General features: G+C 34.2%; 17 protein-coding genes, 1 long non-coding RNA gene and 2 other non-coding genes across 46 annotated transcripts; 9 read left to right on the top strand and 11 right to left on the bottom strand.

Moving 5' to 3' along the window:
• Nucleotides 1–20247: 20247 nt before the first annotated feature.
• Nucleotides 20248–25221, bottom strand: LOC122275994. The gene is made up of 3 exons (XM_043085394.1): nt 24856–25221; nt 23658–24168; nt 20248–23567 (listed from the first exon to the last, which is right to left on the bottom strand). Exons 1-3 carry the CDS (start codon nt 25219–25221, stop codon nt 20248–20250), a joined length of 4197 nt encoding a protein of 1398 aa, XP_042941328.1.
• A 6691-nt stretch (nt 25222–31912) lies between these two features.
• On the top strand, nt 31913–33078 carry LOC122275680. The gene is made up of 2 exons (XR_006228627.1): nt 31913–32640; nt 32813–33078. It is a non-coding gene; the product is annotated as an uncharacterized LOC122275680 (long non-coding RNA).
• Nucleotides 33079–35893: 2815 nt separating this feature from the next.
• Nucleotides 35894–38665, top strand: LOC122275566 (E3 ubiquitin-protein ligase RMA1H1-like). 3 transcript variants are annotated; one of them, XM_043084685.1, is made up of 3 exons: nt 35894–36148; nt 36364–36475; nt 37775–38665. In XM_043084685.1, exon 3 carries the CDS (start codon nt 37820–37822, stop codon nt 38540–38542), a length of 723 nt encoding a protein of 240 aa, XP_042940619.1. In that variant the 5' UTR covers nt 35894–36148; nt 36364–36475; nt 37775–37819; the 3' UTR covers nt 38543–38665. The 3 variants fall into 3 exon arrangements, with proteins under 3 accessions (XP_042940619.1, XP_042940617.1, XP_042940618.1); XM_043084683.1 differs by lacking the exon at nt 36364–36475 and having other exon boundaries at nt 35897–36148; XM_043084684.1 differs by lacking the exon at nt 35894–36148 and having other exon boundaries at nt 36157–36475.
• A 6177-nt stretch (nt 38666–44842) lies between these two features.
• TRNAV-UAC lies at nt 44843–44915 on the bottom strand. The gene has a single exon. It is a non-coding gene; the product is annotated as a tRNA-Val (tRNA).
• A 2734-nt stretch (nt 44916–47649) lies between these two features.
• Nucleotides 47650–49472, top strand: LOC122275565 (heat stress transcription factor B-2a-like). Of its 2 annotated transcripts, none has more exons than XM_043084681.1 (2): nt 47650–48058; nt 49009–49472. In XM_043084681.1, exons 1-2 carry the CDS (start codon nt 47780–47782, stop codon nt 49348–49350), a joined length of 621 nt encoding a protein of 206 aa, XP_042940615.1. In that variant the 5' UTR covers nt 47650–47779; the 3' UTR covers nt 49351–49472. The 2 variants fall into 2 exon arrangements, with proteins under 2 accessions (XP_042940615.1, XP_042940616.1); XM_043084682.1 differs by having other exon boundaries at nt 47665–48058; nt 49012–49472.
• Nucleotides 49473–49988: 516 nt separating this feature from the next.
• LOC122275563 (pentatricopeptide repeat-containing protein At4g21705, mitochondrial) lies at nt 49989–52273 on the top strand. The gene is made up of 2 exons (XM_043084678.1): nt 49989–50305; nt 50831–52273. The coding sequence occupies exons 1-2, from the start codon at nt 50063–50065 to the stop codon at nt 52067–52069; spliced, it is 1482 nt and encodes a 493-aa protein (XP_042940612.1). The 5' UTR covers nt 49989–50062; the 3' UTR covers nt 52070–52273.
• A 644-nt stretch (nt 52274–52917) lies between these two features.
• Nucleotides 52918–57467, bottom strand: LOC122275564 (monothiol glutaredoxin-S17). The gene is made up of 3 exons (XM_043084679.1): nt 57076–57467; nt 56883–56957; nt 52918–54387 (listed from the first exon to the last, which is right to left on the bottom strand). The coding sequence occupies exons 1-3, from the start codon at nt 57244–57246 to the stop codon at nt 53155–53157; spliced, it is 1479 nt and encodes a 492-aa protein (XP_042940613.1). The 5' UTR covers nt 57247–57467; the 3' UTR covers nt 52918–53154.
• A 1159-nt stretch (nt 57468–58626) lies between these two features.
• Nucleotides 58627–66056, bottom strand: LOC122275561 (putative nuclear RNA export factor SDE5). 3 transcript variants are annotated; one of them, XM_043084676.1, is made up of 12 exons: nt 65801–66053; nt 64042–64619; nt 63917–63942; nt 63099–63176; nt 61170–61243; nt 60723–60967; nt 60150–60232; nt 60004–60060; nt 59772–59839; nt 59547–59653; nt 59389–59459; nt 58627–59053 (listed from the first exon to the last, which is right to left on the bottom strand). In XM_043084676.1, the coding sequence occupies exons 2-12, from the start codon at nt 64607–64609 to the stop codon at nt 58937–58939; spliced, it is 1494 nt and encodes a 497-aa protein (XP_042940610.1). In that variant the 5' UTR covers nt 64610–64619; nt 65801–66053; the 3' UTR covers nt 58627–58936. The 3 variants fall into 3 exon arrangements, with proteins under 3 accessions (XP_042940610.1, XP_042940609.1, XP_042940611.1); XM_043084675.1 differs by having other exon boundaries at nt 64042–66054; XM_043084677.1 differs by lacking the exon at nt 63099–63176 and having other exon boundaries at nt 64042–66056.
• A 3869-nt stretch (nt 66057–69925) lies between these two features.
• On the top strand, nt 69926–70894 carry LOC122275993 (glycine-rich cell wall structural protein 2-like). Its single transcript, XM_043085392.1, has one exon. The coding sequence runs from the start codon at nt 69926–69928 to the stop codon at nt 70892–70894; it is 969 nt and encodes a 322-aa protein (XP_042941326.1).
• A 1046-nt stretch (nt 70895–71940) lies between these two features.
• LOC122276480 (stem-specific protein TSJT1-like) lies at nt 71941–74116 on the bottom strand. 2 transcript variants are annotated; one of them, XM_043086242.1, is made up of 4 exons: nt 73761–74116; nt 72767–73007; nt 72468–72588; nt 71941–72369 (listed from the first exon to the last, which is right to left on the bottom strand). In XM_043086242.1, the coding sequence occupies exons 1-4, from the start codon at nt 73958–73960 to the stop codon at nt 72131–72133; spliced, it is 801 nt and encodes a 266-aa protein (XP_042942176.1). In that variant the 5' UTR covers nt 73961–74116; the 3' UTR covers nt 71941–72130. The 2 variants fall into 2 exon arrangements, with proteins under 2 accessions (XP_042942176.1, XP_042942177.1); XM_043086243.1 differs by having other exon boundaries at nt 71941–72348.
• Nucleotides 74117–74437: 321 nt separating this feature from the next.
• On the bottom strand, nt 74438–81278 carry LOC122276479 (allantoinase). 3 transcript variants are annotated; one of them, XM_043086240.1, is made up of 15 exons: nt 80827–81275; nt 80601–80694; nt 80218–80338; nt 79482–79555; nt 79255–79331; nt 78983–79019; nt 78824–78909; nt 77628–77687; nt 77290–77438; nt 76646–76772; nt 76135–76290; nt 75941–76051; nt 75033–75143; nt 74761–74859; nt 74438–74667 (listed from the first exon to the last, which is right to left on the bottom strand). In XM_043086240.1, the coding sequence occupies exons 1-15, from the start codon at nt 80917–80919 to the stop codon at nt 74539–74541; spliced, it is 1524 nt and encodes a 507-aa protein (XP_042942174.1). In that variant the 5' UTR covers nt 80920–81275; the 3' UTR covers nt 74438–74538. The 3 variants fall into 3 exon arrangements, with proteins under 3 accessions (XP_042942174.1, XP_042942172.1, XP_042942175.1); XM_043086238.1 differs by having other exon boundaries at nt 80218–80367; nt 80827–81274; XM_043086241.1 differs by lacking the exon at nt 76135–76290 and having other exon boundaries at nt 80218–80367; nt 80827–81278.
• A 601-nt stretch (nt 81279–81879) lies between these two features.
• On the top strand, nt 81880–92401 carry LOC122277775. Of its 15 annotated transcripts, none has more exons than XM_043087917.1 (7): nt 81880–82133; nt 83671–83768; nt 83845–84161; nt 85366–85419; nt 86570–86673; nt 91566–91604; nt 91903–92401. In XM_043087917.1, the coding sequence occupies exons 4-7, from the start codon at nt 85407–85409 to the stop codon at nt 92035–92037; spliced, it is 291 nt and encodes a 96-aa protein (XP_042943851.1). In that variant the 5' UTR covers nt 81880–82133; nt 83671–83768; nt 83845–84161; nt 85366–85406; the 3' UTR covers nt 92038–92401. The 15 variants fall into 15 exon arrangements, 10 of the variants coding, with proteins under 10 accessions (XP_042943851.1, XP_042943847.1, XP_042943848.1 ...); XM_043087913.1 differs by having other exon boundaries at nt 83845–84208; XM_043087914.1 differs by having other exon boundaries at nt 83845–84212.
• Nucleotides 92402–95711: 3310 nt separating this feature from the next.
• Nucleotides 95712–108430, top strand: LOC122276230 (general transcription and DNA repair factor IIH subunit TFB2). 3 transcript variants are annotated; one of them, XM_043085797.1, is made up of 15 exons: nt 95715–96072; nt 96588–96755; nt 97613–97681; nt 98153–98246; nt 98377–98477; nt 98615–98660; nt 98744–98803; nt 99429–99497; nt 99791–99841; nt 99969–100052; nt 101258–101343; nt 107393–107483; nt 107617–107697; nt 107885–107959; nt 108046–108430. In XM_043085797.1, exons 1-15 carry the CDS (start codon nt 95960–95962, stop codon nt 108178–108180), a joined length of 1323 nt encoding a protein of 440 aa, XP_042941731.1. In that variant the 5' UTR covers nt 95715–95959; the 3' UTR covers nt 108181–108430. The 3 variants fall into 3 exon arrangements, with proteins under 3 accessions (XP_042941732.1, XP_042941731.1, XP_042941730.1); XM_043085796.1 differs by having other exon boundaries at nt 95716–96072; nt 99758–99841; XM_043085798.1 differs by lacking the exons at nt 107393–107483; nt 107617–107697; nt 107885–107959; nt 108046–108430 and adding an exon at nt 104072–104483 and having other exon boundaries at nt 95712–96072; nt 99758–99841.
• A 421-nt stretch (nt 108431–108851) lies between these two features.
• TRNAV-UAC lies at nt 108852–108924 on the bottom strand. Its single transcript has one exon. It is a non-coding gene; the product is annotated as a tRNA-Val (tRNA).
• A 438-nt stretch (nt 108925–109362) lies between these two features.
• On the top strand, nt 109363–112092 carry LOC122275322 (tetraspanin-19-like). The gene is made up of 6 exons (XM_043084332.1): nt 109363–109805; nt 110172–110271; nt 110563–110643; nt 110816–110920; nt 111537–111728; nt 111853–112092. Exons 1-6 carry the CDS (start codon nt 109648–109650, stop codon nt 111862–111864), a joined length of 648 nt encoding a protein of 215 aa, XP_042940266.1. The 5' UTR covers nt 109363–109647; the 3' UTR covers nt 111865–112092.
• Nucleotides 112093–112214: 122 nt separating this feature from the next.
• On the bottom strand, nt 112215–115364 carry LOC122275320 (sphingolipid delta(4)-desaturase DES1-like). 2 transcript variants are annotated; one of them, XM_043084328.1, is made up of 2 exons: nt 114989–115364; nt 112215–113208 (listed from the first exon to the last, which is right to left on the bottom strand). In XM_043084328.1, the coding sequence occupies exons 1-2, from the start codon at nt 115145–115147 to the stop codon at nt 112390–112392; spliced, it is 978 nt and encodes a 325-aa protein (XP_042940262.1). In that variant the 5' UTR covers nt 115148–115364; the 3' UTR covers nt 112215–112389. The 2 variants fall into 2 exon arrangements, 1 of the variants encoding a protein (XP_042940262.1); XR_006228524.1 differs by lacking the exon at nt 112215–113208 and adding an exon at nt 114032–114369 and having other exon boundaries at nt 114989–115130.
• A 508-nt stretch (nt 115365–115872) lies between these two features.
• Nucleotides 115873–120346, bottom strand: LOC122275321 (E3 ubiquitin-protein ligase AIRP2-like). 2 transcript variants are annotated; one of them, XM_043084330.1, is made up of 5 exons: nt 119929–120346; nt 118710–118866; nt 118550–118616; nt 118212–118446; nt 115873–116393 (listed from the first exon to the last, which is right to left on the bottom strand). In XM_043084330.1, the coding sequence occupies exons 1-5, from the start codon at nt 120006–120008 to the stop codon at nt 116183–116185; spliced, it is 750 nt and encodes a 249-aa protein (XP_042940264.1). In that variant the 5' UTR covers nt 120009–120346; the 3' UTR covers nt 115873–116182. The 2 variants fall into 2 exon arrangements, with proteins under 2 accessions (XP_042940264.1, XP_042940265.1); XM_043084331.1 differs by having other exon boundaries at nt 118710–118860; nt 119929–120340.
• Nucleotides 120347–123262: 2916 nt separating this feature from the next.
• LOC122275992 (gibberellin 2-beta-dioxygenase-like) lies at nt 123263–123643 on the bottom strand. The gene has a single exon (XM_043085391.1). The coding sequence runs from the start codon at nt 123641–123643 to the stop codon at nt 123263–123265; it is 381 nt and encodes a 126-aa protein (XP_042941325.1).
• Nucleotides 123644–125551: 1908 nt separating this feature from the next.
• On the top strand, nt 125552–128950 carry LOC122275758. Its single transcript, XM_043084972.1, has 3 exons — nt 125552–127564; nt 127783–127873; nt 128345–128950. The coding sequence occupies exons 1-3, from the start codon at nt 125621–125623 to the stop codon at nt 128533–128535; spliced, it is 2226 nt and encodes a 741-aa protein (XP_042940906.1). The 5' UTR covers nt 125552–125620; the 3' UTR covers nt 128536–128950.
• Nucleotides 128951–129527: 577 nt separating this feature from the next.
• Nucleotides 129528–131457, bottom strand: LOC122275759 (CBS domain-containing protein CBSX5-like). The gene is made up of 2 exons (XM_043084973.1): nt 131005–131457; nt 129528–130702 (listed from the first exon to the last, which is right to left on the bottom strand). Exons 1-2 carry the CDS (start codon nt 131340–131342, stop codon nt 129883–129885), a joined length of 1158 nt encoding a protein of 385 aa, XP_042940907.1. The 5' UTR covers nt 131343–131457; the 3' UTR covers nt 129528–129882.
• Between the last annotated feature and the right edge of the window lie 8633 nt (nt 131458–140090).

Below are 140090 nucleotides of genomic sequence, written 5' to 3'. Positions count from 1 at the left end.
GGTCATAAATCTCATCGCCAAGTGTCAAGTGTGTACATGCAACAAATATACAATAAAATCATGCAGCGGATAATAAAAGTTTTATAACTAAGTACCAGAATTTTTGTTTAAATACAAACTCGTTTAAATCACATATAATAAAATATTACAAGTCTCAAATATCGTTTCAAACCAAATTACAAGACATACAAACTAGTAGAGATAACTTATAACATAAAGGATTCCAAGTCAATAATCCGGCGGAGCCGTCTCCTTAGGCTCAACATTCTCCTCCTCAACCTTTGCATCAAAATCTACAGTACCAAAAATAGTGTCGCAAGTAAATAATAATCCAAACGCTATAAGATAAAATATATTAAACTTAACAATATGCATGAAAAGATGTCAAATACACATATACCATAGATCCACATTTTTTCACGCACGCCAAAATCTCAGTTTAGCCTAAAACATATCATTTAAAACAAATCATTGTCATTATCCCAGATAATGGCTCAAACCAAGAAAACCACAATTTTTTTCAGAAAATGGATCATAATAACCTCATACAAAACCTGACCAATTTTTCAGAAAATGGCCCGTATCCAGTATCCAAAACCAGTTCCAATTTATTGCATGCACCATGATCTCTCGTAGAGATCATCCGCACACTCTGGCTCCTGTGCTACATCGCAGGTAACGACTATGCATGTGACATTTGAACGAGCGATGCCCAGTCTCGCGCCCAGCGCGTACCTGGACCAGACCATGCTCTAGTCCCCGCCAGCCTAGGGATCACGGAATCGACACGACAGCATTATCGTATCATGTGATCCGGTCGTTGCCCAGCAACAACCTAGGGAATGTCACTCGGGATTATCCACTCCCGAGTGACTAGAGGAGCTCCACCGAGATAATACCCCATCCCGGTTTGGGGTCGTGATACACACGCACCCGAAAATTCATTTACACTGATAAAACTAACTTTTCTCAATTTAATACATGCATATGAATGCACCATGCAATGCACACCTCAAGATACAATTTAACCAACAAAACTCAACATCAACAATAACCAAACAACTCCGTCTTCAATCCATCAGACCTTCGACTCCTCGAACTCAGTCTAGAATTAACCAACCAGTCAATAAATTTATTGTAAAAGCAATAATATATTTAAATCTAAAATGAAGTTTAGAAAAAAAATACTTACAGCGCTATATAAAAATTTTCGGAGGATCAACAAACTGCAAAAGGCGGAAGAAAAGTAACGTAACAGTGCAAAAGTACTGTGGTCGTGGGTTGTAAAATACCCACTTTTGAATGGGGACTAATCAAGACTTGAAATTGATAGAGAATGGCTTAGAGGTATTTATGAAACTAGTGGAAGTGAGAGTTGGTCGTGGGTGGTGGTGGAAGGCCAAAATGCCCAAAACGGAAAGTGGGTTGGTTGAGCTTCACCGATGACGGATCGGAGCTGCGGTTGGGTGGGTTAGGTAGCTGGGATGCCGGTGATGATGTGGTAAAGAAGTGGTGGCCAACAGTGGAGGCACGGTGGCGCGGGGAGCACAAAACCGTGCGGCTTGGGTAGCGTTTGTAGTAGTTAACAGTGGCGTTTGGGGGGGCTGAAAATATATGGGTGAGGTCGCTGGTGGGTGGGGAAGAAAATAGACGCAACGGCGATTGTGATGCCCTCAAATTTCGTTTGGGATCGGACGGACATTTGAAGCGTCGAGACATGCAACACAAGGTTACCTGCCCCCGTTCATGACATATAAGATGCAATGTTCCTAACATGCATCTAACATTATGCAATATTTGCAGCGGATAATTTTTTTTTTCTTTAGCAATACTATGCACCAAATTGAAAATATCCTAAATGCTTAAAACATACTTCATGCATAAAGACCCATTGAACAGATCACAACACTAGTCCAAAATGGTTATGATCCAAAAAGTACTAGAGATGCAACTCCATTGTACAAGTAGTAATTTACGTTAACTACTATATTAACATTGACGTCACACCGTCGCTTAGTCAACTGTGTCTAGTTGATCAGCTTCTGATTCTCCTCAGATCCTGTAACAAGATCTACCATTCGGGGGGAATGGTAGTTGGGACTACCAAAATGAGATTTGATTACAAATCTCAGTAAGTTAATAAAAAACTTCCACACAAGCTAATGATGCATAGATAACAGTAAAAGTATAAGTGCATAATCAAATTCATAAGTAATTTAAGCATAACTTGGCGTACAACATAGCATAATTGACATAACTTAAATTGAAACATGAACTGAACTTGACTTGACATGAACTTGATCTGAAACTTGACTTAACATGAAAAATACATACTTCACAGTTGTTGTGGTCCTATGTATTCTACGTGTAAATACATACTTCACAGTTGTTGTGGCCCCATGTATTTTACGTGTAAATACATACTCTACAGTTGTTGTGGCCCATGTATTCTACGGAAACTTATTCTTTAACTGCTTAAATACATACTCCATAGTTGTTGTAGCCCCATGTATTCTACGTGTCACAATTGCTGTGTCTCACGTAGTGTATGCGTCACAATTGCTGTGACCCCATACATAAGTAATTAAGATGAAACGTGACTGGAATACGAAATGACTGAAGCCCTGACGTAACATAACGTGACTTTAACATAGCTTGAAATACATGACCAACTTGAGATATAAACATTTCGTAACATGGCATAACATATAATAGACAACATATTTAACATGACATACTTGCAACAGTAATATTACATGACTTGACATACATGTAATAGATGGTATACTTAGCATGACGTACTTGTAAGGTACAGTAATACATGACAGAATATATTATGTAACAGATAAAAATTGATGACAGAATAAATTATGTATAATAGACAATTACGTGATAACTTGGCATGGCATGACATATATGATAACACACATACATACACTGTAGTTCCTTTACTTAGCACGCATACACAGTAGACTGCTAGTAAGTTAAAAGCTAACTTACCTCGATCTCCGCGTTTCTTATAAAACTTTAAGCGCGATCACGAGGAACTGTAATTAGTGATTCTAAAAGTTAGCACTAAATCACTAATAAATTAAAATATATAAAATACTAACTTAAAGAGTAAAATTTTCATTTTACTCTCTACATGTAAGAAAATGACCGTTTTACCCATAACTTAAGGATTTTGCATACTAACTCCAAAAGTCACCAAAATTTACATGCATCATGTAAATTTTATCCTCAATTCAAATATCAATTTAGAAAAATTTAAAAATAATCACAACTATTAAAACTCCATAGGGCCGAAATTTCTATATGCTATTTCTATTGATTTTTGTTTCCGACTTGTTTTGATCAACCTTTTGATCTATGACTTATAAATATGTGATCTTCAAACCAAACCATCACATGGTTTAAAAAGATATCCTAAAACAGGTATAAGCTTCTAATTCAATATCACCTGGTTAAAAATTAACCAAAACATAAATTTAGTCAAGAACATCCACACTTTGGCTTATCTGAATATCTCTTTGCATAAAATTTCATATCTTTGAAACTAATATCAAATATCTTCAAAATAATAATATAACATGTATATAAGATGCTTAGAATCCTCCAATAAAATTATCAAAGTCATTGTTATAGGTTTAGACCACCAAAGAGTTAAACTTTCTCAAAACAGAAACTGTTTTTCCTCTTCCAGTTTCTAAGTTTCTAAATCTAAGAAAATATTTCATCAAAACCTTTAATCATGCAAAAATCCTCAACAAATAGTCATATATACATGTTAACAATACTCCATAAAAATTTCGGACCAATATCTATCCATTAGCTTGGTCAAAAACTCAAAACTATAACATATTCTCCAGTTTATCTTCCAGAATGACCTTTCTATAGTTTACATAATATTTTACTGACAAAATGATTTTCAAATGGGACAAATAAGATATCCACGTAAACTAGACTAAAAAAGGAACAACTTATATGAAGGAGACTTTATGATAAAATATTTACAAAAGTTTCAAAATTGGCATGCAAAAGAACTCCTAAAAGCTGTCTGAGAGAGTGTGTTTGATATTCTTTTAATGGAAAGTATAAATGAAAATAATTTCGTGGGGAGAGGTGGCTGGAGATACTTATGGATGAGATATAGAAGAGATGAGGCTGGAGTGAGAGTTAAGTGTAGGACTCTCTTACCTAAAGTGAGAGTTAAGTGTAGGATTCTCTTACCCGGAGTGAGAGTGGAGTGTAGGACTCTCTTACCTAATAATATCTACAAAAATCAATTCAAGATATTTTTACCCAATAATATCCACAAAATTAGCTTAAAATATTTTTATCTAATAATATCCACAAAATTAGCTTAAGATATTTTTATCCAATAATATCTACAGTTTTGAACAGACGTTTTGTCCGAAAATATGAAAGAATATTATTGCGCCATAAGACCTTAAATAATCCTCCGAGTCTAATGCACAAACCATAATACATTTTGACACTTCTAACTATCTCCAATAATTAAAAATACACTTCTGATATCATAGTAAATAATAACATTAACTATGTAGTTAGACAAAAACCTATACGATTAATGGATTTGTGAAAACTTATGGGGTCTTCACGAGGTTCCTAAAGTTAATAGAAATTTCACAATTGAATTTCTAGCGGGCTGTTACAACGATGACAAAGGGTGGCGCACGGCGGAGCTGGAAGGAAAGGGTGCCGCGACTTCCAGCCGTGTGTGGCGGCTAACAGCTGTACGGGTTGGCCTGAAAATTGAGGGAGGTGATCTCCGGCCAAAGGGGAGTCGACTGGTGGGGGCGGTGCACTGTACGGAGGGCTGACGGCGGCACAAAAAACGGACAAAGAGGGAGGGGAAGGGTGCTGGGTCGCTCGTTAGAGAAGCAGGGAAAAAGAAAGGAAAAAGAAAGAAAAGGAAGAAAAAGGAAAGAAGAAAAAGAGAAAAGAAAAAGAAGAGAAAAAGAAAAAGGGAAAAAGAAAAAAGGAAAAGAAAGAAGTGAGATCCAGAATTGATCTAATGAAAACAATCTTAAAAGCTATAAATTGAATAAAATAATTTAAACACAACATCTAACTTAACTAGTAAAAACTAACAACAAACTTTTAAATCCAAAAATAAATTTAAATAATTTAAATAGCAATTTAAACTCAAAACGATAATTAATATTAAGAAAGTCATACAAAATAATTTTCACAGCTAAATAAGTTCAATTGAAATACGATAATTTAAAATAAAAGAACCAATATTTTAATTAAATTAAAATACTCATTCAGTGAAAATACATGTAAAAACAGGATATAACAAGTTTAAAAAAATTGTAGATCCTGCATATAAATATATATTGAGTTGAAAAATATTATAAATTTAATATATAAAAAAATATTGAATTGAGATGAATTTAATAATTTGATAAAAGAGTTCTATTGGGCCCATCCATGCATAAGTTGTTTTGAAACAATATCACTATAAAATCAGCAAGTCCTTCTAAAACAAAAGTAGGTGAATTTCTAGAAAATGATAGTTACATAATATGCAAATATCGTATAATTATTTTTAAAAAATAAATTAGTATAAAATTTGTATAAAAAAAAAAAAAAAATTAATAATAATTTTTATTTTTTAAACAATTTTACTGTATTTATATATTCCATAACTATAAGCGGCATTAGTCGAAATTCCTAGCGTGCCCCTCGTCGCATAAGAGAACACGACAACGTATCTTTTGATATGGGCCCAATCAAAGTGAAAACCCAAGAAATTTGTTTAAGAAAAGGAAAATGTTAAACGCTTATAGGACGATACATCGGACCATAGTGTATTTTGACTTCATTTAAGAAAAATAAAATAAACTATCGAGCCAATGCATGGGCCCTCAGATCATCAATGAAATATGGTACGGATCTTAGAGCACTCAGAATAGATTCTTCATTCTATCTTTTAAAATATATTATTAAAATATATTTTTTATTATTTTACATACTAATTTTTATAATATACTATATATCAGTTTATTTATTTTTTTTCATATTATTTTAATATTATACTTTTTAATATATTTTATTCATTTCAAATAAAGTAAAAAGTAGAAAATAAAAAAATGAATAAAGAGTAAAAAGTAGAAAGAGAAATAAATTGAAAATTTATAAAATGTGAAAGGTATTCTATAAATGTGGAAGAGGTACTGTAGCAAAATGTACACTAGAAATAAATTACATAATCTAATAGAAGCCTCTTTTGAACACATTCATTTATATTTAAAAAAAAAAAAAAATCTAGTGTAAGCCTTTTTAGTAACTAGAACCCTCCAAAAAAACCCTCAGTTCTCCCTCCAAAAAATCCTAACAGACCAGATCGATCGACGGGGGTGGGAGCTTCGACTCCTCCCCCCTCCTCCCTTCCCCCTTCTTTTCTCTTTATTTGCTGTTTCTGTGTTCATTTTTCCTTTTGTTTTGGATTTTTGTGTATTTTCATGTAAATAAAGGAGGAGAGTTCCAGTGGGACCGTTTCCAGCCACCGACCGTTAACACACAACCCACCAAAGTGTTGGCCAACTGCCGATTTTCAAGACCACCGAACGCGGCGCCAGAAGGGAGGGAGAGTAGCCTGCACGTGCGGGACGGAGTCTTGGACAGAACCAGAGCTTAGCTGTCACACACCACCAGGGAGCCACCCGCCCACTCAAAACCTGGCTTTTCTGGCTCCTAAGACTCCGGGTGATCATCGAACGACCGTCGGACCCCCTCTAAGAGTGGTTGCATTGCACGCACCACTGGTTTGTTTTGTTTTCTTCCGTCTGTATTACTTATTTTTTTGGTTTTCGTTCGTCCATCAGTCAGTGTTTTTCTGGGTTTTGTTTTGTATTACTTGTTTTAAATCGAGCAGGTGATGGGGATTTTTGACCGGACACAACCCAGGGCTTGTGCTATGGAGAAAGGCAGTCGGTGTTACGGCCAGTGGACGTACGGCCAACTTCTGATGGAGGTTCTGTGGTCTGCACGCGAGCTGGGTATTCATGCTGTGCTTGGGCTCCTGATGTCGTCGTCTGGGGTGGGTGTGCCGCCGGGTTCTCGTTGCTGCTCGGTTTCTGTGGTGGTCTGGTTTTGTATGGTAGTGTCGTTTATATGTTATTCTGTTAGTGATAAATTAGGAGTACGCTTTTGGATTTATTGTCCAAAACAGTGGTGTCCCTTAATCCACCTTCTTAGAAGGTTAGAGGGGTTGGTCATTTTGTTTTATACAGAGTGTTTTCTCTCTTCGGAGAGGTTTAGAAGTTAAGACAATATCCGCTATTTCGTGTGCGGGGGTACTCTAGAGCAGATGCGTAGGTTGACTTATAGTCAAAATTTTTCTGTATTAATAAGTCACATTTGTAACTTCATTATGATGAATGGATTCACATTAAAAAAAAAAAAAAAAAAAAAAAAAAAAAAAAAAAAAAAAACCCATCTATTTTACAATAGCCATTAGGAGTGCCCTAAGGCTCAAACTTGGCCTGCAGACCAAATTTTTGTCACCAGCCTGAGCTCTATTTACCTCAGCTAAAGTGTTTGGGTATAGAAAGTAACTCAATGTTTATTATCATTTTTTATTTTTTTATTCTTATTTTTTATTTATTTATTTTTATTATTTAAAATTTTATTAGTATTTTTTATTACTATTCTCAACACTTCTTATTGCCCAAATTCAGTCTTAAGTTTCGATTGTTTTATATCTCATTCGATTTTATCATTATAATTTTTTTATAAAATAAAATCAAAAATTTCATTTTTTCAAAATTTAAAATAAAAAATAATATTAAAAAAATAATATTTTATTTAAATTTAAATTTTTATTTCAATCCATCTTATCTCATCTATAAACACCTTAAATTTCGTACTTTTAGGATGAAAATCAAGTTTCCTATATGTGAAAGGTTAATAAGTGTGAATAAATTTTTCTATATTATTTTTGAAGACTTTAAAATATGACACTGCCCATTTAAGACCGGTTGAACTTCAACACCCTTTTACATTTTAAAAGTATATTTAACTTTACTCAAAATTAAAAGAAAAATGCTATGTACCCCCGCGATATAACCCCGCCGCGGCCCCGTGTCCTACGTGGCATAAAATTAATACGACATCGTTTTCTTTTTTGTTCAAATTCCCTCTATTCTATTCTCATGACTTCGTGCTTCCCTCGTATCTCTCTCTCCCATTTCATTTCCCCTTTCTCAGATCTCAAGAAGCAGGAACCCTAACCCTCTTCGATTTCCCTCAGACCTCTCTCTCTGATTCTTGTGACTTCGATTTCCCTCAGAGCTCTCTCTCTCTTTCGAATGCTGACTTGGGATGTGGAGTGTTTCATGGGTATGTTTGGTTTTGATCTGATAGATTATTTTTGTAAACGGATTTCATTTGGTGGATACATTTTGCTTTCATGTGGTTGCAGTGAGGAGAGTTGGGAATTGTCTCGTGTAATGATATTGGATGGTGTTGTTATTTAACTTGTGGTTATCTCACATTTTATCCTTTCCTTGGTTTGATGTCTAAATAAATCTTCGTGTACGCAGGCTACTAATTGGTTGTTAGATTAACCTAACCGTAGCAAAAGGGGATTTTAGCCAAGTGTTGGAGGTGACGGTGATTTAGTTGATTTATATTGGCATAAACCAGTGCCTCAACTTATACAAAAAAATTTCATTGATATGATTTTTTCCCCGTTTCCCATTTCTTTCTGGGCAGAAGGGGCCTTAGTGGCAAAACAGATTTGGGTTTTGACGTACGTCCTAGGTTATTCAAGGTTGCCTTGGGACATCACCTTATCTTGTCATTATTTGGTTTTTTTTTTTTCTTTTCTTTTTGCATGAAGAAAGGGTCATGTAGTCGCTACCTCAAGTGAATGACTTTTTCACAATATCTTTTGCATATTCATTATGCTATGATAATTTGGATTTTCTGCTGCTTCTTGCATACCATATCCAATATTAGCAGTAACAATTGTTGTTGTTACTATGGGGAAAGGGTAGTGTTGGTGTTCTCATTGTGTGGTTGGGCTTAAAAATTAAATTGATGATTATGTCCATTATTCCGTGTCTCTCACCATAGAAGGGTTTGGGTATATTCAATTTGTATTCATTTGATCTATTTTCTTGATTCATTGATGTTTAGTTTTATTTCTTTATTTTAGTTAATATCTTTTGATGACTGTAGCTTTATTGAATTCTTTTCCAATAAAAGCTAAATGCTTGTAATTAGTGTAATCCTTTATAAATTATTTTAGTTTTGTTGGCTGACAATGGAAGGCTAAGATTTATAGACAGCATCGCTAAGAGATTTGTGGAGTTGACCATGGCACATAGGGGGGAAGTGAAAGCTGTAATGTCTATCTTGATATGTCCATCAAGACCAGGGCTCGATCGGCAGATGGAAATATTGTAGCACTCTGCTCACTCTGCTCATGCTGCTACTACAAGTCTTGAAGACCTACAATATGCCTCTGCTTCTACATGTCTTTTGTTTGCTCTGGATGATCTGCATGGAGGCGCACCAGAATAGTCATTGCATGCCTTTCCACTTTCTATTTTTGTCCCATTTGTTGGAATTGTACAAATACCTTTTGTTCTGCCTTTTATTGTTAGTAATGGAATAGGTGGTACTTTTGTGTGCTGTCTGCAGGCAGCTGGCCATGTAGCCATGTGTATATATATGGTTGCCTTTGTACAAAACATTCATCAATTTATTATTGATCAATATACAATACAGAGCATTTTTTCCTCTTCTATTGTTTTTTCCCTTTCCTTTTCTTACAGGAAAGGTTCTTGAGGGAACCCGTAAACTTTGGCAGCCTGTGAAAAGTTATTTTCCTGTTTGATTTTGGTTCTTGTAAACTCATAATATATGCATGCATGGTGGCATGCCCATCCATTTGGAAATAAAAAGCTACTGGCATACAACCTGAGAACCGAAAATACTCTCCTTTTGATGCTGCTCTCGTTAATTTCAACCAATGCAAATTCAATGTCAGGACTACATTCAAGCCACTAAATAATACATTAGATCAAGTAAAATTAAACTTGGATTGTATCCACCTGGAAAAATACATTAAATGGTGTCAAAAAAAATTTCTCGATTACATACAAGCTGAAAAATGCATTAAATCCACTAAATAATTACTGGATTACATCCAAGCTGGAAAAATGCATTAAACCCACTAAATAATTACTGGTTTACATTCAACCTGTATTTTTTTGTGGATTTACATTCAAGCTGGAAAAATACATTAAATCCATCCATATAAATCAAGCGGGTGTGATCCATCCAACCCAAAGTGCATCTGTAAAAAATAAAACCCAATTATTAGCTGTTGTTCTTTCCCATTTCCCATGCTAAAAAGAAGACACAGCAGTTGTCCATATATCTCTTACGAGCAGCAAATAAATTCACATGCATACTGTGCAATGCAGGGGAAAAGGGTGGGAAAAGGGTGGTATGGCACAAAATACTACAAGGGCAAGCTGATCTTGTTCCCCTTTTCTAGATCAGAACATATTGATGATTGCTTGACTCGGCCATTATGGAGCAAAGGCAATAAGAAGAAAATCTGGAAACCAAGGGATCTATTTCAATAAAACCATAAAAGTAAGAAGAATAATTCTTTATTTATCTCTTTAATACTTGTGTATGTTCTTTAAATCATCATCTTTATGGCCCATCATTGGTTTGGCAATCTGGTAACAATGGAGTGGTGGACTCATTTATAGCTTAATGAGGGATTTGCAACATTGACATGAGACCTAGATAAAGTGAATACCAAGAACAAACAGGCATCCTTGGAATTTTAAACAATATGCCAACAGGGGGAAAGAGATTTCACTCCATTTTTGTGGTATTTACTATTTACTGCATCTATCTAAGGTCATTGTCATTCTCTTGACAGTTATGACTAGAATATCCTTAAAACCCATAAACAGTTGAAGTTATTTTCAAAATTTGCATTCTGTGAATCTGTGATATAAGCTTCTTAATTGATCATAAATCTTGATCTTGTTTTCTGAATGAGTTTCAAGGCATGCATTGAAAAATGCTCCTTTGACCATTATTAATACAGAATGTCTGCTTGCTTTTCTAGCATTTGTCATGTGCATACTCGTACTTCAAATATACAATAGAAATATTTGAGTGATATAATAAATGAACTAATCATTGTCCTTTTTTTTTTTTTTTTTTTGCTGTTATGTACATGATGATGAAGAACTACTTGTATTAAAAACAAAAATCATGTTCGTAATGTTTCTTTGGGAGATAATGTCAGAATAAAGATCAAGCAATTCTGCTTGATGAATAAATTCAAGAAGAAAGCTCTAAGAGTAAGTTTTTTTGAAATCATCATCATATCTTTCATCTGAACAGCACCTATCTATCTATCCCATATATATAATAGTAAAAAACCAACACCAACAGCTTGAACACAGGCAGGCTCCAAAACCACAAACAGACACACACACCATCCAGAAAAGATCCCAAATCAGAATTCTTGGAATCTGTTCATAATGAACCTATCACTTTACAGACGACATCAAGTGAGTCTGGAGCACCCTACGAGTCATCATAGCTAAACAAAACCAAATCGCCAGAAGAAAACCAAAGGCAAGCACACGAAATTAAGAGGAAAAGCTGAAACTGAACCCAGATGGCCCTGAATCACCAGAACAAAACCAAAGGCAAGCACAGATTGCTGCCGACAACCCAAAAGAAAGAAGCCCGATAGTACGGAATGAAGGTGCTAAGCTACTTACGCGACTCAGAGATCTGGAAGCTGGGATGGCGAGTACGGAATGAACGACGGCGACCGAACCCACAAAATGCTCAGATCTCCTCTCTCCTGCTTTTTCTTCTCCAGTCCAAAATGCTCAGAAATGCCGCTCAAAGTCGTTTCCCTCCCTTTTGCTTCTCCTTTTTCTTTTTCTTTTTCTTTTTTTAAAAAAAAAATAAAACAATTAAGTCAGCTGACGTGGCATATGCCACATCAGCCGGGGACGCGGCGGGGGTACAACCCCGGTGGTATATAGAAGTACTCAAATTAAAAACTCTTATAAAAAGAGATAAAGACTGTTTTTATTTTTAACTGCTTCGGGTGCAAGAAGTTCATGCTTGTGAAACGGTGAATGTAGACTTGGACTGATATGGTCAAGGAATTAATATTCTACCTTATTAAATGCCATGATACTCAAAACTTGTAGAAATTTCCTGTACCTAATGTGTTTTTGTATTAACCGAGCACAACCGGATCATGTGCCGCGAAGCTGTTTTGAGCAAGTTGTATAATGATACACCATCAACTTATTTATAATTTATAAATAATTTTAAATATAATAATATTTTTTATTATATTTAAACACATTAAATTATCAATAAAATTTAAAATAATATTATCCTATTATATAGTTATATATAAGTTGTTAATAAAAAATAAATTTATCATTTTCTTTCTAACAATATAGTAGTGCATTTATTATTCGGATTCGGAGAGAAGGGGGGCCAGTGGGGGACAGAGTCACGTACTTACTACTCAGTGCTCTGAGATTTGACAAACGGCCACTACATCACGTGTTATAGTGTGATTAGGTGAGGTAAAATGATTGATTAGAAAAAAAAAAAAAAAAAAAGTGAGGTAAAATGATTTTAAATAAAAATTAAAAATTTAATAAAATATTATTTTTTAATATTATTATTATTTTAAAAATTAATTAATTTATAATATTTTATATAAAAATTTTAAAAAAATTATAATAATAAAATAATATAATACAAGATAAAACACTTTAACTATTCAAACGAAACTTGTTTACTAGAAATTTCACACGCACGCCATAACAACCTTACTCACTTTTCAAACAGCTTTTAAAACTTTTATCTACTCAAAGATCGAAGAGTCGAGAGGTTGTTAACATTTCAAAGCATTAGTTTAGATAAAATGAGAGTATTTCTCAATTTAAAAAATTTTAAAATGAATAATTTTATTTATTATTTTTATATATCATATTTATTTTATTTTTTTTCTATAATAAATATATAGTATATAGATAAGAAGTAGAATAATTTAATTAATTTAACAATAATAAAATAAAATATATTTTTTTAAATATATAATATGTAGAGTATCAGATGAAGAGGAGCATCTTCTTTCCATCAAATTACCAAGCAATTACGAATCAAAAGGTCAAAGAGAAGAGAAATGTTATATTGTCTATTCACTTTGATTTTAAATTTTTTAATATTATTTTTTATTTAATGACGAAGGAAGTGATTATTAATGTATTAATATTTTTTAAAATATTTTAAAATAAAAAAATATGAATACAAAATTAAAAAAAAAATTGAAAATTTTTAATTAGGTGTAAAAAAGCGATTGGATAGCACCGCACCGCACCGCACCGCTTCAGAGATAAAGTTTGATCCTACGATTATCAGAGGGGGGCAAATCATGTCCTGCTTATTTAAAAGAGAAACACACGCTTATTTTTCTTGAGATAGGATTTTTTTTTCCATTTTCTTTTCATAATTTAAATTAAAAAATTATAATTAGTGTATAGATATGTTAGTATATAGTAAAACTCTATAAATGATCAGTGGCAACCAGCGAGAGCGTGCCACTACTTGTTCTAGAAGGGACGTACTCGCCGCAACTGAGCTTAAAGAAAGAGTACTTCTATATACCACCGGGGTTGTACCCCCGCCGCGTCCCCGGCTGATGTGGCATATGCCACGTCAGCTGACTTAATTGTTTTATTTTTTTTTTAAAAAAAGAAAAAGAAAAAGAAAAAGGAGAAGCAAAAGGGAGGGAAACGACTTTGAGCGGCATTTCTGAGCATTTTGGACTGGAGAAGAAAAGCAGGAGAGAGGAGATCTGAGCATTTTGTGGGTTCGGTCGCCGTCGTTCATTCCGTACTCGCCATCCCAGCTTCCAGATCTCTGAGTCGCGTAAGTAGCTTAGCACCTTCATTCCGTACTATCGGGCTTCTTTCTTTTGGGTTGTCGGCAGCAATCTGTGCTTGCCTTTGGTTTTGTTCTGGTGATTCAGGGCCATCTGGGTTCAGTTTCAGCTTTTCCTCTTAATTTCGTGTGCTTGCCTTTGGTTTTCTTCTGGCGATTTGGTTTTGTTTAGCTATGATGACTCGTAGGGTGCTCCAGACTCACTTGATGTCGTCTGTAAAGTGATAGGTTCATTATGAACAGATTCCAAGAATTCTGATTTGGGATCTTTTCTGGATGGTGTGTGTGTCTGTTTGTGGTTTTGGAGCCTGCCTGTGTTCAAGCTGTTGGTGTTGTTTTTTTACTATTATATATATGGGATAGATAGATAGGTGCTGTTCAGATGAAAGATATGATGATGATTTCAAAAAAACTTACTCTTAGAGCTTTCTTCTTGAATTTATTCATCAAGCAGAATTGCTTGATCTTTATTCTGACATTATCTCCCAAAGAAACATTACGAACATGATTTTTGTTTTTAATCCAAGTAGTTCTTCATCATCATGTACATAACAGCAAAAAAAAAAAAAAAAAAAAAGGACAATGATTAGTTCATTTATTATATCACTCAAATATTTCTATTGTATATTTGAAGTACGAGTATGCACATGACAAATGCTAGAAAAGCAAGCAGACATTATGTATTAATAATGGTCAAAGGAGCATTTTTCAATGCATGCCTTGAAACTCATTCAGAAAACAAGATCAAGATTTATGATCAATTAAGAAGCTTATATCACAGATTCACAGAATGCAAATTTTGAAAATAACTTCAACTGTTTATGGGTTTTAAGGATATTCTAGTCATAACTGTCAAGAGAATGACAATGACCTTAGATAGATGCAGTAAATAGTAAATACCACAAAAATGGAGTGAAATCTCTTTCCCCCTGTTGGCATATTGTTTAAAATTCCAAGGATGCCTGTTTGTTCTTGGTATTCACTTTATCTAGGTCTCATGTCAATGTTGCAAATCCCTCATTAAGCTATAAATGAGTCCACCACTCCATTGTTACCAGATTGCCAAACCAATGATGGGCCATAAAGATGATGATTTAAAGAACATACACAAGTATTAAAGAGATAAATAAAGAATTATTCTTCTTACTTTTATGGTTTTATTGAAATAGATCCCTTGGTTTCCAGATTTTCTTCTTATTGCCTTTGCTCCATAATGGCCGAGTCAAGCAATCATCAATATGTTCTGATCTAGAAAAGGGGAACAAGATCAGCTTGCCCTTGTAGTATTTTGTGCCATACCACCCTTTTCCCACCCTTTTCCCCTGCATTGCACAGTATGCATGTGAATTTATTTGCTGCTCGTAAGAGATATATGGACAACTGCTGTGTCTTCTTTTTAGCATGGGAAATGGGAAAGAACAACAGCTAATAATTGGGTTTTATTTTTTACAGATGCACTTTGGGTTGGATGGATCACAACCGCTTGATTTATATGGATGGATTTAATGTATTTTTCCAGCTTGAATGTAAATCCACAAAAAAATACAGGTTGAATGTAAACCAGTAATTATTTAGTGGGTTTAATGCATTTTTCCAGCTTGGATGTAATCCAGTAATTATTTAGTGGATTTAATGCATTTTTCAGCTTGTATGTAATCGAGAAATTTTTTTTGACACCATTTAATGTATTTTTCCAGGTGGATACAATCCAAGTTTAATTTTACTTGATCTAATGTATTATTTAGTGGCTTGAATGTAGTCCTGACATTGAATTTGCATTGGTTGAAATTAACGAGAGCAGCATCAAAAGGAGAGTATTTTCGGTTCTCAGGTTGTATGCCAGTAGCTTTTTATTTCCAAATGGATGGGCATGCCACCATGCATGCATATATTATGAGTTTACAAGAACCAAAATCAAACAGGAAAATAACTTTTCACAGGCTGCCAAAGTTTACGGGTTCCCTCAAGAACCTTTCCTGTAAGAAAAGGAAAGGGAAAAAACAATAGAAGAGGAAAAAATGCTCTGTATTGTATATTGATCAATAATAAATTGATGAATGTTTTGTACAAAGGCAACCATATATATACACATGGCTACATGGCCAGCTGCCTGCAGACAGCACACAAAAGTACCACCTATTCCACTACTAACAATAAAAGGCAGAACAAAAGGTATTTGTACAATTCCAACAAATGGGACAAAAATAGAAAGTGGAAAGGCATGCAATGACTATTCTGGTGCGCCTCCATGCAGATCATCCAGAGCAAACAAAAGACATGTAGAAGCAGAGGCATATTGTAGGTCTTCAAGACTTGTAGTAGCAGCATGAGCAGAGTGAGCAGAGTGCTACAATATTTCCATCTGCCGATCGAGCCCTGGTCTTGATGGACATATCAAGATAGACATTACAGCTTTCACTTCCCCCCTATGTGCCATGGTCAACTCCACAAATCTCTTAGCGATGCTGTCTATAAATCTTAGCCTTCCATTGTCAGCCAACAAAACTAAAATAATTTATAAAGGATTACACTAATTACAAGCATTTAGCTTTTATTGGAAAAGAATTCAATAAAGCTACAGTCATCAAAAGATATTAACTAAAATAAAGAAATAAAACTGAACATCAATGAATCAAGAAAATAGATCAAATGAATACAAATTGAATATACCCAAACCCTTATATGGTGAGAGACACGGAATAATGGACATAATCATCAATTTAATTTTTAAGCCCAACCACACAATGAGAACACCAACACTACCCTTTCCCCATAGTAACAACAACAATTGTTACTGCTAATATTGGATATGGTATGCAAGAAGCAGCAGAAAATCCAAATTATCATAGCATAATGAATATGCAAAAGATATTGTGAAAAAGTCATTCACTTGAGGTAGCGACTACATGACCCTTTCTTCATGCAAAAAGAAAAGAAAAAAAAAAAACCAAATAATGACAAGATAAGGTGATGTCCCAAGGCAACCTTGAATAACCTAGGACGTACGTCAAAACCCAAATCTGTTTTGCCACTAAGGCCCCTTCTGCCCAGAAAGAAATGGGAAACGGGGAAAAAATCATATCAATGAAATTTTTTTGTATAAGTTGAGGCACTGGTTTATGCCAATATAAATCAACTAAATCACCGTCACCTCCAACACTTGGCTAAAATCCCCTTTTGCTACGGTTAGGTTAATCTAACAACCAATTAGTAGCCTGCGTACACGAAGATTTATTTAGACATCAAACCAAGGAAAGGATAAAATGTGAGATAACCACAAGTTAAATAACAACACCATCCAATATCATTACACGAGACAATTCCCAACTCTCCTCACTGCAACCACATGAAAGCAAAATGTATCCACCAAATGAAATCCGTTTACAAAAATAATCTATCAGATCAAAACCAAACATACCCATGAAACACTCCACATCCCAAGTCAGCATTCGAAAGAGAGAGAGAGCTCTGAGGGAAATCGAAGTCACAAGAATCAGAGAGAGAGGTCTGAGGGAAATCGAAGAGGGTTAGGGTTCCTGCTTCTTGAGATCTGAGAAAGGGGAAATGAAATGGGAGAGAGAGATACGAGGGAAGCACGAAGTCATGAGAATAGAATAGAGGGAATTTGAACAAAAAAGAAAACGATGTCGTATTAATTTTATGCCACGTAGGACACGGGGCCGCGGCGGGGTTATATCGCGGGGGTACATAGCATTTTTCTAAAGGAATATCCTTAAGTTCGTTTTAAATGTTAAAAATTCTGCCTATCATCATTTATATTATACTAGTTGAGGACCAACGTGCGATGCACGTTTGCTTCGTTTTACTGTTAACTGTTTAGTTAAGTTACAAAAAATTGTCAGCAAAAATATTACACAGATATAAACAGCAAAATGAGTTATGGATTTGTTTTTTTTGTCTAGGTGTCATTCAAGCTCAGGTCCATATTGGACAGGACTGATGGAGATAACATTGAAGTTTTTGTGTTTTTGTTGGTTGAATATTTCTGGGTCCACAGCAAGTTGAATCATCCATTGATTTTCTGAAGCTTCTGATGCCATTTTTTGTATAAATGGTAAATGTTCCTGTGTAGTAAATAGTTAGTGAGTTTAGATAATTAGTCAATGTAAAAATAATTTATATATAATTTTATTTGAAAATTTTGTGAAAAAGAATAAAGTTACCTCTCCAGTATGATTCATGAAATCAATGGCTGAATGACCCAATGCTTGTTCTGCAAGTTCACCGAACATAACAGCTGCTAATTTTCCTGTCCCGTCATCAACTTCAACATATGCTCGACAACTGTAAATAATAAAAGTATTATTTTTTGTTAGTATTGGTAAAATTAATATGTGAATAATTTTGAAATGAATTGTTAATTATTGAAGTAAAAAAAATGTGTACCGTGGTTCAGCAACACTTTGATGTTTGCAGTGGTAACAGAGAAAGCTTTCATTATGGTCATGCCCAGTTCCTTTGTTACAATTGATGCATGACATATAGAAGAAGATTTGGTGCAAATTTATGATATTTATCTTTGCCTTGATCCAGAATTTTGCTTTCTATATTATATTAAGAACAATATTTTGTTTAATGAGAAGGAATATAAATATAAATATGATGTTAAGAAAAATAATTTACCTCCATTGGTTGCAAACTTTTTAGTAATGCAGCAACATCACAATTTTTTGTTATTTGTCGAATACCAACTGACGATAAAGATGTAGATGGGTATTTTAATGATTTTGCAATTATGACTTCAAGTCTTGAATCATTGATTGCAATCCTAAAAAAGAAAAAAAGAAATTATAATTGGAACATTTTTAATAGATATGTTAATAAAAAATATTGTAATTAATATGAATTACCATCTTTGCAGCAGTTTTGCTTCAGGGATAAGAGGATTGATTGTAAATGCACTTGCTGGTCGAGATGAAAGAGATAGTCCTGTTTCGTTAATATAAATAATTGTTAGTTAAAAAATGTAAGATTTAAAATAAGAATTAAGAATTTGAATTATTAGAATTACCATTGTAAGAACGAACTTTGAGCTTTGTTGCAAGTAGAATTGGTTTTGTTTCGATTATTTCAGACATTTTTTTGCATTCGTCTTGAACAAAACGTCCCCACATAGTCAACGAGATAGGATTGAAGCTACATGATATGAAAGGAGAAAATTAAAAAGAATTTAAAAAGTAAAGATTATAAAAAAAATTTCAAAAATTAAAAAGGGGAAAAAAAATTTACCTTTGATCTATAACATAGATTTCTTGAAGAGTAGCTGGTCCATTTGTTAATGTTATTTCTTTTGGAGGTTTGATGTGAAGAGCAACTGCTAAGAGATCTGATTAAAAATATTGAAATGATTAGCTGTTTAGGAAAAAAAAAATTAAAAAATGATAATAATTTACCTATTTCTGCAATTGAATCCTTATAAGCATCCAACTCGTTAATGGGAATGAGGTTGTACTTTGGTATTTCTACTTGTTGTTCATTTTCTGGAATCTCTTCGATGATTGTTTTTGCATTTATAATCCATTGGTATTCATGCGACTCAGTTTTATATTTAGGATCCAGTAGTTTGACATATGCGTTTATAATATAGTAGGATCGAAACATCTGGAGAGAGTCTTCTCTTGAATCAATATCATTTCCGAACATTGTTGCTTGCAGACGATTTCCCTATATTATATAAGAAAGTATTGGTTGTTAGTTTTTATAATAAGTAAGGAATTTGTTTTTAAAAAAAAAAAGTAAAAAAATTTTACAAGTAAATATAATTACATAGAATGTATAAGATATGTTATATAAAGTATATATATATATGAGTATATTTGTAGAATAAATTGTAAGTAGAGAAAAAAATATTGTACCTGTTCATCTACCAACATTAAATTTTGGTATTTTATTGATGAGTGTTGCCCAATTCGTTTGGGGGATTTTTCAACCACGAGCATCTTGATTTTCCAGTCCCTTGTCTTTGGAGTAATATCTTTAATTGATGTATAAGTGATCCGCATTTTGAAAACTGATAAGCCAAAAAGAAATGAAGTCTATAAACATAAAAGGAAAGAAATGGAATTAATTAAACTGTAAAATAAAAACTAATAGAAACTTATATGTATTAATTAGTTAACAAGAATAAATTAATAGAATATTGGAAATATAAAAAACAAATTGTAGGAAATTTTTAATCTATTTATAGCAGTTAAAATTAAATATAAAAAAAAATTTGTTACCTGCATAACATCAGTCAGAGGAGGCCAATGTTAATAAGTCTGTGTAGACAATATTTTTTGTGCAGTTTTTTTCTGGTTCATCAGTTGAGATTGGTCGTATCAGAATCTTGATTGTAGAAATAGTCTTAGCTCTTGATAAAGCTACATATAATTGTCCATGTGAAAAAACTGGATGTGGCAAGTATATCCCAACAAAATCTAATGTCTGTCCTTGTGACTTGTTTATACTCATTGCAAAGCTTAGTTTAACAGGGAATTGAGTTCGTTTGAATGGGAAACCACTGTTTTCATCAGGATTTGGTAAAAATGGAATTCTCGGAATAAAAACCTTTTTGCCACTGTGATGACCAACTGCAATTTCTGCATGAATAACGTTACGATCAAAATTGCGACAGATTAGTCGTGTTCCATTGCATAGTCCTTCTGAAGGATTGATGTTTCTCAATAACATGATTGGACAGTTTTGTTTCAACAATAATTCATGTGGAGGAAGTCCATTTGGTGTTAAAGTATGTAAGAAATCTTCCATGACTGCCTGTTCAGATGCGTCGATTGTTTCATCAAAACTGTAATACTGTTTTAACTCTCCAGGAAATCTCTGAATCAACAAAGTGTTTATTTCATCAACATAACTATTTTTTGGTGTCAATATAGCTCGATTCATCATGCTTGAAATATTTGTTGAATAATCAGAAATATTATGAAAAACAGTATCCACCAAATGATCCAAAGAAGCAGAATCATTTTCATATGGAATTAACATGACTGCAGGAATTCTAACGTATTCATTAATTGTGATTGGTGGTAACCCATTCCCTAAATCCAATATGTATTTTGAGAAGTCTGGATCTAATCTTGCACGCATATTTTCAGTTAAACGAATTTTTGTCAATTTTGGCCATAGGTAGGAAGAAACTAAGCTGGCATCAATCTGTTGTTGTCTTGTTCCTTTTGGGACCACAGGTAGAATCTGACGAAAGTCTCCACCAAATACAATAACTTTTCCACCAAAAGATAATTCTGAATCATTAATATCCTTTAGCATTTTATCCAATGCTTCTATAGATTCTTTTCTTGACATAGGAGCTTCATCCCATATGATTAACTTTATTTTTTGTAGTAATCTTGCAAGTCCACTTTGTTTACTGACACTACATGTGAGATTTTTGTTGGTATCTAGTGGAATTTTGAATCGTGAATGTGCAGTTCGACCTCCAGGTAAGATTGATGCAGCTACACCAGATGAAGCAGTTGCAAGAGCAATTAATTGCTTTGTTCTTGTTGTAGCAAGGAGTGCTTTGTATAAAAATGTTTTTCCTGTACCACCAGGACCATCAATAAAGAACATCGCAGGTTCATTTGACAAAACTTTTTGTAAGATAGAATTATAAGCATTTTGTTGTTCGCAATTAAGCAGTGTTGATGCATGAAGATCTTCTTCTGGAATTGGAACAGCTAATTCATCATCAATTTCTCTAAACAAAAACTCATCTTGATCAAAATCAATGTTTTGGTCTATAAGATGGAACGAATTAATGTTTCTACCCATTGATTCAAATATTGTGCAGATGGAGCGTAAAGTTTCAGTTCTAACAGTTGATGAAGAACTTTCAACTAATTGAAAATCAGCAGACATATCTTGTTCAAAGCGTTCCCAGAGATCTCTTGGATTTGTAGGATTACAGTAAACCAAAATTGTTGCAAATAGTCTTCTTAAACTGAAAGGCATTTGGTAAAGAGAGGCTTCGTATAAGCATTCTTCTAAACTGTCATCTCTCTGTAATAAACCATACATAGTTGCAGCTTCACGAAATGTGGGGGCCAAGATACCATTGACAGTTTTGAGATGATCAAATGATAAAGGACCTCTTATATGATTTAATAACATCCGCAGATAATACCTTTCTCCTTCAAAAGGATTTGCTGTAACAATTCGACTTATCACAACCTGTTTTTTTCGAATAGTCCATATTTTGTATTGTTGGCTCCAAACATAAAATTCAGGAAATTCTTTATACAACAATTTTCTGGCATTCTGATCAACTTGATTTGTTGCGAAAAATTCAGTCAGCATTGACTTTGCTGAAAAGTCAGAGTTTATCACATTTGTTAAGTTTTCATGTGCACGGAAAGTAACCTGGTGCTGATTTTCAAGATGTAAATGTAAGCTATAGACTGCTGGATGAACCTCATTGATAATAAAGCCAAATATTCTCCACATAGCCTCTGGTGGAGTAATCCATCGAGCTGATTGAAATCTTTCAATTTCATCAATCTGTTGAGTGCTTTGTTCAGAAACCAGATTGAAGGCAATACGATCATGGCCTTTATAAATGTATTTGTAAAGATACTTGACAGCTTTTATTGTAGAACATATCTCAACATTAATATGGCAGTCAAACATTGCAAGTAAATAAGGGTTATATGGAACAACCCAACGATTATCTAAATCATGTCCTCTGATTTTGGCTGTTCTTCCATTGTTGCAGCGTTTGTATATTGGGAAGCAATCATTTCCAACAACAGTGTTTGAGACAAACTGTTTTGGGTAATTATTTTTGCAACAACCATTTTTTTTCATGCATACATTTGTTGGATTTAGAACTCCACATGGGCCATGCATCATATGCTTAACAACAGCTGTATAGAGATGTAAGTTGTTGTCTTTGTCAGGTAATTCAGCAGATACGATCTCATCAAAAGATTCTGGTGCGTATAATTTCCAATCTTGACGCAATATAATCAGGAAATGGGCATGTGGAAGTCCTCTTTTTTGGTGCTCAATAACATAAACATATGCTGAGATTTTTCCAAATATTTCTCGTTTGAATAATTCATACTTCAGATCCTCTAATTTTGCTCTAAAAATTCGAGCAATTAAGTCAGGTCGATTTTGGGTTTCCTCATGTGGTAACAATTGAGTTGAGATCTCTTTCCAATTTGGATTGCATGTCATTGTCAAAAAAATATCTGGTTTGCCATATCGTTGAACTAAAGCCATTGCTTCTAAATATCTTTTTTGCATATCTCTTGGGCCTCCAATAAAAGATGAAGGCAAAATTATACGTTTGCCAATTCTTGAAGCATTTGTTTCTCCAAGATTAATGCTATCAACAATGCCTTGATATAATTCAGATCGAATATGTTGTTGATTGCAACGAAAATAATCTAACCTTGAAGTCTCTATCTTGATATACATGTCAACAACAAATTGTTGAAGAAGTCGGCCAGAGATTAGAAGGATAAATTTCAGATTTTCTCTAATTTGCAACTTGTAACAGTAATATTCACGGCAAGAAACAATGGGATCTTTTCTCTTTTTCTTTAAAACTACAAAAGTAATAAAAAATTATTTAAAGAAATACATACCAAATATATTAATAATAAGTTGTATAAAAAAGATAGGATAGAAAATTTAACCTTGTTCTTCTCTTCTGAGTAATTCTTCTGCTGATGTTGATTGATGAGGATCAATTAATTGAGTTGTGCAGTTATTGGCAGATACAGATGCAATTCTTTTGTTAATTCTTTGTATGCCTTGGTGCCATCCAATATCTCCAAGAGGAAACAACAGAGGATATTGAAGCGGATCATAGCATCCAAAATAATATTGAACTAAATGACTCCCGCCAATATGATTAAATATGAAAATATCACGAGGTGTTAAATGTTCTGAATCATCATTTTCAACCCAAATAGTTGCAACTTCTGATGATGTTGGGGCATTAAACACCCGTTGATCTAAACCAGGATCTGATTTTATACAGATTTTTTGATATTCTAAATTTGGCAAATCACCAATAGATCGAAAAAATGTTGAATATGGATTTACACGAAGGAGATCCATAAGTTGGGCAATAATAGAAGGATCCATTCTGATTGAGTCAACAATGCGATTCTCGAATTCATGTTCAATGTCATAGAAATATAGCTGCAAATTAGAAGGTTGACCATCTGAAGGAATCAAATCAGGGAGACAGTGATAAATTTGACCTTGAGCTCGAAATGTATATATTCCTCTGTTTCTTCGACATAAATTTCTGTCAAATTTAACTCCAAAAGATGTGAAAGCAAATTTGTTGTTGTACGTTCGAACATATGTCCGAAATTGTGTAGATTCAGCAGTATTTGAAACAAACAGATTATAGAGTTGATCTGGAACATCATTTGTAACCAAAGAGATTGATCTATCAGCACAACAGAAATTGTTTGTTTCATGAAAGAATCTTTTTGCTTTGCAATGCTGACAATGTGGCATATTTGGTAAATAATTTGCTTCAACTGGAACATTTTGTAATATTTGTCTATGTACAACATTATGACGACGTAATGTGCCTATTGAGTTGGGGTAAAAGAAAAACAAATATAAGAATTTTCATTAGAAATAATTAAATAATTTTTTTTCAATCAATATTTTAAATATAAATAACAATAAAATATAATGTTATTAAAGAATTCATTTTATTTTTAGTTCTTACCAAAAGTACATCTTCGCAGATTTTTTTGAGCACTTGATTGTAATTGATCAACAAGAGGAACCTATTTTAGAGAAAAAATAATTATTGAAAGAGAGTAAATAAATAAAATATATGATGACAAAAAAGAAAAGTTACTAAACCTGTTGGACCATAAGTTGTTCAGAAAGTTGACTTGTCTCTGTTGGTGCATTTGTTGACTTTCCTTTTAACAAATTTACAGAATAACTTGAGCCAGCAGAAGAACTGTATGAAATATTTAATTGTGTAGATTCTTCTGAATTTTTAGCAAGGAGATGAACATTTGGGCATATGCTAGGCTCTTCTGAGGAGGTCATTCCAAGAATGTTAAAATTACGGCGAGAAATTCTGGACCTCTTTCCATGGTATTGTTGAATATTAGAATTTTCAATATTGCCAATAGGTTCGAGATGATCATCTGATGTATCATCGATTGATATAATCATTTGATCAATATCAGATGGCGTTGAATCTTGAAAATCAAGCATATCTCTTTTCGAAACTTGTTTCTGACAATGTCTTTTTGTTGTTCTTTGCTGCAATTGATCTTTTTTGTTTTGTAGAAGATCTTTAGATGACATTTTTTTGTTGATTGTTTTTGAAGCAGAATTTTATTTAATTATTTCCTGAAATAAAGATTTTGGAAATAAATAATAAAATTTTATCATTTGATATGTCAATAAAGTAAATTAAAAGTTCAAAATTTTAAATTGACAGTAAATAAAAAGTTCAAAAAGTTTATTAATTGGAACAAAAAAGAACATATAATAAATATATTTATTTATATTATATACTTTATTGAATAAAATATTACATGCTAAATAAACATATAATTTTAAGCATGGATTGAATAAATGAAATAATTTGTAATATACAAGGAAAAAAAATACTTACAGTTTTTGTAGCTAGCAGGATATTTGTTGACTTCAGATCTTTTAGTTGAAAATATAATCCCTATTTTTAAAAAAGAAAAATGTATGTTATTTTTAACAAGAAATATATTTTTTAAAATTTTTAAAGAGATAAAAATGTTTTAATTTGTTGCAATTAATTTTGATTAGAGATATTATAATAATTATTTGTAAATACAAAAATAATACAATTGATAAACGAAGTTGCAAGAACTTGATCTTTAGTTGATATATAATAGTAAGAATAGTCATTTGTTATTATAATATCAAATTTAAAACATTAATAACATTCAAATGTTTTTTTAAGAATTTATTTTGGAATTTTTAATTAATGAATTATATAAAAGAAGTGATAAAAATTTATATTATATAATAAGTTTGTATTTATCTTATTTATTTTATTTATACATTTATTTTAAATGGTTAAATTTAATTAAAATAAAATCTAAATAGTTTAAATTAGAAAGAACATAAAATTAGGATGTTTTATTTTATAAATATTTATAGTTAAAGAATTGGTCATAAATGTCTTTTTTGAATTTATAGCTATAAATTTTATAGCTTGATAAATTCAAATTTACATAGAATCAATGTCTAAATATGGTATTATTTTTAAAATCACTATGTTCTATAGTGATTTTGAGATTAAAATTTGATGCAAACACCATTATTTAGATTGAAATCTATATTAAAATTTTTACTGACCATATGTTAATTAAGAAATATTTACAAAAAATAACATTTATATAATAACTATCATGAAATATGTTTGAAGAAATGAAATTGTTGTTAAAAAAACAAAATATTAAAGTATTGATGGACAAATAGAATGCAAATATTTTGAAAGAAAAAAAAAATTTAAGACATTTATAATTGTAATTGTATAATTAATATCTAAGAATAATTTGAGATTTATATATAGTATTGTGACAAAACAGTATTTTATAACTGTTGGTATTTAATTCTATTACATAGAGGAACAAAATATTCATCCTTAAACAAAAATCCATCCAGAACATTAAAATTTATATGCAAAGATTTTATATTTAAATATTAAAGTTTAAAGAACATATTTATAAAATTTAAAATTTTTAAGAACTGGAAAGAAGAAAAATAATAAATAGAAGTTTTTATTTTTATTTTTATTTTTTTATGTTAATAAATGTTTTAAAGATATAAATTATTAATAAAGTTCTGGATGGATTGATGTTCAAGGACAAATAAATGTTTAAGAAAATACAAACAGTTAATAAGTGAAATAATTTTAAAAGAAATGTATGAATTTACTTTTGTTAGGAAATAAATTTCACATCAAAGAGATGATGTGTAAATTTATGAACTAACAACATATAAAAGACAATTGTAAATATATACAAAGATTTTAAATAAAAGAACAATACATTAATACGTAGTAAATTTGTTATTTTTGAAAAAATTTCATAGCATTTGTTTATTAAAAAATTAAAACACAAATATGATAAATAGATTTTTGCATCATTTTAGCAAAAGCTAAAATAAAAAATATTTAAGACTAAATATGTACTATTAAATATATATTTATACAAAAAATAAATATTTAATATAATATTTAGAAATTTTATGTCAAAAGATTATAATGTTATTTAAATTTTGAATTTTTTGTTAATAAAAAAGGCCATATTTTTTACAACAAATAATGCATTAGATTTTTTTTTTCTTTTAAAGAAATATGTACCAATAAATATATAATTGAACTAAAGATAAATGTTTAATATTAATAAAACAAATAAATACTTACAAATTTTTTACCAAATGATTATAATGTTATCTGAATTTTGATCTTCCTGTTGATAAGATAGTCCCTATTTTTAACAACAAATAATACATTAGAATTTATTTAATAAGAAAATATTTTTTTTTAAATCTAAAGTAATGTAAATTTCATTTATAGAAATGAAACCACCAAAATAAATGTGATAAATTTTATCTGAAATATAATCTAACTTTTTAAGCAAATAAATTAACAATTTATTGTTACAGTCAAAATAAGAAATTTTTGAAAATAAATTTTTTATGGTTTTATAAAGATATAGTTTTAAGCATGAATTAAATAAAGCAAAGAATTTGTAGTATATAAAGAAAAATAATACTTACAGTTTCTTTAGCTAGCACGATATTTGTTAACTGCAGATCTTTTACTTGAGAATGTAATACCTATTAAAAAAAATGTATGTTATTTTCAAAAACAAATATTTATTTTTAAAATTTTTAAAGAGATGAAAAAGTTTTAATTTGTTGCAATTAATTTTGATAAGGGATACAATTGATAACATTCAAATGTTTTTTTAAAAATTTCTTTTGAATTTTTGAATTAATGAATTATATAAAAGAAGTTATAAAAATTTATATTATATATTAAGTTTGTATTTAATTTAAATTTTTTTAATTCATACATTTATTTAAATGGTTAAATTTAATAAAAATAAAATTTAAATAGTTTAAATCAGAAATAACAAAAAATTATAATGTTTTATTTTGCAAATATTTACAGTTAAAGAATTGGTCATAAAATGTTTTTTTGAATTTATAGGTATAAATTTTATAGTTTGATAAAATCAAATTTACATACAAATCATTGTCTAAATATGGTATTATTTTTAAAATCACTATGTTCTATAGTGATTTTGAGATTAAAACTTGATGGAAACACCATTATTTAGATTGAAATCTATATTAAAGTTTTTATTGACCATATTTTAATCAATAAATATTTGTAAAAAATAATATATATATATAATAAGTCTCATGAAATATGTTTAAAGAAATGAAACTGTTGTTAAAAAAACAAATTATTGAAGTATGAATGGATAAATAAAATGCAAATATTGTAAAAGAACAAGAAAAATTAAGACATTTATAATTGTGTAATTAACATGTAAGAATAAATTGAGATTTGTATATAATATATACAATGATTTTACATAAAAGAAACATATAGTAATATGTAGTAAATTTTTTATTTTTTAAAAAGTTTCATAGCATTTGTTTATTAAAAAATAAAAGTCAAAATATGATAAACAGATTTTTGCAATATTTTAGCAAAAGGTAAAATAAAAAATATTTAAGATTAAATATGTATTATTAAATATATATTTATACAAAAAATAAATATTTACTGTATTATTTCAAAATTTCTTTTCTAAAGATTATAATGTGATTTGAATTTTGATTTCTTTATTAAGAAGAAAGGCCTAATTTTGACAACAAATAAGACATTAGTTTTTTATTTTTTATTTTTTTTAATTTTGAAGAAATATGTACAATTAAATATGTAATAGAACAAAAAATAAATGTTTAATATTTACAAAACAAATGAACACTTACAAATTTCTTACCAAATGATTATAATGTCATCTGAATTTTGATACTGCCGTTGACAAGATAGCCCCTATTTTTGACAACAAATAATATATTAGAATTTTTTTAATAAGAATATATTTCTTTAAAGATGTAAAATAACGTAAAATTCATTTATACAAATGAAATCAGCAAAACAAAATAGTTTAATAACTTTAGATACATCAATTTGAAACATTGAATCAATTTGATTTTTTGAAATATTTTTCATTTTCTTTTGTTTTATTTATTTTATTTATTATTTATATTTATTCATATTTCTTATTTCTATATATTTATATATATGGATATATTATAAGATTTATATATTATATATTTGTATATTACATTATATATATTATATAAAATGAGAATTCCAATATTATATTTGTTGCCAATATAATATATTATTAGATGAATTTTAATCCTTTTGATGACAAAATAGCCACTATTTTTAACAACAAAAAATACAACAAATAAAAAAAAAAAGAAGAAGAAGAAGATGTTATTACTTCAAAGAAGCATATTAATTTTTAAAAAATTAAAGCATATATATTTTTTTAAATGTTATATTTTTAGAGATAAAAAAATTTAGTCGTTATTTTTATTGTTATGTTTTTATATATATTTTTTTCATTGAAATTGTTTTTTCACAGAATATAACATATGTTTAAAAATTTGAACAATTTATTCTTAACTTGAATCAATTTTGTTTTAGTTTAATTTTTTTACAGCAATATAATATTTTTTTCTAAATAATTTGTTGGTTGTTGAAGTGTTTTTTTAATAAATATGTATATTTTAATTTGATTTGTTCCCCTTTTTTTTTTTGTGTACAAAAATAAAATGATAAGTTGTCATTTATTGGTATGAATTCTTTATATATTTTAAAATATATTTTTCTTAAGTTACATGTAAAATTTTTACTCTATTTTATATTACTCAATATGATTGATCATCTTTAAGCTAATCAATGTTAATACTCAATATTATTGTTTTATTATGTGTAAGACTTTTAGATTGAGTTTATTCATGTTTCAAAGATTTTTTGAATATTGAAATAAATGGCTACTCTAATAATTGATTACATCTGTGTTGAAACAAATAAAAAGTAAAACATAAATAAGACAAAAATAGTACAACAATTGAAAATGGAAAGCATGAATAGATTTACTTACCCATCCTACAAGTGAATTTACTTTTATAAATTTAGTTTATATTTAGATTTATAACTATTCTTTTAAAAAGTTATAAAAATAAAGGAAAATAATTTTACTTAATAGTAAAATCTACAAAATGAAGAAAATAAATATGAAATCAATCTTATACTAATATATAGGTGGTGCAAATGATGAGGAAAAAAAACCAGAATCTGAAAAAAAAAAAAAAAAAATAGACAAATTTGAGAGAATAACATAAAAGTAATATTAAAAAAGTATTAAAATTAAATTTCCCATAAAATTATCTCTAATTTAGAAAAATATGACATTTTCTAAATTTTTTTTTAAATTTAACTTATTTTTTTAAAACCTCTAAGATTCAATTGCTTATTCTTTATTTATTTTACTCTATTATTGTTTTATTATTAATTTTTTACCTCTATTTATAAATTTAAGAACTCAATATTTTTTCTTATCTTTTAAAATGTTACTTTAGTGAATATTTTAAACAAAAAATTAGATATTATAAATTTTTTATATTTCCATAATTATTTAAAATATTTTTAAAATTATAATGAATATGAGTATAATAAAAACTGTAGATAATTTGAAGTAAATAAATATAATAAAAAGGTTAAATGATTAGAAGGAAATATTAATATGAAAATAATATTTAAAATTAATCTTATACTAATCTATAAATGGTGTAAACGAAAAAAAAAAAAAAAAACCAAAATCTAATAGAAAGCAAAATAGACAAATTTGAGAAAATACGGAAAAAGTAATTTTATAAGGACATTAACATTAAAATTCCCATAAACTTGTTTATAATTTAGTTAAAAATGAGATTTTCTAAATTTGTTTTTCAAATTTTACTTAGTTTTTAAAAACCTATAACATTTGATTTGCTATTGTTTATCTAATATATTAAAATAATATTTTTCTATTCGTTTTTTTTATTATCTTAGTTTGTTTATCTAATCTATTAAAATAATAATTTTCTATTTTTTTTTATTATTATCTTAGTTGTATTTAGAATTTTAACAACTCAATATATTTTTGTATGTTTTGAAATGTTACTTTATTGAATATTTTAAACAAAAAATTCAATCATTTTTATTGTGTATGATAATACTTTTATAATTAAATTTTTATATTTCCATAATTATTTTTAAAATTATTATTTAAAAAGATAATAAATATAATTATGATAAAAAGTGTAGATAATTGGAAGTAAATAAATATAATAAAAAGTTTACATGATTAGAAAAAAATATAAATAAAAAAATAATATTCAAAATTAATTTTATACTAATATATAAACTGTGTAAGTAATGGAAAAAAAAAACAAAAATCTAACAAAAATCCAATATGTCAATCTTTACGATTTCTTTATTATATTAAAATAATATTTTTGTATTTTTTTAGTGAATATTCTCTAGTGAATATTTTAAACAAAAATTTAAATAATATTTTTGTGAGTATGATAATATTTATATAATTAAATTTTTTATATTTCCATAACTATTTAAATTATTTTTAAAATCATTATTTAAATTTATATTAAATATGAGTAAGATTAAAAGTATAAATAATTAAAAATAAATAAATATAATATAAAGTTTAAATGATTATAAATATATAAATATTTATATATATAATTGAAAGTTCCGTCTATAGCTAGATATATATCTATGTAAATATATATATATATAGAAATGGGCATAAAAGTAATTTGGCTCTAACCTACAAAGCCCTATATAATCATCTCTAAACCTAATCCTAACACTTTGGCCGCCTCCTTTCATCTCTCTCTCTCTCTCTCTCCCTCTCTCTCTTTCTCTTTCTCTCTCGGGCATTTCATCTTCCGTTTCCTCTCTCTCTCACAGCTTTCATCTTCTTGTTTGATTTATGTTTGTATTTTGTTCTTCTTTTAATGTTTTGGAGTTTCGTTTGCATCACTCATCTATTCCGTTTATTTGGGTTTTTTTTTTTTTTTTTTTTTGTGCGTTTAGATCTAGATTGTTCTTTAGAGTATAATCTAAAACTGTTTATTTGGTATATTTTTTGTTGTTTTTTCATACTTTCAGATGAACATTATTTTTTACGATTTTTCATTTCTTTTTTTCCTTTTAGATCTGAACATATTTGTTTTTGTTTGATTTTTTTTGTCGTGTTTTGTTCTTGTTTTTGTCTCGTTTTATCTTGTTCTTATTGTCTCCAATTTTGTTGTTTGAAGTTTGAAATTTTGAGATCTGTACAACAACTATTTGGTTTTTCACTTATTTGGTTTTTCGGTTTTTTTTTTTTTTTTAATTTTTTTATCTGATTGAAATTTTTGGTTTGTTATTTGGATCTGTGGGTTTCTCGGTTGAATCTATTGTTTGTTGGGTGTCCCTCACATCGCCGCTCACATCCGCAGCAAATGGCCACTCGTGGGAGCGCACGGCCACGCCGGAAGGTGAAATTTTTTTCATTTGTGCAATTTTTTGGTGTATTGATATATATTATCACTATACATATACTTTACATGTAGAGTGAAATTCTTCAATCCGATAGTTTTTTTTTTTCAAAAATTTAGGAATTGGGTTTTGTTTTTTTGATTAACTGCAGTTTTGTTTTCCTATTCTCAGCACACAACAACAAAGTAGAAGATGAAATTTCAGAAGATTGAATTTGTATATGATGCGTTAAATTTTTTTGTTCGGTGTACTCTCTGTAAATAAAGATGTAAATATGCAAACATAGTTTTTTTCTTTCGATTTTTTTTTTTTGCTGTAATACATATACATATCATCTAATTACATAATGTAACAAATTCATTCATTCATACAAGACAGTTAATTTTTGCAATATACTGAGGAAAACAATAAAAACGTACCTACAATTCAATTGCTGACAGAGTGTAGAACGCAGTAGAGAGCCACAACGAAATGAAATGAAAGAAATTTGAATATTTAAACTGCAGTTCAATTCAATTTATCAGATGAAGAGATCAGAAATAACTGTAAAAATACAATATAACCAAACCGGCAAAGCAAAACGACACTGAGGACAACAAAGCAAATAATAAAAATAAGGGCAAAATCGGAAAAAAAAAAGAGAAAAAGAAATCTGTCGGTGGGAAGTTAAAATGACAAAAACAGCTGTCGGTGGAATACAACTAAAACGTAAACTACTGTAATTGCCAAATAAAGTGAAGGGTAAAATGGGAAAAAAATGTTGGAGCACAAAAAAAAAAAAAAAGGGAGGAAAAAATATTTACTGTTCCTAACACTGTACATCGCGGATTCTCGCTTATATTATCACTATAGATATTAATATATTATTTATTATTTAAACACATACATATTTATATGTACAGTATATAATATAAGAATGATTAGTAGCATTTATTTATTTCCCCGTTTTGGTAAATACAACAGCGACGTTTTTCATGTGTGGGCATTCTCTGATTGGATAAAACATTTTTAAGAACCTAACGTAGCCTTTATTATTTAAGAAAAGGATATTTTGGACACGCAAACAAGAGAATTACCTTTATCAAACAAGAGTTTTGCTACACTGCGCACACACCATCTCTCAATGTCTATTTTAAAATTATTAAACAATAAATGCAACGCAAAAAGATGATCAGCCATCCTTTATCACACTTCAAATTGATTTGGGGTTTTCTTTTTCCAAATAACGCTTGGAGGTATTATGAAATTTATGTTTGGGATGATTAGAGTATCTCATGATTTTGTGTAGCAGTAAATTAAGAATTTGGCTACATCTAAATGGTTCGAGCTTGGCTACTTCGGGGTCAACTAATCACCAACTCGTGTGGTCATAGTGACACTCTAACATTTCGATTGAGTCATATTATATATAATTGTAGATTATATAAATATCGTGTAATTTTTTAAAAAATTATGAGGTCGAACATTAAAAAAATTAATTTTTTATATAGATTCCATAGCGTGCACATTTTATGAAAAATAATATTTATAATTATAGAATGCGAAAATGTTTAGCATCAATTTTAAAAAAATGAAAAAAATATGAGAATCACATTAAAATTTTAATTTGTTAATAATAAACTCATATTTTTTCAAAATGAATATGTGATAGTTGTACAATTTATAATTATGTATAGCATTAATTTTTTATTATTCTTAATTTTCTTATTATTTTATAAATATTAAAAATTGATGAAGTAAAATGAAAGTGCCCTGAGCAGAATCTTCCTTAAAAATAGTACTCGAAATCATCAAGATTCAAAACACAAGAATTGTCGATCAAATATATGTTTTTCGAAGTGATCAATAAATAAATGAAAAGTCTGCTTCGTTTGCATTCTTAAACGAACTCATTTCATTTTATTTAGATTATATTTAAAACTCATTTTAATATCTAAATACATAATTTTTAAATCATTATATTTAATATCACTTAAATCAAAACTTATTTATACGTAAGACATACAATATTTTTTAACTTTCTATAAATATATTTAAATTTATTTTAATATTAAACATATTTAAACTCATCTTAGATAGGTCCACGTAACTCACTTAATCATATTAACTCACTGTTATTTATAAAAAACTTAACTCAACTTAGCTTAATTCAACATCCAAACGTAAAGATTTAACTCATCTCAAGTCAACTCAACAAACTAATATAATCTCGTTTAGTTACACAATTCAAATAAAATGAGATATTTTGAATAATAGTGAGACTTTTGACTTAAGATGATAATATGATATGATATAGTTTGTAAAAAAATATATATTTAGATAGTAAGATGAGATGGGATGGTTTTAACTTGTTGAATATTTGATAAAATAGTGGTGAGTGAGTCTCACTAATTATTTAAAATTATTTTTAATTATTAGGTAAAAAATATTATGAATATATTAAAAATAAGTAATATCTATTATTAATTTAAAAGTTTATAAATATTTTGATTTTTCTAGAATATATTTTTATATTATTATATTATGACCTATTTATTATACTTTATTTTATAAAATTAGAAATATATTTTCCTAATTAAAATTTTAATAGATAATTATATATATTAAAAATGTTAGAGTTAGTATTACTGTAGCATATTATAGTATTACTATAATATCACTGTAGTATTAATTGAAAAATGATAAGATTTTATTTTCAACGGTATTGGATTAATTTGGATGGCAGATGAAAGATAGTCTGTAGAAAAAATTTACAAAAATTTATACTATTCATACAACCTTCCTATGGTATACTTTTTATTGATTTTTATTATTTTTTTATTTTATCAAATATTTAATATATGTATGATGAATAGAAGAATTCAATTAGTTAAAAAAATAAACTTAAAAAAATAAAAAATAAAAGTTAAATTTTTTTGAAAAATATGGTGAGAGAAAATTGTGCGAATGCCGAATAGTAAGATTCGGTTTGTCTCCACAAAATTTTCATATCAAATTCAAAATTTTCATCTCATCAATATAATTTTTTTAAATTTTTATATAAAATATAAAAAATAATTTAATTTTTTTTTAATTTTTTAAATCTTAAAATAATAATAATAATATTTAATATTTCATTTTAAAACTTATAATCTCAAAATTCTCCAATCGCAAAACCGAACCTAAGAAGTTATACAGATTTTTTATAATTTGCATCTCGGCATCTGATTTTGATAGGTTTCCACTTCCAGTGATGATCGGATTTGGTCGAGCCGCGTATAAGCCAGTCTAGGAGTTCACGTCAGCAGGGGCCCGGTGCGGGGAAACGAAAGAGTGCACTCTTCGTAAAATATGAGAGATTCATTCGCTTATAAAACCCAGAGAGATACTAGCTCAGCCAATCCACATTGGAACGCCCTTTCTCTCTCTCTCTTCTCTGAATCGCACTGAAGCTTCGCCGAAGCTCGCTCTGTCAGATTCGAACAAGGCACACTGCCACAGTGCCTCTGATCCCGTGACCTTTTTTCGGTACGCGTGCCAAATCTCATATTATTTTCTTGTCCAATTCGCTTTCTAGTTTTGCTGGAAAAGAGAATCTTGTGACTTCGATTTTCTTCTCTCGGAGTTCCAGAAGTTTAGAGTTTGCTTTCATTTAAAGGGGATAGATCTTGCGGCTATTTGCGATTTTGGCTGTGTGGTTTCTGTGAAATAATAGGCTTCCGTTGGTTTCTGTGAAAAAATAGGAAAAAGCAGAGGAAAGTTATACGAAGCGGGTTCTTTTGCAAAAAACTTTCCTGCGATTTCCGCCCAATTTACCATTTTTTTTTTCTTCGAAAACCTAACAGAGAGTAACAGGTATCATATTTGCGCTTATTTTATTTATTTTAAGGGCAAATGATTATAGGCATTATCGTTTGGAATTTGTAAACTTTATTGTTATCATTAGTTTGTGAAAATTGTGAGAACCACACGCATTCGAGTTTTGGGTTGCAAACGTGAAGGACCAAATGGCTTTAATTTTGTGAAAAAAACTACATCAGGTCTGTGGATTTGTTTTCAGTTAGAGATGAAAGCTTTTTCTCCCTACTTTTATAAAAATTGAATGGGAAATCAACCTTGATTCTTTGTGGGGAAAGAGAAACTTGATACATGAACATATTTCAAGAAATTGTTTAAAAAGCGCGTGTTGGGTTCGTATCGTCTTACATTTAAAAGCTGTTTTAGGGTCTATGTAAGCCTGTTTTTTAGCTTTTCTTTGTTCAATGAACACCTGTTTGATCCCAGAATTTGATGTTTTGAAGTTCATAGCGGGAGGGATCATATGCTCGCTCGTTCTTTACTTCGAAATGGAAGCGTCTTTTTTCTTTTTTCTAGCTCTCTTGTATTATATCAAATGAGAACGGGACTTGCTTCCCTGATTGCTCGATCTATTCGTTGTTTGTTATAGTTGGCACAAATCACGGTACCCTGAACTTTGGACACAGAGTTCTCTTGCCAAACAAAGCGTTGGGGGTTGGGATCAGGATAATTTCAGTTTCTTTATGTTGGTTAGAGAAGAACTATTTAAAATATTTTCGTGGGCTGCTCCTTGACCATTTGAAGTGTTTACTTGTTGGATTATGCTTGTTGGGGCGGCTAGCTGGATAGTTGGACTTTTCTTGGAAGCTTTGTGCATTATTATCTTGGTAAAATTATTTAATATGTTTGATTTCTGTGCCTCACCGAAATCTGATCTAGAAAATTCGCCAATACTTTTAGCGGGTTGAATGGTCTTCTATATTCTACACTGCACGGATGATCAATATGTAGGTTGCTCAACCATTTGTTGTCACTCCCAGTGAGCATAAAGTGGAGTTGGTAACACACGCAAAAAGCCCTCACATGTATCGTATCTGTTTAGAGTTCGTGTTCCTTTCAAATTTCTTGCTTTATTTATTTCTATGATAGATGAGGTCTTGGGCTCTTGGCCCCTTTAGCATAAAAAAATTAATTCCCGTGGTGCGACCCTTCTGTATGGTGCATTTGTTTGTTTCTAAGTCCCAGACTCCCAGCTATACATACTCCAAATAGTTTTAGTTCTTAGCCTGTTTGTTCTCTGCAAACCTATGCAGATCTGGGAATTCTTAGCACTAAACTTGTTTCATGCCTCTGTAGAGTCCAGGGTTTTTTGGTGGCTAAAGCAAGTTGTGAGGACAAGCGATGGCCTTTGAGCACTACTATGCCCGGGAATGGAAATCTATCCAAGGCGTAGCAACAGACTCGGAAAATACTAATGCGTGCTTTGACTGCAACATCTGCTTAGACTTTGCAAAGGAGCCAGTGGTCACTCTCTGCGGCCACCTCTACTGCTGGCCTTGCATCTACAAATGGCTCCACGTCCAGAGCGCAACCCTTGACCCTGATGAGCACCCTCAGTGCCCAGTTTGTAAGGCTGACATATCTCATACCACCATGGTCCCGCTCTACGGCCGGGGCCAAATTCTAAACGAGGCTGAAGATGAAGGCAAGGCACCCCTTGGGGGTATGGTTATACCTCCTAGGCCAGCCGCACGCAGCCTTCAATCTCTCCTATCTGCCATGCATAGTACTGGTCAGCAGCTTCCATATCGGAATCCTTATCAAAGTCAGCAGTTTGACTCTAATCCATATGGCAGCCATGGAGAGCATTCTACATCTCCATGGCTTAATCTAGAAGGAACTAGTACAGGTTTCCAGCATCCGGTCGCTGGCATGTTCGGGGAGATGATTTATGCTAGGGTATTTGGGAACTCAGCAAGCTTATATACATATCCAAACTCATATCACCTAATGGGGAGCAGTAGCCCTAGGTTGAGAAGGCAGGAGATGCAAGCGAACAGGTCTCTGAACAGAATTTCATTTTTTCTCTTCTGTTGCTTTCTCCTTTGCCTCATAGTCTTCTGATTCTGTAGTTTGGGTTACCATCCCCCCACGTTTTGTTGTATACTTTGTAAAGAGTTTGAAGCTTATGGACGTCTGTTTATATCAGTAATATACTAGATTTGCTTCTAGCAACTTAGCTCTTCATCTCTCGTGTTTGGACAATGTTTTTTTTCTTTTTTTCTTTTTTAGCGGGAAAAAAACTGAAGCTTTAATTAAACTCTCTCGGGTTTTGATCATAGCAGTATTACAGATGGAAATCCTCCCTCAAGATAGTGAAATAGAGTGATCAGTTATTTGTAAACCGTGCATCTATATTTATATTTATTAAATGAAATTATTTTATACAATTAAATTAGCATATTTTAAGATATTTTATTATTTTGATTTTTTAAAATTAGATTAAGTAATTTAATTTCAAACTTCATAAATTTTATTGAGTAAAAAAAGTAATAAAATCTATTTAAATAATGTGTTAAAATAAAAAAGAAACATCGGTTGGGAACTAAAAAAAGACAGTAACGTTGGAAAGAATCCATTATCTTAGTACTTCCCGACCAACCTTGGAACTTTTTCGATGCCTGTCCAACCGTGCAAGTTAATTGAAAGATTTGCGGTACTTGCTCTTTGCTAGGTAGGAGTTCAAGGAATGTCCAAGGCTACCGGCCTACTACCAAAATATCTCTTACCTGATTTTGGTAAATTAGGTAAATTGAAATTGCCTATGCTATAATAGTCCTAAATCACTTATCTTCAAATTATAATTTAAATTCAAGACCTTTATTTTAATAGTACATTAAAATAATATTCTTTTTAAAATTTAAAACAAAAAAATAGATTTTTTAATTATATATAGTTTAGAGCTGCGAAATAATCAACCCATTTGAAACAGGGATTATGCGTTATGGATCAAAGGTTGTCCATCAACTTCAATACCCATTAAATTCAAGCAGCAAATGAAATCGTGATTGGTGGCCAAAACTCATTCCCCAATTGATAGAAGGTGAGGACACGCCTCTCATCTCCTCGGTTGACACATTATGCGGCCATTATTTCTTTATAACACAAAGCACCTTTTCACTCAACTACTGCCACTAATTATCTGATCTCTCCATTGATAATTAGATGCACTCCATCTGTCAGAGAAGCTTCTGCATGTGAATATAAACTTGTCAAAATCCTCGTAACGAAAGCATTTGTGCGCAAAATCTAGCAGCTTATTGCGGGTCTCAAATCTACTTATTGTGGGCAGGATTTTCATTGCTGAGTCTTATAAATTCCTTATTATGATAAAAAAAAAAACTCTATGGTTTAAAAACAAATAAAAGAAAAGTCATTGACCAACATCAGCTCCTAGTTTCTCTCTATTGATGAATAAATCTTATATTGTCTCTAGATAAAATTTTGAACATATTTATAAAGTTGAAACAATTCTTTATCTTTGAACTGATTTTGTAAGATGTGTTAGGCTCGCAAATTTGTTCATGGCATCAAAGCTTACCACTGGATAAATAAGAGCCCGCACTACTTATCCTGTAATAAGGACGATAAAAAATAATGACCTGCATGTGAGAGAGCATATTGAGGAATAAATCTCACATTGTTCGTAAATAAAGTCTTGGACATATTTATAAAGTTAAAACAAACCTCTATTTTTTACTCGATTTTATGAAATGAGTTAGACTCATGAATTTATGCATACACCAATATTTTAACAGTCTACAGTCTAGCTAGCTATGCACAAAAATAAAACCAATATTGACACTTACGCCACCATAAAATATTTTAGAGACGTCAATTTGGATTAATGATGTATCGATCTTCAAAACATTCTTGTCACAGTCTATATAGGGTGTCTTATGAGAATTATAAGTTTTAAGATTAAATATTAAAATATTATATTTTAATATTATTATTATTTTAAAATTTAAAAAGATTAAGAAAAAGTTAAATTGTCTATTATATTTTATATAAAAATTAAAAAAAATTATAATAATAAAATAAAAATTTTATATTTAAAATGAAAAATTTCAATAATCAAACTGTACTAAATCACGGTTGACGATTAGCTAGACTAACGTGGTCCATAGGGCTTCATTCCGTCTAAGAAATGTGGATGGGACCGCAAAGATGAGAGAACAAACTACAGCCAGGTCCACCACCGACAAAAAGAAAATTGAGGGCCAATGGGGTCAGACCTCAAAAACATCTGTCCCATTTCTTTTCAAGATTTGAACCGAATGCGTTCACACTGAAATATAAAAGAAAACATATATAAAAAAACCAAAACAAAACCAAAAGGACTAAAATGAGTTGCTTGTCGCATCAAATTTCCATTAGGCTTTTTTGATCCACATTTGACTCCCCGTCCCTTAACTTCACGGGCACATTAGAATTTATGCGCGCGTGGCTACAAAATGTACTTCCTTATAGCTATGCCTGACAGCTGTACCGGACAGATTTGAAAATAAGATTAAAATTTTAAGTTTAAGATAAATATTTAAAATATTATTATTATTTTAAAATTAAAAAAAAAATTTATTATATTTTATATAAAAATATAAAAAAATTATAATAATAAAATTAGATCAAATAAAAATTTTATATCTCATCTTATTTCTAAACCTGACCATTAGAAGGTAGTCAATTTCTCTATTGTAATGATTCCGTTGGATTGATACTTGTAGAGACTATGCATCATATAATTAAATTGCTATTTGTATGAATTTTTGAATAATATTGCATACTTTTCAGATATCATAAGATCATTGGATTATGTTACTTTTCTTGCATTCCAACCAAAGAAAAATCAACAATGGAAGCTAGCCCTAGACTGGCGCCATCATAATCAACTTTGATGCATGCTGTTGTAAGTGAGTTATTCTCTATTGCATTAACAGTTGCCATTCGCAGTATAATGCCTAAAACCATGAATAAAGATAATATGAAGACTCCATATATCTTAATAGTCTCTTTATTGATATACTAATTAAACAGACTGTTAATGTGAAAATATGTAACGTCAGCTTATGTAAAAATGACGTAAAAATATTGATTCATCAACTCTTTTGTGTATGTAAAGAATTTCACAATAAGTGAAATGTTACGTGCCAAACTTGTAAATATATAACTTCATATATTGGCTTTAACACTCAAAACCTTATTCCTTGCCAATTAATACAAGACACACTCCAGTTGCTCTCAAATGAATAAAATGCTATCTCTATGATTAACAATAATAATAAATTCACTGCCAACTGCAATGGTCTGAACACAGCATTACTCTTTTTCCAAGGTAGTCTCAAGTCTGAATAAGAAATACTTGAGTCTGTTGACATGGGTTCATTAAGAGTCCCTCTATGTTCAAGTTTCTTGACTTTTTCCCATTTCTTTCCGTTATTTTTCAAAAGAGAAAATATAGCTAAAGCTCTCTAAACCAGATTCTTACAAGTAATGGCCTTTTAGACGTATTGAGACTATTTGATTATATCATTTTTTTGGAGAAAGAAAATATGGTAGATGAATTAATATCAATGTTATCTTGGAAGATCCACATATATATATAAAGCATATACAACGGTGACTTCAGATGGCTGGCATGCATGGATGGTGACTGAGTTCCTGTGGCCAGTAATCGGTGTTCTTGATTTCCATTTTCCACAGGAGCTAAGCAGCACTTTCCCTCTAGATTCACATATATACAATGACACATTCCTAATGCATGCATATATAATACACGGACGGTCCAACAGATCAACATTAATAATTTTTCTAAGAAAATTAAGTTGGACCTTTTCATTTCTTATTAGATGTGTCGTTTTCGTGATTATTTTCAAGTCGTGTTCAATCGATTGCAAATCAATATTCGACCGATTCGTCGATATCTTGAACCACAAAAAGAAAAGTATTATATGTCACTTATTTTTTTCCCCAATTTATTATATTTTTGTTAATTCAGTTCCATTTTTTCTTTGTCATTAGTTCTGGAAATATCCTCATTGATTATAGGTTGAGATCCACGTCTGTCTTTTGAGAAGAAACATTTGCCCACATTTGACGTTAGCTTTAAAAAGGAACCGAGATTTACGTTTGATGACACTGCATGATGGCACTTACTAAGGTCTTTTCTTTCTTTCTTTCTTTCTTTTTATTTTTATTTTTAAATACTAAATCTAGTTTGCATAAATTTGTTTAACAAATAAACTTCCGGTTTATATTTAATTTTGCTTTTTTTCCTTATGGGATGGGCCAAAGTTTCATCAAAACATGACACTTGTGCACCTTTTAAGTGATTTAAAAGAGAAACCAACACACAATATCTTAAGAATACGTGGTAATAAGTATCGATTATATATCAAAGTAATTGTCCACGCCTGTCTTTGGAGAAGAAACGTTTGCCCACATTTGACGTTAGCATCAAAAAGGAACCTAGATTTACGTTTGATGACACTGCATGATGGCACGTACTAAGGTCTTTCTTTTTTTTTTTTTTTTTTAAATTTTTAAATACTAAATCTAGCTTCCATAAATTTGTTTAACAAATAAACTTCCGGTTTATATTTAATTTTGCTTTTTTACCTTATGGGATGGGCCAAAGTTTCATCAAAACATGACACTTGTGCACCTTTTAAGTGATTTAAAAGAGAAACCAGCACCGTGAATATCTTAAGGATACGTGGTAATAACCATTTATCTAACATAAATATTTATAAAAATAAATTTATAAATTAATATGATTAGATGTCATATATTGTAAAATTATTTTTATAATTATAAAATAAATATAATTTATTATATAAATTTCTGAATTTATTTTTATAAAATCTTTTTATGTGGACACTTCTCTTCATCCAAAATATAAAAAAGACCACGATGACTTGGGGGACGACTCAGCAAGTCAGCATGCAACGTCTCTCTCTCTAAACAGTGACTGATAAGGATAATGATACGATAATTTGTTGGATTCTCTTTGTTTTCTACAAAACTCTAGGCATGCATGCATGCATGGTTGACACATTGACTCGGAGTCCCAATACACCTAGTTGAACAATGAGACAATATATAGCAACCGTGGTTACATTTGCTACCAGCCCAGCCCAACCGCGACGTCATTCTCTATGAATTAAAATTTTCTTTTGCCAGCTAGCTGCAGCATGAACAGGTTCGGAAGCTGATGGAAGAAAACAAACTTGCAAGACTCGGCATGCGTTCTGACTAATTGGGATATATATTCCCTTTCATGATTTGATCATAACCATTATATTTTGCCACTTTGAAACAGATATTGAGGTCCACTTATTGCCCACTAATTAAAATTAGTAATTGTTTTCGCTGACCATTAAAAAGAAGTAAAATCTGGACTCGAGTGTGGTAGCTGTAATCTGCATGCGACTGATTTGAATTTTGTTATATATAGTCACTTTTATATATTTTTTATATATTTTATTGATGTGATTCATCATAATAATTATTTTATATTAAAAAAATGACACAACCAATTACATTAAATATAAAATAACTATTTGATCGGTTTATATGATCAATGATCAAAAGTTTGGAACTTACAAACCGACCCACTTACATCCGCTCGGTGCTTTAGCCACGCGAGCTTTTCCGCTGCTGAAGAAAATAAAATAGAAAAAAAGAAAAGGCAAGAAAGGGGGACAAAACATGTCTATCTTATGGAAAAACATCTTACTATATTAGTAATCTTACGCGAGCTTTTCTTACGATATTAGTAATTTAGACAAGTTTTGTGACTTCAAGATGCAAGGAAATGGATGGGAATAAAATCAGGCGGAATTTGGCAATTGAATTTATAAGAGAATCCTTGGCAGCGAGATGACTTATGTAGGCTGGATAAATGAATAACCTTGGCAGTGAGGTGACTTATGTAGGCTGGATAAATGCTCTCGAATCCATTGAGTTGCAGTCCCCACTCCATTAAATAGAAACTTTAAGCCCAAACTCCCGATGAATAGGGCCCAGCCGAAAATTCAATATTAAGGAAACAATAATGGACTAAGCCCAAATCCTACTTACAGTATCCACAAATCAATTTAACATGTACATGCGAATTTTCTTTAGAATTGTATTGTAAGTTATAACCAATCACACAAAGATGGCCACAATTTTGAAAACCCAAGAAGAATTTATTTTTAATTCTGTTTTGGCACCCACGTACATGTGCAAAATACAAACACATTTTTATAGCAGATCGTTCATGCAAATATCGTATATCAATCCGATAGTCATCGGGCCTCGGCAGCGCAATAAAAAAATGGTGAGAAGGGGAAGGGAGGGGAGGTAGAAAAAAACTGAACATGTTGCTGCCCAGGATCGAACTGGGGACCTTCAGTGTGTAAGACTGACGTGATAACCACTACACCACAGCAACTTAGTTGACAAACTATAGACAAAGAAATATTTTTTTGTAATCGGATCTTAACTTTTTTTTATTAACCAATAAGAAATGATATTTGTAATTATAGTGTATACAGTCTCGCATATTTTTTTAAAAATAATTAAATTTGAGATTTATATAAAAAAATTATTATTATTTATGATAAAGTTTACATTTTTTAAAATGAGTATACTATATTTATATATTTTAAAATTAAATATAGTATTACTCTTTTCTCTATATAACTACTTATATCTAGACTCGAAGCATCCACTAAGCACCAATCCTTAAATCCTGACAAGTGACAATGCATGTTTCAGCTTATTTGGTTTAGAAACAAATTTAAAAAAAATATTTTTTAAAATAGAAATAATAATTATTTAAATTTTTAAAAATTATAATTATATCTTTAAAAGTTTGAAAGTGTTTTAAACATATGATTACTAAATAATAAATAATTTTTTAATAATAAAACTTATTATTTAAATTATAAATTATAAATTTTAAAGTTAAAAAATATATTTTTTACTGTAATCTCAAATATGTAATAAGAGTGTAAGATATATAACTTTAAAAAATACGGAAAGATACAAGAATCTTCAAAGGCGAAAAAAAATATACAAAATCCTTTTGAACTTCAAACAATAACAACGTACCTACTTGGCATTTTCTTCTTCGTAGTATATGGCTGTTTACTATTATTATTATTATTATGATTGTCAAATATCAGAAAATACCTTGATTAACGTGGAAAACCTTTCGGCTTAAAGCGTAAGAAAAGGAAAAAGAAGAAGTGGACTGTCTTGCACATCGCCTTCAATATTCTAGAGTTAAGCCACCACCTAACCACTTTGGTTGTCATGTCAATTATATATCGAAGTAATTGCCAACAACTGTCTCTGGCAGATTCCAAGGGCTCGCTTCGGTAGGTAGATAAGATAATAATTTTATAAATAGTAATAATATAGTTTATAAATATTAATAAGATACGTAATTTTTATGTTTTAGAAAATAAAAAAAAATTGAGTAAAAAATATTATAAAATTAAAATATTATTTTTATTAACAGATTTAAAAAATTGAATTATTTTTTATTTAAAATTTAAGAAAAATTATAATGATTAATTTGAAATTTTTATATTTAAAAAGAAAATAATATAAAATGAGATTGAAAATTTTGAAATGAGATGATTTCCAAACAAATCCTAATTAACTCATTAACGCTACGAGTGACGCCATTAACAAGCACATGCAATGATTATATAACTAAATTAGCCACGGCCCACCAACACTAATTTAACAATCTCAAATAGAAAAATGATATATAAACACATAAAAGTGAATTCGATAATTTATATTAATATCCGTATAAAATAAACAATAAATATTGTATAACTTAATTTATATGCTTATTTATAATTTTGAAATTTGTGTTTGGGTAATAAGGTGATCTTAAATATTTTGTGAATATTAATAAAAAAGTATTAAATAATAATAAATAATAATATAAAATAATAAAAAGTAAAGACAAAATAATGATAAAATAATAAATAAAAATGAAATATTATTCTATCTAAATTGAATAAAAAATTAAAAAGAATTTCACACATATATATTTATTTATTATTATTACTTTTTTTTTTTTTTAATCATTTCTTGGAAGCATCCTATGTATTTGCATGTGAGTAGCGATTACAACCTTTCTCGGTGCCTAATTAGCAAGAAATGGATAAGGTGGCGATGCCCAACCAATTATTACATCACGAGGAGAACAGTGGGATGGCAGACATATTGGGATCAGAAAGATTTTGCGATCTAGATTCTTACAAAACTGGGTCAGAGTTCGCGGCCCTTCCTTTGAATTTCCTTTCTCTTGCATGTTTGAGCTTGTCGGGTAACTGATATGGTGACAAAAGGGTGGATAATATTCAATGCACCCAAACCCTGTTCCAATCCTTTTTTGTGTTTGTTCGGGGTGGGGGTAATTCGTCTTATTTTCCTTTTGTTTTTCTCATTTCTTTCATTTTGGTTTTTTCTTTGTACACTCGGAATAAGATTTCAAAATTAATTAGCTCAACTCATTCTCAAAGGAAAGTCGAGTAACAACCGAGATTTGATAAACACTTCACATATTATAAATCATGAATTTGAAATCGTACGTACATGTGTCTAAGTAACTCTTTTGAGTCAGTATATATACTAGTAAAAAAAAAAATGGAGATAATCAATTTTGATAATAATAATAATAATAAAAGGAATATTATTCATCTCGTATTATTATATATTTTAAAATTAATTTTTTATTTATTTTATTTTTATTAAACAAAAATTCTATGTGCAGTTATTTTTGTGCACTCTTTTGTGCACTCCAGTGATATGATTGGTTGGATATTAAAAAAAAATTAATCCAGCCAATCATATCAGTGAAGTGTGCAGGGAGTACGTAAAAATGATTGTATATAACATTGCTCTTTATTAAATTAATTAAACTATTCTACTCATTATTTATCGATTATAAATAATATGTATATGTTTATTATAAAAAATAAAAAAAATTGATATCCAATTTAAAGAAAGTAAAATACACTTCGCTACTAACTCCGTGGTGCCACTTGTCACTGCCTGATGCCGGATCCATGGAACGTCCATGATTCCATCCCTAGCTTGGTTTCAAGCTAGACAGTTACATGCACTAAAGAAAGAAGAAAAAAAAGGGAGGGAGAGAGAGAAAAGAGATAAAGACCAAAAGAAAAGTGTGAAGTTCGTGCACGGTACACGGCACTAGCAGTTTCCCAAGAGGCTACGTGATATATAAATAGAAGGAAAGGTCGGGAACGAGGAACGGTTTTTGGGCACTCCATGGAGCAGGAGGGCACAAGCAAGAGTACTAGTTCAAGCCAATCTCCGAGATCACGATGCCCAGCTCCCTTTTTGTCAAAGACTTATGACTTGTTAGAAGAAGGAAGAGCAGATGATCATGATCATGATCATGATCGTGCAGGCAAGAGAATCGTGTCATGGAATGCGGAGGGAACTGGGTTTGTTGTTTGGTCTCCAGCAGAGTTCTCGGAGCTCTTGTTGCCTAAATACTTCAAGCACAACAATTTCTCTAGCTTCATTCGCCAGCTGAATACCTATGTAAGCAGTATATATGCTCTCTGTCTCTTCCTAATTCATGCATGGGTTCCTGTCTCTTCCTCTTTTATTTCAAAGTAAATCAGCCATCATTAATATTCCAGTTTATCAACATGTGGTTTTTTATCATACATTTGTATTTTTCCTATATTGGCAAGAAAATATATATATATATATATATATATTTATTTGCTTAATTTCTTGAAAGAAGTATTTAATGTAGGTTAGAATATGGAGCGGAGAATTTCAATGGTGGCCAGAAATTTCTCCCTTCCTTGTGGAATCTAGCTTTGCTAGCCAGTAAGTGTTGAATGGTCGCATACGCTACCCTTATTCTTAGCATTTGAAATAAGACTCGGATGTGTGATGTATATATGCACTTTAATTTCAAACTGTAAAAACTAAAATTAGAAAACTCGTTTTTTCAAAGATATATAAAATGGGGTCAAAGCATGCAGATTGATCATGATGTGATGAACAATATATTCGACTTTCTTGTTCATAGTTAATATAGAGGATATTTCAGAGTGGATGAATGCTTGTATCCAACTGGAGAAAAATGTAATTCCGAGAAGGAATCTATGAGAATGAGAACTTTTCAAAAAAAAAAAAAAAAAGAAAGAATGTGCTTTTTTTTCTTTCTTCTTTTAGCAAGTCAAGATAATCACACCGCCAAGAAAAGAGAACAAAGGGAAAGTTCACCCTACAGTTGCTTGTTTACAACTGGAGGTACAGTGCAATGACAAAATTAAGGAGACACATGAGTGTTTTAACGTGTCCAAGACTCAGTTCTTGATAGTTGCATCCACAGTATGAGACCGTGTCCATGGAATTAAATCGGAGACTGCGTATATAAGCCGGAAAGCGAAGACACAACAAAATGCAAGCTATCTATTATCTCATGTATTAATTTGGGTTTGGCTTATTTGCTAATTCTTTCATCCCAAAAAAAGCAGGGATTCAAGAAAACATCGTCGAAAAGGTGGGAATTCAAGCACGAGAAGTTCAAGAAGGGGTGCAGGCAAATGCTAGCTGAGATCACTAGGAAGAAGAGCGAGCCAAGTATTTTTCCAGCATACCTCAAGGCTTCCGAAGAGAGCAGTACGATGACTGCTGCCATGGAGGAGACTAATCGTCAACTACTGCTGAAGGAGAACAAGGCACTACGGAGGGAGAAGTTGGAATTGCAGATGCAAATAGCCCATTTCAAAGCACTGGAATTAAAGTTGTTGGATTGCCTCTCTCAATACATGCAGCAGGGGGGAAACAACAACCAGAACAAAGTTAGGAGCTAGGCCTTGTAATTAGAGGGTCTGAGAAACAAATGCTAATTTGTATCATGATATTTAGCCTACTTAGAGAAAAATTGTATTATATCATTGGATGGTGGCAGGAAATTATTTTTCAGTTTTAGTTATCTCATGGGGGAATGAAAATATATATATATATATATATATAGACCCAAAACATCGAATGTTCTCTACAGAATTTGTAACGGTCCAACGAAAACAAAACTCAACTCACAAATGGATTTTATGTCATAAAATAAAAATAATTAGTGAAATATTTTCAAATCGTTAAAAATTGTAACGATTTCTTCTTTCCAAATAATGTAGAATTCTATTTTTGAGAACCCTTTTCGAAGACATAAAAATGAAGCCATTCTCCTCAAAGTTGCTTGACAATGCCTCAGCAAGCTTAACAACAAAAATGAAAACACCCTAACAAAAATTGATTGTTTAGTATTCTTTTCGACTGTTTGATTAAATCGTTAAACATAAATTATAAAAAAGAAAAAGAAAAAAAGAAACAAAAATTATTTGAGACTCAAACAATACTTTGAGCCCAGAATTCAGACCCAGAAACTCAAGCCCGTATTCTATAATGGGCTCGATCGGTCCAACCTAGAAGCCGATATTCAAAACCTTAAACCCTACTGAGCTTCCCCATTTCCATTCCTCGCCATATCTTCCCCGTCTCCCGGTCTCTTCCTAGAACCCTTAGCCAATGGATCCAAAGCTCTTCTCGAAAACCCTAATCCGTAGTGCGATTACAACAAGATCGTACTACACGAGTAGTAGTCGCAAGCCGACCCTGTACTCGAGAATCAGTCCCCTTGGAAGCCCTGGCTTAAGCGTGGTACCGGAGCTCGACGATTGGGTCCAGAAGGGAAACAAGGTCCGAATTGCGGAGCTTCATCGCATCATTCACGATCTTCGCAAGCGCAAGAGGTTCTCTCAGGCCCTTGAGGTTTGCAATTTTTTTTTTTGGGTGGGGGGGGGGGGGGGGGGGGGGGGGAATAGTTTTGTGTTTGTCTCTGTTTGGTTGCTGAGAAAATGTGGGAAAATAAAAGTAAGTAAATTGATTTCAGAGTTAGAAATTTTAGTTAACCGTTAACCGTCGAGAAAATAAACCTTCAGCCGTCTGAGGCCAGTGCAACTGTTTGGGGCAACGGAAATAAGAATTAAATTTCGCTTTTTAACTAGTGGAGGGTAATTGTGTATAGCGGGCCAGAAGCCAATTTACTGTCCAATTCCAGTAATTTTACTGAAGGTTAAAGGTTTTGAAATTTCGATTGTTGTACTGTTCATTAATTGGTTTTTGTATGGTAATTTATTGATTTGTGCATATTAAGTTTGTTCATCTTGGAAGGACTCAGTGTGTACTAATTGATTTTGACGAGACTCTTCCTTTATGTGCTCGTAATATTAATCAAGAAACAATTTGCTGATTAACGCGGTTAAGTCAGTAATCTTCACCTTATTTGTGGTGCAGGTTTCTGAGTGGATGAACGAAAAGGCCATATGTATATTTTCTGCGGTTGAACATGCGGTGCAGTTGGATCTCATAGGCAGGGTTCGTGGATTTCTTTCTGCAGAAAGTTATTTCAATAAATTGAAGGATCAACATAAGACTGATAAGACGTATGGTGCTCTGCTGAATTGCTACGTCCGTCAGCGCCAAACTGAGAAGTCCCTCTCTCATTTGCAGAAAATGAAGGAGATGGGTTTTGCTTCGTCGGCTCTCACTTACAATGACCTTATGTGTCTTTACACAAATGTCGGGCAGCACGAGAAGATTCCTGATGTGCTAACTGAGATGAAGAAGAACGGTGTTTCCCCTGACAACTTCAGCTACAGAATATGCATCAATTCTTATGGTGTGAGATCTGATCTTGAGGGAGTGGAAAATATTTTGAAAGAGATGGAGCGCCAACCTTATATTGTCATGGATTGGAATACATATGCTGTTGCTGCTAATTTCTACATAAAAGCTAGCCTGACCGATAAGGCAATTGATGCCCTAAAGAAATCAGAACAGAAGCTGGATGAAAAAGATGGGCATGGCTTCAACCAGCTAATTTCACTTTATGCCAAACTAGGGAAGAAGGATGAGGTCTTAAGATTATGGGGTCTGGAGAAAACTGCTTGTAAGAGATGCATAAACAGGGATTTTATCACCATGCTGGAGTCTCTTGTGAAGCTTGGTGACCTTGAAGAAGCTGAGAAAGTAATAAAGGAGTGGGAATCATCTGGAAACTGTTACGATTTTCGAATCCCAAATACGGTCATTGTTGGGTGTTCAGAAAAGGGTTTACTTGAGAAAGCAAAAGTCATGCTCGAAGACTTGAGGGAGAAAGGAAAGGCTACTAGTCCTAACAGTTGGAGCCTGGTGGCAGCTGGATACCTAGGTAAGGGTGAGATGGAGAAAGCCATGGAATGCTTGAAAGCAGCTTTCTCTGTACACGTGGGGAATAAAGGTTGGAAGCCCAACCCAAAGGTAATTTCAGGGATACTGTCTTGGCTTGGTGAGAAAGGCAGTATCGGAGATGTAGAAGCTTTTGTGAGCTCGCTTCAGACCATAGTCCCAGTGAATAGGCAGATGTATCATGCTCTGATCAAGGCACATGTTAGAGATGGTAAAGAAGTGGACAAACTTGTGGAACGCATGAAAATTGATAAGATAGATGAAGACGAAGAAACGAAGAGAATTCTTGGCATGAGGCAGACCTAAATTTTAAACTGCTTCTGTTGGAACATAATGGCTGATTTTCTTTTGAAGGCCGTTTATTTGCTCAAATTGAGGTCAGAGTGTTGAAAAAGCGTTAAATTACCTAATTCTAGCACTGCGTTGCTGCACATCAAAGGAATCTCGAACAGCAAACATTCACTATAGTGCTCTGTAGAACATTCTAATATAGAGTCAGTCTTTGATGTACTCTGGATCTAGTCCAGTCCTGCTTTGTTTCTAACATTTCCTGTGCCTCACCCTCGCTCACTCACTTTTCCATAAAAACAGAAAAAACTAAATAAAGAAAGTACTAATCAAATCAGATGAAATCGTTTATGCAAGAACCTGGAGTTAGGATTGCCCCAGTTACTCGAGTTGCAGGCTGCAAGCCCATGGGCTGAATGCCAAGCTACTCTGCTTGTTAAAAACTTAAATGTACCGCTCATCCCTAACGTTCAAAATTACTGGTTACCGCTAGTACATTTATATATATGTTTTTTTATTTTTTTTAAGATCGTAACATTTTCCCACCCCGATTACCTTCTGTTTATCCGTTTGTATGTTCAAGGTGATAGCATCTACAGATTTCTTTTGACTTGCCAACAATGTTGTCATGTGTAATGATTTAAATTGTTCCATGCATATCGAGATTTTGAAATCAGGATGAACAGGAAAATAGAAAGAAAACTTCCTATCTGATTGTCGTCCATCGTAGAGACCTTGACTCTCAGTTGTAAGATTTATCACACCAAGCAAATTATGTGCTAACACACATGTAAACCCGCCAGGCTAATTGCAAGACATAAAATTACTTTAGTTACTCCATAATTCTCCACTGAAAAGGTAGGATGTTTTGCAGACAACTTTCAACCTTCATAACGTAACTTCGATTTGCACAAATAATGCAGACATTGAGGCATTGAGTAATATACCAAAAAACATATAAAGAGTATCCGAACACTAATAAGATATATATATGTAAGGCAAACGTTTAAAACATGTATGATGTTAAAAGCACGGCTTCGAACAGAGTCGGAAATTTGGGTTAAAAAGATGCCCCGCATTATTTGGAAAAATCAAACCAATCCTTACTCAGATAGGGTAGATTTTAGCTCTCCAGTATCTCGCAGCTCCATCACGATGTCACAGCCTCCAATTAGCTCGCCTTTATAGTAAAGCTGGGGAAAAGTTGGCCAGTTGGAGAGGACCTTTAGCCCCTGCCTCACTTCCTCATCAGTTAATATATCAAAGGCCCCAAAAGTTAAACCCTCCTCGCGTAGGGCATTTATGACCTTGGAACTGAACCCACATCTGGGAGCATCTGGGGTACCCTTCATAAAGAGCATTACTGGTGAAGAACTTATCAACTTCCTCAGACGATCTTCAAGAGCTTCCTTCTGAACGATACCTTTCTCAGCTAAGACCTTTTTCAGTTCCCCGCTTTTCTGCATCTCCAACACAATGTCTGATCCACCAATGAGTTCACCCTTAATATATAACTGTGGGTAACTAGACCAGTTTGAATAAACTTTGAGCCCTTGACGGACTTCTTCATCAGCAAGAATGTCAAAACTCTCAAACTCCACCTTTTCTTGTCTGAGGATTTCAACTACCTTCCGGCTGAAACCGCACTTGGGTTCATCTGGTTTTCCCTTCATAAACAGCATAACTGGATTTGAATTGATCAGGGTTTCAATCCGAGAGGTTAAAATAGAACTTAGACCAGTAGATTCGGAGATTCCACCCTTTCCACTTCCAGCTTCGCTCACTTTTACCTCATTTGAAGCATTAGTTTCAATCCCATGATCTCTGAAAACTTCTTGTAGTTCACCACTCTCATGCATTGCAATTACGATATCACATCCACCAAGAAGCTCCCCTTTGCAATAGAGCTGTGGATATGTCGGCCAGTTAAGAAATTTCTTCAAACCATCACGAACGTCATTGTCAGCTAAAATATCAAAGCTTCCAAATTTAACATTTTCCTTCTTCAAAATTTCAATAACTTTTTGGCTAAATCCACACTTTGGCTCTTCAGGGCTTCCTTTCATGAACAGCATGATTGGGTGAGAGTTAATCAGCAGCTCCAGACGTTTTTTCAATGCATCACTGAGGCCATGTTTCCCTTGATTTTCCACTTTGGCAGAGCCATTTTCTTGAGCAAACTCTTTGACTGTTTCAAGGACAGTAGATCCTGCAGCCAGCCCAACACTGGCAGGAGCAGCAGGCTCTCCAGGGCCAACTGGACCAGCGACTTTAGCAACTTTATTGGCCAAACTAGATGGATCTGCACCCTCCAAGGTATCAACAGTCTTACCATCCTGACACAGAAAGCAAGTTTAATAATACGGATTTCCCACAAGAACAGTATTTGATAAAGGGAGAGAATAATCGTAAGTCCTAAACTTAGATGCAGATTAACGCCACCTGAAAAAAATTATTTAGATACAGTGATGTCTAATTATGCAGTTACAAAAATTGGGGGTTGTTACAAAAACTAGAACATCAAAACATAAAGTGCTAAATTACCTCACATCCCAAGTATCAGTACAGATAAAAGCCAGATTTTTCAAATAACACACTCTTAAAAAAACTGGAGGCAAAATATGCAATTGCTCAATAATAATTACGGGGAGAGAGAGAGAGAGAAAGATGCCCATCATACCACACAATAATATGACAGTTGATAGTTATTAGCCATAATCATTACTTCCAACCATAATGCAATAAAGACAGCACCAATTACTTTTTTTACTACAATAATGATAAAACTACCAAACTCCATTTTTTTGGTGGGGATGTTTAACCAACCACCATTTCTGGTCGTTCAAAGTTCTTGTACAAGATGGGAAGAACCTTTGTCACCCAAACCTGGCCATTAAAAGCCATGGATATTTATGAATTTTTCAACAAGATACTCGAGCTACAATAGAAACATTCAGATTCATGATCTTATGATCGGTTCAAGCATCTTTCATCTTCTGAGAGATGCATCTCAGCTGCCCCAACCAAATGGATGGTGTCATGTACCCAAACCACTCACAAGTGCTCTTATGTTCCATTAGGAATTCACTTCCATATCTTATCAAAACATCTAACTATCTAAATGTCTTCCCAAATCTCATTAAACTACATTTGTTTTAAGGTGATGGCATGGAACTTCTATAATCTAATCTTAGTTCCATGTTCCTATCGTAAATCCCAAGTCCCTCTTCCTCAGATGATGCTGTCGTGGGTATTCACTCAAACTAACAGCGGATACAGAACTTTGACCATCCGATACCACCTTTAAAATCCATCTCATTAGAATTTAAGTTGCTAGTCTACTTCCAACCAATCTAAAACCTGCAAAATTGCTAGCATCATCACACGCCATTTTTTTTAATCAATGTTAACAAACTTTTGTATTGTAAAACTCTCAAACTACAGTCTTTTACTAATTCTTCATCAATTTCTAAATACTTGGTCGTGCTATTAGAATACAGAAACTAAACATTGACACTTTGACCATCGAATTATAAGTATACATTGACATAGTTACACAAGCCATCCAACACGGGAAAAAAAAAAAAAAGACAAAAAAGAAGAAGAAGAACACACACACAAATAGAAGTTGCAAAGATTTAAGGATGACCGCAACGCACGCTATCATCAATATTCATATCCCTAATACCAATACATACAATTTAAAACTACGTCCCAATAAACTAACAGCTGGAATGCAATCCAAAACCCGTATATCAACCTCTGCAATCGATAACTTCTAAAATAACTAAAAAGTAATATATAGATATATATATGTCATGATTATCCACTTTGTCAGACCCTACTACTCCCTCAGGAATGCCATCATTGATGGAGGTTGAAGCAAATTTCAGCAATGCCATCATCGATGGAGGGGAGGAACCTTTTATGGTGACAGAAATAATGGACAACAACCTTTTAGCTGTCGAGGAGACTCGGGATTTGTCTTTGGTGGCTAGTGTGGAGGAAGACTTAGAGTTGGGAGTGCAGTTGGGTACTGTTTCTGCAGATAATGTTGCTCCCCTTGTTTCTCTTTCTTTGTTAAATGATATAGCGGGTTCACCATTCGATTGGGTTCTTAATAAAGTTTATGGTTTAAGTAAATCGTGGGGATTTCAAATGATGCATATGAAGACCAAATTAAATCTCTCTTCACTATGATTGAGGCAAGCCACACGCTTAAAACCAAATCAAGTTTCAAGAAAAACATGGAGTTAAAGCGTCTTTCATGGGCAATTAACTACGACGCTGAGGTAGTTCAAGTCGAGTGAAGACTAAAAGGAAGGCATTGTGAACGGTCGTGTAGAGGGATTTGAATTAGTTGTACGGGAATTAAGGGGCTGGGGTTGGGGAGGTGTGTTCCATTCCAATTCAGGTTTGGTATATTTAGGACACTTTTCACGAGCTTTTGGGTGATTCAAGGCACTTTAATATGGGCTAGGTGTTTTTTTGTAAAGATTCAATGTGCTTGGTTACTCCTATTGATATACATATAAAATAAAGTAATGTTACGTATAGTTACTTTTACATACTCTCTCTATACTCCACTAATGTGATTGACTACATCAATTTTTTTAATACACAATCAATTATATCAATGAAATGCGTAAAAGAAGATATAAAAGTGACTGTAAATAAAATTTTTGTATATAATATTTTTCCTTATAAAAAATATATATATATATATATATCATGAGTATCCAACATAACCTTCCAGCCTTCTTACTGCATAACCATATATTAGACCTCGAAAAAAAAACCGAATTAAAATGAGAAAAATACATCAACAAACCTTGAAGAGAACAAAGAAAGGCACCGCAGAAACCGAATAAGCCTCAGATATCTCAGGTTGCCCTTCAGCTTCAACCTACAATAATTTTGCCCAAAAAAATCAATAAAAAACAATGGTAAACCACTGAAAATACAATTGAGAAAAAACTGAAAGGATAAAAGAGGATAAAAATATATATGAAAGAAGAAGGAACCCTGAGGAAGTGGGCGCGAGGGAAATCGGTGGAGAGGTGGGAGAAGACTTGATCCATGTGCTTGGAGGCTTCGCACCATGAGGCCCAGAAGTGTAGAATAACCGGTGCGCCACTCCCCACCACGTTATCAAGCTCCGCCTTTGAGTGCACATCCTTTACCGACCCACCCATAGTTGGCTAAAACCCAAAAAACTCGCACGCAGAGTGTGAGAGATAAAGGAATGGAGAGAGAAACTTTGATGCTCAGGAATGGAGAGAGAAACTTTGATGCTCGTGTGGAATTACCAGTCCCCCCCAAACCCTAGAATACGCGCGCAAAAGGTGAGCCGGTCGCTCTTTTTGTAGCTGAAAAATACTGGAGGGCATTCAGGATTCTTCTTGTGGTTCCCACCTACACGCGTCTGATTCCTAAAACAGATTCAGCAAAACCAGTCGGGAGAAGTGAGCTGGTACGGGTGTGCTCACTGCACTCAGCTCTCGGCCTTTCACACGTGTCTTAAATAGTGTGCACGCACTCGTGCGTGTGGGATGAAATCCACCTCTAATTTGTGTTTTTCTTCGCAGAGAAAAAGAGAGAAATACTTGGCTCACCAAACTTTTATAAAAAATAAATTTATAAATTTATGTAATTTATTATGTCAAATAAATTATAAAACTAGATAATGTAAATTATTAATATAAAAATTTATTTAAAATAAATTATGTCAATGAGTGTGATAGATCGTGACTTCCACAGTCTAAATAGTAATATCCATTATAAGTAATTTCATTCCAAGACAGGAATTAAAATGCATATATGTTTATTTGATAATTTTTTTTATAAGTTATGGAGTAATATTACATACAATCGACAGTTATAGAGTATGCAAATGCTTTACAATTGCTTTGAAAAAAAGTTAAGTGCATTATTAAAAACTTAATTTCTTTTTATGTGTAAATCTCATATTTATTCATTTTTTTTAAAGTAATTACACGACTCTTACATACTCATGACTGTAACTATTATTTTTCTAAATTGTATAACTCATCAATGCAACTATGTATAATTTGGTAATACTTAAAACTCAATCTCGATGGGAGAATTTAAGAAAAGGAAAAATTTAATTCATCATTCTCACACACCACATTTTTATTTTTATTTTATTTTTTTATCTTACCAAATACTTGATGTATAGATGATGAGTAAAATAATTTAATTAATTTAATAAAAATAAACATAAATAAAAATAAATATGGTGTGGAAATAATGAATAGCAAAGCTGAGGGTTTAATAGGGAAAGTCATGTGTGACCTCACAATAGTCAAGAGAATGTTGTCCCTAAACATCAAACTCAACATCTATCAGAACCTATGAAAATATTCACAGCCCTTGCTAATTATAAAGCAATGAGCAATCTAGTGCTTTTTCCAAGCATTAAATTCCTAATCCAAATAAAACAGTAACCTGCTGCAGAGAGTGAAACATTAATATTTTTGTTTGAAAATAAAAGGTGTAGACAATACTTAAAAAAAAAGGGGGGGGGGGGGGGGGGGGAATAGACAAGCCAAAACTTGATGAAAATACTGAAGTATCAGGTTAAAAACTTAAAAACAGTCATCACATTTCAGAAATTCTACTCATTGCAGCATTGCTTACATACAACAGTAAGGCTAAAACAGGAAAAGTCTTCATACAAATTATGACCAACGAAGAAAGGGCCAGCAATAAACACGCGAGGCCTTCAAACTGTTGACAATTGTTTTCCTCTACCACCGTATAGCCTCTATTGCTTACAGTGCTCATCCTTTCAAGAATCGATAATTTTACCTTGATATGAATAGATGCTTTTTTGGGGGGATATCAACTTGATCTTATAATGCATTATTTTTTGACAAAACTCAAACGTTTTCGGTTGATTCTGTTCAAGTGGATTAATATTGTTCCAGCATTTTCTTCTTCAGTCCACGCAATGGATTCCTTCTCCAATAGCTTCATAACCTGTCCAAAATGAAACTGGATAGTTACCAGATCGAACCAGGGACAAGGTGCTTAAAAATTCAAATAATGAATAAAAAAGAAAGGCAAAAGAAAGAAAAGAGGCTTCACAAGTAGGGAAATTCTAACCCTGGATAGTTCAATCAACATTTTCAAATATGAATTAATGCTCCATTATACAAAAAACCGTTCAGGTGTGATTTCCTGAGCTGCCTTTTGAATTTCACAGAATTAGAACTTTCTTTTCACATATTATTACATTAGCCGTAAATAGTTGTTAATTGGAGAAGTATTATCCAACTAAAATCAACTAAGATAAAAAAATCAGCCATTCTTACCATTCGTCTACGAGATCCTTTTGTGGCATCTTCATCCTTTGTCTCTAAAATGACCTTAAGGGACTTGAATGCTGAAGGGAACGGCAATGAAATGCCAATTATTTCAATTACTGTAAACAATTTGATAGAAAAATACAACTGAGAGAATACCGACTTACATGGGATGCCTGAAAATGATAAAAGATGGCGTTTCAGAAGGCGTAATGCATCCTTGGCACCAAGGTCATGCAAGTCGAGCGTCATTTCATCTTGTGCCTCATCATTTCTGATAATGAACAAACAGAGGTAAATTACAATTATATGGATGGTTTGTGTAACCCTCCATCCAAACAAACAGAAGATATGACAAAATGCACACATAATGTAAAGAAAAGGGAAATCACCTAGATTCAAAAATTTTTCTATTGGATTCTTCATCCGCTTCACAAGCCTTCTCATGAAAAAAATGTCCCTGCCATTTCCGTAGCATTTGTTATAACATTTTTAAAATTGGTCGAGTAAGGGCATTCAACCGAGTGGCATTCCATTTAGAACTCCTATTTTTTAGTCCAGAAACATGACAGATATTTTAGTCTCATCAAACCACTGTTACTCTAGTCAAGATGGCATTCTTACCTGATCTAGAAGTTTTCCTGCTTTAACAGGATTGCCCTCAGAAAATGCATCAAGAGCCTGAGAAGCAAATGGTGTCCTTACTTTGTAATGTTCAAATATAAAATAAATGGCAAAAAAAGAGAAGAAATTATTAAGTGGTGACCTACAGCTTTATAGTACTCCTTCATGGTGCCCCGATACTCCTTCACAGCTTTACGAAGAACTTGGTAGCTATCCTCATCATCGATATCTGCAATTGAGAGACAAACTCTAGTAAAGAAAGGAAAATATGACTCAAAAAAACCATGTGACAGGAATATAACTGTTTTTGTAGCCGTGAATGAAACTGCGAGGGCAATACATCACTTCTCCTAACAAACTGATGCCTCATGTTTCCCAAACATTTACAACATATCAACTTTTCCACAGACCATTCTCTTCTGCCATGTGTAGACTTGGGGTACCCAAAGTTGTAAAAATTACCTTTTCACCCTCTCCCATTTAAAAAAAAAAATCAGAAAATTTCTTTATGCCCACCCTCCCCCTCCAAAAATTCTAACCCAAACACCCCCCCCCCCCCCCCCCCCCCCCCCCCCCAACCCTCTCCTTGACCCACTAAAAAGTTCTCCTTATCCATCCTTCTAACACACAAAAAATTAGTGTTTCTAAATATTTTAACCTCTCTGCAAACTCATTCAGGACACTGAAGAAATCAAGTTCCTAGAAAATAGAGTACATACCATCATTATCTTTCTGCAAGTATGTCACAGTCTTCCTGTGTTCTCGGTCATCTATTATAGGTCCATCCACCACTTGCTCAAGTGCTGCATACCTCTTCACAGCCTTTGTTGTTCTTCTAAGAAACTCATCATGTCTCTCAGGAGCATTAAATAAAGCAACCAAAACTTCCTTCTGGAGACCATTTTTCTCTTCAACTTTTCCAGGTGGTTCTACTTCATTTATAGATGAAGCTCCGTTTCCATTGCTGGATTAATGCAAATAAAGATTAAGCAAGACCTAGAAGAAAAAGTATAAGTAGCTGATTTTCCCCTGGAGCATGGGGTTGAGGGGAGTTAAATAGCAATAGAATTCCCACCTTACGCCTTTTAAAATAGAAGTTATAATAGTAAGAATGGATTGGTAAATCAATAGATATTGCAAAAGGGATGTAAAGGAAACAATCAAACCTTCTGGGATGATTTGCATATTGCAGCTTTCCTTGATGTGAAGATACTTCAGCTTTTTGACCCTTGTCTGCAAACTGTAAGATGAACTCAAAAAAGCAAGAAAAAACATAATGTATGATAAACCACAATGACTTGCTAGTCTTTTTTATCAGCAAATTACTAGTCTTAATAGCACCTGTGCATGTGTGTGTATGTGTTACATGAAGGCAAATATTTGAATTTAAGCAAGATAGTTAGTTAACATAAAGCAATGTAGCTTATTTCATAAAGAAAAATAAGGAACTATGTTTTTCAGGACAAACCAATGAAACCATCCAGTCCTTGCAGATAGCATGCAAAACATTCACCATCTGTAACACGATGACACTAGGGGTATACAGGGACCAACCAGAACCAGCAGCTTGTATATCAAACCAAAGATTATTGTTTGTCGTCAGTCAAAGTGGCCTGGTTCACCCAGAATGAACCAAACAATATCTATAAATATATAATTTTAATATATTGTATTCTTTTAGTTTTTTTTTTTTTTACATGCACTAGATTTTTTTTGGTTATTTATTTTTTACCCTTTAAATATTAGACCCCCATGGTCACCAAGGGCTATAATTTTTCTAGTATGATTCACTCTCCACCAGTTCTACAAAGCCCACCTATCGTCATTGTAGCTGTCATTCTATTCACCACTTCACCCTCTCTCACCACTTACGTCCACTCTCTCAAAGCTACTCTCTCTCAGCCCACACCTATTCGGTCATTCCCTCTTTCATTTCTGTGTGTTAGTTTGATTGTTGTTTTGATGTAAGATTGAATCTGTTTTGAATCTAGTCTCTAATTTCCATGAGTTTATTTTTATTTTATTTTAATATTCATCTCTTCATTATGTTTCTCCTTGTTCATTTTAAAATTCATCTCTTCATTATGTTTCTCCCACGCAACAAAACCAACCAAACTGGCAACACATTATCAATGTCGGAAACAGCCAACTAGACCTACTCTCTTTATGTGGTTCAGTCGGGTCCACTCTTTGAGAAACCAGGAGGCAGGGTCATCAGTTTGGTGCTCCTCAGTTCACATCCTAGACAATGCTGAAAAACTTATAATAATAAAAAAAAAAGAGCCTCTCTTCTCAAAGAATCATGTTCAAAATATGGCAGTTACTCTCTTTACAATAACCCAAAACATTGCAAATGAACAGATGCCTCCAAAATTTGGCACTTTCACCGATCCTCAAACAACAAAGGAGATAAACAGCCTCTGCAGCATAACCCAATCGACATCTCATGTAGCCAAATTATAACTCTATATATTCCAACCAATATTATATATATATTTTTTTTAATGACAAGCCAAAGGTTTTACGGAAGATATTGCATTCAATGAAAACTTCCAGTTTACATTGAAAAGTCCTATTCACATGCACAATTCCATTAGACAGAGATATAATTGTTATCATCTTTTCTCTTTTTGTAGATTCTCTATTCACAGGGATAACTCCATTAGACATAAATACAAAAGTCATCATCTCTTCCCATGTTGTCATCAATAGTATAGAGAGGAACCGACCATTTACAATAAAACAATCAATGCAAGGAGCAAATATGAAAAATTTCCAGCCTGTGAAAAGTAAATATTCACAATAAGTCCTTTCGCTTTAATGAAGCTGAAAATAATGTTCCTCTGGCAAAATACTGAAAATGCAAAACCAATTTGATTTCAGATCATCTCATTTACGTGATGTCATATCAACTCCAATAAATACTTCATGCCTTTGACTCGCATAAGCTTAGTTACGTGGCAAAAAAAAAGGATTGCCAATTTCTTAAAACTTATAGTAACTAATTATAGCATTACATCAGTTTCTAACTGAAGAAGGAAGCATATATAATCTAAATGGCCAATGCTTTCTAAAATTACTGGTAATATACTAACCTTTTCAGTAGATTCACTAATAAAATTGTTCCTTGTGCCTAAATTTGCTGCTGATAGTTCAAGTAATTTCTCCATGCACTGAACAGTTGGAGAGCAAAAAGGATTTGTAATTAGAGATTTTTTTATTTTTCCCCATCTTACATGTATCATAAGAATGTCACGGATGAGAAAATGACATAGACAGCACTAAGGAAACTACATTTTATCACTTAGAGAATCGATTTACCATCTAGATTTACAACAGTTAAATTGGATGTCTGTCAAGGGCATATAACTTATCTCCTTTATTGAGAGACTTTATTAGAGCACCATTTCCGTTTCTTGAAGTGATAGCTCTTCGGATACAGATACTTGTCCCATTATTTACCTTCCATTATTTACCTTAAGTCCTCCATTTTCATTAAATTACTAGTCTCTATATCTTATTCATGCCTGAGATTCCATGAAGGCCACCTATTGCCTATGGGCACCATCTGTTTAGTTTGCTAAGGATGTTATGATAAATTTGTCATGGAAAGGCTGACGCTTTGTGGTTCAAACTTCTCAGTATTCAGACCCTTGGTTCATTGGGTTAACCATGAAGTGCTAGGATCTTCTCAGTTTAAATAGACTTATTCAGTAAAGTATCATAAACCGCCAACAATATTTCCTCTATAAACTTTTCACTGAAGAAATCAACAGCACTTAATGTCAACAAACTACATGAACATATCCAAAAGCATGATAAATTTCACTCTAGTAACTTATTATTGAAATTTCTCACAAAATAAAGGATTTTTTTTTAAGTGAAAACAACATAAACAGTATATTATGCATACCTTTTGCATATCAGTTCCACAATAATCTGCATATTGAATAAGAAGCATGATTAGTGGCCACAGACATAGTCTAAACAATTCTGTCAAATTAACATCAATAAAATTAGATGTAACAAATGGTTTACCAATAACTTCTCGGATCACATTCCTATCCACCTTGAACCCATCCCCAAGCATTCTGAAAAGAAAATCTTCCATGTCCCAATGCATTGGATCATCAACTGGAGAACCTGACTTAGCTTCAACTTCAGAAAGTTCAGACATCAGCATCACTGATGAGTCCGGTTTGGATGGTTTGCTCATCCTATAAGACCCTTTTGATGATGATGTGGACCTGATATAGTCCTTACCAAGAATGCTTGAAACAGTACCTCCAGAAACTGGACGACTTTTTTGCTTTGGAGCTCTAGGATTTCCATTTTCCTGACCCAACTTCTCAGAAAAGTTACCACAGGATGACTCTGAAGATTCTTCCTCCTTTACCTCAAAATTAGATGCATTGGTAGTAGATGTAGAGCCACTTCCCTGCATGTCATACAGAACTTCAGCAGCCAAATCTGCATTTCGACCTGCCTTGCAATAAGCAGAAGCTATTTCATCAAGAGAACATGTAGAACTAAATGCGTCGAGCAAGCCCTTCAGTGCTTTCTCCTCATCGTCATATTGTGGCACATTCGAGCCAGATGCTTCCATTCCAGGGAAGCTTCCCAGCACAAAAGAGGTTCAGAAAGTGTTTAATCAATATTACAAAATTCAAATCCGGAAGTCAACTATATACATTATTTGAGGACTAGTGAACTTGCACCAGAACATAAACCACAGTTGAGAGGTTTGAAAAAGTATCTCTCACTACAAAATTAACAAAAAGAAAAGGGTGCATCAATAACTCGATGCGCAGCTAACTACCAAAAATCAACAGACAAAAGATGCCGATCCATCATCTCAATTTGATATACAACGAGAATTTTCATCTTCCATGGGTGAGGAAAAAATAATTATTACCATGCGATGCATACGTGCTTTCGAAGTAAAACAAGAGCCTAAAATAATAAAATGAAAGAATGCTAATCAAAGGAAGGACGACGTCAATGTTAGAGGCACAAGTGTGCGGTGTCTCCAACAAGGAATTCTCGATGGTCTTCAACCAACTTTGGCACGGAACAATTTTTTTTTTAATAAAAATAACAAGTGCAAATTATCAAAAAGAAAATATTAGAGTCGATAAGCAGAACAAAATGCATCAATATTACGCAAAAGAATGACAAAGTAATCATTCAGAGTTTTTTTCTTAAAAAAATGAAATGAGAGTTATCAAAATACAACTATCACTCTTCGCGGCTCGGTTGTTGCGTTTATTTCAATTCAATAATTAAGCATTGAACCACTTAACCATGGCAGCAAACAATCAAATAATTCTGCAGAACAATTAAACGCAAAGACTAAAGAGCCAGAGAGAGAGAGATAGAGAGAGAGAGAAATATCAATATATTTCCGCATATAAACAAATGGATAATTAAAGAAATCAAACAAAACAGAAACCAAATTAATTAAAAAACCAAACCACCTCAGTGAATCGGCACCACACAATCAGAACAGGAATGCAGCGAGAGCAAGACTAGTATTAAGATCAATGCAAGAGCGATTCAATCAACCTATAAATTTTCACTAGTATCCCAATCGAATCAAATTCCGAAGCAAGAACAAACACGACGAAATGAGGCACAAAAAATGCATTCCGTTCGGAGGTTCCTCGTGAATTTTAAAACTCATTGCCTTTACTAGTAGCAATTAGAAACGTCATCAGTTTCTCAATCTTTGAGCATTCAGAAGATAAATCGAAATTCAAGCTCAGTCCAAAAAGAGAAGAGAGTTTGAGGCACTTACAGTACTGAGACGAAATGAGGGTCTTTGATGAAATGTGTAGAGACCGAGTTTGCGATATTTAAGAACGAAAAAAAGCAATGAATGAAAATAAAAAAACAAAAAGTAAAAAATAATACGACAATACAGTAAAACAAAATAAAGCAGGAGGGAGATGCTTTTGGCGCCTCTGGCTCTGAGCACTGAGCCGCATGGCCAGATCTTGATGCCTTCCTCTACCTCGTAGACAATTCGGTCTCTTCCGCGCGACTTCTTCATTAAGTTTGCCAATGCTATTTTCGTTATTAATGACAATTCCAAGGTTATAAGTCCAATAGGATACTGCTTGGGGAAGTTTCATTCCATGTCCGGTCTCTCTGGCTTCATCCAACGGTTGAAACGTGAAGGTACGGATGGATTTGTGACCTTTGCCTTTGAATATAATTAGGAATATAATTAGGACTATTGAATATAAATTTGACTCGCGAAGCACTGATAATGATGATAATAATAAAATTTTACTATTCATCATTTCTATAAATTATATTGTTTTAATTTTTTTTATATTTTTAAACTAATTAAATTTTAGTACTAATTATCCATACTTTACACATTTAATAGAAAAAAATTATATATAATAAGTAATATATAAAAATGATAATAATATTGATAATTAGAATTAATATTAATGCAAGTTGATTTTCTAAAACCTCTACGAATTGACGTGGCAGCGAACGGTCAAGATTAGACAACTATGAAACATCGAAAGCACGTGACAACTTGCGAGTTGTCATTGTGGAATCTGTTCTTTTTGAAACAATAGATGTACAGCTTTGTTACATACAGTCGCTACATGTAGTCGGTGTGTAGTCGACTGTACGGAATAAATAAAAAAAATTATAAAATTTTTTTTTATATTTAAGGGGACCTACATGAATTATAAAAAGTTATAAAAATAATTTTTTTTTCATATAAGTCCCGTATTAATTTTTTTTTACAGCCGACTGCATGCCGACTGCATCTCCCGACTGCAAAAAGTATTTCTCATAGATGTATCGGTCCTCACTCCTCATTATGTACTCCATATTGGGCTTTGGCCCAGCAAGCTAGGGCTTGGCCCCGTTAAGTGTTGTCTCGTTGTGGGATTTGATTTGCTATCATTCGGGTGTTCAGCAAAGGCATGTTTAAGGTTGCGGTAGGAGTCTTAAAAGATATTTAAATATTTTTAAAAATATTTTAATAAAAAAATTAAGTCATTTGAATGTTATATATTAAAATATTTTTAATTTTAAATAAACTAAAAAGTATGTTTGAGACGTACTTTTTTGTATAATATAAAACGTAATTCAAATTTTAAAAACAATATTAATGGACGAAAATATCCATACAACTTTAAGATAATTACAACATTTAAGGATGTAATCATAATTTTTAAAAATTTAAATAATCGTCATTTTTACATCAAAAAATACTTTTTTAATTTATTTTTAAACAAACGTAATATATTTGAAAGTGTTTTAAATATATGACTATCAAACTGTAAATAAAATTTTAATAGTAAAATTTATTACTTAAGTTAAAAGTTATAAGTCTTAAAATTATCAATTATATTTTTCATCGCAATCCTAAATATATGCTGGGGCTTTTTTTTTTTATTTATTTAAGAAGTGGCTGTAGTGTGCAGAAGAAGCTCAGTTCGGCATTAAAAGGATATAAATCAAACAACGTACGTTAATTAGAACGATTTTGATCAAGAGTTCCCCAACGAAAAAGAAGAACACATACCATGCTGTTACTGTTGCACAATTACAATTTACAGGTCTCTGATTAATGCTACTTAGGGATGTATAAAATTCGGTCAGGAATTACTAGAGCGGCCGATCTTGGTCTCAAAATTTGTGGACCGAAGAAGTTCGGTGTGGTCTCAGAATCTATTAATTTTGGATTAGATTCGACTGAACTATATATATATTTGAAGTATTTTTAATAATTTAATATATTATTTTTATATAGTAATTATATCAATTAATAATGTAATTTTTATTTAATTTATTATCATTAATCATATAAAATATTAAATAATATATTATATCAATTAATAATATATAATTTATATTATTATATATAAATAGACAGTAGTAATGAAGGAACTAATAAATTTTAATTATTCATTACTAATTTCATTTTCTTTGCATAGTACACACTCATATGAAGAGTCTTATAGAGACCTTCGATTTTATTTATCTCTATTTCTCCCTCATTTTCTCTTCTCTTTGGCTCGAGTAACATGTCGAACAGAATTCGAGCAAAAAGTAAGGTTAGTGATTCGCTCAAATGGCATATCTAGCGCCTATCGAATGAACTCACAAGTTGTTGTTATAGATGTTTATAGTGAAGTAGGATCCTATGGACCAAACGGACCGGATCGATCCTTTGAGAGTTTAGTCTCATCCAAAATAGAAACCAAAATAGAAAATTCCTGAATTGAAGGTATTCGGTCCAATCCAAAAAACACCCTCCAGACCGACCGGACCCACAGAATTCACCCATAATGCTACTAACATGAATATAAAACATCCAGCTTGGTCCTGAACGCCGCGCAAATCAATAACGTTGGCAAAGTTTGTTGGACCCCGAAGCTAACAGCAAGTCAAGACGATCGAGACCCTTTCTGCTTGTGTGAGTGCGAAAAGAGTAATGCTATATATAATCACTTTTACGTATTCTTTACGTACTCTATTGATATGATTGGTTGGATTAATTTTTTTTTAATATACAACTAATCATATCACTGGAATGCACAAAGGAATTCATAAAAATGACTGCGCATAGAATTTTTGATGTGAAAAAGCCTGCATAAAAATGCAGAGGGCGCGCCGGCCTTTTACAAACTTTCATGTTGTATCCATGTCTTTAAATTTAAAAATTTAATTCAACGAAAAAAATGTAAATTTAATTATTTATATTATATTATTAACATTAATTACTCTTACGTGTGGGCCTTATTATTTTAACAAGTGACTCAATATTTATAATAATTAATTGAATGGGTAAAATATTTATATCAGAATTTGAATTCAGGAACTTGATCTATTATAATATTATATGAAATTATTATTTGTCTAAAAAATTTATGTCGATAAAAAATATAAATTTAATTATTTATATTATATTCTTAATTATATGGAACCAATAAACACTGCATGGCCTGATTTTAATATATACGTTGATTTTATAATTCAGCCAGCCCATATACTCGCATTAAGGTAGTATAAGCTTATCAGCTGTTTTTGTAGGAGACTAGCTAGCTAACCCAAAAGATATGATTTTTTTGTTGTTTTTTAAACCCAAAAATAAATCGTGTTTTTTTTTTTTTTTGAAGGTATAAAAGTTAGCTTCATATGATTTTTTTAGTGTATATATATATTGCTTAAATGGTTTTTTCAAGGTACATTTATGTTTGGTTGTTTGTTATTACTTTGATATTTTGTTTTTGTTTTAGATTGATCATGAAGAATATTAAGTCATTGAGGAACGTTACGCATAGTCTTTATTTCTCACAATACAAATTTGGGCAATGTTATTTTTAAAATCTTTTAAAATTAAAAAATTATTCATTTTAAAATGATTTTTTTTTCTCATTTAATAAAAAACTTGCGAATACATGCCGTTGTTACTTAGAGACCACAAATAGAATTTCTTTAAGTCATTATCATCATATAATTAAAAACTTATTTACAAATAGGCCTATGAGGTCAGGCTCGACCCCAATAGAAGAACTAATCAGGAAAACACAAAACAAGTGAGTAGCGAAGTGATCGGCCTCAGACCATGCTTACTAGCTCTAAACAGAATTGCTCCTCATGAGAGGGAAGCATAAAGGGACGTTCGATCCCTTGTGCATTTACTAATTAACAAATTGAGATGACGAGGGTCTGTTCACACAAGTTGCACCATGCCTGTACCTGCTTCTCGTAACAAAATGCATGCATGCGATTTCGACCTTCCACAATCAACTCCAGTCTTTGCGCCACTTTCCTCCAAACCAAACCGGCCATCCATGCATGCAGGTACGTTGTCGACATATAAATATGGAGTAGTCCCCAAGAGGGTGAGGCATTGAATGTATTCTATATATAGCCCAACAACATGGCAGTAGCAAAATGTGCTTACGTAGCCAACTTATTTTTTCTTAGCTTGGGATTTTGTGGTGCTTATAGATTCCCCCCTCCCAAGCCTGATCAAGAAGCTGATCATAAACAAGAAGGCCATGGCATCCAAGGAGGAATGTGGTCATGGGGTAAAGGCGGCGGCGATGGTGGCGCCGTTGGAGGAGTTGGCAGCGCTAGTGTCAATTCAGGTCCTGGATTTGGCGTTGCTGGTGGGAATATTGCTGGTTCCGTCGCTCATGATCCTGGTACTGCTCAGGGTTCTGGGGTTGATGTTGGAGGTATGGCCGGTGGTTCTGGTGACGGGTCAAATACTAGTTCGGGAAGTGGCTCTGGTAGTTCTGGCTATGTTTCTGATAGCGGTTCTGGCACTGGGTCTGACAGTGTCAAATGGGGCTCTGGGGAAGGCCATGGTGGAGGTTCAGGAAGTGGTTACGACTGGGGCTCGGGTAGCGGTTCTGGTTTTGGATCAGGTTCTGGTTCAGGTAAAGGTTCCGGTTGTGGTGGAGGTGGTTTCGGTTCTGGTGGCGGCTCCGGCTCCGGTTCCGGTTCTGGCCAAGGGAGTGGAGGCGGTTCTGGCACTGGGAACGGCTGCGGTGGAGGAGGTTCTGGAGGTGGTTCCGGCTACGGCTGGGGCAGTGGTTCTGGTTCTGGTGGCGGTTCCGGTTCCGGTTCCGGCCAAGGGACCGGAGGCGGTTCGGGCAATGGGAACGGCTGTGGTGGACGAGGTCCTGGAGGTGGTTCCGGTTATGGCTGGGGCAGTGGTTCTGGTTCTGGTGGAGGCTCCGGCTCCGGCTCGGGCTCCGGCCAAGGAAGTGGAGATGTTTATGGCGGTGGCCCAGTCGGTTGGATCCCAAAGTTCGGAATCCCTGGTTTTACCGGTGCTGGTAGTGGCGGTGTTAGTGGTAGTATTGTAGTGAATGGGGTGGTCTCCAGTGCACACCGGTGAATTGTCTCGGGGATGGATGCGTTTCAATGAGATTGTACTTTGATTATGGCAACCACAAGGACAGCAAGGAAGGCGGCGGTCATCATGATCATGATCAGGACCATAATGGCGTAGAGAGGTCCACAGATGGAAGCCATGACGAGGATATTGTACAGCACGAGGTCGATCATCGTGACCAAAAGCACGTGAGAGATGCCATGGCCCCAAAGTCAGGCTAGGTGGACCTGGGGCAAGTCCGCTGATGTCATGTCTGGAATATATTGCCAGACAAAATACCATGATTAAGAAGCGTAAAATCAAGGATCAGAAATCAGAAGTATAGCTTTAGATGTGAAAAAAATATATGAGAAACTACTAAGGGATATCAGCTTCATTTTTACGCATTATTTATAGAAACAGGCCCTATTAAGAGCATCATCATCTCATTCTTCATTCTCATCTCTATAATTTAATTTAAAATCATATTTTTTTAATTTTTTCTTAAATTTAATTCATCTTTCAAAAATTTCCTACATCTCACTCTCCATTCTTATCTCTATTCTATTAAATAATATTTTTTTATTCTTTTTTTATTATTTTTTTCTTTCACTTCTATTTACAAATTTAACTACTCAATATTTTTTCTTATTTTTTGAACTATTATTACTCTAGTGAATATTTTAAACAAAAATTTAAATTATTTTTTTGTGAGTATGATAATATTTTTAAAATTAATTTTTATATATTTTTTTAATTAATTAAATTATTTTTAAAATTATTATTTAAAATTATAATAAATATGAGTACGAGAGAAAGTGTAGATGGTTAGAAAATTATTTACTTTATATATTAGAATAAAATATTGATAAAAATAATTTAGGGAATGAATAGTGAGTTCCCAAATATGAGGACTTACTGTTTATTCCCTAAACATTTTTTCTAAAATGGGGATCCGGATATGGGGGGTATTTTGATCAAAACTCCATAATAAATCTTAAATTATGAAGAATATAGTGTTTTAAAGGACCGGATGAAGATGCTCTAAGACATAATTGCTTAAACTTGCGTTTCTAGAAAACAACATACAGAAAGGCTTTTACGATTTTGAAGTGTCACCACGCGAAGTGATAATTCGTTTGAAATGGTCCTCCATTTCTTCATCAAACACGAATCCACTAGCACATTTCCAGAGTATTAAGTGATTATTACACCGAAGCTTGATAATGTTCACCATGCACGCACCAGCTTACATAATCTTTAAGATCTTTGCTCGCTCTCAGCGACAGCGGCATCTGCCCAGACTGCCCAATTCGCTGCACTTCCTGTGCGTGGAATGCTAGGAAGCCGTGTGTAAAGGTCCACCTGAAAGATAACTCCACAGATGTCTCCATTGTCGTCTTCACGAACAATTGCTCTAACCCTGTGAAGTGGATGATCAAAGCTCAAAAGCCCACTTCCATTCATGAAAATGCATCCTGTCATAGCATTACGAAAGCCTATTTTTCAGCATATAAAACTCGCTCGTTCTGCAGCCTAGATTGGGGGGGGGGGGGGGGGGGGGGGGGGGGGGGGGGGGGGCGTGAGCTGAACTAACCAGGAGGAAAAGGTGCACAAGATTTTCCACAGGCTTCTCTTATAAGGTTGGGATCATTAGAGCAGACCAAGGACCCATCACTGGCCATTCCCCATTCAAGTTCTACGCGTCCTTCACGGTCCTAAAAATGGTAGCAATAATTGTTCAGAAGGAAAAAAAAAATGGTTGAAATATTTTTCCTTTCACGAGCTAGCATTTTTTTATCACAAAATTTGATTTTGTATGAGAACAAAAATTCCAAAATCAATGGAGCAAGTGAATTTCAGAAACCAACGTAAAGCAGGCTAAGTTGAACTCACCCTGGCTAAAAAAAGTCTTCCAGATGTAGCATCAAAGATAATGAATGCGAATTTTCCTTCGAGATCTTTTATGATTTGATCAGGTGGATAGGGTGCTCGATCTCTCAGAACCTTATAGGCTTCAACTACAATCATGGCTTCTGTTGCTTGTCTTGAAAGGCCATAGTGTCGTCTAAGGTCAGGAGTGTTCACTAGAATCCCATGGAAAATGCAGAAGATATCGTCTTTTACCATGTTAGACCTATCATCATTCAAATGAGTGACGCTTTAGCCCGTCAGGCACTTCATTTCATTTCATATATATATCTATATATATATACACTTTCTTTTAAGTTATAAAATTTCAGGGTTTTTTAGTAGCTCTAGCAAAACTTCAACCATGACTTCTGCAAACGGAATTCACTTTTCTAAATTTAGGAGCAAGAAAATCATTCAATATCTCTTCCAACTAATAAGAATCGTATAGGAAGTTGGCTTTACATGTGAGCCCCTGTACCTACTTGTCTATATGAACTGTGGAACTTCTACTTTTAAATATATACACAGAAGTAGTACCATATTATATGTATAATGTAAAGTTAGCATATTGAACAAGATTGAGAAACTTTAGTGATTTTACTGGCCAATTGTGAAGGACATAGAAACGTTCTAGCTAATAAATCAATGTCCTTTTTTTATGGGTAGGAAGAACATAACCAATGTACCATTATTTTGTTGATAAGGTACATCTTTGACTGAGAATGATATTTATAATCCAACTTTAGGAACTGGGGTTAGGTTCTTTATAAGGCACAGAATTGTTAGATCTCAGGGTTTAGGGGCTTTGTGATGTTGATTTAAGGGGGGAAAATTGTAGACATGTTGGAACTTCAAACAAAAAAAAAAATGAAGGCGAATTCACTTGGTTTTTGGTGTAATTCGCCCGTATCAGACATGGGGAAACCACACAAAACTATAGCAGTAGAAATAAGATCATTTAACAAGTAACTAATACCTGGGCTGTAATGGACTTTCATTTTCATGCGACATGGCCATAAAATTCCCATTTGGAAGGTTGTACACAGTAGACTCCGGCCACAATGACCGGAAAATCTCTGCTATTTCCTGCCTAGATTTCATATTTTCTAACCCCATCTTAGGAAGCTTCAGCTCCTCCGGTGGTTTTCCTATTGCTTTCTCAAACACAGCCAACATTTTCAGGCAATGCTTCCAAGACTTCTCTGCTTGCTGAATTTGGTGCACCGAATGTCGTTGAGCTTTCCGGATGCTTATGCATGCAAGAATGCTGTGTTGGGAGTGTGCATGTGGCAGCTACAAGGGTTATTCGGGTGGTACGTGTAATGTGCATGGTTGGCTTGGCATGCAGGCATAGTGCCAATTATTATTATTTGATGTGAAACTTGAACGCTTCGTTTTTTGGATGCGGCAATTTTGTTTTGTTCATGCAAGTTGCTAGACTTAAACGCTCTTGGCAAGCAATAAATTATCTGCGTCTGAGCCTGGAGCTGACATCGATTTTATTACAAACAGGGGAGTCTTCATCAACCAGAAAATTTGGCTGCGGCAACAGATGCTTATTGTGAAATTGTATCCAGTGGCATTGCCTCCAACAATTAACCGGTCCACCCTCAACTGAAACTAGGCTATGTAATGGACAAAAGTTGAAAGGGATTGTCAGAAAATCCATAATTGAAGAAACATGAAAACTTAACAAACCATCGAGATTTAGAATCAGTTTGACAGTTACAAGACCAAATAGTAAATTAAGTTTTTTATCTTGCAAGGATGGGAACACCACAGGCAGCAGGAGCATGCTCCTCCTTTTTGTAGACAAGGTTCCCCCTTACAAAAGTTGCCAGCGTTCTTCCAGATAGTTTTGATCCCATGTAGGCAGAGATACTCTATATGGATGAAGTTCACAGCAAACTACTGTATTAGAAGAGAATCTAAGTAGGCATAATAAAAGTGAGAGTAGACAAATAACGAAGACATACAGGATGCTTAAGGTATACAGTGTAGCCATCATTGAGGTCAAACTCCACTTCTGGTTCCCATATGGCAATATCTGCATGGTTTCCCACAGCAATTGCACCCTAGATGATAGAATCAAAATTCACACAATGATTGGGTAAGAAATTGTTAGGAAATAATACAAAATTGTCTAATCTGCATGTACTGGACTGATTCCAGCAAGCCACTGTTTTGAGCTTGTTATATCTAATTGTTTAAATCACAATGATGAATATGAAAGAAGTAGTAATATCACCTTTAGTTCTAGTCCAGCAAGTTTGGCGGGCCTCTCACTCCACCATAGAGCCAACTGTTCCAAAGTTACCCCATATTTCTGCCCATATGACCACGTCACAGGAAGAATGAACTGCAGATACTCACAAAAGGATGGCAGTTACTTGTTAGAACCAAGGACTGAAAGAATGTCAAACTAATTGAGAAATTGGAGCATACTTTCCTTTTTACACTACTACGCATATTTGAAATCACGAGTTTAACAACGTATATTTCAATGTCCCTTCAAGTACATCATTTCAATATTCCCCCCATGGAGCATGCCTAATTATGGGCAACAAATTGTCCAATGGCCATAATATAATCCTCCACCTCTGGCATCGAATGGGATTAGAAATGACAACCTCGCCTCTGAGTTGGATGATAGGGTATCTAAAGGACAATGTATAGATTTGGCTCTCATAATGCTTACATGTGTTACGATACACCTAGGCCTCTACATATATATCCAAGCAGTAGTTCTCATGTCTCAGTTATTTTGTTAATCTTCTTAATTTCCTCCAAGATAAAGACAAATATCATGCATGCTAATAAAAATATATATATATATATTCTCTACCATATAGACAAGCTTCCTCAGCTGTGGCGTGTGTAGTAACTTTTCCCTGTTAAAACTTAAAACCATGCAAGCACACAGAACAGGACAATGAGGTCCCATGCTCACTAACATGAAACCTCCCTCATCCAAAGATGTAGCCGGGTACAGTGCCCAATCAATTTCATGAAAAGTTTGCTGCAACTTCTAAGATGAGTCCCTCAAAGTAGCATCCTATATAAACAATTGCAAGCTATGGTATTCTTCAGTCAAGTTCCATGGTATCCATAGATTTTGACAAGTTATCTATCTATACTAAGTGTAAACACACCAACCTGCAAAGACGATATGCCACCCCAGGCCTTCAAAAAGTTACCATCATCAAGCAGCTTGAGTTCTGGCAGTGTCGGAGAATGATCAGAACTTAGCACATCAATATGTCCTTCCTGAAAATACATCAAAACCATGTAGAATCATATGTGGTGTATAGTAAAAATATAGCATTTAAGTCATATGTAATAGAAAATACCAACAAAGCTTCCCATAGTTTTTCTTTATTGGCTGAATCACGAATGGGTGGAGAACACTTAAAACGAGTATCTCCATCCTGAATCTCTTCTGCTGAGAAAGCCAAATAATGGGGGCAAGTCTCAACAGTTATGCTGTCACCACCACTTTTTGCTTTCTATAACAAAATGTAGAAATGAGACTAACGTTCTCAGTCAAAAGAAAAAAGCATTTACAAGTATTGCTTTCCACGAGAGAAGTAAAGTTTGAAAGAATTAATAGAGGCAAATGGCTCTAAGAAAATTCATGTAGCCATTCTCAGTTGGCTGAAATTGAAGATCCACTGAAGGAAGTTGTTATGAGGAAGAGAACAACAGTAAAAAAAGGCTTCAAACTAAAAGAAGAACAGATAATTCTGATTATTGATCTTGTCATGGGTGCAAGTCTATGCCAAAGTAGATGTGTATAAAGGTCAATAAGAATTTGGCATCTTCAGTAATATTTATGCCTCACTGGAGCTACGCGCATGATACCTTAATAAGATCTAAGGAAGAACTTGAATCAGACAAGTGAACGATGTGAAGATGAGCTCCTTCTGCGGGACCACCATTCCTTGTGTCCTTTGTGACAGTTACAAGCTCCTTAATAGCTGCCTCCTCCCTGATTCAGAATAATGAACGATATCACAAATAATGTAAAATGACATTGATAGAGATCGCTCCAACTAAAGATGATTATCCTGAAATGCTAGAGGTACCTCCTTTTGATACTTACGGGGGAGAAAAACAATGACTACTTTCTCAGTTTCAAGGGGCATGAAAATTGAAAGTAGTTATCTAGTGCCAAAAAAAGGTGGTCCAAACTAGAGATCCTATGTGTTTATATGGCTTTTATTTGTGAAATATTGTGGCTAATACATCAGGTATTGGAATGTTTTAACATTACTCATGGTACGAAAACATAATGAATTGATACATGATTTGTATGCCAGGTTGAAGCAGAATGCATGTACACTATGTCCCAGTGCAAGCCAGAATGGATGATTGACTGGACCAATATGTATAACTACCATAAATAAATTAATTTCATAAAAAATTTTGTCTGGAGGATAAGAACATAGCAAGCAATAGCTCAATAGATTGATTACTTGTTCACAAAGTCACAAGCAACATCTTACCATGAAGGTGGCCTAGTCTTAAGATAAGTTGAGTACAAACGAGGATCATCACTACCCTCTTTAATCTCCAAGTGGCTTTCAGAATCTTGTTGAAGCTCTGCATGTACAAGTAATGGTCTTCTGTATTTTGCCAGTACAGACAGTCCCTCCTGAGGAATGAAGAATTGTATATCTTATGCAAGTATGCCAAAATAATGAGAATACATGCAAGCTTATATTATAGCAATAAAGGCTACCTACAAAATTATTCCTGTATCGTGATGGAATATTGTATAATTGGATGAAAAGAACAGTTGGACTATTGTATGAACATTTGGATTGAGTATCAGGAAACAAACCTTAATATGATTGATGTTTGTCATGGGGAAATCGTTGATCCCTGAAGGACACATGAAGGACTACAAAGAAACACAGAACTTTATCAGATGATCTCTAATAAAATACTTATCAGAAACGGGAAATCTTGAGTCAAAATGACCTTAAATAATACATGCATACTCTATGTTGTTGTATTTTCATTGCCTAATAAGCCTTCTTAATGCATATTTTATCAATAACAATTCAAAGATGGTGATGAATAAAAAACCTACATGATGTGATATTTACAAAATGTTCCAATTTTACCCTGTAGAACCAGTTATATGCCAAAAATCAATTCATGTTGTTTTCATGCCGAAGCAGGTAGTTGATACAATTATAAGTTCGAGAGCAGCACAAAACCACTCCTGAAACTTAGGTTCCACTAATTGATGTAATTGACAGTAGATCTTATGTTGCAGTCCTTAGCAGCTAGAGAGCATCATTTTCATCTACCTTAGAAAGATTAGGTTACTAACTTACTAAATAAACTGATAGAGAAAGGGGGGAAGTGATACAATCATACTTTATGCATCAATCCTTCATAAGCCTGCTAAATTAGCTTACACTCTGAAAGTCATTCTATGCGAGGATGTTAAATTTAACATTGGAAAATCAAGAGTCAGAAGAAATAAGGATTTGGAGGTTCTGTTGTTCAAATAGGGAACTATTTTCACCAGTGTAGACTTTGTTCCATCCACGTTTCTCAAATGTAAGCAGGATGTGTAGTGCCGTGAAAGTAACAAATATGTCTCTAGCAATTACACATATGCGTGAGGTTAAATAAAAGAAAAAAAAAAAAAAACTGGTAGAATAACACAAGCACCATGATCGAAATTGAGATATCCAAAAGTGGCAGTGTGGTTGTGGTGGCAAGATGGCTTCCAATTAGTAAAATAGAATGCAATTTCTCCTCCTAGTTCTTGATATAAGAAAAATTGCCCAATCCTATGCATGCTTTGAAATAAAGAGGAAACAACTGAGCATAATGGTTCACACGTATTTGTGTGGCTGAGAACAACTGATAGAGATATTTTAGGATTATAAACAGTTGTAGAGTTTGCGAGTTGTTAATACTGTAAATGCTACCCAATTGATAAACTAACAGTAACCCTGTTCTATGCAGGATATGTAAGAATGATCGGTGACAACCAACAGCACTTCTGAAAAAATTTACCTTCAAACCAAGAGCACCTGCATTTAGGAGACCCTCAAGAGAACTTGAGTTGAATGCATTTTCGGGAACTAAACCTCCCCAGAAACCTGTTGGTCACATAGTTTAGAAACAATGGTACTTGAGTTTTCATGGGGCTAATTTATAGATTCAACAGCATACCAACATCAACATAAATCCTCTCCTTTGCTGCTTCAATCTGTTAAGCAGAAGCACAAATGGCCGAATTAGATAGCAGTAAATTGAACTGATCTGCAATTATAACCTCATATAAACTCACAGCTTCATTTCTAAATAAAAGGAGATGGATGGGATATGAAAGCAGAAGAAACTCACACAAATGAACATGAAAAAAATTAGAGTTAAAAGAAATAGTTGGCTTTGTGATGTGTAGGAATGTAATCAAGACACAATTTCCGCTCATCAGTCGGTACCTTGAGTTTCAATGTCTCTTGAGACATGGTTGAAGGAAAGTTATTCAGAGGCATGTCAACTAATGTTGTTATACCGCCTGTGGAAAACACAGTGATGCCAAATAAGAACAGAGGTGATCAATATTGAAAGGTCAAAAGTTCTGGTATCGCATAGAAATCATGTTCAAAGTTCATAACCGACAGAAGGACCTTCGGAACACAAGTACAAATGAGGGAGATTGCCATACCTGCAGCGGCTGCTTTAGTCCCCGATGGAAATCCTTCCCAATCAGCTCTTCCAGGATCATCAAGATGTGCATGCCTTCCATGAACAAAACCAAAGAAGTTCACATTAAAAAAAATAATAATAACATCTTATTTCTATTTTTGCAAGCAAGTTTTCTTATTGATACAATCAAATTGACTAACCTTTTATGCACTGCAAATTACAGCCCAACTAAAGAACTACATGATAAACAATTTCCAACAATATAGCATAAGGTTTAATGCAATCATCCGTGCCCTGGTCAAGGGGTTTCATATAATTGCATAATGAGTAGGATGAGTTTGCTACAAGAGATATGTACATCAAACAATAAATACATTTGAAAGGGCTCGAAGGTTACATCTGAAACACAATTTCTGTACAGGATTCTTAGATGTTTGAACTTTGATTCAGTTGTTGAGCAATCTGGTTTGACGTGGCCTCATCATTGGCTCTATAATTAACACTAATCAAAGGAGAACATTTGAATGGACTCTGTTTTACTTTTTGACATGATAAAAGTCGCAGTACCTTACACTCTGAACCAAAATGTTAATGAAAATACAGTGCGAAAATGTCATAATTAGACAAAGAACTTTGCAAATTAATGTCTTTGGCCGGACACAACCCAAAATACGGTACCAAATTTATGCAACCATTTATTATGCTTTCACAGTGAAGAAATAGACAACAAGGAAGAGAGAGCTTTCACGGCTTACATGTCAATCAGGCCAGGCATGACAACAGCCTCTCCATAATCAACTACATGTCCCTCCTTGGAATTCCAATGTCTATCCTCCTCTTTAACAATGGTAACAATCTTACCTTCCTTTATTTCAACTGCCCATTTACAGATTTTATCAAGAAAACTGCATTAATTAAGTGGTAAAATGATAAGCCTAAAAAAATCTTGGTTTAACAAAAGTTCAGTAATGCTATTCATGAATCATAATCTTTTAACCAACATCCTTCTTCGTTCCTTCCTTCACTAGGAATCAAATGATTGGAAATTTATTTGTTATTTTTTTATTTATACATCAATCATATCGTTAAAAGTACGAAGAATACCAATTTTTCCTAGATTAATACCAACTAAACAGACCTGCACCAGAAATGACCCCTTGTGGTGTCACAATACGCTTGCTGGCTATCCAATACCGCTGGTAAGGAAGAAGGCTGCATTCCTTGTGAGGCAACTGCCACATGAAACGTCAAATTCCATCAGCATAAGATTCGCCTGAAATATGAAGCTACTAAAATTGCCATAAACCAAAAACCATTCCAAACAATTACTACTTTCTCAGGTTTTACTCAATATAACCAGAAACCTTGGAAGAGTAGTTCTGGACGTAGAACAGGAACAAAAAAGAAGCGCCCAGTGCGAGCAGAGGTAACATCCTCCATAGTAGCATATACTCCATTTTCTCTGCTACCACACGAGCACAGACAAATTCGCAAACGCACGCCCGGTTCAAGGAGACAAAACGAGCCAATTGAGAGAGGGACTCCTCGAGGTTCACGAACCTGTAAAAGTTGACTATTTGCGTCACGCGCCGGGGAAAAAATCCATGTCACAGCACTCCCTCGGCTCCTCACAGCCGGTTTCAGAACCCATTTGTTTTTCGACGTGATGGGGATACGACTAGATACTCAGATTATGCACTAGATTTTGCAGTGCATAATCTTCTTGAATTCAGGGAGCTACCAGGCCCTGCTTACGTGTTGAGCCAGAGATTTATATATTCTCTGATTCTAATTGGACGCTTAAATTTGGAAAATAAAAGACCCAACGTTGAATATTCTCGTTGTAGATGGAGATCACTCTATTTAGATTTTATGATAAATAAATGGAAATTATTTATTCATTAATGTATCTAAAACTGTATTTCTAAAACAAATAATAAATTATCAGTTACATATACTTATATAAGATTCTTTTTATTAATTTTTATTTAAAATTTTTAATTTTTAACATATTAATAACTTTTATGTAAAAAAATAAATATTTATAAGTTTTTCTTAAATACATAAAATATTTATATAATAAATACTCAATAAAAATTATACTTTATATTTTAAAAAATACTAGCATGTCTCATAGGTATATTTTCTCATTTTGAGAGTTAATGTATTTAAAAAAAAAATTAATAATTACAAAAATAATTTTTAATATATTAATATATATTTTTATTTTTTAAAAATATTTAAATATGTATAAAAAATAAAGTTTAACAGCAAACAAAAATTTCAGTGTCCACGTTGGTTCGTAGGACCGCACTAGTGGAGCATAGCTGTATATTTTGTACGTTTCCACTTCCCAGATTGAATAATGAATATTTTGGACAATAATGGTGTATAAATTCTATCCGATGAGTCAGGGACCATTCACATAACGAAAGGGTGATACTCCCAGCCGGTCGGATATGTAGTTTTTTTCACACCCACCAAGTAAAATGCATTTGCACTCTCATGCAGATGATCTCTTTCTCTCACCCTCTCCCTCCTCCCACCCACGTCCTGCTCCCCTTCTATCTCCTATCTCTCTCTCTTCTCTCTCTAAAAGACTCTCTCTCTGATGTTGGGTTGTAAAATACGCTCTCTACAAAGTTTTTGAGAGAGTTGTTGTCATAGCAAGGTACTGTTTTTCTTTCTTCTTCCTCCATTTGTTATACATGTATAGTGCTGCGAAAATGTGGGAGAGAATATGTTTGGTTGCTCTGAAAATGTGAGAGAAATCTGTTTGGCCACTGAGAAAATGTGTGAGGGATTTCTTTCTTGCTTACAATCATTTCTCAAACTTCTGCAACCATTAGACTTCATATTTCATTTCATGGCAAATATAGTATTTGGATCTTGATTGGATGTGGTCTGGATCATTTAGAAAATTTTATTTTTACTTATGCACGATACAGCAAATGGTCATCATTTTGAATATAGAATTTTGGTGACATGTGGGCGAGGGAGGAAGGGATGAATTGCTTTCGTCGTTTTTCTCCAAGGGAGGGGGAAGAAGAATAATGCGTGGGAGGGAGAAGAGACTCTGCGTGCAGGTGTAGATGTTTAGTTCCGACACCTCTTATGTGGCCAACTTTTATTAGTGGGTGTAAAAATAACAACGTCATCCGACCGGCTTGAGTTTTTCTCATAACGAAAACAACAAAAATTATACTTAATTTTTCTCTGTACCACGTTTTGATATATGAGTTGTCTACGTATAGTTTTTATTTGGAATTGTTTATATAAATCCATATAATTATATTTTAAAATAATTAAAATTATAATAATATTCCTTTTTAGATAATATTTTTTTATTCTCATTTATTAATAAAATTGTACACGCAATTCCTCATTTAGAATTGTAAATAGAATTTTTCTTAATAGACAATGCTGTTAGTAACAATAAACAACCAATGAAATGAACCGATGCAATGTAGATGATTTTTTTAATTTTTCTAATTTTTTTCTTCTAATCATTTTTTACACAATTTTTAACAGTTTTAAAAAATAATAAAAAATATCAATTCACTAATATTTACTTTTTTAATCATTAAATAATTTTTTTTTTAAATATTCAATCAATCATTTTAATCGGTCAACTTTATCATTTCAATTAGCATTTTCGCTATTTTGCTTGAGCGATTGTCGGGCAAGGTGTCAAGCAAACTTTCTATTTGATGTATCGCTCAAGCCAAGTTTATGTCTAAAATTTGTTTAAACGGTTAGTTGAATGAACTCTCTTTCTGAACTTCTCTCAAGCAACTAGTGGAACGAACTCTCTAATCGAGCAGCTGATCAAGTGAATGTTGAACGAATTTTTTTATCCGGCATTCACTCGAATCACTGACAAGCGAACGTGGAACTGTGCCACGTCTCGTCTTTTCTTCAGTTTTCTTCGAAAATTCATCATGTTACTTCCCCCGGTGCCTCAAGGAGAATTACAACTCTTTCCCCGCCTTCCAGCCTTTACACACTCTGGCATGTGACGTATAATCAACTGGATTTGTACGCTCGGCAAGTTAGTTAGAACTAGTTATTTCTTATTTCAGCTGCCATAACAAACTAAAAATATGTTAACACTATTTTGCAGTCTAATAAAGTTTTTTCTTCGATACAATTTTCTTCCATAGCTTATTTGCATCAATTTTCATACTCTATTTCTCAACCACATACAGAAAGAGGGGAGAGTGAGAAAAAATGATTCCGCAACAGTGGGCATCGCCTTGCAGAAATACGTGCACGAATAAGTGCGCAAAGCTGATGCAGATTCCATGTAGGACTCTTTTCTCAGATCTGTGTCTGTGTTTTCTTTCCGAACATTGATCCTGTACATTTTGCAAACCTTGTAGGTTAATGTGTATTGTACCTTGCTCGATTTGTTTATTCGATCACGGTATAATCTTTGAATTTCTATTTATTTTAATACCGGTAAATTCTTCTCGGTAATGTTTAAATGTTTACCCATTTTACTCCTTTTGGCGTTCTTTCGGTGAACCCCCGAGCGTATAGGCCAACTTTGCTTAGCTTTGGAAATTTCTAACACGTTTAGAACTAAACTTCGAAGGAAAAAAAGATTTTACGAAAAGTTCCCCCTCTAAATGCATCAAGAGCTGGAGCACCCTCGATGGTCTTGAATGAACTGCCGCTTCTTTCAACGGAAGTTCATGTAGTTAAACACTCTCTTCTTGGAATCTCCAGCTTTTAGAAGTCGGCGTAGGTGAATCATATGCGTTGTAGGCAGGATCCACTGTAATACCAAGTGCATGTTATGTAAAGTTGCTTGATGGATGATGGAGTACTATTAGTTCTTCAGTGTTAGATGACAACATGCAAGTAGTAGAAAGAAATCTACGCCCTAACCTTTTAATATCTATCTTCAACATTTTGACCGATTCTTACTGATTGAGTCAAGATGAAGATGTTCTAATTCCATTCTGTTTGGTTCTTTCTTTTTGAAGTGTTTATCATATTTACCGTGGTTGGATTCTCATTTTTCTTTACCGGTGCTTGTTTTGGGCTTCTTTGGGTGAATTCTCATTATTCACAGTTAAGCTTTTCCAGTCCTCGAGGTTTATGTTGCTTTTCTCTTAGTTAGTGCTACTGTTCTTCATTTTTGCATTGTGCTACTCATGTATGACAATATATCGTCGAAACCATAATGAGAAACATTTGGCCACACATTAGTGGGAAACCACACATAATGAGAAACCATAATGTCTGGTTTCCCACTAATGATTTTCCTAACTAATGAGTGCACCACATCTATACGCTCTCTATCAAAGACAATAACTGCCAATGTTGGATATCCCCCCACCTATCTCTATTTCCTTCTCTCAGATTCTGGTTTCCCCAATTAAATCCTACAGATTTACCCAGTCTGCACTTCTAGAATTATGAAGTATAACTTTCTTTTATGTTGATCTTTTCAGCAATTCCACTATGCCGAATAAGATACCTTATTTAACCATGTTTGTTTAGTAACTGATAATAGCAATATTGATGTAAAACCATCTCATGAATGCCATTTTATTATGGCACCTACTTTGTAGGATCACATGGGCGCGAGTTACCCTTGTTTAGGTTATAACAAGTATATATAGTTCATGTATAAGCCTTAATTAATTTAAACTGTTTGAAGAGTGGTGCTGTGACCCAGAGGTTTCACTTCATGCAAGATTCTTTATAACATTTCTACTCTCTATCAGTTCAAGAAGGACATTGGGATCTAATTCTTATGCTTGTTTTGGGTCTCTTTTGTGTATTACTCAGTAGTCACTTCAAAGTCCTTGTGCTGGAATTTGTTACAATAAGTATATAGTGCTCTTTTAAAATTTAAAACTACTGATTAAATACAGTATGGATTCTTGTAGGGCGAGTATTTTGCAAAAAGGCATGCGATACTGATGGAGAGATGTGGGAAGAATGCAAGTTTTTCTTACCTGATTCGTGTCAATTTTGCTTCTAAATCATTTAGGTCGGGTGTTTATATTTTTTCATTTTAAATTCATATTTGAAACCGTTCATTTTCTCGAACTGATTACCATATTATTTTTGGATGCTAATTCTTTCTGAGGTTTGTACTCATCAAATCTAGAGCTTGATTCAAATCCTTTTAAGGTATTTGTGTTGTACTTGAGCCGGATCAACACTCTAGTGTATGCAGTAGTTTGGCTCCATTTGTTTCTAGCAAAGTAAGTTAGGAAATCAATTTTGTAAGGGATTTTTTATTAGAAAGAATGTGCTAACCTATTGAGGAGATGTTCGTTGGAAATTTAAAAAATGGACCTAAAATCCCCTTAGTTACTCTTAAGGGTGTGCCTGTGTTGGTAGACCTGTACTCGCTTCTTGAGTTATTTTGTATTTAAGATTCTTTTATTGGGACTTGTTAGGCTTGTATTGAGGCTATTTTGGAGATTTTCTAAATATGAAAATCTCCTATCTATTTCACATTTGTTGGACTACATATTTTGTTGTGTGTATTTGGAGATTATAGGCTAGTGATATATCTATGTTTGATAGTTTTTCACAATTTGGAGAGAACTTTATATGGTTTGAATGTCAACAAAAAATTAGGATGCTTGTTTTCAGGTTTAGTTTAGTTCAAGTAATTGGTGTTAACATACTGGTCATGCATGCAAATCTAGATTTCAGGTTTGGGTCAGCCGGTAGCTCCAGTGGCCCCTAGAAAACATTGCCCCATCCCTTAGATATAAAGGGATGCTTGTTAGGGTTATTACAGCTACTCTATGGGATTAATACTCTTCTTACTTACAGAAGTTTCCCACCTACTTGACAGTCTTGAGCACTGCTCTTCTCTGTTTTAAAGGGGAGAACTTGAATTAGCTGGTGTCTTGAAAATGGCCGTTAAAACACACTCTCGGTTCACTTTAGCTTGGATATTTTTTAAACAATGATTTATCCATACATTGGACCTGATATGTAATAAATCATTGGTTTGAAGAGCTCTTTTACGAACACAAAAAAAAAGTGCATACTGATACATGGGAGCGGGAAGTCAATATTTATTCTTGTAGTTGTTTACAAGCTTCACTTGAGAAGATATTGCATTTCCAGGCTTGGAGGAGTGCGATGAGCTATGCTATAAGGACCCTGTACTAAAGGGCCGCAAGTGGAGTGCCTACTTTGATCGTTCTCCCGGTGCTGCAGTCAACTCAGAGGTTCTCTTATTCACTCGTGGTTCTTTCATATTTTTCCTTTGTCTCATGACACTGAATGATGTGATTTATTTTAAAATTTATGGTTATTGCCTACAAATTAAGCTGCTTGGTGAAGATATGCGTTCATCCCCTTTGGTTAGTAAAATAACCTAGTTTGTGGTTTCACCTTTGTATCAAAATGAAGTATTTGATATGCAAATTCAATGGAAATAGTATTTATTGTTACTGAAGTTCAGAGCTTTTGGGCAAAGAAAGTTATTGGTTAGGTTAGGTCTCCCTTGCACGTGAAACTGAAATTTATTTGAGGGCTCGAGAAGAGGATTTGAGCAACTTCATGTAAATTGAAGTGACATGGTGGTTTGTGCTGTTGATTATGGATTTGGAGTGACATGGCTATGCCCAGATCGTGAGATCCCTCCAAGGACAGTTGAATGACTCTCATTACTTATGTTTCTTTTTCTTAAAAAGGAAAAACTAAAATAAACCCATTTCAACTTGTCATAAGTGTTAGAGATAAAATCAAATCAACAAGAAACCTTGTTCACCGTGACCCAGCAACCTGTCCTCTTTGTATCTTGTTTCCTTTCTCCATCACCGTACTGTAGATGCCTTTTACCTTGTGGTTATCATTGTCATGGAAATGTAACTACCAAATTAGAGCTATTTAACAGCCACATTGTGAACAAAAGTTTGTCAGAAGAGATGGCTTGGTGAATCTACTGTACTTCGTGCTCCTCTTGGATAAAGCATATTGTGCAGATCCAATGATTTTCTTTTTTACAATGATAAGTTTTAGCCATCAATAGCAAGATGAGAATAGCATGGGTGATGCCAGGCTGGGTGGTTGATCTTTTGGCATGTTGGAGATGAATTACTGGGACACCACAAATTGCAGCTATAAGGAAGATGGCACCTATTTGTATTCTTTTGTGTATTTGGAGTGAACATAATGAGAGACTTTTTGAGGATCATGAATGTAACAGCCCACTAGAAATTCAATTGTGGAATTTCTTTTGACCTTAAGAACCTCGTGAAAATTCCGTAAGTTTACACGAATCGACTAATCGCATAGGTTTTAGCCTGTCAACATAGTTAGTGTTATCACTCACTATGGTGCCAGAAATGCGATTTTAATTATTTGAGATAGTTAGAAGTGTCAGAATACATTATAGTCTACACCACTAGGCTTAATTGAATATTTAGGATTTTTTAGTACTAAGTTTATTACGTTTATTTTTGGAATGAATAGTAACCTCGGTAAATATACTGAGCGCAGTGTTTTCAAAATCATAGTGTGAAATGTTCAAATTAGGATAGCGATATTTTATTTGGACACTTGGCAAGATCTTAACCACACATAATGAATAGTATTAGATACTTAGCACAAAGAGAAACCATTAGATGGAATTGTGAAGGAAATCAAGGTGTGAGATCATGACACCTAAGCAAAATACACATTTGGAAAATATCTTAAGAACATAGATTTAAAATACACATAGAAAGATTTTAGCCACCTTACTCTTCCAAGTCTACTCCACATTTGGAAAATATATTGAGCTGATTTTTATAGATATTATTGGATAGAATATTTTGAGATAATATTTTATAGATATTTTGGGTAGGAGAAAACCACACTCAACTCTCAACTCCAGCCTTATCATCTCCCTTATCTCTTCCATAAGCATCTCCAGCCATCACCCACGAACTTATCTTCATTTACACGTTTCTTTAAAAGAATATCAAACATTCTCTCTCGGACAGCTTTTAGGAGTTCTTTTGCATGCCCATTTCGAAGCTGTTGTAAGTGTTTTATCATAAAGTCTCCTTCATATAAGTTGTTCCTTTTTTAGTCTAGTTTACATGGATATCTTATTTGCCCCATTTGAAGATCATTTGGTCAGTCAAATATTGTGTATACTATAGAAAGGTCATTCTGGGAGATAAACTGGAGAATATGTTATAGTTTGGAGTTTTTGACCAAGCTAATGGATAGATATTGGTCCGAAATTTTTATGGAGTATTGTTAACATGTATATATGACTATTGGTTGAGGATTTTTGCATGATTAAAGGTTTTGATGAAAGATTTTCTTAGATTTAGAAACTTAGAAACTGGAAGAGGAATAACAGTTTCTGTTTTGAGAAAGTTTAACTCTTTGGTGGTCTAAACCTATTCTAATGACTTTGATAATTTTATTGGAGGATCCTAAACATCTTATATACATGTTATATTATTATTTTGAAGATATTTGATGTTAGTTTCAAAGATATGAAATTTTATACAAAGAGATATTCAGATAAGCCAAAGTGTGGATGTTCTTGGCTAAATTTATGTTTTGGTTAATTTTTAACCATGTGATCTTGAATTAGAAGCTTATATATGTTTTAGGACATCTTTTTAAACCATGTGATGGTTTGGTTTGAAGATCACATATTTATAAGTCATAGATCAAAAGGTTGATCAAAACAAGTTAGAAACAAAAATCAATAGAAATAACATATGAGAATTTCGGCCCTATGGAGTTTTAATAGTTGTGATTAGTTTTAAATTTTTCTAAATTGATATTTGAGTTGAGGATAAAATTTACATGAGGCATGTAAATTTTGGTGACTTTTGGAGTTAGTATGCAAAATCCTTAAGTTATGGGTAAAACGGTCATTTTCCTACATGTAGGAAGTAAAATGGAAATTTTACTCTTTAAGTTAGTATTTTTCCATATTTCAAATTATTAGTGATTTAGTACTAACTTTTAGAATCACTAATTACAGTTCCTCGTGATCGCGCTTGAGGTTTTATAAGAAACGCGGAGATCGAGGTAAGTTAGCTTTTAACTTACTAGCAGTCTACTGTGTATGTGTGCTAAGTAAAAGAACTACAGTATATGTATGTGTGTTATCATATATGTCATGCCACGCCAAGTTATCACGTAATTGTTTATTATACAGAATTTATTCTGTCATCAATTTTTATCTGTTACATAATATATTCTGTTATGTATTACTGTACATTACAAGTACGTCATGCTAAGTATGTCATCTATTACATGTATGTCAAGTCATGTAATATTCACTGTTGCAAGTATGTCATGTTAAATATGTTGTCTATTATATGTTATGCCATGTTACGAAATGTTTCTATCTCAAGTTGGTCATGTATTTCAAGTTATGTTCAAGTCACGTTTCATCTTGAGTACATTATGTTTGTGGAGAATACATGGGGCCACAACAACTGTGGAGTATGTATTTTACTACAATTGTGATGCGTAGAATACATGGGGCCACAACAACTGTGGAGTATGTATTTACACGTAGAATACATGGGGCCACAACAACTGTGGAGTATGTATTTTTCATGTTAAGTCAAGTTTGTGTAGAATACATGGGGCCACAACAACTGTGGAGTATGTATTTTTCATGTTAAGTCAAGTTTGTGTAGAATACATGGGGCCACAACAACTGTGGAGTATGTATTTACACGTAGAATACATGGGGTCACAACAACTGTGGAGTATGTATTTTTCATGTTAAGTCAAGTTTATGTCGAATACATGGGGCCACAACAATTGTGGAGTATATATTTTTAATGTTAAGTCAAGTTTGTGTAGAATACATGGGGCCACAACAACTGTGGAGTATGTATTTTTCATGTTAATTCAAGTTTCAGAGCAAGTTCATGCTAAGTCAAGTTTCAGATCAAGTTCATGTCAAGTTAAGTTCAGTTCATGATTCAATTTAAGTTATGTCAATTATGCTATGTTGTACGCTAAGTTATGCTTTAATTACTTATGAATTTGATTATGCATTTATGCTTTTACTGTCATACATGTATCATTAGTCTGTATGGAAGTTTTTTGTTAACTTGCTGAGATTTGTAATCAAATCTCACTTTGGTAGTCTCAACTACCATTCCCCCCGAATGGTAGATCTTGTTACAGGACCTGAAGGAGAATCAGGAGCTGATCAACTAGACACAGTTGACTAAGTGACGGTGCGACATAAATGTTGATATAGTAATTAACGTAAATTACTACTTGTACGATTGAGTTGCATCTCTACTATTTTTTGGATCATAACCATTTTGGACTAGTGTTGTGATCTTAGTTGTTCAATGGATTTTTATTAATGAAGTATGTTTTAAGCATTTGGGATATTTTCAATTTGGTGCATAGTATTGCTAAAGAAAAAATTTATCCGCTGCGAATATTGCATATTGTTAGATGCATGTTAGGAATATTGCATCTTATATGTCATGAACGGGGGCAGGTAACCTTGTGTTGCATGTCTCGACGTTTCAAATGTCCGTCCGATCCCAAACGGAATTTGGGGGCGTCACAATGAATGTTCCTTGGAAGAGTTTAGGAGCTTTTTTTGGAAGACTTTTTCTGTGGGCCATTGTTTTAGATCTAAATGATCTTAGCTTCTATGATTTCCTTATAACGGTTTCTAGTTCTTAAATAAGTGTATGCTTTCGTATACCTCTATTGTGCTTGGGCTATGCCTATCTTTATATCAATGAAATATCTTATTACTTATAAAAAAAAAGTTTTAGCCATCAATGTCATTTGATGCAAGAATTCATAGGCTCTGTACTTCAAGGAGAAACCAGTATTTAAGATTTCACGATACTAATTCTTTTTATTTGGAAATTTTGTACATAGTGCTGGAATTTAATATTTAGGCTTAATTATGACAATGTATTTTCGAGGCACGGTACTTCTTCTAGCAGGGATATGGGATACATCTGGTTCAACTTTACAGTCATGCTTAATGTTCTTCCAACATTCTATTAGTTTTTAAATTACGAAAATGCACAACAAGGAAGCAAATAGAATCGACATTGGTGAATTTGCTTATCTTACCAATTCATTGATTACTGATTGTTTAGCATTACAGGAATTTTTCCACGCTTGTGTATCTGGCTGTGGTTACAAGGTTAGTTTGTTCTGAACGAGTTAAGCTTTAAGTTTTAGTGAAGAATTCTGTCTTGCACATTTTATCGGGTTACAAATATGCATATGAAAACGTGTAAATATAGATACGATGCATTGGGCATTTGTTTGTTTCATTTCCTACATTTCTGGTCATTACCAGAGAATCATCTAGCGACTTCAGTGCATTATTTTGCTAATTTTCTCTCCTAGATATCAGGCATAGGAATACCCCAAAATTTCATATAAAGGAGTGATATAACCATTGCATTAACTCAACAACGTTTATTTGTATGTTGCAGTTTGATATTCCCACAGAGAAAGTTGATGAAGTTCGTTCGAATAGACCACCTAAGCCTCCCCCTCTCCCAAAGCCCACCCAACCACCTGTTGGTCCGAGCACGACTACCGAAGATGTAACAAGCACTTCTGCATAGTGAGAGACAAAACACATATTTACTAACAAAATGCTGACACTACCAATGTTGTTAGCATCACAAAACAATTTTTTTCTGCTTCAAATACCCTCTTCGAATTAGCTTCAGCACAGGCCTTTGCATTGACAGAAGGTCGTGTACTTTTTGGTTCATCTTTTGTCCCTCAGTGGGTTCCTCAACCTTCACATCACTGAAAAACTGGTACTTTGTTTCTTTTCTCTCTTGATGGCATGCATACCTTAAATAAACCAAGTGTAGTTTGGATTCTGTTCAATATTGATAAAGATAGAGAAGTCATTGATAGATATTGTTAGTGAGTTTTATGTTTTGGAAAGAAGTCCAAAACATTTCTTTCGATGGACAATGCACTGTGCCACTCTTGCTGCTCAAAGGATTGTGATTGTGTACCAGGTTTTTTTTTTTCTTGAAAAAAAACTTGCATTAATAAAACTGATACATTAGTGGTACAAATACTTTAGTAAAGAAATTACACAATTGGTGGATCTTTGCCACTATGAAAAGCAAGAAGGCAAGGAGGAATAGAAATAAGAGGTATGCTTCCAATAATATTATTAGAGGCTGTCCACTGCACAAATTTATGTGCGCATCGATTCTGAAATCGATGTATCTTAATCGCCTCCCACAAAGCGAATTTATCCAGTAAGATTCTAGTGTCTCTAGTAATTCCTTCTGCAATCCAATCTTGAATGTTATTGGGATCATTTAAAGCTGATATTGTTCTTTGAGAGTCTCCTTCCAGCCTGTTTTTTTCTAGCATTTTGCTTTGAGCTTCTTTGACTCCAATATAAGCGGCCAATGCTTCACCTTGATGTGGGTTGCAACTAGTTGAGTGCGCTGCTACCAAAAATAATATGTCTTTGTTGTTCCATCCTATTGCCACTGAAGTGCTGCCATTTGTTTTTACTGCTACATCAAAATTTATGGACACAAAATCTGGAGGTGGGTCAACCCAAATGTTACCATGTTGCTGATTTTGCCATTCCCATGCTCTACTATGCTCATTATATGATTTTTTAACTTGCTCTAGGAATTAATGAATAGATTTCTTTTCTAAGTTGTGGATCACTTGATTCCTATAAAACCAAACATTGTCCATGGCAATCACAGCAAATAATTGAAAATTATGAATGTCATCCTCCTCAATTTGGAAATAGTTGACAGGATTGAGAATAACTAGGATCCAAGTGTTAATGTCAAGGAGCCTATTGGTGTAGTGTTGATAGGCCAAGGAGATTGCCTCCAAAGGATCCTAGAAAAGGGGCACTCAAGGAATAGATGAGATAGACTTTCTTCGCCTGAATTGCAAAGAGGATATTCGAATAAATCATCCTGGAGAGAGATAAATTTTCAGGCGAACTTGAGTGGGGAGAATATCATTGAGAACTTTCCATAAAAAGAATTTCAACTTGTCTTCAACCTTGAGCTTCCAAATTTTTTTTCTATCGAAAGGGCTAGGGTTATTGATGACTTGTTTAACAATAGCTGCATAAGCTAATTTAACAAAGAAATTTCCCGAAAAATGATAATTCCAAATTGGTCTATCTTTGACATTATGAAGTGAAGTTAAGCCAAAGGGATTTTCTCAATTTCCTCAATCGTGTTTTGAGAAAAAAAAAAAAAAAAGCATTGAGTAGAAGAGAGTTTCATTTTCTTGGTTCCTTAAGAGTCAATTCCGCAACAGTCATGTGAGGGTCTATGCCAATCATTGTTGTGGAGGGAATGAGATTTGGCGGAGATAGAGGTGAAATCCACAAGTTAGACCAGACTTTTGTATCCACTCTATTATTAATTTGAATGCACATGCCAGATGATTGTTGTCCTTGATATTGTAGGTTTTTAATATTGCATATGAGATTAGGGCTGTAAATTTAAACCGCTTAACCGACCCGGCCCGAAAATTCAAAAGCAACCGACCCGGATTAACCGACCCGTAATGAAATGGGTAAGAAACGGAAGCCTTCTGTTTGAGTTCTGAAATTATTCGGCTAATTCGGTTAATACCCGATAACCGAATTTAAAGACCGGCATTTTAGTCATTTACTGGATTCTCTTCCTTCCAGCAGACACCCAGTCCTCTCCCTCGTGATTCTACTCTCTCGACTCTCAGTCTATATTCAGTCCTCTCACTCAGTTTTGGCCATACATGGACCCTAACTTATTTGCTATGGAAAAGGAAGCGTATCTCTGTTCTCTTTGTAGGGTGCAGAATTCAACAGATTCATGGCATTTCTGGATGATTATGCTCAAGAATGTCAGTAAAATCATAACTGGCGAAAATTTTCCATGTTTTGGTGAAGGATGTATGAATCAGCCACTTGTATACCATAATTACTCAAGATTGGTTTCATCTAGGGACCAAATAGCGTCTTTAATGGGAGGATTTTATGGAACGTTTGACCTTGATGTTGATCTGTGTGAAGGTATAGAAAGAACTCCTACTTCATTGGATTTTCTCGCAAATATTAACATCTTCAAAGTATCATTGGCTAATGTTGTATCTACGTGCAGATGCAACTGAAGGATTTAATGGTGGTTATCACTATGGTAGTCGTGGAATCATAAGAAAGGTTTCTTCCTTCGCTTTACTTCTTCCTCGCGAGCAATAAAAATTTGTAGCGAATATAGTATATAAGATTTTGTATACATAGTCGGGTAATCGGGTAATTTCTTAATAAAATCGGCTTTCGGTCAATAAGTTAATTTGACCGGTTCGGAAATGTCTAGTTTGGAAGACTATGTGTTCGGGTCGGGTCGGAAGTCCACCTTTTGGGTTCGGGTTGGGTGAACAGCCCTATATAAGATATTCACAATTGGAATTTATTGTAAAAGCCCTTTAAAAACTTGAGCATTTTTATGTTGTATTTATAAGAGTGGCTCTATAGCCACGGACCCAAATTTGGGTACCATAAGTGTATTCATTGTTTTTTTATTTTTTTTAACATTTTAAAATATTTTTTAAAAAAAATCACAATATTATTAAAAAAATAATTTTTTAATCACCAGGTAAAAAAAGGCATCTGGACCAACTACCGATGTTTATAATTTATTTATAAAAATTAATATTTGTAATTCTAAAATATGTAAATCTTGCATATTTTTTGTAAATAAATATAAAATTTATATAAAAATAATAATTTTTTATTACTAAATCTCATTTTATTTTAATGAAAATGCAAAACTTACGCGGTAGAATTATAGATATTATTATTCTTTATATCTGGATCCGAAAAGGTTAGGATGGTGTAGTCTCACATAGGGAGTCAACGAAACCCTTAACGAATAGGTCAATTTTTTTTTTTTTTCTCTTTTTTTAAATATTTTTTTAAATTCATTAAATACACTTTTTGAAAATAGAAATGATTTGTGCAGTCGGGAAATACAGTCGGCGTGCAGTCGGTTGTAAAAAAAAATTAATACGGGATCTATATGAAAAAAAAACATTATTTTTATAACTTTTTATAATTCATGTAAGTCCTCCTGAATATAAAATAATTTTTTTATAATTTTTTTTATTCATTCCGTACAGCCGACTGTATTTCCCGACTGTATGTAGCAAAACCCTTTTGAAAATGTAAAAATTATAAATTTATTAAAAAATATTTACTCAATTATTAAGTAAAAAAATAAAAATAAAAACCTACAGTCGGTGGTTCTGTGGGAGAGGCAATTCCCTACAAAGTATTCACTATCTCGGAGGAGCACCCCACCGAGGTCATAAAACGACGTCCCAACTCGTTCGTAGTTAACTCTCTGTAAAATCTCTGAGATGTTTACGTCTTTGAATCTTTAGCTTGATTGAAACTCTGTTATCGAAAAGCCGAAACCCCTGGACCGTAGTCGGATTCAGGAAAACATAAAATTTACATAGGAAAAATAAAACGGAAAAGGAATCGTACTCGAAATGCCTCAGGTGAAGATAATAGCGAAGAATTTCATGGACATGGTGTCCTCCTTGCCCGCCATGAAGCTGGATAAACTATACGAGAATGCATTCATCTGCGAAGCTATTCTCAGGTCCTCCGTTATTCTGTTACTATACTGCTCCTGTTTGTTTATGATCACTTCTTTCTATCCTTTATGCCCTAATGTATATACGTGTCGTTTTTCTTATCAATTATATATCATTTCCTGTTATGAATCCTCATTTATAATCCTGCGGGACTAATTCATTGTTAATAAATGCATCGTTGTACGCTAGCTGCTTCTTCGTCAATGATGATGGTTTCTTCGGACTGATCTTTTGTTGTAAATTATCATAATTGATATCTGTTTCCGTTCTAGATTTTTAGTTTTGCTAAATTGCTTGAAGATCAATTCCTGATGATGGAATATTGATATTGATATTTTCTGGAAAGAAACAAAACTCTGAGATGCTATATGTTCAATTTTCAGCATCACTTAGGTTTACATACATGCAGTGGAAGTCCTAGAGACTTATTGCATTAAGTTAGTTATCTGAGATATTTTATTTGATAAGTTAGTTCTCTGAGATATTGTGATGGCATTTGTGGCTTTCCTTTGGTACTCAGGTCACTGCCACCTCTGGCCAAGAAGTATGTTTTGCAAGCGTTGTACATTGATGTTCCAATAACAGCCAAGTCAATGGAGGAATGGGTGCTTCCAGATGGGTCCTCAAAGCATAGAGTTGCAATTGATAGATTGATTCAATTAAGGATATTCACTGAGACTGTTGACAGGTTAATGGCTTTTTCTTTACACTATATTCACAATATTTTGTACAAAGATTGAAGTATGTATGTAAGAAATCCTTTTGCTCCTTTGAAGGTGTAAAAGATGGATTAAAAATAAAATACACAGATTGAGGAGGAGATGACCCATTTAAAGAATTTTTTTTTAAAGTACTTCTCACTGCAACAACAACCAAAATGGTTGTATGATGTGAGATATGGAAATGAGGAATGAATCTCTTGGGAAATACTCCCTCCCTTAGCATAAAATTATTTTCTGCAGTAGAAAACACCTATGGAGCTTGCAACAAGGCTGCCATATCTTTGAAGCTTGACTTAGCTTGAGCAGGCATCCATGCCCATGCCCATCCGATTGCAATACTTTTTTATGGGAATACTGGATAGAAAACATACTCAAGTTTTGAGGTTTTTTCTGATATCCTTGGTTCTACTGCGTACTGCATGGCATTGGATGAATTGACTTCGTGCTATGCAATACTGTTGTACATGCTTATGTGATAAGACTGGAATTAAGTTTTTCATTCCACCTCATAATGAGTACCTATGAAATTTCTCCACTTTCATTTATTTTGTTGAAAATTTTTAGTATTAAAAGTGTATTTGGCTTTTAGTTGCATGTTGTTGGAACTTCCAAAATGCTACATCTAGCCAGTCTCTTAATTACTAGTATTGTATGTTTTTGTTTTTGGTATAGAGGCCATACATTTTTTTATACATGATTTGAGATGACATTCTGCCATCACTATTATCATTCTAATATTCATGTTTGGATTACTGGACTGCAGTTTTGAATCTGCCCATATTCTGTTGGCCTTTTACCATGAACTTTGATGTTTTGCTGGCAGGAAAAGGGAAACAACTTACAGAATTCATCCAACATTTCAGACAAACCTCCAAAAGCTTGTAACACTTGGGTGAGTTTAGATTCATTCCTGTAACTTTTACTTATATTTTTTAGCTTTGATGAATGTGTTTCTTGCTCTTTTTTTTGGATTGTGGGTCATTGGGAGTCTACTAATTACAGAAAAAGGAATAGATCTACGATGGTTCAAGTATTCTATAAGTCACTTGTGGAGAGATTACATGATCTTTATTAGTTCCAATATGGAGTTTTAAAGGAAACAATTCTTGTCTTATTCTATTTTTATTTTACTTCACCATATGCTGTGGTGTTTTCTTATGAATGTATTTAATTTATGACATTGGAATGCATAGGTTATTAGAGTTGCTGTATAAGTGTAATTTGAATGCCTATTATTTCAGTTTTTTAATGTCATGAAAAAACTATAAAAATATGATTATGCAGTCAATGATGTTTTGGTTATTGCAATGTTCAAGACGTTTTAACTTTATTTGGGATATGACCACATCATTTAATATGACAGTGAGGTTTTGCCAAGGGAACCGATGCCTTCTGACATAACAGTGAGGCTCCCAAGCTTGGAGGATCTTGAGGTTTATGCCCTTGCACAATGGGAGGTGCTAAATTCATCTATATGTTTCCATTATCTGTTTACTTGCGCATGTTTTTTAAGAAATTTGTGTTTGCAACTACTCATTGTTCATTTTACTGACTACACTCTTGTGATTTTCTATTTTGTTAAATTAGTCTTTTTTGCTCCAACTTATAAACTCTGCTCAAGCTGAAAGGCCATTAAATATTAGCCCTTCTATGATGAAAGTTTTCCAGCGAGGCCTTTTGAGTCAAAGGTCATTCTCTCTTGAATCAATCTAATCTATTGTAGTCGTATATATGCTTATATTTTGTGTATGCTGTATCTCATATTTGGTATGGTGATGTGTATGTGCATTATTAACTGAAAGTGATTATTTGGTATGCTGTACAGGGAGAAGGAAGCTCCAAGATTAACTGAAAGTGGTTTTCAATTCTTGGTATGAATCATATGAATCATGAACTGCTTGCACTTCTTATGATGTGTTTTAATTGAAATATCTTTTATCTGTACAAATTATAGCTGATGGACATGAACGCACAACTTTGGTACATCATCAGAGAGTACATCTCTAATTCTGAGGTATGAGATAGTGAGACTTCTTTTCATAGTTCACCTTCCCACTTCCCTTGCTAGGTCCCCATCTCAAGTATATGTGTTTCTTCTACACTCCACGAAATTTTGTCAACAGCATCGTTAGAATTGGTTTCTCACCAACTCTCTCTCTCTCTCTCTCTCTCTCTCTCTCTCTCTCTCTCTCTCTCTCTCTCTCTCTCTCTCTCTCTCTCTCTCTCAATGGTGCTTACTGATCATTGTAGAAATCTTATGGTTATATTATCAACGAACGAAACATTTGACCCGAGAGTCTTGCATATTAGATGCTCACAATTTCCCCGTTTGATTAAAAAATTGTCACCATTTTTTTTCTGCAGAACAAAGACAAAGTTAGGATGTTTTGTCTCTCTTGATTCTTGTCTTTTATGCTTCCCAAAGTAGACCTTTTTTCTCAAAAAATTTTACTCCTGAAAGGATCATTGTATTGTTTTTTGAATGAATTATAGAGATGGAAGTTCAATGATATCTTGAAATAGGTACTTGCCTTCTACTACTTATTTCGAGTTTGACTAGGTAGGATAACACAGCTTCATATTTTTCTGCATGATGCTGTTATTCACTTTATATCTGTTTTTTTCTAATTTTGTTCCAGGAGCGAGGTGTGGATCCAGCTGATTTGATTTCATTCTTACTAGAGCTTAGTTTTCATGTCACTGGCAAGGTATTGGATATGCCTTGTTGAAAGGTTGCTTTAACTGTTTTTCTTATCTTTTCGACAATGTTCTTTTAACCCAATGATAAACAAATAGTAAAGGGTGAGCCTTGGATTCAATCCTATGCAGGAGTGTAAGTTACATTTACCAGTTAGAAAAATTAATTCTTGTATCATGTGTGGAGACCTGTCTGCCTGCTTTCTAGGAAGTTTCTTGCTTATTGCGGATATTTCATTGGCATGATGTCGTTTGCTTCATTACATCTTAGGCATATAATAGTAACACGTTGACTGATATTCAGAGGAGTTTGATTAAGGACCTCACAGATTTGGGATTGGTCAAACTCCAACAGGTATTCTAGTTCTTCTTTTCTTTGTGTAGAATATTTTATTAGTTATAAAAAAATATATCTTAATGATCCCTCAGATAATAGTTGGTGTATTGCTCTCCTAGAGGTTTGATTTTTGGCATATCTACAGGGCAGGAAAGAGAGTTGGTTTATACCTACTAAATTAGCTACCAATCTTTCAGTAAGCTTGACAGATTCATCGTCACGGAAACAAGTATGTCTTCTGGGAAGGCCTGAATTATTGTTCAGTCCATAGATTCAGACTATTTAAATCTGCAGTTGATTTCTTTTTTTTTTTTTTTTGTTGGAGGGTTGCATTTTATTCCCATCTTCATTCTTGTTTGTTTGTGATATCACTGCCCCACGGCATATGGCCTTACTCCTGAGTGGAAGACAAATCAGTCTTTCAGCGAACATAATTGGTATTTTCATTATGGTTTGTGCCTTTATACTCTTGCTGGCTTGGGCTCTGTAATATTATGTACACACCTGTTTCCCGTGTTCTTGGGCTCTTGCGTATTCTTATGATCAATAAAATCTTGTTTACCGATAAAAAAAAAATGTTCACACCTGTTCTTTCTGGCTTGGCCCACTAGCTTCAGGAGCTAGCCAAAGTTTTGCTTTATTTTCTGATGGAGCCTCGGAAGAACTGCTTGTTTCTGCTCATCAATTCTTTTGTAAAATTAAACCACAAACAGTGCTGCTAACTTCTTGAAGAAGGTGGGAGAAGATATCTCATAACAATTTCTATATCTATACGAACCAGGATTTGGATGTTCTTAGCTAACAGTTCCTAGGTTTTTGTCTCTGTAGTATTTTGTAATTTCTCTTAATTTCAGTATGTGGTCATACTCATAAAAAAAAATAAAAATATTATGTGGTCATTACAGGTCATATGTTAAAAAACAAGTATAAGTTGGTCTGTTTAAATTGGACATTAAACAAGCAAATTATTTTATCTGCATGGTATTGGTATCATGAAATATAGTGGTCCATTAATTGCAAGGTGTTGGCTGTCACATTTATATGCCTGCATTCTTTAACATACCCTTATCACTTGTTGAGCAATTTTGGATTTTTGGGTTGTTTTGTTGTCATCAGCCCTGAAAACTGTCATTCGTAGGATAAATCGGATATTTTTAAGTCATTTTATTCACTCAGGGAGTGATTCATCTGAGTGCTTCTGACTGTCAATTTCAATCTTCGGTTCACCTGTCATGACTTGATTAATATTTTTTCCTTGTTTAGATTGTAATAATAGTCTTTTTGTCTCACCTTTTTTTTCTGATTCTCGTGTCTGCAATATTTTCCCAGTTAAGAATTATGTGTTTGTGTGTGTACAGCAGCTATAAGTTTGTTAGTACATATTCCATCTCTTGTTTTTTTTATCTTTCTGTTTTTTTTTTTTTTTTTTCCCAGGGGTTTGTGGTTGTGGAAACAAATTTTAGATTGTATGCATACTCCACTTCAAAGTTGCACTCTGAAGTTCTACGTCTTTTCTCAAGGTATGTAAACCAATTGGTTGATAGAATCTCTTCTTCGTAGACGCTAATTGTTTGTGGGTATTGAATTTTTCAAGACGACTTTTGGAGAGGTCTTGATGTGGTTGTGAGATACTTATTATCTTTTAAAATAATGGGGAGGTGCATAAACAAGATAAAGCGGTAACCAAATACAAGGGATTTGAAAAGAAAAACTATCTCCGTGAAGAACCTTGAGGGGTGCATTCTTTGGTGAAAGGCTAGATATTTTACTTTGCCTAGTCTTTTGGAAAAGTTTGAAAGTTAAACTTCATTGAGAACCTTTTTCTTGTTTTTGTTGTCTTCCAAATTTGACATCAATAGAACCACCTACTCAATTCAGAATGTTATTTTTATTCAGATCCAAGACTAGTACCATAAAAATTAAGCATAAGAATCAGTAGTTTGTGATTTTCAAGTGATCCCTCTTTTGTATTACATACATGGCAGTTTTGGTTGAAGTGATTCTTTGAAAATCAGGAACCAGTTGCTTCTTATATAAAGTGTGTTAGAATATATTGTCTATAATGTGTTTGTATAAGGGTATCTGGGTCTCTTGTATTTAGGGTATATATATACTAGTGTGTACACTGTGAATAAGAAAATATAGAGTATTATTTCATCAAATCTCGTCTACATGGTATCAGAGCGCGATTCTCATAAATCTGAGTTCTGTATGGGTTGAGAGTGTTTTCGGGTGTAGTCTGTGAACTCACCGTGTTCTCCGGCGTGTTTCCGTGTGGTTTGGGTGCTCGCCGGAGCCGTGTGGTGGTTGAAGCGCTTTCCGGCCACTTTCCGACATCATCTCCGGTACTGGACACCAGGGGTGAACTCGCCGGCAGCTTCTGTTGGTACCGAGCCTTGTTGCCGTCGTCTTCAACCGCCGGAAGGGGTCATCGTCGCCGATCCAGTACCGTTTGGTTGCAGGTAAGCTCGTATTCCAGTTCTGGAATAGGCATAACCCTGAACCTGTATAAGGTTTTATTCAAGGTTGGAATAAAACGCGTTTGGTAACATAGATAGCTTAAACCTATCCTGGGTTAGGATAGGCTTATCCGAGAAAGATCCAAACGAGACCAACCCGGACCCGATCCGAGACCGACCCGGACCCAATCCGAGACAGGTCCATATCGAGCATATACCGGCCGAAACAGACCCGATACCGGCCGATATAGAGCCGATTTCGGCCGATACAGTCCGGTTCCGGCCACTTTCAGGGTGATACATACCCATTCCGAACCGGTACAACACTTTTTTGATCGGTTCAGACCTGTTTCACCCGATATAGGCCCGATATTTGGGTTTTTAATCTGGATTTCTACTTTTCCAGATTGTAGTTTCCAGTTTTTCGTCCATATTTCATGTTTTTTGTGTGAAATCTTTGTTTCTAAGTGGATTGTTGTGATATTTTGGTATCTTTTCCATGACAACTAAATTTGAGTCAATGTCACTTGCACCAAATATTAGTTTGCCTATGACTTTGGTGAAGTTAAATGGAAAGAATTACATGTTGTGGTCAAGATCCGTTGAAATGTTTTTGAAAGGCAAGGGTCTTCGTCATACTCATCTGATTGATCCAATTTCTGCTTCGACTAGTTCTACATTTGCTCAATGGGAGCAGGAAGATGCTCAAATATTATCTCTGATGTTGACTAGTATTGAACCTAGTATCTGCTCAAGTTTAATACATTTTGACACTGCTCAAGAGGTGTGGGGGCATCTCAAACAGATGTATTCAGGTGCTGGAAACATAACTTGTATTTATGAGCTGTGTAAACAATTCTTCGTGTTGGAACAGAATGCTTTGGGCCTGGAAGAATATTATTCTCAAGTAATGGGCATATGTGAAGAACTCCAAATGTATCAACCCGTCACTTCTGATGTTCCAAGTATGCTAAAACAACGAGAAGATTTTAATATTGTTCGCTTTCTTGTTGGCTTAAAACCGGAGTATGAGTCAGTGCATTCTCAAATTTTGGCAAGTCCACAGCTTCCCTCATTTCCTGATGTATTCTCCCGACTTCAGCGAGCTACATTGTCTTCTGATCAGAGTAATGAGAGATCTGCTTTAACTGCTTCCTATGTTGCTCTTGCTGGGCGTGGAGGTCGGAGTGGTAGAGGTGCACGTGGGGATGCACGTGGGGGAAGAGATAATCGCACTTGAGGTCGTGAATTTCGTAAGTGCACCCATTGTGGTCGCACTAACCACTCAGTGGATTATTGTTGGGATCTACATGGTAGATCATCTGGGTCTGCTAATCAAGCCACTTTCCAATATGATCCACAGTCAACGAGCTCCAACCGATCTTCAAATATGATTAGTATATCAAAGGATGAGTATGAGCGGTTTTTGGGTCACATAGGGGCTTCATCTTCCATAGCTACTCTTACCCACTCAGGTATAGCATCCGCATGTCTTGTCTCATCCACTCAAGGTCCATGGATCATTGATTTAGGAGCTAATGAACATTTGACCAGTTTGTCTTCTGCCCTGTCTAAGTTAAATATTGTACCATCTGTAAAAAATGTCACTCTTGCTAATGGTTCTCTTGCTAAAGTTACAGGCATTGGATCCACTAAACTCACTGACTCCATATCCTTGTCATCTGTCCTACATGCTTCGAGTTTTCCTTTTAGTTTGTTGTCTATTAGTAAGATTACTCAAAATCTACAATGTTCAGTGACTTTTTATCCCTCTTCATGTGTTTTTCAGGATCTCAAGACGAGGAACAAGATTGGTACGGGGCATGAAGCTGGTGGTCTGTATTACCTTGATGTTCAACAGTCACCCACTTGAGCCCTTACAACCCCCTCATCATCTTCTTTTGAATGGCACTGTCACCTGGGTCATCCCTCACTTTCTCTTTTGAAGTGTCAAATTAGGAACTTGGGAAGTGTGTCTCCCTTTTCTTGTGAAGCGTGTCAACTTAGTAAACACCATCGTGTGTCTTTTGTTCCTCGTATTGATAAACGAGCATCGAGTCCTTTTGAATTGGTTCACTCTGATATATGGGGACCAATCAACATTGAATCAAACAAGTTTCAATATTTTGTTACATTTGTTGATGACTACTCTCGTGTGACATGGTTGTTTTTTATGAAGGCCGGATCTGAACTTCTCTCCATATTTCAAGTGTTCTAGAAACAAATTAAAACTCAATTTAACAAAAAGGTTCAGATCTTGCGTTCTGATAATGTTAGAGAATATCTATCTAGTACCTTTGCTACTTACCTAAGTAACAAAGGAATTGTTCATCAAATATCATGTTCATATACACAACAACATAATGGGGTGGCTGAACGCAAAAACCGACATTTGTTAGATGTAACCCGAGCACTATTGCTACATATGCATGTTCCTAAACAGTTTTGGAGTGATGATGTTCTTACTGCTTGTCATCTTATTAATCGTATACCTTCATCAGTTCTTAATGGTTCATCTCCCTTCTCCGTCTTGTTTCCATCATCTTCACCTTTTTCTCTTCCACCAAAAATCTTCGGATGTGTTTGCTTTGTTCATAACCTTGGTCTAGGTTTTGATAAACTTGACCCCCGTTCTACCAAGTGTCTCTTTGTTGGTTATTCCCGGACTCAAAAAGGATATCGTTGCTATAGTCCTGCTCTTAGACGTTATTTCACGAGTGCTGATGTTACCTTCTTTGAGTCCATACCTTTTTTTTCAAATACATTTTCGAGTGTTGAGTGTGATCCTCTACCATTACCTAATCTTACATTATCTCCCTCACAATCACCCAACCTTCCCCAGTTCCTTTACAGGTTTACTCACTTCGCTTGCGGCCGCCGGCTCCCATGCCCCAACCAGTCGTGCCTCCATCTTCAGATCCTGAGTTGCCCAGTACTTCGGACTCTCTACCTATTGCTCTTCGCAAAGGTAATCGTTATTGTGTTACTCAACATCCTATTAGTCAATTTGTTTCATATCATGCCTTATCCCCTTCATTCTCATGTTTTACATCTCAAGTTTCAAAACTCTCTATTCCTAAGACACTTTAGGATGCATTATCTGATCCGGGATAGAGGACAGCTATGGAAAATGAAATGGATGCTCTTCATCATAATGGCACATGGGATCTTGTTCCACTACCACCTAGTAAACAACTTGTTGGCTGTAAATGGGTATACACAAATTTCATCCTAATGGTTCTGTAGAACGTCTGAAAGCCCGCTTGGTTGCAAAGGGCTACACTCAAACCTATGGCATTGACTACGAAGAGACATTCTCTCCAGTTGCCAAAATCTCCAGTTGCAAAGGGCTAATTTAGACTGGCCCTTATTGCAGCTGGATGTAAAAACTGCATTCCTCCATGGCGACTTGCATGAGGAAGTTTATATGGAGCAACCACCTGGGTTTGTTGCTCAGGGGGAGTATCGAGGTACTGTATGCAGGTTGAAAAATGCATTATATGGTTTGAAACAATCTCCTCGAGCATGGTTTGGAAGGTTCTCTGATGCTGTATTGACATTTGGTCTTCACAGATGCCAAACAGATCACTCGGTATTTCACTTGCATAGTGATGCAGGTCACATTTTGTTGGTTGTATACGTGGATGATATTGTAATTACTGGGAGTGACTCTGCTGGAATTATTAGACTAAAGCAATTTTTACATGATCAGTTTCAGACGAAAGACTTGGGCAAGCTTAGATATTTCCTTGGAATTGAAGTTAGTAGATCTCAAGAGGGCATCAACCTATCTCAGAGGAAATATGTACTTGATCTTTTAGAAGAAATCGGCATGTTGGGTGCACGACCTATTGACACCCCTATGGATCCTAATCGTAAATTCTTGAAAGAAGAAGGGGAGTTGTTTAGAGATTCAGGTATGTATCAAAGACTTGTTGGGAAATTGAACTATCTTACCATCACTAGACCAGACATCTCTTATGCAGTGAGTGTACTGAGTTAATTTTTACGAACGCCTAGGATCTCACATTGGGATGCTGTAATTCATATTCTTTGTTATCTCAAGCGAGCACCTGGCCTTGGAATACTATATCGATCAAATGGACATCTTAGAGTTGAAGCATTTTCAGATGCTGATTGGGCAGGATCTCCTTCAGATAGAACATCTACTACGGGATATTGTACCTTTGTAGGAGGTAACTTGGTTACATGGAAGAGTAAGAAACAAACAGTAGTAGCTCGTTCTAGTGCGGAAGTTGAATACAGGGCAATGGCACATACTACTAGTGAGCTGACATGGTTACAACACTTTCTTCAAGAGATTGGGTTTCCAGCTCCTATCCCTCTCCAGCTATTTTGTGATAATCAAGCTGCACTGCATATTGCCTCTAACCCTGTGTTTCATGAGAGGACTAAACATATAGAGATTGATTGTCACTTCATTCGAGATAAGATACTAAGTGGTGACATTGTTACAGTTTTTGTGAAGTCCGCAGATCAACTTGCAGATGTGTTTACTAAATACTTGTGTTGGAGTCGATTAAAACCTATTTGTTTCAAGCTGGGTTTATATGATGTATATGCCCCAGCTTGAGGGGGAGTGTTAGAAAATATTGTCTATAATGTGTTTGTATAAGGGTATATGGGTCTCTTGTATTTAGGGTATATATATACTTGTGTGTACACTGTGAATAAGAAAATATAGAGTATTATTTCATCAAATCTCGTCTACAAAGTGGAATTGGGTTGTCTGAATAGTGAACATTTAAGTGAATTCTTTACATACTGCTCCAATAAATATTTTATTACTAGAACTCATTCATATTTGAAAATGTTTCTAAACAGGCCAATAATATTGACAAAGAGCCAACATTATGTCAATTCTTCCATATGATATTGATATTTTTTTTATATCTAAAGAGTCGAGTATTTCTCCTTTGTATCCGTCATTGAATTCATGTCTTGAATGCCTATATCGTCTTTACAGTAGATTTTCTCTTTACTGCTATCTAGCTCCATGTTTTTGTTACTATCTTCCTGCTATCCAGGTGGCGTTATTGTATTTTCTTAATTCTTTCTTAGATGAAAAATGCTGTGCTTGCATATGCAGGATAGAGTATCAACTTCCTAATCTTATAGTCGGAGCAATCACAAAAGAAAGTTTATATAATGCCTTTGAAAATGGTATTGCAGCAGAGCAGGCAAGTGTAGATTTCTAGTCTGCTCTAATGCCTTCTAGTTTACAACTCAACTTCATTATGCTTTGGACCCGCTACATGGATCCATTTACACAAGTTGAGCCTCTGTGTGCTAACTCCTGAACAATATTTGCAGATAATTACCTTTCTTCAGCAGAATGCCCATCCTCGTGTAGCAGAGAGAATACCATCTGTACCTGAAAATGTCACGGATCAGGTTTCAGTTTTTCTCAGTATACATCTTTGTATTTACATATATATATTTAAGCTCCATTCGTGGGGTCTAATTTATGTGATTCTATTTGACCTTGGAGTTGGCAGTGCTCTTTTATCTATGAACAGAGCTCTTAAAGTTTCTTTGTTTATTTTCCATGATTTCCTTTGTTTTCTGGTGTCTTCGACAGATTAGGCTGTGGGAATCGGATCTTAATAGAGTTGAGATGAGTCCTGCACATTACTACGATGAATTTCCCTCTAGGGTACTAATAATTTGGTACCTTAATGAGTGACATGCAACGACTACATTTTCTCATGATTGTATCTGATTGTAGCTTATCTCATGCAGGATGTCTTCGAGGCTGCTTGTGATTACGCACGAGAGTGGAATGGGTTGCTATGGGAGGATTCAAAAAGCATGCGTATAGTAGTCAAAGCAGAAATACACAGCCATATGCGTGAACATTTACGCCGTCAAAAGTAGTAGCTTCGGATATTATTTAATTGGTCTGTGATGAAGATAAAGGGAAACAATAGATTTCAAGCAGAGCAATAGGCAGCTGAACATGCTGTGTGGTGCTTAAGAGAGGGTTTCGCCTCTCTCTTGTAATACAGATGACGGGAGTATAATGTCCTCTTTAGTTAGAATTGTTGAATCAAAGGATCTTCCATGTATCATATATTTTTTTAGTTTTTTCCCCTTAAAATTTTAAAATATATATTTATTTTCTCCATTTATCTCGAGCATTTTCTTTATCATTTCTATGCACTCATCTTTCTTTTGGTCGTGGCATGTGCATGGCCTTTTTCTTTCTTCAACTTCTCGGGTGTTCCGGCAAATTTTGCTGCATTTTCCATCTAACACAAATTAACATCAATGAATTACTCCACCCCCCCACCCCCCAAAAAAAAAAAGTTGAAATATTGAAAGCTGCCAAACATGAAATCACGGTACTAATCTTTGTTTTCATTAGGTCCGCATTCGGCAACATTTTAATGAGCGAGGAAGATGGAGAGGGCCATGAGGAGTGATATAGGGCAGGGCAGAGGAGGCTTATTAGCCAGCACTACCTACAGCTAAAAGTAGCTAAGCTCCCGAGAGCAAAAATAAAAAGTATCTTTCCACTTGAAAATTAAGAAGTAAAAACATTTGGATGTTGCTGCCCAGGATCGAACTGGGGACCTTTAGTGTGTAAGACTAACGTGATAACCACTACACCACAGCAACGGATATGAATGGATAAATCTAAAATTAAACATCATTTGATTTGAATTGATTTTGTCACAGAAAAGAAATTTATTTCCAGCTCAAGACAAGATAGAGATGTCAATAGCTCGTTTTCCTGCAAGGAAATCCTGTAGGGCCAACCGACAAGAAGACATAACAGAGTCGGTTTCTAAGAAATTTCCTACCTCCCCGACGCGGCTCTTTTGCACCTTATATCTCGTACCGACTAAGATACAGGAACTCTTAATTTTGTCGTACCGTTTGTTGTATTGGGCTAGAAAAAAAAAACTCAATTATAAGCGAGTATGAATAACACATAATAAATTATTATAATAATAAATTTTAAAATTTGATTATTATAAAATAAATTTTAATAAATATGGATAATGTGCTCCCCAATTTAGACACCAACTTAAAGTAAAATAACTGTTGCAAAAAATATTTATAAGATCCATATTTTCAATCTCTCTCTCTCTCTCTCTCTCTTAGGCAGACACAGTGACATGGAATTGCTTTCATATTAAAACTTCGAAAAACAACATGTTCGTTTCTTAAAATTCATGATCAAGAAACCCCAGTTTTGTCTTTATCTGTTTTTCATGTATCGAGTAGGCTAAATTTCTATGACGTGAGGGTTGGTACTAAACTCGTAACTAGTGTGTGTTCCTCTCTTTCTCCGAGTGCCTGAAAATTTTCCTGGGTTTGTGAAAAAGGTTTGTGAAAATGGGAAGAATTGCCAAGACTTGCCTACGGTCATTGCTCAAACTTGCGAATTCCGTCATGGGTATTATTGGGATAGCGATGATTCTGTATAGTTGTTGGATGATTAGAGTTTGGCAGAGAGATTCGTCATATGATGATTATAGTTCTACTGGTTCATGGTAAGGTACCTGCTCTTTGTTGTAGAGTTCTTGCCCTGTCTACTCATTCTTCAAAAAATGAGAAATATGTACTTTTTTTTTTTTTTTTACTTGAAACTAAATAAGCCATCCCCGTCCGTTCTTGCTTTAGCCATGTTTTCGAAGAAGAAATTTACTGGTATTTATATTAGAAAGAGCAGAGCAGTACACTCTGTTTGCTCCTTTGAAGCTTCACTATCACCCCCATAATGATCATATTGCATAAGGTTCTCAAGATTTGTTTTCCCTTCATTCCGTAATTAATATTTTGTTAAACTTTTGCTCGGAAAGACAAATTTGTTCAATATATTTTGACTGCTGAAAACGTATATTCTGTTGAAATTGCAGGTTCATATACAGTTTTCTTGGAATTGGTTTTACCTTGGGTGCGATGGCTTGCCTAGGCCATATTGCTGCCGATAGTGCAAATGGTTCTTGCCTTTCTTTTGTATCCTTCTGATAGCATGTTTTTGAAGTAGAAGTCAATGGGTCCCTGTTCCTGAAAACATCATATATATGTGTGTGTGTGTACACACTTTCTGAACTCTTTTTCTGAAATTAGATTTAGAACAACATACTAGCAGTCTTTTCTCTTTACCGAGTGTTCAGGAACATTAAAAATATTTAAAAAAATAAAAATAAAAATCCATCTTTTGCTGCACTCATGCCACTCACAAGCATTGGAATATGTGTCCAAAGCTCGTGTATATTTAATATTGCTCGCCTTAAATGAACAAAGTATGTGGTGATCATCAGTTTGCTTCTCCTATTGGAGATTGCAATGACAGCAGACATGCTCCTGAATTCTGACTGGGAAAAGGTGATGTTATCTTCATTTCTATCCTACTTCTTTCCATATTCTCTTTTCCATATATGATATATATATATATATATATATATATATATATATAAATTCTCTCGGCCTCTTTTTTCCAAATTTAACATGCGAAAATTTGTCTCTTATCTTGAAATGCTATGACACACTATACCAGGATTTGCCAGAGGATCCAACTGGGAGGTTACATGATTTTGAAGATTTTGTGAAGTCAAACTTTGATATTTTCCAATGGATAGGCTTGCTGTTCACCTTAGCACAGGTAGCATTAACTTATTCTTTCAAATTGCATACTAACAAGAAGCTGCAGCAAAAGTGTTAGGGAAAGGAATTTGGATCATTGCTTATCGTCTCCCTATCATTCCATTTTAATTAATTTTTTTTTTTTAGATTAATTTGGTCTGTTATATGTTGGGATGAGAATTTTCTGATAACTTTGTCTACATGAATCAGTTAAGTTAGTGAGGTTTCTGACATGCTGACTTTGAGCTTGGGTGAAAGTATTAATGAACTCTTAAACCAAAATTGATCGGATCAGTTATCTTAACCAATGATTTTCGTCGAATCTGCAATCTGAGTCGAATGGAAGTTGGGTTTGAGCATACTGCATCTATTTAAGTTCTTAAGAAAAAAAGCCGAGTCTTACTGCATTATTAGCTTTCTTAGCCCCTATCAACAAAGAAAAACCAGGAGACCTATCCAACCAGGCTTTTTATGCAGACTTTAAAGGCAAATGTGAAACCAACATGCATTTTGACTCTTTTTCATGTGCCATTTTCATGTCAGCTGGTTCAAAACATAGCTGCTTAGTGCTTCCAAACTTGTTTCCACACGATTTTTTTTTTCCTTAGCCCTGTGTACATGTTCTTCACCTGCAGGGCCTTTCAATTCTGCTGGCCATGGCTCTGAGAACTCTTGGGACAAATCAGGGATCCTATTATAACTATGATATTGAGGAGGATTATGCTCCCGAGAGGCTTCCGCTCGTAAATAACAAAGTCCAACCGTCACCGTATGTTAAAGTTATATCCGACCCGCGCTTTGCCACCAATAATAGTAGCACTTGGAATGTTAGTTTTCTTTCTCAACTTCCATAATCCACAGCTCACTTTTTTTAGTTTTTTCTCAACGAGGTCTTACGATTTTCTTGGCTTCTGTTTTCTTTTATATTGTCTCGTTTGTTGTCCTTCTCAGGCAAACAAGTGAAGGGAGCAGTGTCAAATGTTGTTCACATAATGAGCTTATGAGAGATGCAACTGTCAGTGTCGTATTTGCTGAGGAGTTTGGTGTTTAGGAGGAATTGATGAAAGCTAGTGGAGACTCTGCTATAAGCGAGTATGAAAAGTTGATTGTATGTGCGCCCTCCAGGGCCTTTATAATGTCTGTAACTTTGCATGAGTAACACATTCATCTTATGCTATTGTTCTTATTGTTGATGCTTGCTTATTTTCTTTCTGCTAGTCCGACGAGTTCTTTTCAGGAAACGTGTAGTTGTTAGTGTCAGAGAGAGGAGAGAGAGAATAAAGTATAAATATGATCCACTAATTGACAACATAAATCAGTAAATCAGGACTTCTGCATTGTTAATGAATAAAAAAAATGACTAAATCTTTTCATTGTAAAGCTATATCATTCCCCAAAAATGTTACAAATAATACCCATTTAGAATGGTAACAAACCCAGGGAATAACTAAAAAAAAAGAAGGAACCAGTAATATAGAATAAACACACCTATTCAGATTTGTTTGCCTTCCTCTTCATTCGGCTGAATGGACCAACTGCTTGGTCCATAATGTACATGTATATAACCTGGCTCCAAGATTTATATGACTCTAAATCCTCATAATACTCTGGGGCAATCTCTTTCACCTTGTGGAGCTTGCTCCCAGGAATTCTAGGGAAATCATGGTGCTCATTGTGGTATCCCACACTCCATGTCATAAGATTCAGGGGACCATAGTAAGAATATGTCTCCTGGTCAGGCTTGAAAACATAATGTTCTGAAATGAAGTGGCCAGCCATTGGGTGCAACCCACCCCCAACGAATGTGGAAAGAATCAAATAGGCAAAAGATTTCCAGCCCCAAAGGTAAACCATGGCTGCATCAAGGGCTATCTGAATAAATAAATTGATGAACTCCCAATAACCAGGAGGTTTTGGTTTCAGAAAGAGAGGCCGGAGAGCATAGAAGAAGAGTTGGAAGATGACCCATATGCTTTTAGTGATAACATTTGTCACGATATGGGCTTCAGTGTGGCTTGGAATGTCCATATCAATACCATCTACTCCTTGGAAGCGATGATGTTCAAGGTGATATTTTTGAAACGTGACAGACATGGGTACACCAATAGGAAGGTTGGCAAAAATCCCAAGCCAACGGTTATAGACTGGAGTTGAGAAGGCAAGATTGTGGCTGAGTTCATGGATGGCTAAGAAAAGGTTATGGTTGAGAAAAGATCCGAAGAAGTAGGCTATGGCGAGTATCTTCAGCCAACCAGCATCATGGAGCAAAGTTGCGGTACATAGCTGAAGGAGAACTGCAGTGGAAACCTACAGCACCACAGTTACAAGGAGAAGAAACAGAAACGTTAATATCAATAACTGATACACTATAGCGCAGAATAGTCACCACATCAAATTACCACTGCAAAGATAATGAAATTATGACAGGCAGAAAATCTTCTTTCACCAAAAAGAAAACTAGGTTTCCAAAACGCGGTCACGATATTCTTCATAGTTGTTTTTCATAATAGTTTCTCATATAATTTGAAATTCCCTTCAACACAAACTGGGCAAATCTTGATATCCAGTGGCGAAAGACAACACATGAGAGCATATTCATCTCAAGCAATTGTCAATAGTTTTTCTACTAAATGTTTCTTGCTGCATACCCACAGGGGTTTAGAAGATTGTTCATAGGAAAGAATGTCGTCTAATTTCAAATATGGACAAGTAGCTTTTGGAATTTCTACACAGCCTCGAAGGCATGAAACAAGACTTTGATGAATGCAAAGGTAACACTGTCGATATCATAGGGTTGAGCAGCATGCCCTCGGATTTTGGCCCAACCAACAGGGGTAAAGGTGGGAAAATTTACCCCTACCCCAGCAGGATTAACGCATTCTAATCACATCACGGAATTGCTTTTTGTACTTCAAAATTGAATATGAAATACAAACAGGTGTCATTCAAATTCATTGATAGGAGAGCATATCAACAGAAGATTCCAATATGCATTAACTTTGTGTTATCGAATCTGGAAGATTACATAGATTGTTAGAACCCTGTTGTAAATTGCTGTGATGTAACTAAGGAAATGAATGGAGCTGTAACAATGGGTGCTGTAATGGAAATAAGAGATGGCTGAAAGGTGTTTGTGAAAATGCTAAAGAGAGTCACACGTATATTGATAAGGGATTCTTCGAGGGAACCCAACCTCCTTACAGATCAAAACTATTGATAATTTTACAGATAATACCTCATTCTAGTCCCTTCTCTAACTTATACCCCCAGATTTCTACAGCCACAACCCTCTTAACAGAGAGGAAAAATAAATAAAATACTGAAATAGTAAAAGACTAAATGACAGACATTTGATTCTTTGAAACGCAACACTTGAAATCTCAAAAAGCACAGCTACACTAATGCTAACCAAAACACATCGTTTTCCTTCACTCTTCGTACGACAGCATATGCCATATTCCTTTAATCCTGCACGATACCGTTTCATCTTAGGTTCATAACATAGATAGCTGATTTAGAATCCATAAATAATCAGTTTATATCAGCAAACGGACCACACCGAACATAAATTTTTAACAGGAGGTTTAATGCTGGAAATGTGAGACTTAGAATAGAATTTAACGAAATCAGATCCAAGTTTACAACTACAAAAAAATGCGGATTCCTGAGAAGTCATCAAACATTAGGAGCACATATTAAAAATGCAACGCCAATCGTGAAGAATGCAGAAACCTTTAAATATAATCCAAAACAAGCACAACCCTGCATTGACATAATGGCATAAGAAACAAAACCAAGAAAGTTCAATTTGAGTTTCTCTTTTAAGGGGGAAAAAAGTGGACTTAAAAGAAACGGCGGTTACGAAACAACACCGGCCAAACCGCACAAGTCATTTCAAGAAAATGCAATCCTTAAACGACATCCAAAGATCAAGAAGCATCTTTCTCATAAAGAAAAAGAAAAAAAGAAAAAAGAAAAAGAAAGTTATCAAGCAGCATCACACAACCGCATAAATCACATTCAAACTGAATATACGCACAGAGCGATACAGAGACAAGCAGATAACAGACAGTAAGAGTAAGAGAACCTTGAGTAAAGCCCAGGGGTCGGGGCCAAAGAGATCCTTGATCTGAGGGTACCGAGAGAGAATCTGGCGGCGCCTAGTAGCGTGGGGCTCGTCCGTGTACGACCAGAAGAAGTCTGTAGCCATTACCCCTTCCGCTCGCTCTTCCCTTTTGCGCCCCATTTCTCCTCTCGTCTCCTCTCCTCCTCACGCTTAGTTGTTTTGCAAGTTCAAAAGATTTGAAGGTGAATCCGAATGAATGAGCTGTGAGGCTCCGACTGTGCGGACAAGAATCCAGAGAGGAGCGTTTCGTTTGGACCCCATTGGCCATTCACGTGGGTCGTACAGCTCAAAAGAATAGTGGCTTTCTGGCAAAAGCTAATAGCATATCTATTGTTTCTATATATCTATTGTTTCTATATGAGTTTTGCTATATATAAACACAGTCACGCACTAATTTATATATATTTATTCATATTTAAAATTTAAATTAACACTATTTTTAATACAATTTACTTTTTAACCAATTATATTACATTAGTGTATAAATTAATATATAATTATATTTACAATTATATTTTTCCTTTTTCTAAACAAGTCACTGCAGGCTTGCGTGATGACAGGTTGTCATAATGAGAAGGAAGCCATAAAAATACAGAAGAAAAGGCCAATAATGGCTCAGCATTCCATGTACACGCACGTAATGCTTCAGGATTTAAAAAGAATAAAGAAAAATTACACCCCACACCTCTATTTAATCAATAGATAATTTGTCATTTGTACTCGATGTTTATAAAAAGGCGTTCACCTTGAAGCTCGCTTCCAAAATTACACGCAAAGCAAGCCATGAAGAAAAGAACAGGAAGCTCATCAGTGTAATAACAAAAGCCATCCAACAGGAAAAGACATTTTCAAATGCTTCTTTATAAGCAAGCTTCAAGCTATACAGAGTCACAGACATATACAAATGGTTCTTAAATACAATCGATGAACCCTCCAAATTAGAAGACTATCTCAACTTCACGCACCAGCCCATCATAATTCAGGCTGGGTTCTTCTGATTAGAAGCGGGAAGAAAGCACTGGAATTTCAGCTGATCTAAATTTGCCGAATAAATGGTCCTTATGTAACCAAGACGAACGGGAGAACTGTTCATTTAGAGACCACAAGAGACGGTGGGCTTTTTTTTGTTTTTGTTTTTGTGTTTTATTCTACTCATCACCTTAGGTGAGAATCATAAGTATCAAAAAGAGTTTCGGGCACAATCAACGGTAACTTATCTATATACATGAAAAGCCTCCTAAGATTCTCCCTCGTTACCGTTGCCAAGTCGACTACGTCCTTGCCGTCGGTGAATACCCAGAGATCACATGAGTTCACTCTCTTAAGACTGTCACGACAAAAGGGACACGACTGTGACCGCGATCGCCTGCATTAAATGCAACAGATCCTTACTGTTATTTAGATTGATTGCATAATAAACAAACAAATGTTTGTAGCATGGATCAACAGCAAATGAGCTAGATTACTCAAAAGCCAATATGGAATGCAAGTAGACAACCAAAGAAACGCATTACAACCACATAAACGAGAGAAGCTACAAACAAGAAACTAACTGCAACCTGTAAAAGAACTCAATATCAAAATGCAGCATTCCAGCGCTAACATGGTTAATTCACATAAACAAGTTATTATGATTTGTTCCTTCCAGTCTAACGTGTTGAAGAAAAAAAATCGTATATGAGACAGACAATCCAAGTAAAAATGAATTGTCTCAAGATAAAATAAAAACAGAATAAGCCAGATATCTAAATTGCCAAGATCATTTCATCAGGAACAAGAAGCTTCTGCGACAGGATGCTAGAGCCCTAGCGATCATTTAACCATTACATTTGACAAACAATTAAATTGTGCGGGGACCTCCATTGCAACATATAGTTCCTTCCCTTTTCAATTCAAATTCAGAATTCACACATGGTTGCATGTGATGGTTGACAATTCACAAAATTCAGTACTCGATTGTATCATCAGATGGCACAGTCAACAAAGTAAAAGTCAAATATCAATTTTATGCTGATAATCCTAAATTCAGTCCCTAAAATACCTAAAAAGCAGAAATTTAAGAAACCAAATTCCAAATGCTTCCTATTGTAAATCTCCAATGATCTGCTATTAAATGCAATGAACCGGAGATTGTGGAAAAAATGTAAAATTTAAGCTTTGGAGTTTTGGCAATGGACATATGTCTTGAGACAGCCAAAGATGGAAATGGGGAATTAGTATTATTAAGGCGCAGGTAAAGTAGATGACAGATTGAATGGGCTACTATCCTTTAAATCAAGGAACTAAGTCAATAGAGTAGAGCACAGCACCATGAAATGCAATAAACCTTGTATGATTAAGATTTTTCACATTCTCTTCCGCTATAATATAATTAGCATACTTCAATGAATTACTCCAAGCATCCCACATTCAAACCTAATACATCATAGGAATAATCACTCCAATATCAGGAAATAGAATAATAAAAATAAAAACACAGATCACGGCTTCAATTTTTATTGGCAGAAAGATAACCAACAGCCCACACCATTCAACAATTAATATGCCTCAGACTAAAAATTATTCAACCCATTGTCATCTACCTTTTCAGATTCCACATAATGTTTATGATCTTGCATATTCATATGCACCAATTGAAAAAAAAAAGGGGGGGATGTTTCTGTATATTCATATTCATGCACAGGTACATCTATCTCATTAACATAATCCAGTGACAACCCAATGTCCACAGAGTGCATCAATGCATATGCACATATACCTCAATCCAAGACAGACTTCTGCTTGTAACTGTTGAAGTTGCTAAGACTTCACCACAATGAGTCCTGATTGTGGTTGATCATTTACTTGAATTACTCAATTGTCTTTTCCACTAAACATTTAGGTACAAGCATATCACTCCAAATGGGGCAATCAATCAATGAAGAAGGGGCTTGCTGGAACTGATTATCTAGTGTTAGATACAAAATTAATGATAAAAAAAAAAGGGTCCCATGTCCATGAATCGTCCAGTGCAACCTTAACTAACTTCATTTGCAGGTACTAAATATTATCTACTAATTATCACATAGCAAGTATTATCTACTAACTATTTACCCAAGACCAAGACTAAATAAATTGTGGAATGTTTTGAGTTCAAGAACCGAGTAAAAAGTATCTTGAGAGATAGAGAGAAACTTGGAAGTACCATTCACGGTAACATTTCAAGCACATGGCATGATTGCAGTTGGGCAATACAATCTTACTATTCATTTCCATGCATATTCCACATTCTTCCTCTCTTTCATCGTCTACATCTGAGAACTGTCTATATTCCCCATCATCTCTCCTTCGATACCTCTCCACACAAACTGCCTTCTGCTTTTTATCTTCTGTATCAGTAACACCTCTTTGAAGTTGCAGTAGAGAGGGATAAATTACCGCTGATCCCAACAAGAATCACAGATTAGAAAGATAATAGGGAATAAATTAGGCAAGTTAATGGCTCCAAACCCGAATTTGAAATATGCTGACTCCAGAAGTTACCATAGAACTCCCTTATACTCGCTTTTCTTTCATGAGTGGACATGGTGGTTGTGCCATCCACATAAACCTGAAGCATAAGGCAAAGTGCTGAAGTCAGCCATCTCCATGATTGGACAATGAGCAAAGGTATAAATCCCATTTAAAGGAACACAAGTGCAACCTTGTAAATGAGGATTCTTAACAGTCCAAGGGCTCCTGCAAGGTGGCAGTCTGTCCATTGGACCAGAAAGAGGAACAGGTGTGCTGCCGGACTATATGACATCCTCATCTGGAGGCAGGCACCATCATACTCCCTTGGAAAATCTGACGCACTGCATCTTGCATTGCAAGATAAGAAATTAAATAGAAAGATGAAAATGGATGATCAGTTTAAGCAAGCAACGTCATCACAAACATTAGAAACTCATGAGGCACACAAGTGAGAAGTATCGAGCATTTCAATTCCAAACAACATGGCACTAAAATTTTTACCTTGCAACTTTCTAAAACTTAGATTAATCATTTTTAAACACCCAATTATGTAGATAAATGCTCATTCAATCATTACAAAAACATGAAACTGGAATTATTGAAACATTGGGGCTTGGACATTACAAACCGTAACCTGACTCATTTAATAATTTAAGCGCATCAAGATAAATTCTACAGCTCCCCAAATTGGTGGAACCCATTGGGCACATGGGCTTACAAGCGTATGTTATCAAGATAAAGATAATGCCAAGACATAAATATAAAAGCTTCGATGTTTGGGGCATCATTAACACCCCCTCCCCCCCCCCCCCCCCCCCCCCCCCCCCTTTCTCTCTTCCTTACCCACAAAAAGGGAGAGAGAGAGAGAGAGAGAGAACAAAAAATGTGCTTCAATATCATAAAAGAAGTGCTGTCCTTGGCATCATCTTACCAACTTTTTTTTTTTGTATTTGGATGGGTATCTTACCGACTAAAAAATTGAGATAACACCAAGCTACGGATCGGACTTCTGAGCAACATATAGTGGGAAATTAAAAAGAAGAAAAAAATCGAAAACCTCGAGCGAAAAAAGAACCAAACTTGCATGTGGGGAATTAAAAAAAAAAACACGCCAACTCCTCTCCACTGAAGTGTTTCAGAGAGAGAGTTTGGCTTGTAAGATTCAAATCCATTAGAAAATCACATATTTTTTTTTAATATATACGCTAAGTAGTTGTTAAAAAATAAAAATTTAAATGTAAGAACCAAAAAACCCAAGAACATTCCATACGACTCACGTAAGAAATTCAAACCGATGGCATGCAGTTGCATATTCAATCTTTTTTTTTTTTTAAAGGAAAGAAAATGAGACTTTTTACAAGGAAAAAAGGACAAAGAAACCAAATTTCGAGAGACCCTCATGAACTTACAGAGTATTCGCGTGCTGAATGTCAGCTTCAAGAACTTTGAGAGAGTCCTTGAATGATTTTCTCATAGAAGCTATATACATCTCGACTTTTTTTCACTCACGAAGTGTGAGGGAAGGGAAGAAAAAACCCAGAATCAGAACCGATTCTCAAAACCAAAAACCCTAATTTGAGCCCCAAAACCCCCCGAGGCTATCTCAGTGTCTCTCTCTCTCTCTCTCTCTCTCACACACACACACACACACACAGAGTCGTCTCTGGAGGAATTCCTTTTCAGTGTTTTGCGGTCCGGGGCTTCTATTCCATTCTGCTCTTGAAAGCGAAGACGGAGAGAGAGAGAGAGAGAGAGAGAGAGGACACGTGGAACGTGGAGGGATGTCGTGGAGCCTCAATAGGGAGCAATTACAATAAATAAAATTGTGAGCTTCGAAGAGATGCACGAAATTAAGGCGAGTCCCGTGACGCCCTTATCCACTCTCGAGAGTCTCCCTCTGGTGTGTGTTTTTTGTCTGCCACTTTTCCCTTCCCTTTCGGTTGCTTTCGCTCCACGCAGTCCGATCGTGATGATCATCACACCATCACATTCGACATACTTTGCAGTTTGCCACCGTCATTCCCCTTTATTTACGATAATGACATGACATGTATATGAATGCATGCTTATTAATTTGTTTGTGTTTGGTATTGTGCAAAAAACTTAAATAAAAAATATAAATATTGTAGCTCACTTCATCCGACTCTATCCATTTCACTTGAATTATAAATTCAAATATTAAATTTATCTGTTTTTGTATTAACACGAATTAATTGTTATTAAAATTATTTCAATTATGATCAGATTTTAATATATAATATCTTGCATCCATTTGGGTACCATGTAGGAGGGAAATTCATTCCTAAATAATTTAAAAAAAAAAAAAAACCTATATTTTCAAGCAGGTTTATAAAAAATTTTTAATAAATTGTTTACATAATTAAATTAAATTTAATATAATAAATTTTAAAATTTGAACATTTTAAATTAAATTTTATTATTCTACATACGGATTTAAAAATAAAATAATTCGTTAAATAAATAAACTACACGACCTGATTATCACTCACTGTGGATGAATACCATCATGTTTAGTGATACAATTTAGTGAATTTTAGATAGATTTTTTCCCAGAAAATCATAGATTTGGTATGGAATTTCCGAGAGTTTCTGTTTCTTTGGAGGATAAAACCGTCATTACGATATCATGGTCTATTTTTTTCCCCGTTTTGGCTCCTTTTTTATTCCGATGTACATTGGCGACATGCATGTATAAAGGTCGTTTGAGAATGACAATAGCCAATCAGGTGTGAACACTTTTTCAGTTTCCACAAAAGTCGTATGCTGTACCAGCATATAATACATCAATCTCCTGGCAAGCCCACAGGAAAGGTGAAACCGAGAGGAACTGTTACTAAAGAGACCCACAAAATATCAAATCTCTCGCTTAGATATTTGCACTTCACTCGGAATTTTATTTTATTTAAAAAAAAAAAGTAAATAAAAGCAAAGGAAAAAATAATTAAATACTTGATGACATGTATGTGCTCAATCATTTATGATTTTTATAATTTATGATTTTTATATATTTTTTATAAAACTCTCTATTTAAAACATGATTGTAAAAATAATTATTAAAAAAAATATTGTCTTTGTAATTTTCTTTCTTCATATATTTGATGACTCTAAACTGTCACAAAACTATTTGTACTAATTCAATTAACTTTATGCCGTTTAATATATTAGAGAGCCGTGTAGGTTGGGGCATCCAGAAGGACAATGAATAGAACATGAAATGGTAGATACTCCAACATTCATTTACTCATTCATAATTGTAAAATCCTGTTCTAACACCTCTAATTGCTTTTATCATTGGTAATTGAGTGTGAGGCAATCATATCATATATAATTATAATTCCAAAGTCTACGAATCATTTTTCCCAAATAAATTGTTGTCTGAACGGCCAACAGACATCACCTAAACTGATTTTGTATCACACAAAAATATATGAATTTTATTGGTTTTTTTTTTTTTAAAGTAATGTTAGATAAAATTATGTGTTGTTTAAGGGTCACGAATTTATTATAAAATAAAATAAAATATATTGTTAAAAAAATTATTATTTTCAAATAGTTCATATATTTATTTATTTAAAAAAAAAAAAAGAAAAATCACAACAATAACTCAATCAATCATTCCTCGTGTTTGAAAGGATGAACGTGGGATTCAATGAATCTGAAGCGAAGAAGATTATTCGAATTTCTGGTTTGTAATTGTGGAAGGAGTAAAGATAAGTGGGAAAAGAGAGTTGGTGGGGCCGGAAACCGGGCGAGCATGGTATGGGTTAGGTAACACAATTGGTGGCATCCTGGTTGGTGCCCACTGCCCTCCAACTCAGCTTGCAATCCTTACCCGCTCCTAAAATATTATGTCAATAACGTATTGAAATAAAAATAATTAATCACATTCACCCACCTTACTAATTAGTATTATTCAACTAACCATATCTTCATTTAAAAAAAAAACATATTCGCAAATAACATAAATTATGTTTTTTTTTTTTTATTTATTTAAGATGCGAGAATGAAAGGCTCGTTATAAATAGGACTGTTCATATGGGCCGGGTTTTACCCGGCCCGCACCGGAAACCGGATAACCGGATTTCCGGTTACGGGTTTCGGCCCGGATTTGATCCGGGCCGAAATCCGGATTTTCAAAACCGCATGTATGCGGTCCGGACCCGGGTATGAAATCCGGGTTCCGGATTATAACCCGGTTAACCCGGGTTTATATATAACCCTTCTCTCTCTCTCTCTCTCTCTCTCTCTCTCTCTCTCTCTCTCTCTCTCTCTCTCTCTCTCTCTCTCTCTCTCTCTCTCTCTCTCTCTCCCCTGTTATCTCTACGCCGAAATCAGTCTGAGGACTCTCTCCGAAACCCTAGCCATCATCTTCAACCTCGTGCCTCATCCTCGTGCCTTGTCTTCATCCGCGTGCTTGGTCTTCATCCTCGTGCTGTCTTCTTCCTCACGTCGCGCGATCGTCTTCATTAGTTTGCTGTGTGCCGTTCGGTCAGTTTTTCTCCTCTCTCTGGGTCTTGCTTAAATGCTTTTCTACTATGTTACCTTTGCTTTGTTTAGAATCTCTGGTTTGTTTGGTTGTTTTTACATTTGAAATGGATTAGATGGACGATTTTTTTTGTGGGAGACTTTACCGGAATATTTCTGTTTAGAGAAATATTTCTGTTTAGACTTTACCGGACTCTCTCTGTTTAGAGACTTTACCGGAATATTTTCTGGGTTTTCCTAGAAAATGGAAAATGACTTGTGGGAGATGACTTCAAGATTAGTGTTAAGGAGGATATATTCAATCCAACCCACGTCACCGTTGGGACCGATTCTCTTGCTGCCATAGCCAAATGGGTCAGGAGGGCCAGCGCTGTCTTTCTCAGACTGGGGTAAGTTGAAGAACCTGAGGGCTTCAGCTTCCAGCTTTTTCATAAACTCCACTGGGACTCCTTGATTCACCACCTTGAAGATCCCAAATTCCAAGGCCTTAGCTATAAGGGTCTTGGCATCAGGGTCTGAGAGGTCCACCATTGGAATTCCAGTGAACAAGCCAGGGGGCTTGTGTGTCTGTATCAAAGAGTAGTCGTCTAATGCTGCAAGCTGAGAAAGAACCACCATAGTAGTTGTTTCTGCTGTTTTGGTTTTTCAGAGAGAAGAAGGAGGAGGAAGAGGAGGAGGAGAAGGAGAAGGAGACTCGTTTGGTTGAGAGGGTGATGAGATTGATGGGGGGTTTAAATGGGCGAATTTTATATGGTTTTTTGCTCTTCTGGTTTCTGACTTTGTCACCATTAGCCATTAGGCAATGCGTGCTTTCTCTTATTCCTCTGCACTTTTTTTTATATCTCATATTTTAACTTTGTTGCTTTAAGTCTAAATCCTAGCTAGCTAGCTAAAACCCTACAAAATCAGGGACTAATATTGGATCAAAATTTTTTTATAAGTAAAAGATAGATATTATTGATATGAATGAGATAGGCCAAAGCCATGTACACCGGAAGTATACAGAAAAAGACCTAAATACATTCTAACTATGCTGAAAGGTAAAAATATTGTTATCAAAATATTTTTACCTATTTCAACTTGACTGTTTATCAACTAGAGATTTTCACTCTCCTCTTGTCAAAAACCAGAGTTTCAAACTCTAACCACCTAAATAAAAACTTCATGCATGTACTTTATCAACCAGAGATTTTACACACTGAAAATGCCTAGTATGTTATAGGAGAGAATGAAAAGTTTATGAGAACAGCAAAAGAGGATGGTCATGCTACTGCTTATGCAGAGGGTGTTTGGAATCAACACACAAATAACTGATTTGAACATGTTGGTTTTGTTGGGTTTAAGATGATATTTGGATATGTACAAATGTCAATGTTTTTATGGGAACCTGAATTCAAAACAATGTGCTATGTATTTGGATATGCCAAGTGGATTTTATCAAAACAAAGGATGATATGATCTATTTTTGGAAATGAACACTGCATATATAATGTGCTTTCTACTTCTTGCATCTGTTTTCTTGTTTGTAGAAAATCTGTATCAGAATCTGTTTTTATTTTTCAGTTTTCAAATAGGTCTTTGTTGGACTAATTTTGTGTGCATAGCTAATATACCATTTATTTATTTGCTCACACATTGCATCTTTCTTTTTCTACAGTGCTGCTGAGTATATTTTATATAAGCTGAAACTAATGGGGGAAGATAATTGAAGTCCAAAGTGCTGCTGAAGTTTTTACTTCAATCGTTCTTATATTTTTTGGAGATTTGTTTGCATTTAAATGTAGCTTTTTTGATCAATTAGTATGCTAGATTTTATTTTTAAGAGTTGGTACTTGAAACCGTTCATTTAAAACAGGTTTGACAAGATAAAATCATTGAAGTGGTGGAAAAATATTAATATTTCCCCCTTTTTTGGTTCAGGCCGTTAAAAAAAAGCCAATTTTAAAAGGATTCTTCCACAGTTTTATGAAGGAGGTGTACCAATTAAGTATAAAACCTTTACTCCAATGATTCATTAAGAAAGTTTGAGTGAGTTTGATTTGTTCAAGAGAATAAAACTAGAATGACCGAAACATGTATGTCTTAATTTTCTATTTATCCAAGCTGTAGACTTAAAAAAAAAAAAAAAAATCCGGGTTGAATCCGGAACCGGAATCCGGGTTTTTAAAAAACCGGATTCAACCGGGTTTCGGCCCGGATCTGACCCGGGTTAACCCGGTCCGGGTTCCAGCCCGGATTGAAAATCCGGATTCCGGTTTGGGTGGACCCGGATTTCCGGGTTGGAACCTGGTTGAACAGCCCTACTTATAAAAATGAAATTTTACGATCTTTTGGGTTGGGTATTGAAATCGCCACTGGGTTCCAACGGTCTGAGCTCAGGCTGGACTTTGGGCAAACTTGGTTTGAGTTCTCGGCCTACTGAAATTGGGCCAATGAGGCTCCCACAGCCTCTATTCAGCCCTTAGCTCAAATTTAATGGGCCCGGTTCATAACTGGACCTGTAAAATAGGCCTGGATTGTCCACCTGCTTGTGTTGCATTTCCAGTAAGATATTAGCCTGTCCGTGCGACATTTTCGTCTCCGATCGATTCCCAAATGGAAACCCAAATTTTCGCGATTCCCATCAGTTATTCGAATCCTCAATTTGCACCCTCGGTTTTTCTCTTTGATTTTCCGTTGTTTTCGAGGGGAAGCCGAGAAAGTCTTCGTTTTTCCCGCCGAAAATGTATTCACGTGTCCCACAAGAGCATCTCTGTAAGAGCTAGTTGTGCTTCTGGCTCAGCGAATTTCGGCGGGTGGGACGAGTTTAGAATCTTCGGCGACTCGGAATGCGCTGGTGAGTCGGATCAATTTCGAAACTTTCTGGTTTCTGTTAAAGTTGAAGATAGAAAGCACATAATCGTGTTCCTTTTGGGGCTTGTGTGCGCCCTAGCCATTTCTAGAGTTAGAGTCTCGTCAACTGTTATGTTTCCAGCTTCAATTTTGGTTTTTGGTATTGGTTTTTCGTTTGGGTTTATTCGTGCCGGAAAATTCAGTGAGGTGAGTGAAATTAGAGGTAAGAAAAGGGTAAAAGAGGAGATTTATACGGTTTGTACTGATAAATTGAGGAACTTGGTGGATTTTTTTGACGGGTTTGATGTCAAGGTTAATAATTTAAAGAATGATATACAAAAAGCTATTGATAATAATCAAATCACTGTAAGTGATTTGGAAAGTTATGTAAATGAAATTGAATCAATTAGTTCATCGGCTTCGAATGCAAGAAACATCGCCAAGGCTTCAATAGATAACGCGGGGAACTCTAATGATTTGTTCGTGGAGAACCAGAAGCCAAGTAGAAGGAAGAAAGAGCTTGGTGAAGTTGGGTTTGAGTTGTTGCAGTCTGTTGGAAGTTTCTTTGTGGAGAACTCGGTTGGTTCTAAGCCTAATAAAGTGAAAGATAACATTAAGCGACAGACCATAGAGAGATTGGTAAACGATCAAAATCGAGCAAATGTATCTACTTCTGCTGTTGAAGAAAGTGATTTCAATTTAGTCGATGATAATAAAGGAAATGGTAAGTTGGGTGTGTCTCGAGATTCATCAGCTTTTGTTGAGAATGGTGGTAGACGAATGAAAATTGACTCAAAAATGGGGAAAATGAGTGAAGATGAGATGGGTGGCAGTGGTAAAAGATTTATTGAAAGTGAAGAGTATAGTTATCAGAATAACAGTTTGCGATTTACAAATAATCAAACTTTCTCTTTGAAGATGGGCCGTGATAACAGAACTGAGATATGGGAATCCCATGATAAGTTTAACTCTGAGGAGTTTAGAGTTAGGATGAAACGTTTGGGAACAGAAGCATCCTTTGTTCAACAACAGATGCTCAAGAAATCCAATGAAGCTTACCGAACTTCTCTCGACAGGGAAATGAATGACGATGAGACATACAGGTTCCAATCTAGAGAAGAAATTTTGAATCATGAATACGATTCTCATATGGCTAATCAGCTGTCCTCAAATGAGAGTGAGGTTGATTCCTTTTCATCTCCAAAGGTTTCTGATGATGTGGTCTTTGATAGGTATCTTACAGAAGCTAATGAGCTTCTGAAACAAGCAAAAGAGTATATAAGGAGTAGAAGTGATAAGGAGCGTGCTGAGATCCTATTGTACAGGTCTGCCAAATTACTCTCCAAAGCCATAGCTATGAAGCCCGTGAGTTTGTTGGCTGCAGGCCAATTAGGCAACACCTATCTTCTTCACGGAGAATTAAAATTGAAGATGAGTCGTGAGTTGAGAGCGCTCCTTTTGGGTGGTGGTCCTTTTCCTATTGAAAAGCAAAATGGAGCACTCAAGGGATTAGGTGATCAAATCACTGGCAAGGATGAAATTGCATCTGTCCTTGTTAATGTGTGTGAAGAGTGTGAAGAACTTCTTGTCGAGGCAGGAAGAAAATATAGATTGGCATTATCTATTGATGGGAATGATGTAAGAGCCCTATACAACTGGGGTCTTGCTCTCTCCTTCCGTGCGCAATTGATTGCAGATATTGGACCGGTAGGCATTCTTCTTTAGTATAAACTCGAGTTTTGGAGTCCTCATATTGTTAGCTGAATGAGGTGTGGAATTTAGAGGAATATATTTCCTAACCTGACATAAGTTTTCACTACTACATTGTTAGATTGGTTTTGGTTACATTTTGATTTGATATGCACCATCAATTTAAACTTTAAAGTGTGCTGCTGGATTTTTAAATTTGAAATAAATCTTTTCAGGAAGCTGCTTTTGAGGCCGATGAAGTATTCTTGGCTGCAATTGATAAATTCGATGCTATGATGTCCAAAGGCAATGTTTATGCACCTGATGGTAAGTTTTGGTTGCCAGTCAAACTGTGGTTCATGATGTGAATATTTATTGCAGTTGCATCTACATGGTTCAATTACAAATTCTGCATATACTGGCATAGACAGAATCTATTGTCATCATACGGGAATGGTATTGTAAAGATTATGAAATAGATGTGTTGCATGACAATGATAACAACTATGCAATGCCTTGAACTACAAATGAGACAACGTACCGTGGTAAAACTTGCACAAAAATCTAACAGTCGAATGGATGGGTTTTGTGTCCTCGTACTTGGCTGCATTTTCATAATTCTGCTTTCATAAAAATGCTTTGAAGTGAAAGCGTAGAGTATTCATTTTTAGCCGGATGATACATGCAATCACGCAGTAGAGAGAAGCACAGAGCTTATTTTTGCCGTTCCAATTTTTAATTCAGACGTCATTTTGGCCAAGTGTGAGATTCTCATTTAATTCATTGTGCGAGTTTCAGCTTTGTTCAGATGGGGTGTGGCTTTGCAGCAAAGATCTCGCTTACGGCCACATAATAGTAAAGAGAAAGTGAAATTACTGCAGCAGGCAAAGAGGCTATATGAAGATGCACTCCATATGGACTCCGACAATCTCCAAGTTAGAGAAGCCCTATCAACATGTGTATCTGAACTCAATTTTAGGCACTTTTGACGAAAGAATCAGCTCATAGCCTCATATTGCTCTTTTTTGCATCACCTTGTGTTTAGATTTATTGTCAATACTTTTGTTCTCTCTTTTCCCAGTTTTGTCCCTTCTCCACCATTGGGGAGCAAAATGCATGATGGATAGCCTCTTATATCCTTTTTCTTTTCCTTTTTTTTTTTGGGTACTATGAATAGCTTTGATGTAATAATAATATGAAAGAAGCCCGTTCTTCTTGCTCAGTGTCTGCTCACTCGAGCTATTCATTTCACTGGATCCATACCTTATTTTTCTGATTCCCAACCAATGCTTTTCCATTCTGTGTAAGTTCACTGGAAACGGTGGATTACATTATCGCAAAGCTGTAGTGTCACTGATCAAAACTTGTCAGGAATGAAGTTTTTGTTTGGGTCAGTTTATATCAGCCGACTGCTCTCTTAAGTGTAGGGCTCATAGCTGAATTGCCCCGCGGCTGCATCCATTTGCACTCCAAAGCGTGTATACTATTTTACAATTGACGAGCAGCAACTTCAGCTAGCATTATAATGTTTGCCTGACAATTTACAAGCACAAAGTCTATAGCAGTTTTGTAGAGGAATAGATCCCAATGTGTTCATATAAAACCTTTTTTTTTGTGAAAAATAAAAGGCGTGATCCAATGTAATAACACAAAGGGATGACCGGTAAATCCGTATAAACCTGAAAGCAAAATCCTCTTGTGAATATATCTGGAATTGGCACGAAGACACCAGATTTCGTTGGACGTTTTCATCAGATTTGATGTTCTTTGATCACGATCGCTTGACACGCATACACGTTGAAGACCACATCTTCCCGGCAATTATCTTGTGGCAGATAAGTGTTTTGGGACCCTTTTTTTTTATTTTCTTTTTGGGTTGCCTTGGCAAGAACGACGTTGGCAAGCCTTATTCACATGCTATGATGTTAGATGGTTTTTGTCGGAAGGGAGATGTTAAGCGGGCGCTTTTTGAATCAATAATATCCCCTTGGCACGAATGAAGCTCGATTTTATTAGTTATCCTCGCCTAATATTACTCTCAGTACTGAAACCGACTCCGTTTTGCACTTAGTCAAGTGGCACAACTCTTTATTTTTGGAATAACATTTGTAACTTTGTTTTAATTCAGGAATAAAGCTTAATTGTCATTATTAGAGCACAACCTTTTTTTTCTAATCTTTTTTTTTTTCTTTTTTCTAATCTATTAGAGCACAACCTTATTCAAACTTCAAATGTTCGATTATAGCAGAACATTTGTGGATTCAGATTCTTTGGCAAACTCCTCTATGGTGATCTTGCAGTTTTGACATTTGAGTACTCATCTTCTGAGTTATTTCTTATAACGAGTTCAAACGTTCCCGGAAAACTTTCAACATGGCTGCAAAGGTAACAATCCCAGACAAACTCCCATCCTCTTCAACAACCCACACATAACTCACGCGATGCGCAAGTGCCTGAATCATCACCGCCACCAATGAGCTCCACGGGTAGCACACGATTGCTTCTGACCTCCTAATCAACCTCGCCGAATACGACCCTACTGACTTACTCCTCCCCGACCCAGACTCTTCGTCCGACGAAGACGAGCACAGCGACAATGATGTGATTGTCGATTCCTCTTCCATTAGTTCCAAAGCCGCTTCTAAGTTTTGCGCTTCCAGTCGGTCTTTCACCAGCTGCACTAGGTCCTCTGGTGGACCACCACAGTCTATATATGCCATTAGATCACCCGCCGAGAGAGTTGCGATCGCCGGCGAGACGGACTCGTCGCAAGCATTGAGCGTGAACGGCGAGATTTCGCCAATCAACTTGCCGTCTAGGTCGACGATGGCAACAGAGGTGTGGTTGACGAGGGACTGGAAGATGAGGGGCAATGCAGCCGATGCAGGGTCGTCGTATTGGACGGCGAGGATGTTTTTTGGGTCGATTACATTAAGGGTGTTGATGGGGTTGATGGGGGTGGGGCAGAAAAGACCAATGGAGTTGAGGAGGTAGCGGATTATGTCTTCTTGGGTGAGCCAGCAGTATTCCCGATTGTTGTGGAGGGTGGAATTGGAGGAGGGCTTCTGCAGGAGCCTCTTCCTCCGGCTTTGACTTGGTATTGGTATCACAAGATTCTGTGCTCCTTCAAGGATGAGATCTATAGCCTCCACTAAGCTGCAAATTTATCATAAGAAAAGGCAAATTAGGTATATAGAAGACACCAATTCAGATAGATAAGGAAATAAATCTATTTTGGTTTTGTTCAAATATTTCTGAGCATTTCCAAATTTCCCACAAATATCTAAGAAAAAGAGTTGATTTTTGAGGATGGGATGGGCTGGACAAAAGCAGCCACGATGGCAAGAATACAACATGGACGGTAAAAGACAACGAAATGGGTATACAAGGAACCGAGTCAAGACAACCAGTTTTCTCAAATCAACCAAGAATTCTGATAATAAATCATGGTAACAAACCTTGCGTGGGGCTCCAAATGCCTAACGATCCCAGTAGGAGTCTTGGGAATCAGAACCGAGAGCGGCGACCGAAGCGCGGCGGCTGGGGACCTGAGGTTCTCTTCTTTGCAGAGGAAACAGATTATGTCTACCATGCAAACCTTGCCTACGCATCGGCAATCATCAGAGATCCTCGAAGACTTGTCGTGGTCACAGCTCCACAAGCTCAAATAGCTCTCGCCGAGCCTCTTCAGGGCCGACAGGGCGTCGCCGACTGTGGCGGAAACAGAAAGGCTCCTAAGGGCAGGCTTTCCAAGACATAGATCGAATACCTCCCGGGAAAGTATGCTCACTGCCATGCACAAACAAGAAGCTCAAAAGAGAGAGCTCGAAGAGCTGGAAGGTGGAAAACACAGAAGTTTCTGGAGAAATGGTTATGGAGATGGAGAGGACAGACTAGCGTATTATTCTAATATCGACACTGGCGTCTGATATATATAGACGGTCGTTACGGGGTATAGCCGGTCACCGCGGTCACACCGTACAGTACGATGCTCATTAAGGACCGCGTAGTGGAGCGGGGCCCAAGGTTTTCCAGTTAGGTGCGTACGAGTCGAAGACAGCTACGAGCACTGGCATTAGCTCCTGCATATGTAAAAGAAAAATTTTATTCATAATTTTTTATATATTATATTTATTTTTTATTTTATTTTATTTTTTAAAAATTAATTAAATTTTTCTATTCATCATTTATATAATATATATTTAGTAAGAGAAAAAATATAAAATAAAAATAAAATTTAATATATAATGTATAGAGATGATGAAAAGCAAAACTCTATACAGAATTATCTCTTTTAGAAATTGACTTTATCATTCAAATAAAATTTTTACATTAGATTATACATCTTTGAGTTAAATCTTTTTTTTAGCTATTAAATTTTTGCATATTTTTTTTTTTAATTATAGATTTTGCAATTAGCACTCACTACAAATTTCATTATTTAACCTATACTCAAAAACACCAATTTCGTGTATTTAAATTTACCAATTTCATATATCAAAATGACCAAATTTATATATACACAAAAAATGAATCCCATGTGCTAAAAAATAATTTGTATTAACATGTACTCAATATTACCAACAAATTTTATGTATCAAAATCAAATTAATGCAAGTTTGAAAAAGTTAATTTTGATACAAATTCATACACTTAATACAAATTCTTCTAAGTTCATTACAATACAAATTTTCAGCACCAAAATCAATACCAAACAGTCAAAACAAGCAACAGCTCCACTAAAATGGAATACAAGCAATCTATAATACAAGCACCAACAATCAATACTAAGCAATCAAAACAAGTAGCAACTCCACTCTTCTTTTCAGCACCAATACCAAGCAGTAGCTCCATCACACAATTAAAACAAGTAGCAACTCCACCAAAAATTTCACCACCAATACTAAGTAGCAGCTCTACCAACAAACAGCAGTTACAAGTCCTCCAGCAGCTCCACCACCAACAAGCATCAACAAAAATCAACAACAAAATTGACCCAATCAAAACCACCCACCACCAACAAAATACAGTTCCATCAAGAGGTACAAAAAATGATTTCCATTTGATAGCAATCAGCAATACAACAATACCCAAAACATATCATCACATAGTCAAAACAAATTTATCAAAAACTACACAAAATGAAGCATACAACTATGTACAAGATATGACCTTATTTCTTCGTTCCTCAATGATTTCCATTTGAAAATTATAGAAATACTCTTACTGCACAGAATTCATAGAATCAATATCCAATTTCATAATTTCTATATTAGTTTTTCTCTTTTTAAGAGTTACTAATTTAGATATATTTTCTTCAGCCTTAATTTCTATTTCAAGTTTTCTTTTCTTAACAAATAGTAACTTAAATCTATTATTGTCAAATTTCATTATTGATTCTCTTCTCTCCAACATACAAATCTTCCTGTCATCTTTCATTTGCCTTAAAGCCTCATTAAATTCATTATCATGTCCTTCCTTACATTTTTCTTATTTATCTCTTTCTTTTTCTTCCCTGTTGCTCAGCGATTTTTCACAATCTATGAGCACATTTTTCATGTCTTTCCGTAATCTTATTGAGTTTGGAGTAATATTTGAACATGAGATATTGTCTTTTCTTCTTATGCTCTTCATGTGTGCTTCCCATTTCTGTTGGTGCCTCAAAAGATTATAACAATGATTCATGTTGAAGTTGATTTTTTGGATTTCTTGGTACAAAATTTTTGTCTTACCAATTTACAAAATAGTAGAACAATCACTAGAACAAATTCTTAATAATTAGAACAATAAAACATTGAAAAAACCATTATACCTTCTCTAGCTCGATCGCACCACTTGGATGCATTATTTCAACTTAAGCCATGGAACCACAAAATTTATTGATGCATTTTTGAATGGTTGATCATAGATTGGTTAAAGAAGGTATAAATCATTCTTGACCGTTAGCTTTTTTTATAAGCAGAGTAGTAATTATAAATTCTACTCTACAATTATATGAAGGTTTGGTCAATCTCTCGTATGGAATCTATACTAATGTTATACTAAGCTGAAATGAGGAGACTATATTCCTCTATAATAAATGACACACCCCATTGGATATTTATTTAGGTGCCCTTTTTTTTCGTTGGGTTTGTATTGCTTAGACATCAACATTTGCAATATTCATAGGAGGGTTGTTAATAGTACCCTCACCACTTTCACAAAGTGTAGTGAATAAGGGATCCTCATAAATTAAAGTGTTCACCATTCAATAAAATATTGAATGATAAAATGTTAATAAAACACCACATTATAACAGAACATTTGTATTGAAGGACAAAGTGTTTATCATTCAACAATATAAATTAATATACTCATAGTTATATTGGCAATTAAAACAATACATTATAACATAGGGTTAGTAAAATCAACAACAAATTACAATCAAGTATAAACAACAACTGAAAAAACCTCAAGATTAAAAAAAGTTTCCTAACAGCAACTCCAAGCTAATTAAAACAGGCCAAAAATATTGTAATGCTAAGCATTGTGATGATACACGCAAATTCTGTCTAAAATCACATTCTAATTAGATAATAGCAGCATAGTGATTATACCAAACATTTCTAATGACAAAATTCATGCTAATTATACCAAACATTTCTGATAAATATTGTGATTATAGGTGCAAAAACACACTGCAAAGAGTGGTCAAAATAGCAACATTATCGAAACCATACTCTAAAACCAAGAACAGAAAATTGGAAGGTAATCTAGATTAAAAAAAACCAGTGGATAAAGCAACAAAATACTCTGTTATGCCCCTACATGTTTACAAGAATCAAATGACCCATTTACAAAAATCAGAAAATCAAAACCCTAAATTCAAACCTAAAATCAGTTCAAAAATCAAAACCTTAATTTAGATTAAACAAAGCATCCAAACAACAATTAAAAAATTGCAATTTATGTAATAAAAATCTCTAGGCAAATTGAGAGCATCATGTTTTATTTACCCTAGGTAGTAGATCAGAAAACACAAAGTAATGCAGCGGCAATGGTGATTTCCAAATTAGTGGCAATGGAGGAAATGCACCATCCTTATAGGAGACTGAATCCTTGGCAAAAATTCCATAATTAATAATTTTGAAATGAAGAAATAGAGATTGTGAACTAGGCCAGAGAGAAAATAAAGAAATAGAGGGAGAAAATCATACATAACCCTGATCGTGATGAGTCCAGAGCTCTTACAAAGTTTGTTGACAACCATAATGAGAGTGAGGTGCACAGGTTTTTTCTTTCGTTGGAGTTGTCTGAGTCAAGAGAGGGATGGAGAAGAGGAACCGTGTGGGGGAGAACAGAGAGGTCTCGAGATGAAAATAAATCCCATTGGTAGAGAGAGAGAAAGAGAGAGATAATTAGTAAAATAGGATTTGTAGAGTAAATAGTAAATTTTCACATTTGTAGAAATACTGTTAATAGGTATGTAAAATTATAGAGATGCATAATCCAATGTAATAAAATTAAAGGTCATATTATGTAAATATATCTTTGCACATGCATATGCAAACACTAATGGCAATGCTCTAATTCTAAGCCAGAAGGTGCCAGAGAAAGTAGGATTAATTCGTGTACTTGCAATATACAAATGGGGTATATATAGGAAGCCATTTTGATAGATTACCTATATTTTAAGGAAAATGATAATATGACTATTAAATATGTCTATCATACATGTTTATTTAGATTTTTTTTTTCAATGATTAAGGAATTGACTATTAATGATCTTTTGTTTTTTTTTTCTTAATGGTTAAGGATGTTTAAAAAATGCTTAAAGAAAAATAACAGAAAAAAATACATTTGTAATAGTGTGCACATTTGGTGGACATATTTGATAGGCACTCTAGCATTGTCCATATTTTAAAATGAGACTAATTTAAAATACTGTATTTATGTAAAATGATATTATTTTTATAATTATTTTATAAAAATATATTTATATAAAATATTATATTTTATTGAACTAAAGGTTTCAAGTTTTGTGTAATTATATATCTACACATGGATTTTGATGATAGCAAATGAATTCAAACAATAAAGGAGTCACAAACTCAAGTTATCTACACAATGAAGTCAAGCACATCAAGGAAACAAACATGAGTAAGAAGGGAACAAATTCACATTAAAAGTCATAGAGTAATGTTATAAATCTCTTAAAAATTTGAAAGTAGGATTAAGACTTAAAATTAATATTTTATCATAAAGCAGTAAAATACATTTTCAACATGTGCATGAATATTTTGAAAATTAAATTTAAAAATTATGAAATATGATTGATTGTCATCTTTCACATGTGCATTACATGATTAAAGGTTTAAACTTTGAAAATATTAAAGATGATTGATTATCATCTTTCACATGTGCATGTTTTATTTGAATATTTTCAAAAGTGATTGATGTTTTTTTTTAACTTATGCAAAATGTAGATGCTTTTGTTTGAAATATTTGAAAAATAAAATGTATTCCTTTTGTCATATGCAAAAAGTAAAAAGATTCAGTTTGAAGATTTTGAAAAGCAAAGTATGCTCCTTTTGTCATATGCTAAAAGTAAAAGATTAGGTTTGAAATTTTTTAAAAATGAATGATGTTGTCTTTGACAATTGAAAAAGAAGAACCTTTTATTTGAATTTTTTGAAAAAGTGAATGATCTTGTCTTTGATATGTGAATCTTTTTAAATTTAAATATGAAGTCTCATATGCTTATACATAGATCATTTGAGAACTTCACATTTACAACACCAAGAGCATACAACATTCATTCAAAACTTTTATTCTCTCTTCTCTAAACGTTGAGCCTTAATCCTTATTCATTTTGAGAGATATAGTTTGTGCTGTATTGTTCTTATATCACTCATTGAGGAGTGTTTTCTAATAATTTACCCACTATCAGCTCTTGTATCAGTAAAATGGTGTGTATAACCCTTGTGTGTGTAGAAAGTATTCTACACAGGGAATAGTTGAATCACCACGTGTAAGGTGATTACAAGTGTGACGCCCCCAAATTCCGTTTGGGATCGGACGGACATTTGAAGCGTCTAGACATGCAACACAAGGTTACTTACCCCCGTTCATGACATATAAGATGCAATATTCCTAACATGCATCTAAGAATATGCAATATTCGCAGCGGATAAATGTTTTCTTTAGCAATACTATGCACTAAATTGAAAATATCCCAAATGCTTAAAACATACTTCATACATAAAAATCCATTGAACAACTAAGATCACAACACTAGTTCAAAATGGTTATGATCCAAAAAGTAGTATAGATGCAACTTAATCGTACAAGTAGTAATTTACGTTAATTACTATATCAACATTTATGTCGCACCGTCACTTAGTCAACTGTGTCTAGTTGATCAGCTCCTGATTCTCCTTTAGGTCCTGTAACAAGATCTACCATTCGGGGGGAATGGTAGTTGGAACTACCAAAGTGAGATTTGATTACAAATCTCAGTAAATTAACAAAAAACTTCCACACAAGCTAATGATGTATGGATGACAGTAAAAGCATAAATGTATAATCAAATTCATAAGTAATTAAAGCATAACTTGGAGTACAACATAGCATAATTGACATAACTTAAATTGAAACATGAACTGAACTTGACTTGACATGAACTTGATCTGAAACTTGACTTAGCATGAACTTGCTTTGAAACTTGAATTAACATGAAAAATACATACTCCATAGTTGTTGTGGCCCCATGTATTCTACGTGTAAATACATACTCCACAGTTGTTGTGGCCCCATGTATTCTACACAAACTTGACTTAACATGAAAAATACATACTCCACAGTTGTTGTGGCCCCATGTATTCTACGTGTAAATACATACTCCATAATTGTTGTGGCCCCATGTATTCTACGGAAACTTATTCTTTAACTGTTTAAATACATACTCCACAGTTGTTATGGCCCCATGTATTCTACGTGTCACAATTGCTGTATCTCACGTAGTGTATACGTCACAATTGTTGTGACCGTATACATAAGTAATCAAGATGAAATGTGACTGGAATACGAAATGATTGAAACCCTGACCTAACATAACGTGACTTGAACATAACTTGAAATATATGACTAACTTGAGATAGAAATATTTCGTAACATGGCATAACATATAATAGACAATATATTTAACATGACATACTTGCAACAGTGAATATTACATGACTTGACATACATGTAATAGATGGCATACTTAGGATGACGTACTTGTAAGGTACAGTAATACATGACAGAATATATTATGTAACAGATAAAAATTGATGACAGAATAAATTCTGTATAATAGACAATTACATGAATAGACTGCTAGTAAGTTAAAAGCAAACTTACCTCAATCTCCGCGTTTCTTATAAAACTTCAAGTGCGATCACGAGGAACTGTAATTAGTGATTCTAAAAGTTAGAACTAAATCACTAATAATTTGAAATATGGAAAATACTAACTTAAAGAGTAAAATTTTTATTTTACTCTCTACATATGGGAAAATGACCGTTTTACCCATAACTTAAGGATTTTGCATACTAACTCTAAAAGTTTCCAAAATTTACATTTCTCATGTAAATTTTGTCCTAAACTTAAATATCAACTCAAAAAAATTTAAAACAAAACATAACTATGAAAAATACACTATGGCCGAAACATCCATAGGTCATTTCCCTTGATTTTTATTGCAATTCCTTCAAATTTCAAAACTCATGCTTAAATCAAAATTTTGCAACAAACATATTCCAATTCTAAGTTCAAAACCATACTTAAAACATCCATTTAGAAAAAGCTAATAATTAACACCAAACTGTTTTGTAAAAAGATCCAAGCACTTGAATCACAAGTTTTAACCTTAAATCAAAACATCTCCAAGAATTTCAAAAATCAAATCTTACTGCTAACATATTCATAATATCATCCTAACATCAACCATCATTTAAATCATCAAACTAAAGTCACCAAAATCACAAAATAACATTTGGAGTTTTTGGTTTTACACTTAGTCCAAAAACAGAAACTTTTTCCTCAACTAGTTTTGATAAATCTCTTGATCTATGACTTATAAATATATGATCTTCAAATCAAACCATCACATGGCTTAAAAAGATGTCCTAAAACATATATAATCTTCTAATTCAAGATCACATGGTTAGAAATTAACCAAAACATAAATTTAGCCAAGAATATCCACACTTTGGCTTATTTGAATATCTGTTTGTATAAAATTTCATATATTTGAAACTAACATCAAATATCTTCAAAATAATAATATAACATGTATATAAGATACTTAGTATCCTCCAATAAAATTATTAAAGTCATTAGAATAGGTTTAGACCACCAAAGAGTTAAACTTTTTCAAAACAGAAACTGTTTTTCTTCTTCCAGTTTCTAAGTTTCTAAATCTAAGAAAATCTTTCATCAAAACCTTTAATCATGCAAAAATCCTCAACCAATAGTCACATATACATGTTAACAATACTCCATAAAAATTTCGGACCAATATTTATCCATTAGCTTGGTCAAAAACTCCAAACTATAACATATTCTCCAATTTATCTCCCAGAATGACTTTTCTATAGTTTACACAATATTTGACTGATCAAATGATCTTCAAATGGGGCAAATAAGATATCCATGTAAATTAAACTAAAAAAGGAACAACTTATATTTAGGAGACTTTATGATAAAACACTTACAAAAGCTTCGAAATGGGTGTGCAAAAGACCTCCTAAAAGCTGTCCGAGAGAGAGTGTTTGATATTTTTTCAATGGAAAGTATAAATAAAGATAATTTCGTGGGGAGAGGTGGCTGGAGATACTTATGGATGAGATATGGAAGAGATGTGGCTGGAGTTGAGAGTTGAGTGTAGTTTTCTCCTACCCAAAATATCTATAAAAGATTATCTCATAATATTCTATCCAATAGTATCTATAAAAAATCAACTTAAGATATTTTTATCTAATAATATCTATAAAATCAACTCAAAATATTTTTACCCAATAATATTCATGAAAATTATCTCAAAATATTTCTTTTTATCCAATAATATCTACAGTTTTGAACAGACGTTTTGTCTGAAAATATGAAAAATTTTTATTGCGCCATAAGACTTTAAATAACCCTCCGAGTCTAATGGCACAAACCATAATACATTTTGACACTTCTAACTATCTCCAATAATCAAAAACACACTTCTGATACCATAGTAAATAATAACACTAACTATGTAGTTAGACAAAAACCTATACGATTAATGGATTCGTGAAAACTTATGGGATTTTCACGAGGTTCCTAAGTTAATAGAAATTTCACAATTGAATTTCTAGCGGACTGTTACAGCAAGTGTAGAGGGTGTTCTACACGAATCCTTTGTAGATATGTTGTTCAAATGTGTAATAGGTTTCTATCTCCACCTGAAAGAGGTTGAATAGTGAATTTGAGAATTTTCAAGGAGTAGCTTGAGGCGAGGACGTAGGCAGTGGGGCTGAATCTCGTTAACATA

Source organism: Carya illinoinensis, chromosome 9 (assembly GCF_018687715.1).
Source record: "Carya illinoinensis cultivar Pawnee chromosome 9, C.illinoinensisPawnee_v1, whole genome shotgun sequence".
NCBI classification, from domain to species: Eukaryota; Viridiplantae; Streptophyta; class Magnoliopsida; order Fagales; family Juglandaceae; genus Carya; species Carya illinoinensis.
Note: the sequence above shows the minus strand (reverse complement) of the source record. Positions and strands in the feature narration are given on the sequence as shown.

Excerpts from the sequence above, each read along its gene's own strand:
- LOC122275994 (XM_043085394.1), bottom strand. The coding sequence starts at position 25,221 with ATGCTTGATTTTCAAGATTCAACGCCATCTGATATTGATCAAATGATT. Across the intron at positions 24,169-24,855 it reads AACAACTTATGGTCCAACAG|CTATATTTCTATGACATTGA; the intron begins GTTTAGTAACTT and ends TCTAATTTGCAG. Across the intron at positions 23,568-23,657 it reads ACTCAGAAGAGAAGAACAAG|TTTTAAAGAAAAAGAGAAAA; the intron begins GTTAAATTTTCT and ends TTACTTTTGTAG.
- LOC122275566 (XM_043084685.1), top strand. The coding sequence starts at position 37,820 with ATGGCCTTTGAGCACTACTATGCCCGGGAATGGAAATCTATCCAAGGC.
- LOC122275565 (XM_043084681.1), top strand. The coding sequence starts at position 47,780 with ATGGAGCAGGAGGGCACAAGCAAGAGTACTAGTTCAAGCCAATCTCCG. Across the intron at positions 48,059-49,008 it reads TTCGCCAGCTGAATACCTAT|CAGGGATTCAAGAAAACATC; the intron begins GTAAGCAGTATA and ends TCCCAAAAAAAG.
- LOC122275563 (XM_043084678.1), top strand. The coding sequence starts at position 50,063 with ATGGATCCAAAGCTCTTCTCGAAAACCCTAATCCGTAGTGCGATTACA. Across the intron at positions 50,306-50,830 it reads GGTTCTCTCAGGCCCTTGAG|GTTTCTGAGTGGATGAACGA; the intron begins GTTTGCAATTTT and ends TTTGTGGTGCAG.
- LOC122275564 (XM_043084679.1), bottom strand. The coding sequence starts at position 57,246 with ATGGGTGGGTCGGTAAAGGATGTGCACTCAAAGGCGGAGCTTGATAAC. Across the intron at positions 56,958-57,075 it reads CTCGCGCCCACTTCCTCAGG|GTTGAAGCTGAAGGGCAACC; the intron begins GTTCCTTCTTCT and ends AAATTATTGTAG. Across the intron at positions 54,388-56,882 it reads CTTTCTTTGTTCTCTTCAAG|GATGGTAAGACTGTTGATAC; the intron begins GTTTGTTGATGT and ends TTTCTGTGTCAG.
- LOC122275561 (XM_043084675.1), bottom strand. The coding sequence starts at position 64,609 with ATGGAAGCATCTGGCTCGAATGTGCCACAATATGACGATGAGGAGAAA. Across the intron at positions 60,233-60,722 it reads CTTGCAGAAAGATAATGATG|ATATCGATGATGAGGATAGC; the intron begins GTATGTACTCTA and ends TCTCAATTGCAG. Across the intron at positions 59,054-59,388 it reads AAGGATCTCGTAGACGAATG|GTTATGAAGCTATTGGAGAA; the intron begins GTAAGAATGGCT and ends CATTTTGGACAG.
- LOC122275993 (XM_043085392.1), top strand. The coding sequence starts at position 69,926 with ATGGCAGTAGCAAAATGTGCTTACGTAGCCAACTTATTTTTTCTTAGC.
- LOC122276480 (XM_043086242.1), bottom strand. The coding sequence starts at position 73,960 with ATGTTGGCTGTGTTTGAGAAAGCAATAGGAAAACCACCGGAGGAGCTG. Across the intron at positions 73,008-73,760 it reads GAAAGTCCATTACAGCCCAG|GTCTAACATGGTAAAAGACG; the intron begins GTATTAGTTACT and ends GAATGATGATAG. Across the intron at positions 72,589-72,766 it reads GAAGACTTTTTTTAGCCAGG|GACCGTGAAGGACGCGTAGA; the intron begins GTGAGTTCAACT and ends TACCATTTTTAG.
- LOC122276479 (XM_043086238.1), bottom strand. The coding sequence starts at position 80,902 with ATGGAGGATGTTACCTCTGCTCGCACTGGGCGCTTCTTTTTTGTTCCT. Across the intron at positions 76,291-76,645 it reads CTTCCTTAGATCTTATTAAG|AAAGCAAAAAGTGGTGGTGA; the intron begins GTATCATGCGCG and ends ATTTTGTTATAG. Across the intron at positions 76,052-76,134 it reads AACTATGGGAAGCTTTGTTG|GAAGGACATATTGATGTGCT; the intron begins GTATTTTCTATT and ends ATGTATTTTCAG.
- LOC122277775 (XM_043087907.1), top strand. The coding sequence starts at position 83,693 with ATGATTCCGCAACAGTGGGCATCGCCTTGCAGAAATACGTGCACGAAT. Across the intron at positions 85,420-86,569 it reads TGGAGAGATGTGGGAAGAAT|GCTTGGAGGAGTGCGATGAG; the intron begins GCAAGTTTTTCT and ends TTGCATTTCCAG. Across the intron at positions 91,605-91,902 it reads TATCTGGCTGTGGTTACAAG|TTTGATATTCCCACAGAGAA; the intron begins GTTAGTTTGTTC and ends TGTATGTTGCAG.
- LOC122276230 (XM_043085796.1), top strand. The coding sequence starts at position 95,960 with ATGCCTCAGGTGAAGATAATAGCGAAGAATTTCATGGACATGGTGTCC. Across the intron at positions 100,053-101,257 it reads ATTCATCGTCACGGAAACAA|GGGTTTGTGGTTGTGGAAAC; the intron begins GTATGTCTTCTG and ends TTTTTTTCCCAG. Across the intron at positions 101,344-107,392 it reads GTTCTACGTCTTTTCTCAAG|GATAGAGTATCAACTTCCTA; the intron begins GTATGTAAACCA and ends TTGCATATGCAG.
- LOC122275322 (XM_043084332.1), top strand. The coding sequence starts at position 109,648 with ATGGGAAGAATTGCCAAGACTTGCCTACGGTCATTGCTCAAACTTGCG. Across the intron at positions 109,806-110,171 it reads TATAGTTCTACTGGTTCATG|GTTCATATACAGTTTTCTTG; the intron begins GTAAGGTACCTG and ends TTGAAATTGCAG. Across the intron at positions 110,921-111,536 it reads TGCTGTTCACCTTAGCACAG|GGCCTTTCAATTCTGCTGGC; the intron begins GTAGCATTAACT and ends CTTCACCTGCAG.
- LOC122275320 (XM_043084328.1), bottom strand. The coding sequence starts at position 115,147 with ATGGGGCGCAAAAGGGAAGAGCGAGCGGAAGGGGTAATGGCTACAGAC. Across the intron at positions 113,209-114,988 it reads ACCCCTGGGCTTTACTCAAG|GTTTCCACTGCAGTTCTCCT; the intron begins GTTCTCTTACTC and ends GTGGTGCTGTAG.
- LOC122275321 (XM_043084330.1), bottom strand. The coding sequence starts at position 120,008 with ATGTATATAGCTTCTATGAGAAAATCATTCAAGGACTCTCTCAAAGTT. Across the intron at positions 118,447-118,549 it reads GAGTATAAGGGAGTTCTATG|CGGTAATTTATCCCTCTCTA; the intron begins GTAACTTCTGGA and ends TGTTGGGATCAG. Across the intron at positions 116,394-118,211 it reads TTGAAATGTTACCGTGAATG|GCGATCGCGGTCACAGTCGT; the intron begins GTACTTCCAAGT and ends CATTTAATGCAG.
- LOC122275992 (XM_043085391.1), bottom strand. The coding sequence starts at position 123,643 with ATGGTGGTTCTTTCTCAGCTTGCAGCATTAGACGACTACTCTTTGATA.
- LOC122275758 (XM_043084972.1), top strand. The coding sequence starts at position 125,621 with ATGGAAACCCAAATTTTCGCGATTCCCATCAGTTATTCGAATCCTCAA. Across the intron at positions 127,565-127,782 it reads TGATTGCAGATATTGGACCG|GAAGCTGCTTTTGAGGCCGA; the intron begins GTAGGCATTCTT and ends AAATCTTTTCAG. Across the intron at positions 127,874-128,344 it reads CAATGTTTATGCACCTGATG|CTTTGTTCAGATGGGGTGTG; the intron begins GTAAGTTTTGGT and ends TGCGAGTTTCAG.
- LOC122275759 (XM_043084973.1), bottom strand. The coding sequence starts at position 131,342 with ATGGCAGTGAGCATACTTTCCCGGGAGGTATTCGATCTATGTCTTGGA. Across the intron at positions 130,703-131,004 it reads CATTTGGAGCCCCACGCAAG|CTTAGTGGAGGCTATAGATC; the intron begins GTTTGTTACCAT and ends ATAAATTTGCAG.